General features: G+C 47.7%; 4 protein-coding genes and 1 long non-coding RNA gene across 16 annotated transcripts in view; 3 read left to right on the top strand and 2 right to left on the bottom strand.

Moving 5' to 3' along the window:
* The window catches only part of PTK2B (protein tyrosine kinase 2 beta), a 121,742-nt gene extending 55,723 nt beyond the window's left edge, over positions 1–66,019 (bottom strand). For 2 of the 8 annotated variants that reach the window (XM_077925372.1, XM_077925374.1), the window contains exons 1-4: positions 63,860–64,088; positions 7,667–7,935; positions 4,155–4,333; positions 768–855 (exon numbers count right to left, since the gene is read on the bottom strand). In XM_077925372.1, coding sequence (XP_077781498.1) covers positions 768–855; positions 4,155–4,333; positions 7,667–7,885 — 486 coding nt within the window. In that variant the 5' untranslated portion in view covers positions 7,886–7,935; positions 63,860–64,088. Of the gene's footprint in view, positions 1–767; positions 856–4,154; positions 4,334–7,666; positions 7,936–63,498; positions 63,585–63,859; positions 64,091–65,920 lie in introns of those variants that run through there. The other 6 variants (XM_077925369.1, XM_077925371.1, XM_077925376.1 and 3 more) reach the window with 6 other exon arrangements.
* Positions 66,020–76,574: 10,555 nt separating this feature from the next.
* Positions 76,575–93,276, top strand: TRIM35 (tripartite motif containing 35). The gene is made up of 7 exons (XM_028725257.2): positions 76,575–76,829; positions 78,260–78,713; positions 83,701–83,796; positions 85,617–85,847; positions 86,073–86,095; positions 87,820–87,941; positions 91,526–93,276. The coding sequence occupies exons 1-7, from the start codon at positions 76,723–76,725 to the stop codon at positions 92,092–92,094; spliced, it is 1,602 nt and encodes a 533-aa protein (XP_028581090.2). The 5' UTR covers positions 76,575–76,722; the 3' UTR covers positions 92,095–93,276.
* A 514-nt stretch (positions 93,277–93,790) lies between these two features.
* Positions 93,791–108,248, top strand: LOC114594954 (E3 ubiquitin-protein ligase RNF212B-like). 3 transcript variants are annotated; one of them, XM_028725259.2, is made up of 14 exons: positions 93,791–96,713; positions 99,331–99,531; positions 100,059–100,111; positions 100,241–100,315; positions 102,016–102,131; positions 102,733–102,793; positions 102,910–102,938; positions 103,989–104,035; positions 105,501–105,543; positions 106,037–106,094; positions 106,206–106,266; positions 106,633–106,672; positions 107,088–107,149; positions 108,137–108,248. In XM_028725259.2, exons 2-13 carry the CDS (start codon positions 99,432–99,434, stop codon positions 107,128–107,130), a joined length of 726 nt encoding a protein of 241 aa, XP_028581092.2. In that variant the 5' UTR covers positions 93,791–96,713; positions 99,331–99,431; the 3' UTR covers positions 107,131–107,149; positions 108,137–108,248. The 3 variants fall into 3 exon arrangements, with proteins under 3 accessions (XP_028581092.2, XP_028581091.2, XP_077781493.1); XM_028725258.2 differs by lacking the exon at positions 93,791–96,713 and adding an exon at positions 97,935–98,067; XM_077925367.1 differs by lacking the exon at positions 93,791–96,713 and adding an exon at positions 98,280–98,298.
* Positions 108,126–132,824, bottom strand: LOC144327184 (uncharacterized). The gene is made up of 3 exons (XR_013392087.1): positions 132,600–132,824; positions 127,259–127,310; positions 108,126–108,256 (listed from the first exon to the last, which is right to left on the bottom strand). It is a non-coding gene; the product is annotated as an uncharacterized LOC144327184 (long non-coding RNA).
* STMN4 (stathmin 4) lies at positions 118,340–139,878 on the top strand. 3 transcript variants are annotated; one of them, XM_028725262.2, is made up of 6 exons: positions 118,340–118,466; positions 130,417–130,503; positions 131,737–131,832; positions 133,839–134,044; positions 137,860–138,051; positions 139,519–139,878. In XM_028725262.2, the coding sequence occupies exons 2-6, from the start codon at positions 130,491–130,493 to the stop codon at positions 139,576–139,578; spliced, it is 567 nt and encodes a 188-aa protein (XP_028581095.1). In that variant the 5' UTR covers positions 118,340–118,466; positions 130,417–130,490; the 3' UTR covers positions 139,579–139,878. The 3 variants fall into 3 exon arrangements, with proteins under 3 accessions (XP_028581095.1, XP_028581094.1, XP_077781494.1); XM_028725261.2 differs by having other exon boundaries at positions 133,836–134,044; XM_077925368.1 differs by having other exon boundaries at positions 133,836–134,044; positions 139,464–139,590.
* Positions 139,879–141,945: the final 2,067 nt, after the last annotated feature.

Here is a 141,945-nt window from a genome sequence, read left to right as displayed (position 1 = left end):
AAGGAGCGACTCCACGCCCATCGTTCATCCCAGACACTCAGATCCAGCGCCGAGGACCTTCTGGCGGTTCCCTCATTGCGAGAAGGGAGGATACAGGGAACCAGACAGAGGGCCTTCTCGGTGGTGGCGCCTGCCCTGTGGAACACCCTCCCTTCAGATGTGAAGGAAATAAGCAGCTATCTTCTCTTTAAAAGACATCTGGAGGCAGCCCTGTTTAGGGAAGTTCTTAATATTTAATGCCGTATTGTTTTTAACACTTGATTGGCTGGGGAAACTCAGCCAGATGGGCAGGGTACAAATAAATTATTATTATTATTATTATTATTATTATTATTGCAGCAGAAGAATGGTTTCCCTTAAGACGCCGAGAAACACATAAAATTTGATGTACACAGGCGCATAGGAAGATGCTTCATGCAGGAAGATGCTCAGCAGAAGACTCTTAACCTGAGGGTCACGGGTTTGAATCCAACGTTGGGCAACAGATTCCTGCATTGCAGCGGGTTGGACTAGATGTCCTTCAGGGGTCCCTACAGTTCTATGATTCTACCTCAGTACTGTCCTGCTGGCAGGTAGGTCTCCAGGGTTTCAGGCTCGAGTCTTTCCCAGCCATAGCTGGAGACGCCGGGGATTGAACCACCGACCTTCTGCACGCCAGGCAGCTGATCTATGGCAGACCTACCACCCTTGTGCCTAGATGCGAAAGGAGAACACAGCGCCATATGGCTCAACACAGCTGCGCCCGGGATAAACGCAAAGGCTCCAACCTGCTGGTAGAAATACAGGAGCGTCGTCCGGTCCTCTTGGAAGCGTTCTACGTAGTCCTCCGGGAGGTAGCGGATCTGGAGGTCGTACCTTAAAAGGACAGGACAGATTATCTTACGATACCCATCGCTTCACCTGACTGGAGATCACATCCATCATCTCCACACCTCTCTCCGGTTTCGCTGGCAGGATCTTATCTTTGGAACTCACAGGTCTGGAGCCCCGTTCGCAACATGAGCAGAACGAAACCCGCGTCTGAGCGTGCGCAAGTCGCGATTCGCCGCTTCTGCGCATGTGCGTGACGTCATTTTGAGCATCTGTGCATGCACGAGCGGCGAAACCCAGAAGTAACCCATTCCGGTACTTCCGGGTCGCCGCGGGATGCAACCTGAAAAGATTTAACCTGAAGCAAACGTAACAAGAGGTATGACTGTACAGTGGTACCTTGGTTCTAAAATGCCTTGGTACTCAAACAACTTGGAACCCAAACACTGCAAACCTGGAAGTAAGTGTTCCGGTTTGCGAATGTTTTTCGGAAGCTGAACGTGCTCCGTTTTACAACTCCCATCAGCTCCACCAATGCAGCCTGTTTTCAACTACTACTCCCATCAGCTCCAGCCCACACAACCCCTTTTGGACTACAACTCCCATCTGCTCCAGCCAACGCAGCCCCTTTTGGACCACAACTCCCATCAGCTCCAACAAACACAGCCCCTTTTGGACTACAACTCCCATCAGCTCCAGCCAACACAGCCTTTTTGGGCTACAACTCCCATCTACTCCAGCCAACGCAGTCCCTTTTGGACTACAACTCCCATCAGCTCCAGCCAACACAGCCTTTTTGGGCTACAACTCCCATCTATTCCAGCCAACGCAGTCCCTTTTGGACTACAACTCCCATCAGCTCCAGCCAACACAGCCCTTTTGGGCTACAACTCCCATCAGCTCCAACAAACACAGCCCCTTTTGGACTACAACTCCCATCAGCTCCAGCCAACACTGCCCTTTTGGGCTACAACTCCCATCAGCTCCAACAAACACAGCCCCTTTTGGACTACAACTCCCATCAGCTACAGACAACACAACCCCTTTTGGACTACAACTCCCATCAGCTCCAGCCAACACAGCCCCTTTTGGACTACAACTCCCATCAGCTCCAAGAATCACAGCCCCTTTTGGACTACAACTCCCATCAGCTCCAGCCAACACAGCCCTTTTGGGCTACAACTCCCATCAGCTCCAACAAACACAGCCCCTTTTGGGCTACAACTCCCATCAGCTCCAGCCAACACAGCCCTTTTGGACTACAACTCCCATCAGCTCCAGCCAACACAGCCCCTTTTGGACTACAACTCCCATCAGCTCCAACAAACACAGCCCCTTTTGGACTACAACTCCCATCAGTTCCAGTCAACACAACCCCTTTTGGACTACAACTCCCATCAGCTCCAGCCAACACAGCCCCTTTTGGACTACAACTCCCATCAGCTCCAACAAACACAGCCCCTTTTGGACTACAACTCCCATCAGCTCCAGCCAACACAGCCCTTTTGGGCTACAACTCCCATCAGCTCCATTCAACACAGCCCCTTTTGGACTACAACTCCCATCAGCTCCAGCCAACACAGCCCTTTTGGGCTACAACTCCCATCAGCTCCAACAAACACAGCCCCTTTTGGACTACAATTCCCATCAGCTCCAACAAACACAGCCCCTTTTGGACTACAACTCCCATCTGCTCCAGCCAACGCAGCCCCTTTTGGACTAAAACTCCCATCAGCTCCAGCCAACGCAGCCCTTTTGGACTAAAACTCCCATCAGCTCCAGCCAACACAGCCCTTTTGGGCTACAACTCCCATCAGCTCCAACAAACACAGCCCCTTTTGGACTACAACTCCCATCAGCTCCAGCCAACACAGCCCTTTTGGACTACAACTCCCATCAGCTCCAGCCAACACAGCCCTTTTGGACTAAAACTCCCATGAGCTCCAACAAACACAGCCCCTTTTGGACTAAAACTCCCATCAGCTCCAGCCAACACTGCCCTTTTGGACTACAACTCCCATCTGCTCCAGCCAACACAGCCCTTTTGGACTACAACTCCCATGAGCTCCAGCCAACGCAGCCCCTTTTGGACTACAACTCCCATCAGCTCCATTCAACACAGCTCCTTTTGGACTACAACTCCCATCAGCTCCAACAAACACAGCCCCTTTTGGACTACAACTCCCATCAGCTCCAACAAACACAGCCCCTTTTGGGCTACAACTCCCATCAGCTCCAACAAACACAGCCCCTTTTGGACTACAACTCCCATCAGCTCCAGCCAACACTGCCCTTTTGGACTACAACTCCCATCTGCTCCAGCCAACACAGCTCCTTTTGGACTACAACTCCCATCAGCTCCAGCCAACACAGCCCTTTTAGGCTACAACTCCCGTCTGCTCCGGCCAACGCAGCCCTTTTAGGCTACAACTCCCGTCTGCTCCGGCCAACGCAGCCCCTTTTGGACTACAACTCCCATCAGCTCCAGCCAACGCAGCCCTTTTGGGCTACAACTCCCATCAGCTCCAACAAACACAGCCCCTTTTGGACTACAACTCCCATCAGCTCCAGCCAACACAGCACTTTTGGACTAAAACTCCCATGAGCTCCAACAAACACAGCCCCTTTTGGAATAAAACTCCCATCAGCTCCAGCCAACACAGCCCTTTTGGGCTACAACTCCCATCAGCTCCAACAAACACAGCCCCTTTTGGACTACAACTCCCATCAGCTCCAACAAACACAGCCCCTTTTGGACTACAACTCCCATCTGCTCCAGCCAACGCAGCCCTTTTGGACTAAAACTCCCATGAGCTCCAGCCAACGCAGCCCTTTTGGACTAAAACTCCCATCAGCTCCAGCCAACACAGCCCTTTTGGACTAAAACTCCCATGAGCTCCAACCAACACAGCCCCTTTTGGACTACAACTCCCATCAGCTCCATTCAACACAGCTCCTTTTGGACTACAACTCCCATCAGCTCCAGCCAACACAGCCCTTTTAGGCTACAACTCCCGTCTGCTCCGGCCAACGCAGCCCCTTTTGGACTACAACTCCCATCAGCTCCAGCCAACGCAGCCCTTTTGGGCTACAACTCCCATCAGCTCCAACAAACACAGCCCCTTTTGGACTACAACTCCCATCAGCTCCAGCCAACACAGCCCTTTTAGGCTACAACTCCCGTCTGCTCCGGCCAACGCAGCCCCTTTTGGACTACAACTCCCATCAGCTCCATTCAACACAGCTCCTTTTGGACTACAACTCCCATCAGCTCCAGCCACCCCAACTCCTTTTGGACTACAACTCCCATCCACTCCCACCAGCTACAGTCGTTGACTTCCTACCTCCACTCGGCTTCAATGTGCAGACACTCATACTTGTCCTGGACTTCGCCCACCGTCAGGTCCGGGTGGAGCCAGTGGATCTCGTCCGATTTCACGTGCTTCAGGCGTAATCCGTAGCACTCGGCGAGCTGGATGTCCGGACCGATCCTCCCACTCTGTAGGATCGACTTGATCACTTCCTGCAGAACAGAGTTGCAGTGAGAAAGCAGGAAAGGCCAGGGTTGTGTGTGTGTGTGTGAGTGTGTGTGTGTGTGTGTTTATGTGCAGGACAAAGGGGTGGGAGAAAAGAAAAAAGTTGTGACAATCTTGTGCAAATTGAAGAAATCAGATTCCAGAGGAGGGGGAACCCAGTCACTTTGACAAAATTGTGCTTTAGAAGCAATTTGCCACACCCCAAAGATTAGATTGATACTTAATCAAAATTTGAAATAGAGGTATTAAATAATAAGTATAAGATTTTGTCTAAAATGTATTAATTGCTGCTTGAATGGCACTTGAAAGGTGAAGAGGTAAAGTCGGTTCTGATACATTGGGCCAGAGATTTTGGGTATAATATACAGCTAAAAGATTGGGAAAAACTGTGGAAAGAAGGATTAAAATTTACTGCATGCAATGCTTTGAAAGAGAATGTGGTGAAAATGATGTATAGGTGGTATATTACCCCTGTGAAATTAGCTAAAATATATAAAACAAGTAATAAATGTTGGAAATGTAAAGAAAAGGAAGGAACTTTTTATCACATTTGGTGGGAATGTAAAAAAGTGAAAAACTTCTGGGAAATGATATATAATGAGATGAAAAAGATGTTAAAATATACATCTATTAAGAAACCAGAAGCATTTTTACTTGGCATTGTAGGAGATGATATTAATAGACAAGATTGTAAGTTGTTTTTATATGCAATGACAGCAGCAAGAATATTACTGGCACAAAAATGGAAAAAAAAGAATTACCGCCAAAAGAAGAATGGCAGATGAAACTGATGGACTACGCAGAATTGGATAAATTTACAGGAAGGATTCAAAACCTGCGGGACCAGAGATTCTTAGAAGACTGGAGTAAATATAAGAACTATTTGAAAAGTAATTGTAATGAACAGATTACGCTAGTAGGACTGCAAGAAGTCTTGTGAGGATGATTATTTGAAATATTGCAAGAAAGATTGTGAGGAGAATTGTTAGTTAATGATAATTAAGAGTAATAGAGAAATTAAGAAATGCAGAATAAGTGATAAAGAACGGAAAAGCATCAGTGGTGTTGATGGAAGACTAAAATATTGTATAAGATAAGAAGTTATGTTATATGATTGTTGGAAATGATATGTTAAAAAAATTAATAAAAGTGTGTGTGTGTATTAATTAGATTGAGACTTAAAGGGCACTGGATTGCTATAAAAAGGAGGAAACTGGGTTTTTAAAAAAACCTGCTGCTTGTTTTTACTGCAAGGGAAATGTGGCCTCGCTGGTCCATATGCTCTGGGAATGTTCTGTCATGTACTTCTTATGCGCAAGATGTTTTCAGATGCTCTAACGCCCATCTGCGGGTTCCCACTTATGCAAGCCACCTTAGGTGAGGGGGCTTGACATTCAGGGACATGTAACGAGCCCTTCTCTGCATGTTGAGATTTTGGAGAACTAAGACTTTCCTCAAAGGTCCGTATAGTTCAAGCTATGGTTTCCCCAGTAGTGATGTATGGAAGTGAGAGCTGGACCATCAAGAAGGCTGATCGCCGAAGAATAGATGCTTTTGAATTCTGGTGCTGGAGGAGACTCTTGAGAGTCCCATGGACTGCAAGAAGATCAAACCTCTCCATTCTGAAGGAAATCAGCCCTGAGTGCTCACTGGAAGGACAGATCCTGAAGCTGAGGCTCCAATACTTTGGCCACATCGTGACAAGAGAAGACTCCCTGGAAAAGACCCTGATGTTGGGAAAGATGGAGGGCACAAGGAGAAGGGGACGACAGAGGACGAGATGGTGGGACAGTGTTCTCGAAGCTACAAACATGAGTTTGACCAAACTGCGGGAGGTAGTGGAAGACAGGAGTGCCTGGCGTGCTCTGGTTCAGGGGGTCACGAGGAGTCGGACACGACTAAACGACTAAACAACAACAACAACAAGACTTTCCTCAGGGAACCCAAAAACAGATTACGGGTATTTGAGCATCTCCAGAAAGAATCCCACCCCTATTAAACAACAGTAATTGGATAGGTCAGGGTAGGGGCAATTAAAGGAAACCTTATTCTGGAGAATTTTGTTTTAACCTCTAAGGCCGGCATCCCCAACCTGCAGCCCTCCAGATGGTTTGGCCTACAACTTCCATGATCCCTAGCTAACGGGACCAGTGGTCAGGGATGATGGGAATTGTAGTCCAAAACATCTGGAGGGCTGAAGGTTGGGGATGCCTGCTCTAAGGTTTGGTGTAAATAAAGTGTAAATAAGTAGAGGTTATATACCAGTAATGAGTTGCTCTCATTTCATTTTATCTGTTTCTTTCTTTCATTATTGCTTTTCTATCCATTCTTAAGGGTGCTCAAAGTGGCAGGCCTTTATCTATTTATTAAATTTCTATAGCACCCTTCCTCCGGGGATCACAGGGTGCTTGACTATATAGTTCCCCCACCTCTCCTCCAGTGACCGCAGCAACATTACCCAGTGAGTTTCATGGCTGAGTAGGAATTTGAACCCAGGACTCTCCCACGTCCTCTCTAACCACTATGCCATGCTGTGCCTGAGTTTTAAGTAGTCTTAAATGTTACGATGCACAGGAAAGAGACAATAAGAGGCCAGGGAGTGCAGGAGAAGGGCCCATCTGCTACGCAGGATGAGACCCTATCTGCCCGCAGACTGTCTTGCCAGAGTGGCACTTGCTCTAGTTATCTCCCGCTTGGACTTCTGCCATGCGCTCTACTTGGGGCTACCTTTGAAGGTGACCCGGAAACTACAACTAATCCAGAATGCGGCAGCTAGACTGGTGACTGGGAGCGGCTGCCAAGACCACATAACACCGGTTCTGAGATATCTGCATTGGCTCCCAGTACGTTTCCGAGCACAATTCAAAGTGTTGGTGCTGACCTTGAAAGCCCTAAACGGCCCTGGTCCAGTATACCTGAAGGAACGTCTCCACCCCCATCATTCTGCCCGGACACTGAGGTCCAGCGCCGAGGGCCTTCTGGTGGTTCCCTCTATGCGAGAAGCCAAGTTACAGGGAACCAGGCAGAGGGCCTTCTCGGTGGTGGCACCCACCCTGTAGAACGCCCTCCCTTCAGATGTGAAGGAAATAAGTAGCTATATTTAATGCTGTATTGTTTTTAACACTCTATTGGAAGTCACCCAGAGTTGCTGGGGAAACTCAGCCACATAGGCGGGGTATAAATAATAAATTATTATTGTTGTTGTTGTTAATAAATCAATAAAAACAAACAAGTAAGTTGCCTCCCTCTTCCCCCCACCGCCACCGCCCTCTGATCTTAGGCTGAGCCCCCAAAAACCCTTTTCCCCATGACAGTCTCACCCTGATCTCGGTCATGACGGTACATTTGACCAGCTTGAAGTTCTTCCCCATGTTGAAGCTGTTGCTGTGGAAGCAGACCTTGAGGATCCGGACCTCGTCCTTGTCGATGTCGATGGGCACGGCCACCATGGTGGACTCCGAGGGCCCCGCCAGGCTGAAGCAGCTGCGCAGAGAGTTCGCCCTCAGCCGGCTCAGCGCCTCCGGCAGTCCGGACATCATTTTGAGCAGCGGCGGCGGCAGTGGGCTAGCTAAAGCGGGAACATCACTCCCTGGAGAGACAGGAGGCGAGAGGAGAGGGGTCAGGTGGAAAGCAGCTCAGATCGTATAAAAACCCTAGGAATTGTAGGGCCGGATTTAGGTTTGACGAGGCCCTAAGCTCCTGAAGGTAATGGAGCCCTTTATATGTCCAGCTGACCCTAACTGACCAGCAGATGCTCTCCAGAATCTCAGGCCAAGAGAAATCCTTTGCACCAGGTCCTTTCAAATCACAGATCCTGGGGTTTAGACTGGCACCACCTGCATGCAAAGGAAGTGTTCTGCCAGCCTGTCCAGATACCCAGGGGGACCAGCTTTCATTCCTGTAATCTGTGGGTGCACCCCCTGTCCAGGGCCAGATTGAGGTTGGATGAGGCCCTAAGCTCCTGAAGGTAACGGGGCCCTTTATATGTCCAGCTGTCCTTTGTCAGCAACAAATTGTCCCTGTTTTTTGTGTTGAATAAATGCTATATGGTAATTGATGGACCTCATAGGTATCTAAAGCCATTTATAATAATAATAATAATAATAATAATAATAATAATAATAATAATAATAATAATTTATTTATACCCCACCCATCTGGCTGGGTTTCCCCAGCCACTCTGGGCGGGTTCAAACAAAACACTAAAATACAATAACCTATTAAACATTAAAAGCTTCCCTAAACAGGGCTGCCTTCAGATGTCTTCTAAAAGTTTGGTAGTTATTTTTCTCTTTGACATCTGGTGGGAGGGCGTTCCACAGGGCGGGTGCCACTACCGAGAAGGCCCTCTGCCTGGTTCCCTGTAACTTGGCTTCTCGCAGCGAGGGAACTGCCAGAAGGCCCTCGGCGCTGGACCTCAGTGTCTGGGCTGAAAAATGGGGGTGGAGACGCTCCTTCAGGACTGAGGCCATTTAGGGCTTTAAAGGTCAACACCAACACTTTGAATTGTGCTCGGAAATGTACAGGGAGAGAACCATGACCTTGAGCTCCCTGGAGGACAAGTCAGCTGCAAACATAACAATAAACCCCAGAGGAGCCCCCTGTCTCCCCATGGAGGATGCTCATCTGAATAATCAGGTCCTATCCTATGCAGAAATGCCCTGAGGTTACGCATCTCCCATGGTAAAGGCTGCCTGGAAGGGAGCAAGCCCCAAAATTGTGGGATGTGAAACACAAGAGCAGTCAAGTACAACAATCCTAGAGTGAACGTGCTTACACATGGGGAGGAATGTTTGTCCAGCCAGCAGGTAAACTTCCTGTTTCCTTCTGGGCTGGGACAGACTTCCTCTGCATGTGACTGGAGGTGGGTGTGGCCTCACCTGTGCAGGTAACGACAAAAGCACAGGGCAGGGCAGCCATCTCTCTCTCTTTGACTACATGCATCGAAGAAGCAACATCTGCTTAGCCAATGATGCTATCTTGGTTTCCAGCCAAGAGAGGAAAAAGGGACTGTCTGTTTATGGGATATTTTCCAGGTGTATGTTACTTTTCTAAGCTAAGTCTGCCTTCTGGGATCCGATTGTGAACAGAATGATATGTGAGTAAACTCTTTTTATACTTTTATAGAAGACTGTGTCGTGTCTTATCTTTTATGAGGGAATAAGGGGGAAATACCAGAGCAGTTATTATAGAAGCTTTAGCGAGCCTGAGCAAACGCATCCGCTGCGAGTTTAAAAAGGGGAATGTTAATCTGCTAAATTGTGAACTTGTTAACACAAGTTGGAAAGGCTATAATCAAACAATATATCCTCTCCTGCATCCCTGAACATTCCCACAAAAATAAGCCTCATGCTACGCAGAGTGGGGAGGGTTAGCTCAGTCAGTAGAGCATGAGACTCTTAATCTCCAGGCCATGGGTTCGAGTCTCATGCTAGCAAAAGGTTCCTGCATTGCAGAGAGTTGGTCTAGATGACCCTTGTGGCCCGTTCCAAATCTACAGTTCTATGATTCCAACAGAGGAAGAAGCACTGCATGTCCCAAAAAACCCCAGGGTTTGTTCCATGCTATTGCCCTTAGCCTCTTCATGGATCACTGCCTTGATCGCCGAAGAATGGATGCCTTTGAATTCTGGTGCTGGAGGAGACTCTTGAGAGTCCCATGGACTGCAAGAAGATCAAACGCATCCATTCTGAAGGAAATCAGCCCTGAGTGCTCACTGGAAGGACAGATCCTGAGGCTGAGACTCCAATACTTTGGCCACCTCATGAGAAGAGAAGACTCCCTGGAAAAGACCCTGATGTTGGGAAAGATGGAGGGCACAAGGAGAAGGGGACGGCAGAGGACGAGATGGTGGGACAGTGTTCTTGAAGCTACCAACATGAGCCTGACCAAACTGCGGGAGGCGGTGGAAGACAGGAGTGCCTGGCGTGCTCTGGTCCAGGGGGTCACGAAGAGGCAGACACGACTAAACGACTAAACAACAACAACAAATTGCCCTTAGGCTAGTCTCCCCCTCCATATGCATATGTGAATGTTGTACAAATTCAGTCCAACCAAGGTATGTACAAATTCAGTCCAACCAAGGTTCCCTGCCGGCGCGTTTTTCAGAGTTGGGGAAAGCTGCACCGGTTGAATTCCTGCCCGACACTCAGCTGTCAAAGGCGCAAGAGCTCTGCCCGGAGGAGGAAGCGTGCCTTGCTGGTGTCGCTCTCGCCCCAACCGGGCAGGAGGGGGCGACAGAGCCGTGCAAGCGCAGCCTGAGCTTTCCACCCCGGGAGAGGAGAGACATTTGATCTGCAGAGAGTGTGATTCTCACAAGTACAGGCGCTTCCTGGGGGAGATGGAGCTGGCTGGCTCCTCCAGCCTGCTGCCACCCGCAGCTCCCTGCCAATTCCAACTCTCCATCTGGTAGCCTAACTAAGTCATGCATGCTATTCCCTGCTGATTAGGAGGAATCTGAGCCAGGATAGGGGCCTCTCCCCTCCTTTGATATTAACGTATGACACAGGGACCTCTGACTGGCCGACTCTGGGGTGGGTGGCCGAGGGAGCCGGCGTACAGCTTCCATGTCATGTGGCCAGAGCAGCGCACGGAAACGCCGTTTACCTTCCCGCCGGAGCGGTACCTATTTATCTACTTGCACTTTGACGCACTTTCAAACTGCTAGGTTGGCAGGAGTAGGGACTGAGCAACGAGAGCTCAGCCCGTCGCGGGGATTCGAACCGCTGACGTTATGATCAGCAAGCCCTAGGCTCTGTGGTTTAACCCACAGTGCCACCCACGTCCATTTTAGATGCATTTTAGGTGCATTTTAAAGGTAAAGGGACCCCTGACCATTTGGTCCAGTCGTGGCCGACTCTGGGGTTGCGGCGCTCTTCTCACTTTACTGGCCAAGGAAGCCGGGGTATAGCTTCTGGGTCACATGGCCAGCATGACTAAGCCGCTTCTGGCAAACCAGAGCAGTGCACGGAAACGCCGTTTACCTTCCCGCCGAAGTGGTACCTATTTACCGTATTTTTCGCACTATAGGACGCACCGGTCCATAGGACGCACCTAGATTGGGGGGTGGGGGAATAAAGGGGAAAAAAATTATTTTCCCCCCCGCCAGGCGCGGGGCTGGGGCGGGGGAAGCCCGAGCTTCCCCCTCCCCCAGAACGGGACCCAGAGCCATGCCGAAGCTGCGCGCAGCTTTGGCATCGCTCTGGGAGCTTGCGGGGCTGGGGGAGGAGGAAGCCCTCTGCCAGCCTCCAAACCATGTCGGGAGACAGCGGGATGGCGCGCTGCACCTCTCCCGCTGTCCCCCGAGTTTGCGGGGCTGGCGACGGGGAGGAGCAGGCTTATCCCCCCCCCCGCCAGCCTTCTAACCAAGTCGGGGGACAGCGGGAAGGGCGGCGTTCCACCTCCCCGCTGTCCCCCGAGCTTGTGGGGCTGGTGGTGGGGCTCTCCTGAAGCCTGGAGAGCGAGAGGGGTCAGTGCACACCGACCCCTCTCGCTCTCCAGGCTTCAGCGAAAGCCTGCATTCGCACCATAGGATGCACACACATTTCCCCTTCATTTTTGGAGGGGAAAAAGTGCGTCCTATAGTGCGAAAAATACGGTATCTACTTGCACTTTGACGTGCTTTCGAACTGCTAGGTTGGCAGGAGCAGGGACCGAGCAATGGGAGCTCACCCCGTCATAGGGATTCGAACCGCCAACCTTCTGATCGGCAAGTCCTAAACTCTTTTTTTGTTGTTGTTGTTTCAGTGCTATCTGGACATACCCTTTATTTACGTATACATCTTTCAGATTCTGCTTGATGCACTATTTTAGAAATGTGAAGGGGGGGGGGAATTAAGGTGAGGGAGGTGGCAGATGACTTTCATTTGAAATGAATTCTTTTCAACCCTACGTAGAACTCCTTAACAGGTCAGAGGCGGGATTTTGGAAACCAAGGAAAGATGTGAGTGAGTTAAGTTTCTCCAACCTGAGTGGTTAGAGCACGATCCAGCAGAAAGTTCTGAAATTCATTTCCTACTGCCTTCTCTACAAATTTAATTCATTTTGTATCTGCACAAGAATCACAGGATTGGAGGGTCGGGAGGGTAATCTAGTCCAATTGCCTTCGATGCAGGAATCACGACGGAAGCATCCATGACTGACGGCCGTCCAACTTTTGCTTAAAATCCTCCATCCTCAGAGGGAGTCCGTTCTACTGTCAAACAGCTCTTGCCCTCAGAAAGTTCTTATTTATTTATTAAATTTGTATACAACCAATCATCCGAAGATCTCAGAGTGGTTCACAAGATGACAAAGTTCTTCCTGACGTTGAGTCAGAATCTCCTTCCTTGTAACTTGAAGCCATGGGTTCGAGTCCTCCCCTCCGGAGCAGCAGAAAACAAGCTTGCTCCTTCTTCCATGTGTCAGCCCTTGAGATGTTTGAAGATATCCATCACATCACCTCTCATCAGGAAATCAAAGAGTAGCTATAATTTGGATGTTGTTGTTGTTGTTGTTCCCCTTCACCATAAGGTTAAAATATATTGGCGCTGTGGGTTAAACCACAGAGGCTAGCGCTTGCCGATCAGAAGGTCGGCGGTTCGAATCCCCATGACGGGGTGAGCTCCCGCTGCTCGGTCCCTGCTCCTGCCAACCTAGCAGTTCGAAAGCAAGTGCAAGTAGATAAATAGGTACCGCTCCGGCGGGAAGGTAAATGGCATTTCCATGCGCTGTTCTGGTTCGCCAGAAGCGGCTTAGTCATGCTGGTCACACGACCTGGAAGCTGTACGCCGGCTCCCTCGGCCAGTAAAGCGAGATGAGCGCCGCAACCCCAGAGACGTCCTCGACTGGACCTAATGGTCAGGGGTCCCTTTACCTTTACCTTTAAAAAGAATACAGGAAATTACGTTCCTTCCTTGATTTTTGAGTTGCAACCACAGGATGCCAACCTTGGCCTGAACCTGCATACCTCTTTTTAAATTCTTAGGCTCTTATTGAAAGTTACACTTGGTCCACCAGCTTTGAAGTTACTCCAGTTCACTGTTATTATTTCTTACACGCTGCAAAGAAAGAGAGAGGGAGGAGGGAGGAATAACATATCATTTGACAGCGGGCCAAATCCTGAGCGACTGAGAACAGACTCGCTGCGTTAATGGCCCCGCTGAGGAATTGGCTGACCTCATCCCTTCCGCTATCCTCCTACCAGGGACAGAGATTTACAAATGAGTGATGCATGAGAGTAATAGCCGTCGTCCCCAACCCTTTCCCATGGAGACAGAGCTGGCTGTCATCTTGCACGCTACGACATATGAATAAACTGCAGCCTTCGCAGCTTTCACTGGGGCAGCGTGATACTACGGTTGCCTCCAAGACGGGTGCAAATGAGTGATGCCTGACTTTTGCTGGGATGAAGGAATCCGAGAGCCAAGAAAAGGAATGATGCTAAGAAGGGAGGTGGGGATTGACCCACATTCGCCAAGCTCTGAGCTTGCATTTTGCATTTTGCAAAGTTGCATGGGTCCTCTGCTCTCTGTTTATTTAAAACATTTATGTAGCAGAGCAGCTCACAACACAGAAACACAACACAGTAAGATCCACGTAAATAAAATGTGGCTGGGGAAACCCAGCCAGATGGGTGGGGTGTTGTTGTTGTTTAGTTGTTTAGTCGTGTCCAACTCTTTGTGACCCCCTGGACCAGAGCACGCCAGGCACTCCTGTCTTCCACTGCCTCCCACACTTTGGTCAAACTCATGCTGGTAGCTTCGAGAACGCTGTCTCACCATCTCGTCCTCTGTCATCCCCTTCTCCTTGTGCCCTCCATCTTCCCCAACATCAGGGTCTTTTCCAGGGAGTCTTCTCTTCTCGTGAGGTGGCCAAAGTATTGGAGCCTCAGCTTCAGGATCTGTCCTTCCAGTGAGCACTCAGGGCTGATTTCCTTCACAATGGAGAGGTTGGATCTTCTTGCAGTCCATGGGACTCTCAAGAGTCTCCTCCAGCACCATAATTCAAAAGCATCCATTCTTCGGCGATCAGCCTTCTTGATGGTCCAGGTCTCACTTTCATACATCACTACTGGGAAAACCATAGCTTTAACTATACGGACCTTTGTTGGCAAGGTGATGTGTCTGCTATTAAATTATTATTACTATCATAAAATATTAAAATGCAGTTAACAGCCATCCACAGTTTAGCCAACCCAACATTGCAAACCGTGGCTATAAGGTGCTATGCCCCGCCTCCCCTTGCCTTCCATCTCCAAAGATCCTGGGGGTTGTGTTTTGGTGACATTTTCTGCCATTTATTTCATGCCTTTTGAGGCAGCTCTTCAGTGATAATCTCACGTCGGCTAACAATAAAAATGTGTTATGAACATGCAAGAAGTACAGCATTGGAACAGCGAGTCTGCTGTGGGAATGCATTCATTGTGTTTTGATTAGATGTGCAATATTGTCTCCTGGACTGAGCTCAGTGGAAACGGATTCTGTGTGTTTACAGCGGCTTCCGGCTGTGCACGGTGCTGATTGGCTGGAAACTGGAGATGTCACTAAGTCAACTTCTGGCTGTGCACACAGCTGATTGGCTGGTAACGGAAGGCATCATTATGTCAGTTTATGGCTCAGCACAGTTCTGATTGGCTAGAAACTGGAGATGTCACCCAGTCACTCCCTTCCTCCAGTATTTCAACATTTACAAAATTCATTCCACCTTTAGAATAATGGTGTGTGTGTGTGTGTGTGTCTAGGGGCAAATTTACATTCAGCTGACTACATGCCTTGTTTTTACATTTTTTTAAAGGGAACCAGCCCACCTGTAGCACAGAGGAAAGTGTGGTACAGAATTTTGGATCAGCACTTTGTTAGAGGACTAGGGCAATAATTACAATCCTGCTCTGCCTTACAGGGTTGTGACAAAAAGTATTTACTGACTTGATTTTCATAGCACATGACCTCCCAATTGTCTGAAAGAGGCCCCTGGTTCAGTTTCCACTAGAAATCAAATCTCTGCAATGAAAGATTTGGGGGCCAAACTGGGCTGGATGGACCAAGAGTCTGACTGAGTCTTCTTCTTCTTCTTCTTCTTCTTCTTCTTCTTCTTCTTCTTCTTCTTCTTCTTCTTCTTCTTCTTCTTCCTCCTCTTCCTCTTCTCTTCTTTGGCAATCTCTCATAGCCAAGTAAGATTGTCTTCCATGAACACAGTCTTAACAGTGAGTCCGTAAGTGACTGTGGAGGCCAATTCTGGATCCACACGTCCTTTCACAGTGGGGACATAGGTTTCCGGGCGGGAGTTGATCACGGTGTGGATTTGCCAAGCATGCCTTCCTCTTAGTACGTTTCTCCCTTGCGTCCTGAGATTGAGCGTCTTCAAAGCCCAGGACACCTTTGGTAAAGGCTGTTCTCCAACTGGAGCACTCGCAGGCCAGGGTATCCCAGTTGTCGGTGTTTATACTACATTTTTAAAGATTTGCCTTGAGAGAGTCTTTGAACCTCTTTTGTTGACCACCAGCATTACGCTTTCCATTTTTAAATTCGGAATAGAGCAGTTGCTTTGGAAGACGATCATCAGGCATCCAGTCCAACGAGTACCAAGTCTTACCGAGTACCAAGGCAGCCTCACATTATCCGTGCGAAAGAAGCACCTGAAGCAATTTCCCCCAAAGCCTGATGGATGTCATTAATCACACTCCGTCACATTACCACCAGTCTGAACGCCAAGGAACAGAAAAATGTCACCACCTCCATCCCACACAGAGCCCGTTGCAGCTAAGAAGCAGGGAGAGGAGCAATCGGTTTCCTGGGAGACTCACTGAAAAGGCACAGATCAGTGAATGAGAGCCTGGAGGGAGGAGCTGTGGGGTTGAGGCAGCAAAGCCGAGAAAGACACCTGGGTCTCTTTGGGACTGCTACAAACTGATGTGGAACCATGGAGCGCAGAGCTGGAACCTGAGAAACTGAGCAGAGCTGAGGTTTTCAACCATTTTCACCCATCTGTGCCCAGCGCAGAGTTGGGAAAGGTTCAGGTTAGGGTAACCGGAATGATCAAGAGGAAGGAACGACTCCCCAATGGAGAAAGGTGGCAGCGTATGGGTGTCTTTAGTTTAAGAAGAGAAGAAGAAGAGTTTGGATTTGATATCCCGCTTTGTCACTACACGGGACGCGGGTGGCGCTGTGGGTAAAACCTCAGCGCCTAGGACTTGCCGATTGTATGGTCGGCGGTTCGAATCCCTGTGACGGGGTGAGCTCCCGTTGCTCGGTCCCTGTTCCTGCCCACCTAGCAGTTCGAAAGCACTCCTAAGTGCAAGTAGATAAATAGGTACTGCTTTATAGCGGGAAGGTAAATGGCGTTTCCGTGTGCTGCGCTGGTGCTGGCTCGCCAGAGCAGCTTTGTCACGCTGGCCACATGACCCTGAAGTGTCTCCGGACAGCACTGGCCCCCGGCCTCTTAAGTGAGATGGGCGCACAACCCTAGAGTTGGACACGACTGGCCCGTACGGGCAGGGGTACCTTTACCTTTCTCACTACCCGAAGGAGTCTCAAAGCGGCTCACATTCTCCTTTCCCTTCCTCCCCCACAACAAACACTCTGTGAGGTGAGTGGGGCTGAGAGACTTCAGAGAAGTGTGACTGGCCCAAGGTCACCCAGCAGTTGCAGGTGGAGGAGTGGGGAAGCGAACCTGGTTCACCAGATTACAAGACTACCGCTTTTAACCACTACACCACACTGGCTCTTAAGAAAAGGGTTGCCAGTAGACTTCTTAAACTGGGGTGCCCAGAACTGGACACGACTCCAGGTGGGGTCTAATAATAATAATAATAATAATAATAATAATAATAATGAAGAAGAAGATGATGATGATGTTATTTATACCCCGCCCATCTGGCTGGGTTTCCCCAGCCACTCTGGGCGGCTCCCAACAGAAAATTAAAAACACAATAAAACATCAAACATTAAAAACTTCACTAAACAGGGCTGCCTTCAGATGCCATTTAAAAAATAATAATAATAATAATTTATTATTTGTACCCCGCCCATCTGGCTAGGTTTCCCCAGCCACTCTGGGTGGCTTCCACAAGTAAAAGTAAGATACAGTGGTACCTCAGGTTACAGACACTTCAGGTTACATACGCTTCAGGTTACAGACTCCGCTAACCCAGAAATAGTACCTCGGGTTAAGAACTTTGCTTCAGGATGAGAACAAAAATCGCATGGCGGCGGCAGCGGGAGGCCCCATTAGCTAAAGTGGTACCTTAGGTTAAGAACACTTTCAGGTTAAGAACGGACCTCCGGAACAAATTAAGTTCTTAACCTGAGGTACCACTGTAGATGCTTATTGCCTTGACATCTGATGGGAGGGCGTTCCACAGGGCGGGTGCCACCACCGATAAGGCCCTCTGCCTGGTTCCCTGTAGCCTCACTTCTCACAGGGAGGGAACTGCCAGAAGGCCCTCGGCGCTGGACCTCAGTGTCCGGGCAGAACGATGGGGATGGAGACGCTCCTTCAGGTATACCATGGCAGAATAAAGAGGCACAATCGTATCACTTGATCTGGACTTTACACTAAAGTCCATTATTTTGTTCTCACGGCCGCCGGCCAGATTCCCCCAAGGAAAGCCTGCAAGCAGGACATAAGCGCGAGAGAGCACTCTCGTCTTGCTTCAAAAATGTGTTCCCCAAGGGAAGACGTTCCTTTCCCTTGGTTTTCTGCATGGTTTGGGTGCCTTTAGATGCAAAAGCTTGTCCCGGCTTTAATTACAGGCTGCCTCTGTCTGCTGCGAAGCACTGAGATATCCTAAATTGCTCAGCACGGTGTGTGTGTGTGTGTGTGTGTGTGTGTGTGTGTGTGTGTGTCTTAGGATTCTCTCGGCACCCCACCCCAGCTCCCCACAGCCTATAGGCTCAGGATGCCACAAGTCTCTTCCTTCTCAGAACGGAGCTGCTTAATTGCTGCCTGGAAGTATATATAATTATAGTTATACGGCCCTCCAAATTCTCTTCCGTTCTTGGATGGAAGATTGCGCAGGGCTCTGGCTTAGCTGAAAGAATTTGCCTTGAAGGGTAGGGAAAGGAATCTCTAAAGGGCTGGGGGGGGGGAGTTGGTCGCAGCTCCAGCCTTCACAGGAATGTAAGAACAGCCTGCAGGATCAGGCCAACGGCCCATCTAGTCCAGCATCCTGTTCTCACAGTGGCCGACCAGATGCCTGTGCGAAACTGGCGAGCAGGATCCAGCACAAGGACATTGTTTCCTCCTGCAGTTGCGTGGCGAGTCCCCCGCCCCCGGGGAAATAATGACACGTGACACAATTATTAAGGTTAATGGGCTAAACAAGGCCACAACTTTATTGGTTACAGGTGATGAGTGGTATTGGCTTAGGCATTGGTCCTAACCGACTATATCCGACTTCAGAAGTCCAGGAAGGGTTAACCACCAGTAGGGGGAGTCCTGCTGACGCACATCAACTAGGAACTCCCCCGGGGTCACCAATTGTGGGTGTGCCTTGGGCCCTCACCTCCCTCGGCTTTGGACAGGGCACCGGCCCCCTGAATCCTTTACTGGACTACCCTTCAATATGTGGGGCAGGTGATGGCGCTTCCTCCCCTCTTCCAACTACAGAACTATACCAATGCCTAACCGCCAATACCCAGAAAGTGGTGACGATTTGCTACGAGGTAGGCGGAAACCAAGTGGCTGGTGCCAGTTTGCCAAGTGGAAAAATTCCTACCAGGCCCCTCAATGGCGACCAACCAAGGTCCATAGCAAGGTCAAGGAACGAAAACCTTATAGGGCGGGAGGCTGGCAGGCAGTGAAGAGGGAGATCCCCGGCCACGTCCTGCATTAAATAAGGCAGGCCACACCCCCAGAGCCAGCTGATTTGGCTGGCCAGGAGGTGACGTGGCTGGGAATCCCCCCAATTGCCCAGGGTGGGGCCTTGAAGCCTGCAACTCCACCTCTTCCGAAGGGCGGATGTGGCTTTCCGATGAACTGGTATTCTGAAGCATTGCAGGCGCCAGTCGTGGAGGCAGTGCATAGCCATTGTGAGTAGCAGCCACCAATAGGCCTCTCCTTCTCCATGAATTATTCTAATCATCTATTAAAAGCCATCTAGGTTAAGGCTACGGGATGCAGGTGGCACTGTGGTCTAAACCACTGAGACTCTTGGGCTTGCCGATCAGAAGGTCGGCGGTTCAAATCCCCGCGACGGGGTGAGCTCCCGTTGCTCGGTCCCTGCTCCTGCCAACCTAGCAGCTCGAAAGCACCTCAAAGTGCAAGTAGATCAATAGGTACCGCTCCGGCGGGAAGGTAAACGGCGTTTCCGTGCACTGTTCTGGTTCGCCAGAAGCGGCTTAATCCTTTTGGCCACATGACCTGGAAGCTGTACTCCGGCTCCCTCAGCCAGTAAAGCGAGATGAGCGCCGCAACCCCAGAGTCGGTCACAACTGGACCTAATGGTCAGGGGTCCCTTTACCTTTACGTCCTTGCATTAGTCTAATCATCTATTAAAAGCCAGCTAGGTTAAGATTAGGGGACGCGAGTGGCACTGTGGTCTAAACCACTGAGCCTCTTGGGCTTTCCAATCAGAAGGTTATTCAAATCCCCGCGACAGCTTGAGCTCCCGTTGCTTGGTCCCTGCTCCTGCCAACCTAGCAGTTTGAAAGCACTCCCAAAAATGCAAGTGGATAAATAGGTACCGCCCTGACAGGAAGGTAGACAGTGTTTCCATGCACTGCTCTGGTTTGCCAGAAGTGGCTTAGTCATGCTGGCCACATGAGCCGGAAAAACTGTCTGCGGACAAACGCTAGCTCCCTCGGCCTGTAAAGCGAGAGGAGCACTGCAACCCCAGAGTTGTCTGTGACTGGACTTAACTGTCAGAGGTCCTTTACCTTTAGGTTAAGGTTACCAGACATCCCCATTTTCCGGGGACAGTCCCTGGATTTACAATTCAGTCCCCTGACAAAATCCATCTATTTAGTAGGAAGTTGAAAAGGGTTTCCGGATTCATTGAAAAAAATCTGGTAATCTTAATCTAGGTTTGTGGCCATCCCTGCGGCCTCTGGCAGTGATGTCTTCCTTAAGAGCTCAAGGCACAAACTGAAATTCTGCCGGAGAGATGCGTGGGAATGTCAGCAATTGACTTGTTTGCTCCTGCGCCCCCCATCTTGTTGCCCCCAGCCTTATGTGGGGCGCTGTCATAAGCCGAGCCAATCAGTGAGTCGCCACCCCACCCCAGAAGATGGACCTTGAGTTCGCAGAGGCAGAAGTGAGATCTCTTGCCATAATTGATTAAGGATCCTTCCAGACGACCTATTTATTCAGCATTCATCTCGATTTGCTTGCATAAAACTCACACAGAGTCTAGCCTCTATCAGGACTTCATTCAGCTTTCACACCAATAGGTTTGCAGGGCAGTTACATGACGATAAGCATTCAACCGGCATTTATCCAGATTTGCTTGTGGGCTGTTTAAAGAGGTTTAAAGACTGTCCCAAGGCAAATTTTAAAAAATGTAGTACAGTGGTACCTTGGGTTACAGACGCTTCAGGTTACAGATGCTTCAGGTTACAGACTTCACTAACCCAGAAATTGTACCTCGGTTTAAGAACTTTGCTTCAGGATGAGAACAGAAATTGTGTGGCAGCAGCAGGAGGCCCCATTAGCTAAAGTACCTCAGGTTAAGAACAGTTTTAGGTTGAGAAGGAACCTCCAGAATGAATTAAGTTTTTAACCCGAGGTACCACTGTATAACCACTCACAACTGGGAAACACTGGTCTGCGAGCGCTCCAGTTGGAGAACAGCCTTTACCAAAGGTGTCATGGGCTTTGTCATGGGTATCTGAAGAAGTGTGCATGCACACGAAAGCTCATACCAAGAACTAACTTAGTTGGTCTTTAAGGTGCTACTGGAAGGAATTTTTTTTGTATGGGCTTTGAAGACACTCAAATTCAGGACGCAAGGGAGAAATGTGCTAAGTGGAAGGCACACTTGACAAACCCTCACCATGATCAACTCCTGCCCAGAAACCTCTCTCCCCACTGTGAAAGGACGTGTGGATCCAGAATTGGCCTCCACAGTCACTTAGGGACTCACTGTGAAAACCGTGTTCATGGAAGACAATCTTACTCAGCTACGAGGGATCGCCAAAGAAGAAGACAACATCTTCTCATTGAGCAGTTAGGGAACCCACAGTTTAAAATGAATTCCCCCATTTTCCAAATGGAAAAAAGCTAATTTGGGGGGGGGGGAGGGTTTCTGTTTGGTTTCCCAGAAAGGTGGGTTTGTTGTGCTAGAGCAACAAGGCTGCTTTGTTCTACTTTAAATGCCTCAATTTCCAGCTCAGTTCCCTCCCACAAAATTGTGACAGTCTGGAGGCACCCAAAGGATCTGGTGAGAAGAGAGGGGGCGACATGTCGGAGCAAGGTATGTTTGTTGTTGTTGTTTAGTCGTCTCCTGTCTTCCACTGCCTCCTGCAGTTTGGTCAAACTCATGCTGGTAGCTTCAAGAACACTATCCAACCATCTCGTCCTCTGTCATCCCCTTCTCCTTCTGCCCTCCATCTTTCCCAACATCAGGGTCTTTCCAGGGAGTCTTCTCTTCTGGTGAGGTGGCCAGAGTCTTGGAGCCTCAGCTTCAGGATCTGTCCTTCCAGTGAGCACTCAGGGCTCATTTCCTTCAGAATGGTTTGATCTTCTTGCAGTCCATGGGACTCTCAAGAGTCTCCTCCAGCACCACAATTCAAAGGCATCAATTCTTCGGCGATCAGCCTTCTTTATGGTCCAGCTTTCACTTCCAGTGTTTTTAGGATCCACATTGATTTTTACTAAGAACATAAGAAGAGCGTTGCTGGATCAGGCCCATGGCCCACCTCATTCTGCATCCCTGTTCTCACAGCAGCCAACCAGATCCCTCAAAGTGAAACCTGTGAGCAGGATTTGAGCACAAGAGCAACTCTGCCCTCCTGTGGTTTTCAGCGACCAGGATTCAGCCATATAGCTGCTTCCAACTGTGGAGGCAGAACATGACCATCCTGGCTAGTAGCCTCTCCTCCATGGATTTGCCTTAATCTCTTTCAAAGCCATCCAAGTTGTTGGCCATCACTGCCTGCTGTGGCAGGGAGTTCCACAGTTTAACTCTGCACTGCATGAATAAGTTTTTTTTAAACCTGTCTAATACTCAGTTCTCACGGTGCCCAACCAAATGGAAAAGCCCACAAGCCGGCCTGAGTACACCAGCATTTACTTGTCACTTGTGAATCCCAGAAACTGGTCCTGAGAGGCATACAATAATAATAATTTCTTACAGTGATACCTCGCAAGACGAATGCCTCGCAAGACAAAAAACTCGCAAGACGAAAGGGTTTTTTGTTTTTTGAGCTGCTTCACAAGACGATTTCCCCTATGGGCTTGCTTCACAAGACGGAAACGTCTTACAAGTTTGTTTCCTTTTTCTTAACACCGTTAATACAGTTGCGACTTGACTTCGAGGAGCAACTCATAGAACGCGGTGTGGTAGCCTTTTTTGAGGTTTTTAAAGACTTTGGTGATTTTTGAAGCTTTTCCAAAACTTTCCCGACACCGTGCTTCGCAAGACGAAAAAAATCGCAAGACGACAAAACTCGCGGAACGAATTAATTTCGTCTTGCGAGGCACCACTGTATTTATACCCCGCCCATCTGACTGAGTTTCCCCAGCTACTCTGGGCAGCTCCCAATCGAGTGTTAAAAACAATACAGCATAAAATATTAAAAACTTCCCTAAACAGGGCTGCCTTCAGATGTCTTTTAAAGGTAAGATAGATGCTTATTTCCTTGACATCTGAAGGGAGGGCATTCCACAGGGCAGGCGCCACCACCGAGAAGGCCCTCTGCCTGGTTCCCTGTAACTTGGCTTCTTGCAGTGAGGGAACTGTCAGAAGGCCCTCGGAGATGGATCTCAGTGTCCAGGCTGAGCAATGGGGGTGGAGATGCTCCTTCAGGTCTACCGGGCCGAGGCCTTTTAGGACTTTAAAGGTCAGCACCAACACTTCGGATTGTGCTCGGAAACGTACTGGGAGCCAGTGTAGGTCTTTCAAGACCGGTGTTATGTGGTCTCGGCGGCCGCTCCCAGTCACCAGTCTAGCTGCCGCATTCTGGATTAATTGCAGTTTCCGGGTCACCTTCAAAGGAAGCCCCACGTAGAGCGCATTGCAGTAGTCCAAGCAGGAGATAACTAGAGCATGCACCACTCTGGGAAGACAGTCTGCAGGCAGGTAGGGTCTGCCTCCGACAGAGAAGGAAGAGCATAAATATTGTGGCTGGAAGCCACTGGTAACCTTATCAGCAGCATCCAGGAATTTCCACCCCCCCCCCCCCCGTGTCTTAGGAATTTTGACTGTGTGCCATTCTGAGTTTTTGTGTAACTCTGGAAGCACAGAGGAGATTGGGGGTTTGGTCCGCTTCAGATTGAGGGGGGGAAATTGCGTAAAAAGAGTCATTGTTTCTGGCACACATTCCACTTCGCCTGCATGTTTTGCAGGTTTCTGTCTGGTTTTGAAAAGCTGCAGAACCTGTTTGTACAGATAATGGACGAAGGATGTCCATGTGCCATAGGGAACGCTGCCTTGACGTATCACCTTCATCTCCCCTAAAAGCTTTGATCCTAATCTGCAGCCTGGCTAAGTTTCATAGAACCTCAGAATTGTAGAGTTGAAGGGACCCCGAGGGTCATCTAGTCCAACCCTCTGCAATGCAGGAATCTCAGCTCCAGGATCCTGGACAGAGGGCCACCCAACCTCTGTTTAAATCTTACAATCAAGGAGAGTCCTTCTGATGGAGACTGTTCTTCCGATGTTTAGTCGTTCCTCGCCACTTGAAGCCACGGGTTCGAGTCCTACCCTCCAGAGCAGCAGGAAACAAGCTTCCTTCATCCTCCATGTGACAGCCCTTCAGATATTGGAAGACGACCTTCATATCTCCGCTCAGTCTCCTCTTCTCCAGGCTAAACATATCCAACTCCTTCAACCATTCCTCATCAGGCTTAGTTTCCAGACCGTTGATCCTCTTGGTTGCCTTCTTCTGCACACCTTCCAGCTTGCCAATATCTTTCTTTTTTAAAAAAAATACAATTTTTTATTAGTTTTTTAACATACCATTTTCAACAGTAATTAAACCTACTCTTACATCTTATTCAATCTTTTTGACTTCCATCAATCCTGTCTGAAAATTTTCCAATCTAATCTCTTAGTATACATTTCTTATTTCCCCTATTACATTTCAAACTCATAACCAATATCTCTATATTTTTCTTCTTTGTAACACTTTGTATATTTCTCCTTACAAAACTTCTTGTAGTCCTCCTAGCGTAATTTGTTCTTTGCAGTTGCTCTTCAAATAGTTCATATATTTCTTCCAATCTTCTGTGAATCTCTGGTCCCGCAGGTTTCGAATCCTTCCTGTCATTTTGCCCAATTCTGCGTAGTCCATTAATTTTGTCTTCCATTCTTCTTTTGTCGGAATTTCTTCTTGCTTCCATTTCTGGGCTAACAATATTCTTGCCTCTGTTGTTGCATATAAAAACAGTTTGACATCTTGTCTATTAATGTCTTGGCCTATAATACCAGATAAAAATGCTTCTGGTTTTTTTTTAAGAATGTATATTTCAACATCTTTTTCATCTCATTATATATCATTTCCCAGAAGTTCTTTACTTTCTTACATTCCCACCACATATGATGAAATGTTCCTTCTTTTTCTTTACATTTCCAACATTTATTATTTGTCTTATACATTGTAGCTAATTTCACTGGTGTAACATACCATCTATACATCATTTTCATCATATTCTCTTTCAAAGCATTACAGGCTGTAAATTTTATCCTTTCATTCCACAACCTTTTCCATTCTTTAAGCCTTATATTATATCCAAATATTGGCATATATTATATGCCAATATCTTTCTTACTCCGTGGTGTCCAGAGCTGGACACAGTACTCCAGGCGGCGTCTGACAATGGCGGAATAAAAGAGGTACTGTAACTTCCCCTGATCTGGGCACTAAACTCCTGTTCATGCAACACAGAATTCCATTAGCTTTTTTTGCTGCTGCATCGCAATGTTGACTCATATTCAGCTCAAGCACCGTTTACACTTTCACTCTCCCCGCCCCATCTCTGCAGTTTTCTCAACTGTGAATTTAGGGGTTGTTGTTGCTCATGTTAGTCTTCACCCCCCCCCAATGGGATGCAGAAGATGTCAACTTTTGATGAGAAAAACAAACAGCACAGTGGCTGAAATCTTTTGTTATATTGAGCTATTTGCAGACATTCATGAAACGTGAAATGTGAAAGACCAGCTGCATCAGGTACCCCTTGATCTGCTTCTATTCTAGATAGTCATTATTTCCTATCTAAACGTGATTCTCAAGTTTAATTTTGCTCCTCTTCCCTCCTCTTCCCTTTTTCCTTTTATGTCATGCCTTTTACGCCGTAAGCATGCAGGCAAGGGCTGCCTTGTTTTAACTGACTGTATGTAAGCTGGTCTAGGAGCCTTTTCGCCTGAAGAGTAGGAGCACAAATGCTCCAAAATCAATCATTTGGGTATGAGTTTTCCAGAATATTAGGAACAGAATATTTCCAGGTCAAATCACTCTTGCATGTGCTCACTCATCGATCCATTCCTTTCCATTCAATGCTGCGTTAAAATTTGCACTTGAATGTGTATTTAAAACAGGGCTTGTTTCTCAAAATATATCTTTCGAAACATATTCTGTCTCAAAACACATATTCTTGGTAGTTCCTTTTGAGCCAAGAACTATGTTGCAACATTTGGGAAGTGTGAAAGCTGGGAGGTAACCAAATCCAAATTCCCCTGGCAGGTACAGATTAGATCAGGTTGTATCGGAACTCACAAATATCAAATCCCCCACATATATTTCACGTATCTCAGAAACGACCGTCCTCTTTGCCATTAGGGGGCTGTTTGGCAAGCATGAGGTTTCTAATTTCCTTTTTCCATTCCATAAAAGCAGAGACATCACCTTGCCAACAAAGGTCCGTATAGTTAAAGCTCTGGTTTTCCAGTAGTGATGTATGGAAGTGAGAGCTGAACCATCAAGAAGGCTGATCGCCGAAGAATTGACACTTTTGAATTCTGGTGCTGGAGGAGACTCTTGAGAGTCCCATGGACTGCAAGAAGATCCAACCTCTCCATTCTGAAGGAAATCAGCCCTGAGGGCTCACTGGAAGGACAGATCCTGAAGCTGAGGCTCCAAGACTTTGGCCACCTCATGAGAAGAGAAGACTCCCTGGAAAAGACCCTGATGTTGGGAAAGATGGAGGCCACAAGGAGAAGGGGATGACAGAGGACGAGGTGGTGGGACAGTGTTCTCGAAGCTACCAGCATGAGTTTGACCAAACTGCGGGAGGCAGTGGAAGACAGGAGTGCCTTGGCGTGCTCTGGTCCAGGGGGCCACAAAGAGTTGGACACGACTCAGCGACTAAACAACAACAACAACAACAACAACAACAACAACAACAACAACAACAACAACATGATAGTGAGGCTGATGGGGGGGGGGAAAGCCTTGCTAGCTGGGGCTGATGGGAGTTGTGGTCCCACGCAGCTGGAGGGCACCCAGGTTGGAGGAAGGCTGCTTAGAGGTACAGACGCGAGCCGGGACAAATATTTCATTCTAGACTGTTACACGGGATCTCCCAGTGAAGGATGGGTACGTACAACCAACACAGGACAGCAGCTGTGCTGGAGAGCAAGATGAGGAGGCAGGAGAGAGAGAGAGAGAGAGAAAGAAAGAGAGAAATTCATCCCTTCTCACCCAGTTTTCACAGCTCTGTTTATTTTGGGCACCAACTAGCTGCCTCCTCCCAATTAAACCTCCATATCTGGAGCAGAGAGTTGCATAACTGAGATGCCCAGATCTGAATATTCCCAGCCGGGTGGGGAGAAAGGGGCGCGTGCTGAATTTCCCCCCTTCCAATTTCCATCAATTTCACTCTCCTCCCAAGCCCTGCCCAGCTGGGTCTGAGTCCCGAGAGATCCCCTAACCATAAGCAGAGTGCCTTTTCCTTCTCAGGGAGCGACTGCAAGCGCCTCCATCCCCTTCAGCGGTTTGGGGAGAGGGGTCTTGTGTTCGAATCCTGCTGGCTGGTTTTCCACAGGCGTGCAGCTGGCTACTGTGAGAACGGGAGGCTGGACTAGGTGGGCCATTGGCCTCATCCAGCAACCTCTTCTTATTGCTCTTACAGGATTAGAGGCAGAACTGCAGGGATGGAACTGGATCAGAGGAGCACAGATTGATAATTGGTCTTCTGAGCCCAAGCTAAGGATGGGGGAAGACTTTGGTTCGGTTCTCTTTTAAAGGCCAACTTTCCAAATTTGCACCTTCCAAAACAACCAGCCCACCAGAACACCGACTGCCCGTCCCAATCCACACCTCTCTGAATTTTGCAGAAAGTATATGCAGAAAAAAATGAACATACTAAAGTGTGCATACATTAGTGGAACTAACCTATAAGCCTGGGAAAAACCAGAGAGAAACCCACAATTCTTTCAAACCCGCCTGCCCTGTGCAGTTTCTGCATTGATTTCTGTCTTCACCCCCCAACTGATCCAAAACGCAAGTCTGGGCGAATGCACTTGGTCACATCCTCCCCTCATTGCTCTTGCCTCTCTTCTTCCCTCCATTGTCTTATTCACTGCCTCCTGTGGCAGAGAGTTCCACAGTTTAACACTGTGCTGCATGAAGAAGTCCTTTCTTACATTTGTCCTGAACCTTACAACATTCAGTTTCATTAGATAGCCATGAGTTCTGATGCTATGAGAGAGAGTGAGAAAAACTTTCCTCTATCCACTTTTTCCATGCCACGAATAATTTTATAAACTCCTATCATGTTGCCTCTTCCTCGCCTTTTCTCCAAACTAAAAAGTCCCAAATGCTGCAAACTTCGGAGTCAATATAACCCCTAATCCTTCTGGTTGCCCTTTTCTGAAATTCTTCCAATTGACTCTACTGTTAGGATATTTCCGTTCCACCTTAAGAGAGAGCAGGCTTGTGAGTCACAGAGTCTGCGTATTTCCTGTTACAGGATGTTTATCTTTGCTGTTTCCTTTCGATTTCAGTCGGTCAGAGACACTGACACAGAACGGTCATGTTTTCTCTTTGTTCTGTTCAACGCTAAATAAAGTCTGTAAATTATGCTCTCTTCTGCGGTGCAAGCTTTCTGGCTGTGGTTTCTGCTGATAAAGAACAGTGTGCACAAGCCTGGAATGTGGCAATCTATTTCTGAGGCTTTGTGTCGCTAACTGCTGGATCTGCCTGGCTACGGGAGATCGATGGACGTCGGGCAGCCGGCTTGGGGCCATGATGGACAATATCTCCCTGGCAGTTTCCCAACAACAAGGTTTCGGGCCCAGATTCACAGCACCTACAGGAGAGTAAAGCTGCAACAGACTGCGTTTGAGAGGTATGTGAAAAGCGAAAGCAGCGAGAGCGGAGGCTTTTCTGTTTACCTCAACAAGGAGCCTTTGATGTCCGGCAAGGCTTAATTGGCCTGGGAGCCGAGCCAAAAGGCATCGTGATTAATGAGCTGCCGAGATAAGAAGGCATAAAGGCTCACGGCTCAAGTAAAAAGCTGGAATGGAGTTTTTCCACGCTTTTGAAGCTTCAGAGGCCACTGAGTGCCCAAAGTTAAATCGGCACAATTATCAGACCTGGGCAAAATGGTGTGAGAGTTTGCTGCGTCAGTTTAGGGTGTGGCATACCGTGAGTGAGGCCCCCCCAGTTCCTCTGACAGAGAGATGGAAAGCCGATGATTCGAAGGCGATTGACGTAATAGTCTTATCCGTATCTCTTGAGGAAATTAAGACGCTGGCTGGCAACACCACTGCACGTGGAATGTGGTATGCTTTGATGAAAGCACACAAGTCAGTCGTCCCAGCCCAGAGTTTGACTGCATCGGAGGTCCTGGCTGTTTCCCAGAATGCGAGTGAATGCAGGGATGCTGAGGGCACCGGTTGCAAGCTGCAGGGGGAGCAGACTGTGATGTCATCCCAGGCAGCATTCCAGCCTCCAGGGGGAGCCAAGGAGTCGTCAGCTGAGAGCTCTGTTTCTCGTGAGAACCAAGGTCATCGCCTTTGCAGAGGCCGGAAAGGCAAAGGTAAACAGGCGTCTGCAGATGGCCCGAAGCAGAAGGGGGGTGAAGAGCCCATGCCAGTGGAAAACAAGGCTTTGTTAGCTGGCACTGCTTCACCAAAGGCTAAAGGCACGTCTGCTGACCAGAAGCGGGGGGGCAAGCTGCAAAAGCCCACGCCAGTGGAAGACAAGGCTATGTCTGCTGGCACAGCTTCACCAAAGGCTAAAGGCACGTCTGCTGGCCAGGAGCAGCAGGGGGGCAAGCTGCAAAAGCCCAAGTCAGTGGAAAACAAGGGTTTGCTTGCTGTAAAGACTGCTCCAACAGCCAAAGGCAGGTTTATTATCGATTCAGGTGCCAGCCGCCATATTTCGAAGGATCGCCACCTGTTTATCTCCTTCAAGCCTCAGGAAGGTGAGATCCACCTGGCTGATGGAAGGACGTTGCAAATTGCAGGAGAAGGGACTGTGAAACTTGCAAGTTTGCATACAACCATCAGTAATGTTCTGTATGTTCCTGGAGCTGCGGACAATTTGCTGAGCGTCCCGCAGCTTACTGGACGTGGTTTTCAGATTTCCTTCAAGAGGAGCGTCTGTGTCATCAGTAAAGGCAAAGAGGACTATTTACATGCAAAGTTTATGGATGGTTTGTTCCATATAACTTATGAGGACACTGCTGTTGTATCTAATGCTGATTCTTGTTGTGTTGCACAAACTAACAAAGTTCTTCATGCAGGTTGCATTCATGAAGCGCATCGAAGGTTTGGTCACCTCTCTTGGAAGGCACTGGCCAAGATGCCAGAGGTGGTTGAAGGTTTGAACATCAAACCCTGTAAATATCACATGAAATGTGTATCTTGTGCAGAGAACAAGGTGAAGGTTGCTCCAAAAGGCAAAGAGTCTAGCAGGCAGGCTTCCAAGCCCTACCAGCTAGTGCACGCAGACCTGGTTGGGCCACTTACGCCCTCTTTAGGAGGAGCAAGGTTCTTCATGGTTCTAATTGATTCTTTTTCTAGGTACATTCATGTGTTTTTGCTCGAACAGAAATCGCAAGCGTTTCCGAAGTTTAAGGCATTCTGTGCTTGGTTGGAGAATGCTCACGGTAAACGTATTTCCTGTCTTTTTACCGATCGGGGCGGGGAATTCACTTCTCAGCAGTTTGAAGCTTTCCTGACTGAGAAGGGAATCCAGCATGACATGTCAACCCCCAGATCGCCATGGATGAATGGGCTTGCGGAGAGAGCAAATCAAACATTGCTGCAAGGAATGAAAACCATGTTGCATGATGCCAATCTCCCTGATAAGTTTTGGGGGGAGGCTTTGGGGAATCTGGTTTACTCCGTTAATCGCAGATTGTCATCACCCATTGGTTGTACCCCCTATGAGAAGATGTTTGGCAAGAAACCCAACACCAAACACATGAGAATATTTGGTTCTGACATGTGGGTACGCACCCCACAAACCAACAAGCTTGGGAAGCGTGGGGCACATGGTTTGTTCATGGGGTACGAAAAAGGTGCATACAGGGTATGGATGACTGACTCTAAGTCCATAAAGTTCACAAGGAGTGTTGAGTACAATCCTAAGTGGGGGGAAAATGTGGGAATTTTCCAGAGTTACCCAGAGGAGGATGAAGGTGATGTCAAGCAAGCAGCTAAAGCTGAGGAAGCTGCTGAGGATGATGATGATGATGAGGATGATGATGATGATGATGATGATGATCAGAGTTCGGATTCCAGTTCAGTGGGCGGCGCGGCTGCTGGTGTCAGTGACAGTGATGACACAGCAGACTACCAGAGCGCAAAGGCCTCAGTCAGACCATCTGATGCGTCTGACAATGAACTGGAAGAACCACTGTTCACCATTGGTCATTTTTCTCCTAAGAAAGAGGAGATGAGTCCAGAAGACTTGCGTCTAGTACGTAGGTCTGAAAGGGCGACCAAAGGCAGACCTCCTAAGAGATTTGCTGATGAGTTTGCTAAGACTGCAACTGCTGTTCTTAGTAGCTCAGAGAAGGTGTGGGAACCTTCAAGCTTCAAAGAGGTTCAGGAGTTAACCTCTAAAGATGCTGAGCCTTGGCTTAGTGCCATGAAGGCTGAAGTTGATTCCTTGAACAGGAACCAAACTTGGGAGCTGGTACCGGTAGTCCCAGGTATGAGACTGGTTGGCAGCAAATGGGTCTTCAAGGCCAAGACAGACCAGAATGGCAAGGTAGTCAGACACAAAGCCAGATTGGTTGCCAGAGGTTTTTCACAGGTACCAGGACAGGATTACCACGAGACCTACTCTCCCACTGTCAAATATGAGAGCATTCGGCTGATGCTCAAGATCGCTGCGGAGGAGAAACTGCATGTTTCCCACCACGACATTAATACAGCTTTTTTGTACGGGATTTTGAACGAAGAGCTGTTCATGCTTCCACCAGATGGGATGGAGATACAGAAGGGAATGGTCTGTAAATTGCGGAAATCCTTATATGGTCTCAAGCAGAGTGCTAGGTGTTGGAACACAAAACTCACTGAAACGTTGCTTTCTCTAGGTTTTCACCAGGGCAAAGCTGATCCATGTGTGTTTGTCAAGGAGGAGGGGCAAAACAAACTGTATTGTTTATGTTTTGTTGATGATCTTCTGATGTTTTGGAAGAATCAGGCTTTTTACCAAAGCACCCTAGCTCAGCTGAAGGAGCACTTTGACATGAAGGATCTTGGTGAGGTATCCAACTATCTTTCTCTGCAGGTGGAGAAGGACCAAGCAGGTAATTTTCTGGTACACCAAACACAGAAAATTGCTGATGTATTAACCAGGTTGAATTTGGTTGATGCAAACCCAGCAGACACACCGATGGTGACAGGTTACCAGGTAGACAGTACTGCTGAAGCGTTTTCTGACACAACGCTATACAGATGCGTTCTAGGCAAGCTGAATTTCATTGCCAGATGTTCAAGACCTGACATTGCTGTAAGCTGTAATCTGCTTAGCAGACATGCCAACAATCCTACGGTTCAGGATTGGAAAGCTCTGAAGCGCATAGCCCGCTATTTGAAAGGGACTATGCACTACAGGCTGAGGTTCACCAGTCAGAAGACTGGAGGTCTTGAAATCTTTGCAGATGCAAGTTTTGGAAGTGACACCACAGATGGTACGAGCACTTCTGGGGTATGCTACATGTACAACCACTGCCTGTTTGACTGGTTGTGCAAGAAGCAAACAACAGTGAGCCTAAGTTCCTGTGAAGCAGAACTCAATGCTCTGTCATTTTCACTCATGGATTGTGAATGGTTGATGCAACTGTTTAAGGACATCGGGGTTTCTGTGAAATGTCCTATACAAGTGTATCAAGACAATAGATCATGTTTGGCTTTGCTGAACTCCGAGAGTTGCAAGCAAAGAACCAAGTACTTGCAGATTAAGCTACATCGTGCAAGAGAGTGTATTCAGAAGGGACTGATTCGGGTGTCCTACATGGCAGGAAATGAAATTCCTGCTGATCTGTTGTCTAAGGTTGTTAACAAAGAACAACTAAAGGTTTATGTACAAAGGTTGCAATTGAGTGAACCACAGGTACTACAGGTTACACGGAAAGGGGGAGGATGTTAGGATATTTCCGTTCCACCTTAAGAGAGAGCAGGCTTGTGAGTCACAGAGTCTGCGTATTTCCTGTTACAGGATGTTTATCTTTGCTGTTTCCTTTCGATTTCAGTCGGTCAGAGACACTGACACAGAACGGTCATGTTTTCTCTTTGTTCTGTTCAACGCTAAATAAAGTCTGTAAATTATGCTCTCTTCTGCGGTGCAAGCTTTCTGGCTGTGGTTTCTGCTGATAAAGAACAGTGTGCACAAGCCTGGAATGTGGCAATCTATTTCTGAGGCTTTGTGTCGCTAACTGCTGGATCTGCCTGGCTACGGGAGATCGATGGACGTCGGGCAGCCGGCTTGGGGCCATGATGGACAATATCTCCCTGGCAGTTTCCCAACATCTACAATATCCTTTTTGTGTCCAGGGCAGCTGTTTACCAGCTCCATCTGGTACGTAGGCTGAGACCCTATCTGCCTGCGGACTGTCTCGCCAGAGTGGTGCATGCTCTGGTTATCTCCCGCTTGGACTACTGCAATGCACTCTACGTGGGGCTACCTTTGAAGGTGACTCGGAAACTACAACTAATCCAGAATGTGGCAGCTAGACTGGTGACTGGGGGCGGCCGCCGAGACCATATAAACCGGTCTTGAAAGACCTACATTGGCTCCCAGTACGTTTCTGAGCACAATTCAAAGTGTTGGTGCTGACCTTTAAAGCCCTAAACGGCCTCGGTCCAGTATACCTGAAGGAGCGTCTCCACCCCCATCATTCTGCCCGGACGCTGAGGTCCAGCGCCGAGGGCCTTCTGGCGGTTCCCTCATTGCGAGAAGCAAAGCTACAGGGAACCAGGCAGAGGGCCTTCTCGGTAGTGGTGCCTGCTCTGTGGAACGCCCTTCCAGCAGATGTCAAAGCGATAAACAACTACCTGACATTCAGAAGACATCTTAAGGCAGCCCTGTTCAGGGAAGTTTTTAACGTGTGATATTCTACTGTATTTTTGGTTTCTATGGAAGCCGCCCAGAGTGGCTGGGGAGGCCCAGCCAGATGGGCGGGGTATAAATAATATATTATTATTATTATTATTATTATTATTATTATTATTATTATTATTGAGGCGTGGTGATCAGAACTGCAAGGTAAAGATAAAAGGTAAAGCGCCCCTGGACGGTTAAGTCCAGTCAAAGGTGACTATGGGGTTAGAATCATAGAATCATAGAGTTGGAATAGACCACAAGGGCCATCGAGTCCAACCCCCTGCCAAGCAGGAAACACCATCAGAGCATCAGGGTTGTGGCACTCATCTCACTTTCAGGCCAAGGGAATCAGTGTTTGTCCGCAGACAGCTTTCTGGGTCATGTGGCTAGTATGACTAAACCGCTTCTGGCGCAACGGGACACCATGACAGAAGCCTTCCCACTGCAGTGGTACCTGTTCATCTACTTGCACTGGTGTGCTTTCGAACTGCTAGGTTGGCTAGCTGGGACAGAGTGACAGGAGCTCACCCCGTCGCAAGGATTTGAACCACTAACCTTCCGATCGGCAAGCCCAAGAGGCTCAGTGGTTTAGACCACAGCGCCACCCACTGTACACAGCACTGGAGAGAAGATTTTTGGTACAAGGGACTCCACAGAGAGCCAGCTGACCGCTGCCAGGCCTGAGGTCCTTCAACACAACCAGGCTCCACAGGTTCCTGCCTGCTCCGTGCTGCAATTTGCCTCGGGAATAATCCAGGCAGGACGTTCACGCTCTCCAGCTCCTTCCAGACTCCAGTCAGTGCCCCAGGCACATTCCCGAACCTCTCTGACAACCCAGACCTTTCTGGCTGGCTTGAACTCCCTCCTTACTTACACCCTCCCTGCCTGCCTCGTAGGCATAAATACTAGCTTGTTTATTCCTAAAGCTTGAGGTAGGGAAGGAAATGCACGGACAGAATAGCAGCAGACTCTGCCTGGAACACCATGCCGTTCTTCACACCCACGTGCAATCTCAAAGCAGCGAGCGAGCGAGCTTCAGGGTTCCACAGAGGTCTTCTTCAGCTGGATGTTACACAAAACCGGTGACGGGGAAGGAAGAGGTGTTGATGGCAGGAGTGACACACAAGCACACCAAAGCTATGTTTTTTGGGGTGTTGGGAGAGGAAGGGCGTTTGAGGTGCAGGTGGCAATAGAAGGCCTAAGAAAAAACTGGGGTTTAGCAGAGAGACGTGAAGGTTTCAGAAGATTACATACTGCAGATGAGCAAAGTGACACATAAAGAAATGTGGGGGTTTTTTGGGGGGGCATGCAAACAGAGTTTTGCATGTGGAAAAGCTCTGTCTGAATGCCTTATTGCCAGTGGGATCCACACTTGTGTTCCGGCCAACCTGCTTTTGAGGGTTTTGCAGTGATTGTGTGAACCTGCTCTTGGGGGTATTTTACTCCTTCGGCGGCAAGCCCACCAGATGGACATTCTTGATATGCAAGAAGAAGGCCTTTGCACAAACGTCACAGCAGGTGTTATGTACCGAGTTGATGCAGCAGTCTGATTGGTCCTAGAACAATAGGATCCAGAATGTAGCAGTCTGATTGGTCCTAGAACAATAGGATCCAGAATGTAGCAGTCTGATTGGTCCTAGAACAATAGGATCCAAAATGCAGCCGTCTGATTGGTCCTAGAACAATAGGACCCAGAATGCAGCAGTCTGATTGGTCCTAGAACAATAGGATCCAAAATGCAGCAGTCTGATTGATCCGCAGGAGCCACCCAATCCAGTTCCAGGTGGAAGTGAATCCGCAACCTGATTGGTCTACAGGAGAATCCCGGAATTAGCCAATCACGTGCAGCCCATTGTGTAAATAATGTATATAAAGCAGACATTCTGGGGGAACTTCCATTCCTCCTCACCACTATGAGCTGAATAAAGAGCAGGAAATCCACTCTCGACTCCGAGTATATTTCAGCAGGCAACCTGGAGCAGCTACCAGGACTGCTTCCAGGCTGCAATTTTGCAGGAGGGGTTCAACTTGCATTTCAGCACATGGAGGTTGCACAGTTAAAGAGGGACACAGAGCTCTGGGGAAAGCAGCTGCCTTGCTCCAGCGGGTGCCAGGTCCCAATTTGTGAAAACAGGACGAATGCTCAAATAAGCAGGCCGTCCAGAAGAGCCCCAGTAGCATACTCAGCCAATCTTTGGATTTCATATGAGCATGCCTGTGTGATACACCCGTTGGTCGCATTCACACGTTACGTTTTAAAGCTTACAGGGAAAAGCAAAGGATAACTCTGGTGCACCTCTCCAAAGGCAGGAACGAGGTTTCACTTTGGGTGCTATTTTGGGACTCATCGTCCCGTGAGAACCCTACGAGTCTGCACACGGACATAGAGGTTGCGGCTTTGCGGGAAGATGTGCCGACTTAGACAGCCAAGTGAGTCACGTCGTGCTGCTCAACTTCCTCCCGGCACCCCCTGCCCCGCCCTGCTTCCGCTCAGGTTAGCTCCTTGCCGTTATCGGACTCAGTTGGTCTGATTCCCCACATCCTCTGAAGCCACAGCACATGGGTGCCCTCGCACATGCGCACCCCCAAGGCCATTCCTTACCCTTTCCCCCTTCTAAATGGAGCAATGGCACATGCAACATTAGCAAAAAAATAATAATGAAAAAATGAGAATGAGGGGGTGGATTCCGTGTTGCTTAGCGACACTTGTGCCTAGCGACCAAAGTGCTTAGCGACCGAGGAAGGACCTGTGATCCGTCCTTCCCTCTCCAAAGCGTTTTCTGCAGCGGAGAGACCTTCCCCTCGCTCCAAACACTTCCTTCCCAGCTTGCTTGCATTCTTCTGGCTGATAAAGGTTACCAGGAAACATGCCCACTCCTGGCTCATTGCAACACACACACACAAACACACAAACGCACAGACTCATGCGTGAACACACAAACTCTCCACCTTGCGGGGGAGGTTTCCCAGCAGCCTGGCACTCGCCGCATTTTGCAGGGGGCTTGAAGCTTTAATGCTTCTCAAGAAAAAGAAAGGGAACTTTGGGGGGGGGGGTTCCCCATGGCGAGGGAGACTATGGGTTTGGATTGGGCCTGGGGAGCTGGAGATCAATCGGGCAGACACAACGTCGTCAAAAGGGGAGATAGGAAGCTGCCTTGTACACTGGGTCAAACTCTTGTAGTAATAATAATAATAATAATAATAACCTAGACAGCATCTTAAAAAGCAGAGACATCACCTTGCCAAAAAAGGTCTGTATAGTTCAAGCTCTGATTTTCCCAGTAGTGATGTATGGAAGTGAGAGCTGGACCATAAAGAAGGCTGATCGCCGAAGAATGGATGCTTTTGAATTCTGGTGCTGGAGGAGACTCTGGAGAGTCCCATGGACTGCAAGAAGATTAAACCGATCCATTCTGAAGGAAATCAGCCCTGAGTGCTCACTGGAAGGACAGATCCTGAAGCTGAGGCTCCAAGACTTTGGCCACCTGATGAGAAGAGAAGACACCGTGGAAAAGACCCTAATGCTGGGAAAGATGGAGGGCACAAGGAGAAGGGGGGACGACAGAGGACGAGATGGTGGGACAGTGTTCTCGAAGCTACCAGCATGAGTTTGATCAAACTGGGGGAGGCAGTGGAAGACAGGAGTGCCTGGCTCTGGTCCGGGGGGCCACGAAGCGTCGGACACGACTAAACGACTAAACAACAACAACAACCCCCATCAGCCCCAGATACCATGGCCAATGATCACAGAACCAGAGAATTGTAGCCATCCCTTGGGTGAGATCAAACCACCAAGCTTCTGGTTCACAGCCAGGAGCACTGACCAAGTGTGCCACAGGAGAGCTTGAAGAGCAGAATCATAGAATTGTAGAGTTGGAAGGGACCCCACGGGTCATCTAGTCCAACCCGCTGAAGCCCAATGTGGGGCTTGAACCCCTGACCCTGAGATAACGATTTTCATGTCCAGCAACATCTGAAGGGCCAAAGGTTTCTGAACACCTGGACTAAGAGCGTTAGTTTGCTAAAGTCGTGGGATGTTCAGATTTTTATCAGCGGCGCTGAGAACATCACGGTTCCTTCTTTCCAACTTTGGAGTGTCCCTGTCCATCTGCACCATATCCTTCATGAATCTGTCTAATCATCTTTTCAAGCCACCCAAACTGGTGGACGTCACTGCCAGCTGGGGGAATGAGCTCCACAGTTTAACTCTGTGCTGCACAAGAAGAGCTAGGGGTGAACCAATGGAGGAAAAAACCTGAATAATATTATAATTTTAGAATACCTAACTGTGACGATACATAGAATGAAAGGGTTTAAGGTCAGTGAGAAAGAGGAGGGTTGGTTTGAGAAGATATTGAATTATTTGAGTAATTTTGAACAATTTGGGGCAATTAAAATGTCAAAAGTTAAATAAACTTTGTGGAAGGAGGAGTGTTAAGATATAGAGAAGTGTACATATGTGTTATGTACTGAGTTGAATAGGATTCAGGATGCAGCAGTCTGGTTGGTCCTAGAACAATAGGGTCCAGAATGCAGCAGTCTGATTGGTCCTAGAACAATAGGGTCCAGAATGCAGCAGTCTGATTGGTCCTAGAAAAATAGGGTCCAGAATGCAGCAGTCTGATTGGTCCTAGAGCAATAGGATTCAGAATGCAGCAGTCTGATTGGTCCTAGAACAATAGGAACCAGAATGCAGCAGTCTGACTGGTCCACAGGAGCCACCCAATCCAGCTCCAGGTGGAAGTGAATCCGCAACCTGATTGGCCTACAGGAGAATCCCGGAATTAGCCAATCACGTGGGCCCATTGTGTAAATAATGTATATAAAGCAGACATTCTGGGGGAACTTCCATTCCTCCTCACCACTATCAGCTGAATAAAAAGCATGAAATCCACTCTTGACTCCGAGTATATTTCAATATGGTTGTTTTGAATATGTTATTATTGAATATGTATATTATTGAATATTGTATACCCAATGTATCAGCCGCCTGGTGGGGTTTCACTGTTTGTGTTTTGGTGGTTGGTAAAAAATAAAATATAATAATAAAAATAATTTAAAAAAACCTCTGCGCTGCACGAATAAGTACTTTGTTTGCATGAACGCACGGTGATTTAAGTTGAATGGGTTAAACGCCGGGTGATTTGAGCAACTGTTTTGCAAAATGAAGGAAAAAGGGGAGGCAGCCTTAAAATATATTTAGTTAGAATAACACGCGGGCTGGCAGTGTTTTAGGAGTGGGGGGGGGGAGCAGAGGGGCTGGTTTTCTCGCTCCCCACCCCCCCTCTTTTGTAATCCTCAGCCTCCTTTCATCAGTTTCTCTCCTTTTAACTGTCTGTTCGGAACATCCAGAACAACAACAGCCTTTGAAACTCCAGCTGGCTAAATTAATCTCAGCAGCATCTCCTCTCCTGCAACACACACACACACAGACACGGCTCTTCCTCCTCCCACTTCCCCTCCCACACCTGGAACCATAACAGATTGCATAAGAAGCTGTCAAAGAAACACCCTGAGCCAGAGTTGGAAGCGCTTCCACTCCCCCAGCAGCACCAGCACCACGTGCTCCATGTTCCTCCAGCACAAAACATCATCAGGGGTTTGAGCGGGAGGCGGCGATGACTCACCGCCAGCCATTAAGGAGCGGTGCGCCTTTCTTTTAAAAGAAATTAATGGGTTTGCAAACGGCAGGCAACCTAGAAACAAGGGCGGAACAACCTGAAGCTTCCTTGAAAGGCCTTCAAAGATTGTGCTTCAACTGAAGCTCCCGTCTGCCACTGACGCGTGTTCCTTTAAGGACCCAAGAAGATGCCTGCAGGATCAGGGCCAGTGGCCCGTCTAGTACGGCGTCCTGTTCTCAAAGTGGCCAACCAGATGCCCATTTTGGGAAACCTACAAAGAGGATTTGAGCACAAGAACAACTCTCTGGTTTCCAGCAACTGGTTTTCGGGGCTACCTTTGAAGGTGACCCGGAAACTACAACTAATCCAGAATGCGGCAGCCGGACTGGGGACTGGGAGCGGCCGCCGAGACCACATAACACCGCTCTTGAAAGACCTACATTGGCTCCCAGTACGTTTCCGAGCACAATTAAAGTGTTGGTGCTGACCTTTAAAGCTCTAAACAGCCTCGGTCCAGTAGACCTGAAGGAGCGTCTCCACCCCCATCGTCCAGCCAGGACACTGAGGTCCAGTGCCGAGGGCCTTCTGGCGGCTCCCTCACTCCGAGAAGCCAAGTTACATGGAACCAGGCAGAGGGCCTTCTTGGTGGTGGCACCCGCACTGTGGAATGTCCTCCCACCAGATGTCAAAGAGAAAAATAACTACCAAACTTTTAGAAGACATCTGAAGGCAGCCCTGTTTAGGGAAGCTTTTAATGTTTGATGCATTACGGTATTTTAATATTTTTTTGGAAGCCGCCCAGAGTGGCTGAGGAAGCCCGGCCACATGGGCAGGGTATAAATAATATTTTTAAAATAATAATAATAATAATAATAATAATAATAATAATAATAATTATTATTATTATTATTATTATTATTATTATTATTATTATTATTATTTTCATTGCAGCGTCTGACTGGGGAGGCAGACTTTAGCCAACAAGGCTAGCAACCCAATTCCTCCAGGAATTTGTCTCATCCTTGTTTAAAGCCATCCAAAGTACAATAAAGGAGATTCCGTCTAAAGACCAGGAAGAACCTTATGACAGTAAGAGCTGTTCAACAGTTGAATGGTCTCCCATTGTGAACTCCCCTTCCTCGGAGGTTTTTAAGCAGAGGTTGAAAGATCATCTGTCATGGATGCGTTAGTTGAGATTCCTGCCTTGCAGAGGGTTGGACTAGATGACACTCGGTGTCATGGTCCGGTTCACGGGTGATTGAAGTCCTGGCACAGGACGTCAGGACCGGGGGCAAGATGGCGGGGTGGGAGCAGGAATGGGAGACCAGGAGCCAGGAGTTGGGAAGCCAAGAGTCCGAGGATCAAGGAGCAAGGAGTCACGAAGACAGGGGCCCGAGGATCAAGGAGTCAAGGAACCAAACACAGCAAGGCAGGGAACGTGTTGCTGTGGCCAAGAGCCGAAGGGAAATGCTGACCTTATATCCCTTCCCAGCTCTTGCCACCAGGTGCTGTGAGTTACCAAGCGGCCTCATCTGTGCGGCCGCACCTTGCCTCTCCAGAACAAACTTAGGAAGGCCCCAGTCCTGCAAAGTCCTACTGGTCACAGGGCCCGGCTCCTGCATGGACACCTGACACTCAGGGTCCCTTCCAATTGTACAATTCTAAGTTTGCATCCATCACCTCCTCCTGTGGTTCAACTAAGTGCTGTGTTCTTTTATCTGCTTCGAATCTTCCGACATTCAACTTTATTGGAAGTCCGCAAATTCCAGTGTTAGGAGAGACGGAGAAAAGGTTTACTTCATCCACTTTCTGCAGGCCTTGAAAAATCCTATAAACTTCTACGGTGTCCCCTCTCAGTCATCTTTCCTCTAACTAAAAAGTCCCAAACGCTGCAAACCTTTCCTCACAGGGGAGTCACTCATTGATCATTTGGGTTGCCCTTTTCTGAACCTGTTTCAATATCCATTTTGAGGGGAGGCGACCAGAACGTCATAAGGTTCCGCCCCGCCCCCTGATTTCCTCCAATCAGGCTCTTCTTCTGGACCTGCCTTGTGCTTCTTGCCTCCTGCCATTTACTGCCTCAGCCTCGCTGTCATGATCAGTTGCTGCCGCAGATGGTCCCCGATTTCTCATTTCACAGCCTCCAAATAAAAAAGTATTTTGCTGCATCCGGTACAAGAAGTTCTGCATCTCTTATTCCTGTTTTCTTTTTCTTTCCTTCGCTTTCTATTTTTAGCGGACTCCATTCTTGATGTCAAACTGCAACCGTGAGGCTGGCTTGGGGGAGAGGTGGGCGGGCGGGAGGAAGGAAGGGGGTAGGCGAATTTGTCAGATTTCTCTTTTTTCATTTTCTCAGTCTTGTCTTCAGTTCTCCACATTTCTACATCAGTTTGTGGAGCTTTTTTTCAAAGCCTCTGTGCAAATTCAGCAGCATTTGGGTGCAAATTTCTCCACACACACACACACACACACACACACACACACACACACATTTCCCCTAATACACACACTTTTTTTTTTGCAAAGCACTATTCCCTAATATTAGAAGGGGAAGAAATGGAGGCAGTGAGAGATTTTACTTTCTTGGGCTCCATGATCACTGCAGATGGTGACAGCAGCCACGAAATTAAAAGACGCCTGCTTCTTGGGAGAAGGGCAATGACAGGCCTAGACAGCATCTTGAGAAGTAGAGACGTCACCTTGCCAACAAAGGTCCGTATAGTTAAAGCCATGGTTTTCCCAGTAGTGATGTATGGAAGTGAGAGCTGGACCATAAAGAAGGCTGATCGCCGAAGAATTTATTCTTTTGAATTCTGGTGCTGGAGGAGACTCTTGAGAGTCCCATGGACTGCAAGAAGATCAGACCTCTCCATTCTTAAGGAAATAAGCCCTGAGTGCTCACTGGAAGGACAGATCGTGAAGCTGAGGCTCCAAGACTTTGGCCACCTCATGAGAAGAGAAGACTCTCTGGAGAAGACACTGATGCTGGGAAAGATGGAGGGCACAAGGAGAAGGGGACGACAGAGGACAAGATGGTTGGATAGTGTTTTCGAGGTTACCAGCATGAGTTTGACCAAACTGCGGGAGGTAGTGGAGGACAGAGGTGCCTGGCGTGCTCTGGTCCATGGGGTCATGAAGAGTTGGACACGACTAAACAACAACATTCCCTAATACAAAGCTATTGTTATGTTCACAAGTATTTGCATTTCAGTTTTACTCTTTCCCTCAGCACATGCATTTCTGTTGTTAACAGAAAAATCCGAGGGCTCCCTTGGGCAACAACAAAGACACCAACCAGGATAACTTTGAGCAAAACAGCAGCCTGTAGGCTTGGCCGTTAATGATCTGTTGCAATAGGGTGCTCCGCTCACCTGCAGGAGAGAGGAGGGACCCAGAAAAATGGCGTGCAAGGCCTTATAAAGTCTTTTAAAATTGCCACCCTGTAGATCAAGACCACCCCCAGAAACATCATGCATACATCACAGAAGGGGTGTAACCTAAGACCACCCCTCAGATACATCACACCTACATCACAGAAAAGGCGGTCTAAAACAGAAATTTGAATGTTGTTTTTCTCCTGTTGTTGTTTTTCTCCTGTCTGGCAGGTTACGTGACTGGATTTCCTGGGGAGCCTGGCCATTCTTTTGTAGTGATAAATGCTTAGTTCCTGGGCCAGGTCACAGGCTCACACCCTATTCAAACACAGGCATACCCTTAAGACAGGATTTGTGACAATGGGGAGGCTTTTCCAGTTTGACCTTGCAGAGAAAACATTTCCTCAGTTTAGGAATCAAAATGGCTCCAGGTTGGCTTTCCTGTGCTGATCTATGTATGTGCTTGGTTGGTACCATATTGTTTAGGGGCAAGTTCACCTTTAAATGCAAGCTGCATCAGAATTCTCTCAGTTTCTTAACAGAAGTATCACCTGGTAGATTTCTGGGATATCTGAAGTAGATTTGCCAAGGGTCTGTGGTTCTCAATTGTTTAACACAGGCAAACAACAAAATGGCTCCCCACCCCCTCCTCCCTCAGAATTAAATCCCTGCACCCTGTTATTATTCCGCAGGAGGTGCATAAGGGAACATTATGTCTATTAAAGTGGATTAATGCACACTGTTGCCCCAGCATGACAAACCCACTGAAGAAGAGAGAGAAAACAAGATTTTTAATTTTTTTTTGCATTGGTGGAAATGCAAGGAGAAGCCTGGGATGAACGAATGACTAACAGGAAGACGTGCAAACACTTGACAAGCAAATTGGGAGAAGAACATAAGGTGAGACTGCTGGATCAGGCCAGTAGGGGCCCCTCCAGTCCAGCATCCTGTTCTCACAATGGGCAACCATATGCCCCCATGTGAAAACCACAAGCATGATTCGAGCACAAGAGCAAATCTCCCCTCCTGTGGTTTCCAGCAGCTGGTATTCAGAAACAGTACAGTACGGTATGCTTGTGAAACATGGACCACTTATAAACGCCATCTCCAACTCCTCGAAATACAGTGGTGCCTCGCAAGACGAAATTAATTCGTTTTGCGAGTTTTTTCGTCTTGTGAATTTTTCGTCTTGCGAAGCACGGTTTCCCATAGGAATGCATGTATTAACGGTTTTAAGAAAAAGGAAACAAACTTGCAAGACGTTTCCGTCTTGCGAAGCAAGCCCATAGGGAAATTCGTCTTGTGAAGCAACTCAAAAAACAAAAAACTCTTTCGTCTTGCGAGTTTTTCGTCTTGTGAGGCATTCGTCTTGCGAGGTACCACTGTATTCCATCAACAGTGTCTCCGAAAAATTTTACACATCACTTGGGAAGACAGGCAAACGAATACCAGTGTACTGGGAGAAGCAAAGATCGCCGGTGTCAAAGCAATGATTCTTCAACATCAACTTCATTGGACTGGTTGTGTTGTAGGATGCCTGATTATCGTCTTCCAAGAACTTAATTTGCTCTGGAGGTCCGTTCTTAACCTGAAACTGTTCTTAACCTGAAGCACCACTTTAACTAATGGGGCCTCCCTTTGCGCCACTGGAGCATGATTTCTGTTCTCATCCTGAAGCAAAGTTCTTAACCTGAGGTACTATTTCTGGGTTAGCGGAGTCTGTAACCTGAAGCGTCTGTAAACCGAGGTACCACTGTACTCTATTCCGAACTTAAAAATGGAAAGCGTAATGTTGGAGGGTCAACAAAAGAGGTTTAAACACTGTCTCCAGGCAAATTTTAAAAATGTAGCATAAACACCAAAATTGGGAAACACTTGCCTGCGAGCGCTCCAGTTGGAGAGCAGCCTTTACCAAAGGTGTCCTGGGCTTTGAAGACACTCGAATTCAGGACGCAAGGGAGAAACGTGCTAGGAGGAAGGCACGCTTGGCAAATCCACACCATGATCAACTTCCACCTGGAAACCTATGTCCCCACTGTGGAAGGACGTGTGGATCCAAAATTGGCCTCCACAGTCACCTACGGACTCATTGTTAAAACTGTGTTTATGGAAGACAATCTTACTGAGCTACGAGTGATCGCTAAGGAAGAAGATTCAGAAACATGAATGCCTCCAGTCGTGGAAAGCAGAGCACAGCTATCATGTCTAGGAGCCTTCTCCTCCATGAAACGAATGCTCATTGTCAGATCCCCACCCCAGAAACAGATAAGAGGGAATGCTTAGAACAACCAAACCTTTACATATGTTTTGTGCGAGGAAATCAGGACGAATGCTCAATAAACATCATTCATCTGGAGGAGCCCGCGGCATAAGTCTCTTGCACTTTGCTCTGGCCGGTGGATTTCAGGCTTCCGGTAAAAACAACCACAGCAACATGAAGTAGATTCCACAAGCCCAAAATCTGCCCATCCCTGGTTTAAAGGTAAAGTAAAGGGACCCCTGACCATTAGGTCCAGTCGTGGCCGACTCGGGGGTTGCGGCGCTCATCTCGCTTTATTGGCCGAGGGAGCCGGCGAAAAGCTTCTGGGTCATGTGGCCTGCATGACTAAGCCGCTTCTGGCGAACCAGAGCAGTGCACAGAAATGCTGTTTACCTTCCCGCCAGAGCGGTACCTATTTATCTACTTGCACTTTGAGGTGCTTTCGAACTGCTAGGTGGGCAAGAGCAGGGACCGAGCAACGGGAGCTCACCCCGTCGCGGGGATTCGAACCGCCGACCTTCTGATCGGCAAGTCCTAGGCTCTGTGGTTTAACCAACAGCGCCACCTGCGTCCCAATAATCCTTTCTTCTGAACCCCTCAGCAAGCTAAGAATGAATGACTTCTGCCCAGAGCTTGCATTTCCTGGCAGCTTGCAGGCAAGTTCTCCAGAAGTAAACAGGAGACGCTTGCAGGCGACTGGCGCTCTGCCACAAGGCCTGCAAAGCCCTGTCACTTTCGGTTTCTCTTAGCTTCTCATTTTTCTAGCCTCAGGTTCATTTTTTAAAAATGTCCTCTTAAACATTTGTTATATGCAAATTTGCCTGACACACACATTTTGCAAGCTATTTCCCTCAAAATTATGTATTTTTATGTATTATTTTAATGGATCTATGCATTTCTGCACATGCTCCCTCCTAACATACGTACTTGCGAATGCATAATTTGTTTGGAGAGCTGCATAACAAAATTTGGAAAAGTGGGAATTCCTTTTGGCTCGCATATTATCTTAGAAAGTGTGAATTAGGTAGCTGCGCATTGGAATCTGAACCAGGCCGAATTCCTCCTCCTCCACTATGCCAGGCTAATGACCAGAAGCTGTGACCCAAAACTTGGGATCACCACCAGACCGCAGGCGAAAGACTCTGTGCTTCTGCTTTCATTTTCTGAAAAGTGGAACCCGGATTTAGAAATCTCTGCTGACATCATCCGGCATTTTACAGCAGGGAGGAGAACCTGCAGGTTACTTTAAACCAGTCTGATGAATTGGTTTTTAAAACATTTTATCAGCCACAAAGCTGCACTCCATAGATAGACAGATGAGAAATGGATGTAGCAACAGCATCCTTTTGCACTAAAATCTCCAAAGATGGATAATCTAAAAACAAAGGTTTGGAACCACTGGGGCCGTTTGGAACCATTCATAAGCAAACTTGATGCATTCCTTTATTTGCAAAGTAGAACGAGCACAGTTAATCAAGAAGACAAATCTGGAGGCAGCCCTCCGAGTATGAACTGTTTGCACGCTTGGAACAAGAACAGTTGTGATGGAGAGGAGAGGCCAGAAAGCAAAGCATGGAAACATGTTGGTTAAAGGTAAAGGGTAAAGGGACCCCTGACCATTAGGTCCAGTCATGGCCGACTCTGGGGTTGCAGTGCTCATCTCGCTTTATTGGCCGAGGGAGCCGGCGTACAGCTTCCGGGTCATGTGGCCAGCAGGACTAAGCCGCTTCTGGCGAACCAGAGCAGCACATGGAAACGCCGTTTACCTTCCCGCCGGAGTGGTACCTATTTATCTACTTGCACTTTGACGTGCTTTCGAACTGCTAGGTTGGCAGGAGCAGGGACTGAGCAACGGGTGCTCACCCCGTCGCGGGGATTCGAACCACTGACCTTCTGTTCGGCAACTCCTAGGCTCTGTGGTTTAACCCACAGCGCCACCTGCATCCCACATGTTGGTTGCACCCCCAAAAAAGCCTCCGGGAGGTAGAATGCCTACGAGAAACTCAAGACACAAAATCCGGGAGTGCATAGACACTCACACGCCAATCATGTGCACAGAAAGGTTCTGAACACAAGAAGCTGCCTTCTCCTGAGTCAGCATTGTTGGCACGGACTGGTAGGGGAGCTATGGGATTTCAGGTAGGAGATGTTGGGATACTGCCAGGGAGACGGGGGCATCAGGTAGGCCCCCAGCTGGCTCCAGCCACCGGCCGGCAGCCGGTCTCCCTTGGCACAGCATCAATCAGCGACACGACCCTCAGATACATTTAGAGACCCATGCACGCTCTGTCAGCAGAGTGTGTAAATCTTCTCACAGCAGAAGAGGCGGACAGAGAAATGTGTGAGCAGTATATTACAGCATTTTATTCAGCATAGTTCAGGAACAAAGGAGAACATGTCTGCTTCCCTTCGTCTCCAGCAAAACAGCAGTAACACAACAGCTATATACAAACGGAAGTTCCCAGCAAGTGCTGGAAGTAATCAGGCATGTGACATACAATAGTCATGCCTGTTCCCTTTTAAGGTGGAATGCAACTATAGCCTAACAGGAGATATTCCCAAGTCTGGCTGGAGATCCATTTGGAGATTGAACCAGCACGATATGAAGGCCCTGTCTAGAAATATGTGCTGACTGTGTTCAGAGAAGAGAGGGAAGAACCAAGGGGGGGGGGGGGGGAAGAAGAAGAAGAAGAAGAAGAAGAAGAAGAAGAAGAATAAGAAGAAGAAGAAGAAGAAGAAGAAGAAGAAGAAGAAGAAGAAGAAGAAGAACCGGGACTCAAGGTATCTTACCAAATTAAAACAACACAGGTAAAAGAATGCATAAGCAGCCTTTTCTAGCCTGCATCAACATAAGTGTAGTGTCCAGATCAAGGGAAGTCATAAAGGAAAAGAGAAAAAGGGACCCCTGACCATTAGGTCCGGTCATGGCCAACTCTGGGGTTGTGGAGCTCATCTCACTTTACTGGCCGAGGGAGCCAGCATACAGCTTCCGGGTCATGTGGCCAGCATGACTAAGTAGCTTCTGGCGAACCAGAGCAGCACACGGAAACGCCGTTTACCTTCCCGCCAGAAATAAGGAAATAAGCAGCTATCTTCTCTTTAAAAGACATCTGAAGGCTGCCCTGTTTAAAAGGTAAAGGTACCCCTGCCCGTACGGCCAGTCTTGACAGACTCTAGGGTTGTGCGCCCATCTCACTCAAGAGGCCGGGGGCCAGCGCTGTCCGGAGACACTTCTGGGTCACGTGGCCAGCGTGACAAGCTGCATCTGGCGAGCCAGCGCAGCACACGTAAACGCCGTTTACCTTCCCGCCAGTAAGCGGTCCCTATTTATCTACTTGCACCTGGGTGTGCTTTCGAACTGCTAGGTTGGCAGGCGCTGGGACCGAGCCCTGTTTAGGGAAGTTTTTAATATTTAATGCTGTGTTGTTTTTAACACTCGATTGGGAGCCACCCAGAGTGGCTGGGGAAACTCAGCCAGATGGGCGGGGTATAAATAAATTATTATTATTATTATTATTATTATTATTATTATTATTATTATTATCCCAGAATGCAGAGCACACAAAGGTGGCTCTGACCTTGAGGACACCGAGGGAAATCTTCCAGCCAAGGACACTGCTAATTTAATCACACCGGACCTGTTTTTGGGGGAGTTCTCATGGATGCCTCTTTCGTTTCCCTCTCCCTGCCCTCCTGCCATCATCATGACTCAGCCCCAACGCTCTGCCAGATGTGGGTTTTGCATCCCGGGCCATCGTTTCATTCTCTGTTTGAACATGTGCAGAGAGTATCACAAAGACCCGCTCCATGTTCTTGCTTCACACATGACAACAGCGCCGGGCAGAGAATGCAGAGGGAACAGAGGAAATGTAATGAGGCTGAGGAAATGTAATGAGGCTGAAGGTACCTTTTACCACCTTTGGTGGACCTGCCCGAAGATTAAAGCCTTTTGGGAAATGATCTATAATGAAATTAAGAAAGTCCTTAAAAGGACTTTTCCTAAGAAACCTGAGGCTTTTCTCCTGGGCATGGTTGGCCAATTGGTATCAAGGAAGGATAGGACGTTTTTTATGTATGCTACCACAGCAGCAAGGATTCTTTTAGCAAAGTATTGGAAGACACAAGAACTACCCACGCTGGAAGAATGGCAGACGAAGGTGATTGACTATATGGGACTGGCGGAGATGACTGGCAGAATCCGTGACCAGGGGAAAGAGACAGTGGAAGAAGACTGGAAGAAATTTAAAATATATCTTAAAAATCGTTGTAAAATTGAGGAGTGTTAAAATGTCAAGGAATTGGGAAATAGAGAATTGCAGCTGTAATTAATAAGTTAGAGAAGAACTTAAAAGAAAAGGAATTGAATAATTAGTTAATTGGAGGAGTTGCTGAAGAAATGTAAAACAAGGATGCAGAAAAGGGGAGGTATGGGGAAGTCCAGGAAGTAAGGTGTATGAAAAAAAAGGTTATGAAATTATACATGTTTATATGTTTGTGTATTGTGTATTGTTTGTGTTTATTTTGTGTTTGGAAAATCAATAAAAATTTATTAAAAAAAAAAAAGAGAACGCAGAGGGAACAGAGAGTCTCCGCCAATCCTGGCTTCCTGAGGAGCTGGAGAGACGCAAGCGGTTTTTGTGTGAACACATTGCGCTTTGCTGCATGCAGACATTGAAATGCACCCTGGAGGGGAGCTTATATATGTCGTGGTCCTGAGAAGGGGCAGAACCAGTGATGTTCTCATCATGTTTTCAAGGTGCATATAGCTGTGCTTGATGCAGAGCAAGGAAGGGATGCACCTCAGCTGTAAAGCGCATGCATTGTATGCCAAAGGTCTCAGGTCCAGCCCTGGTGTCGCCACGTAGCGCTAGGAAAATCTCCTGCCTGCAGCCCGAGAGAAAGGCTCTGCTGGATCAGTGTGGACAATGCACTGCGGGAGAGACCAATGGTCTCACTCCAAATAAGAAACCTTCCTCAGTTCCGTCCTGTGATGTGGTTGTGAGGGCTTGCAAGGGCGTCTTTGGTTACGGCCTGGAGACTTGTGGGTTGTGTTGCAACATGGACATGTGGAGAAGCAACCGCACGGTGGTCTTGCCACACGCTGGACACTGCCTGGAGCTCTCAAGTCCATGTTCTCATGTGGGGGGTTTGGTTAACACAACGGAGAAACAGCACAAGGAACTGGGCTGCCATGAGTTCCTGAAGTCTCTCCATACAGCGTCTGATGCAAGCTGGTGCCCTCTGTGGTGGTCTGGGACTCGGGCTCGGACTCAGAACCACAGGAGTCTCAGTCTGCACTGGATCCTTTGCCTCAGAACCAAGTCTGGGGCCTGATCCTGAAGAGTCCCAGTCTGCACAGGTTCCCCTGCAACAAACCCCAGCTGGGCCGAGTCAGGGGCCTGAGCCTGCCCTGGCTCCAGATGCAGGGATGACCTCGTTGCCTCCAGCTGGGCCATCACTTACAGCTGCTCCACTACCGGTTGGGTCAGGGGAGGCTGAGGCGGCCTCTGGGTCTAGTAACCCACCGACGTCTCCCAAGCTGCAGAGACTGAGGTCTGAGAGAAGGAGAGACCTGAGTACTTGCAGGAGGAGTGCTTGCCTCCGGGCGAGACAGGGAGGTGAGTCGCTGGGGGATCAGGACCAGCTGTTACCCCGACAAAGATAAAAGGCTGTCAGACCCCACCCCAGGTTGCAGGAGCAACATTGCTGTATGTCAGATCCTGCCTGAGATCCTGTACCTGTCCTTGCCTGGTTTCCTGCCTCGATGTCCTGCCTTGGCCCTGTCAGACTGACTCCTAGCAGAGCCTCCGGGTTCTGGTCCAGTCCTGGACCGTGTTTCATGGGTTACCCCTGTGCCCAGCACACCCTCCAAGTATTATGGACTGCAATTCCTATCAGCCCCCCATAGGTGTGGCCATTATAGTTCCAAACGCCTGAAGGTTTGGTAAGGATGCTCTATCCCATGGTCTGGCATGTACTGACCAGCACAAGCACCTTCCAAGCACTGCTGGCTGATGGGAGTTGCTAGCTGAGATAGAATAACAAAATCATTGCATTGTGGAGTTGGAAGGGACCCACAGGGTCATCTAATCTGACCCCCTGCAATGCAGGAATCTCCACTAGATCATCTGTGACTGATGGCCATCCAACCTCTGCTTCCCAATGAAGGAAAAGTTCACGGCCACTCATAGAACTCTTGTCAAACAGCGCCAACCATCCAAAACTTATTCCTGATGTTTAGTTGGAATCTCCTCTCTTGTACCTCGAAGCCATTGGTTCGTGTCCTACCCTCCAGGAGGAAACAAGCTTGCTCCCTCTTCCATGTGACATCTACACAGTATAGATAGGTGAAAATGGCTATCATATCTCATCTCAGCCTCCTGTATCCCAGGCTAAATATCCCAAACTGTTCCTCCTAAGGCTTGGTTTCCAAACCCTTGGTCATCTTGGTTGCCCTCCTCTGCGCACCTTCCAGTTTGTCAATACAGTGGTACCTCTAGATGCGAATGGGATCCATTCTGGAGACCCGTTCGCATCCTGAAGCAAACGCAACCCGCATCTGCGCATGCGCGGGTCACGATTCACCACTTCCGCACATGTACGTGATGTTATTTTGAGCGTGCGCGCATGCGCGAGCGGTGAAACCTGAAAGTAACATGCTCCATTACTTCTGGGTTGCCAGAAGTAATGGAGCGTGTTCATTCCTTATTCAAGGAAAAAGCATTTATCCAGAGAAATTTGCACTGAGAGATTTCCATGAGGATTAAAGAAAGAAAACCCGCAAATTGCTGCAGAAATATTGCGAACCAGATTTAAGATAGGAAAAATGAGAAATGGAGAGAACCAATGTTGACAGATCCTTCCATCCCTTGCGCTAAGGCTATTGCCCTCCCCAGTGCTGTGGGACACGACAGAAGAACCCCCTTGTTCCTTGCAACTGGGGGGCCGTTTTTGGACTTCAGGGAAGCCCAAGGCTTTCACTAAATAATAAATTAATTTTAAAAAATTATTTATACCCTGCCCTTCCCGGTTCAGTAAACCAGGCTCAGGGCGGCTAACAACAAATTTAAAACATTTAATTGATGCAACAAAAAACCAGCATAGAATACAGTATAAAACGTGAATAACAGTAAATTCAGAATTCAAAAATCAATTTAGGGGGGAAATCCATCCAGTAAACATTAGATGGTCACCAGGGCTAGCTGGCTAAATTAGTCCTACTTGGGCCAGCGAGGAGACCAGGGGAGAATTAGCTGTGGGATCCCAGAGCGGGGAACCTTCATAAAAAGGGGAGGGGGAGGGGAGGAAGGGGAATGAAAGACCAGGCTAAGTTCAAATTGAAAGCCAGGCGGAATAGCTCTGTCTTACAGGCCCTGTGGAAGGAGGTTAAATCCTGCAGGGCCCTGGTCTCATGGGACTCCACCAGGTCGGAGCCATCACTGAGAAGGCCCTGGCCCTGGTGGAGGATAGTCTGACTTCCTTAGGGCCTGGGACCTCAGAACTATATTTATTCATGGACCTTAAGGTCCTCTGCGGGGCAGACCAGGAGAGGCCATCCTGTAAAGGAGTCTATAGTCACCATCCACATCAGATATTTAAAGCACATTTAAGCAATGTGGTTTCCCCCAAAGCCCTGGGAATTGTGCATTGTTAAGGGTTCTGGGAAGTGCAGTTCTGTGAGAGATAACCTACTTCTCCAGGATTATTATTTTTTGTGGGGATGGGGGATGGGAAACCTAAGCTAGATAAATCTGGACTGGACCTTTCAGAAGCCTTCATACAGATTGTTGACACGCCCCTGCCATGCACACTGAGAAATGGATGGATTTGCCCCACCCGCAAACATAACCTCCATTGAGAACTAGAAGAGGTTGGGGAGGAATGTGCCTTCACCCCATTCACTTGCTCCCGTGGTGACGCGCACAAGCTGAACTACTCGGTGTAGAAAGGAAGAGGTAGGAGTTTCTTCGGAAGAAAGAGAAAAGAGGGAACGCGATGTTCTCTAGCAGCAGCTGCTCTGCTAGAACACTGAGTAGAACGCGAGCCAGCCCAAGATGCAAGGACACAAAAAAACCCCGGTACTCTCGTGAGCATGATGCTGCCAAAGAAGGCATGGAAAGGAAGCTGCCTTAGAGATGGCCAGGTCAGGCTCTGTGTCCCCCTGGCTCAGGAGTTCTGAGCGCATCTTGCCCGGCAGATGCTCTCCAGAATCTCAGGCCAAGAGAGATCCTTTGCACCAGGTCCTTTCAAATCACAGATCCTGGGGTTTAGACTGGCACCACCTGCATGCAAAGGAAATGTTATGCAATCCTTTCCAGATACCCAGGAGGACCAGCTTTCATTCCTGTAATCTGTGGGTGCACCCCCTGTCCAGGGCCGGATTTAGTCTGGATGAGGCCCTAAGCTCCTGAAGGTAATGGGGCCCTTTATATGTCCAGCTGCCCTTTGTCAACAACAAATTGCTACTGTTTTTTGTGTTGAATATATGCTTTATGGAGCACCTTAAAAAGCAGAGACATCACCTTGCTGACAAAGGTCCGTATAGTTCAAGCTATGGTTTTCTCAGCAGTGATGGATGGAAGTGAGAGCTGGACCATAAAGAAGGCTGATCGCCGAAGAATGGATGCTTTTGAATTCTGGTGCTGGAGGAGACTCTTGAGAGAGCCATGGACTGCAAGAAGATCAAATCGATCCATTCTGAAGGAAATCAGCCCTGAGTGCTCTCTGGAAGGACAGATCCTGAAGCTGAGGCTCCAAGACTTTGGCCACCTCATGAGAAGAGAAGACTCCCTGGAAAAGACCCTGATGTTGGGAAAGATGGAGGGCACAAGGAGAAGAGGACGACAGAGGACGAGATGGTTGGATAGTGTTCTCGAAGCTACCAGCATGAGTCTGACCAAACTGCGGGAAGCAGTGGAAGACAGGAGTGCATGGCATGCTCTGGTCCATGGGGTCACGAAGACTATATGGAACTTGCCGAACTGACCAGGAGACTCTGAGACCAGAGAGAAGAGATGGTGGAAGAAGTTTAAGGAATATTTGAAAAAATATGTTAATAGACTCAGTGTGCCAAAAGCAAACGTGATGAGGAGGCTGGGATTGGTTGAGATGATCCAGTAGCAATCCTTGTTGGGAGGGTAGTTACCAGGATAGCCAGGTGAATTAATTGAGCCATAAGTACCAGTCAGCTCACCACCGCACACTAAGGGGGAGACAGAAAAATGGGGGATTCTTATTTTAAAGTAGTATTATTTGTAAGTGATAAAATGTGAAGTTATTTTAATTGTGATAAAAAAACACACAAAGATGGTTAGAAATTATGATATATGTAACCTGCTAAAGATGAAGTAAAATGAAAATCAGATAGGTGGGACTTGGGAAAGCACACTTAACAATGTTTAGAAAAATAAGGCCATGGCAAGAATTAGTTCATATTGTCTTTTCTGTTTGTGTTTTTTATTTGTGTTATAAAATGTATAAAAAAAAAATTGGGGGGGGGGGGAATGAATTAAGCTGACATTTATACGTCTCTGCTATGTACATCCCTGGCCCTGATGTCTACTTGTGGTACAGAACAGGACATATATTAATATCAGTTCAAGATATACATCGTGCCTTGCTTCCCTCACCACAGGCATGTGCTATAAATATATATATATCACATGCAAACCGTACAGACACTCATTTTGTCTTCCTCCGTCTTGCAGAGATGAAGGAATCAATGCTCAGCCACAGAGCACAACGTGCTTCTGTCTCACTGTGACCAAAGACAATGAAATTTCACAGGGTCTTGGGCCCAACAACAGGCTAGGCTGGGCTGCGTGTAAGTTTTATTTTATTTATTTTTTTAATCTTATATTTTGGCCAATCTGAAGCACGGTCACACAGACGAATGTCCCAGCCCTTTCAGAAACACACGTGGAAAGAATTAGGGGATAGGATTTCGATGGAGGGTTCAGTCTGAGCTAATGATAATCCCCAGGACTCTTTGGAGAAGCCAGCAGACATCTGAGATGTGGTGGGTTTTCGTTTTGTAGCATAGGAATATACCAGATGCTGACAGACTGGGGCTGATGGGAGTTGTAGTCCGTCGTGCACACCCCATGCGGTGCAGCAATAAAACTGCCAGCACTTGTGCAAAGCTAAAAAGCAGAGAAATCACCTTGCCAACAAAGGCCTGTATAGTTAAAGTTCTGGTTTTCCCAGTAGTGATGTATGGAAGTGAGAGCTGGACCATAAAGAAGGCTGATCACTGAAGAATGGATCCTTTTGAATTCTGGTGCTGGAGGAGACTCTTGAGAGTCCCATGGACTGCAAGAAGATCAAACCTATCCATTCTGAAGGAAATCAGCCCTGAGTGCTCACTGGAAGGACAGATCCTGAAGCTGAGGCTCCAAGACTTTGGCCACATCGTGAGAAGAGAAGACTCCCTGGAAAAGACCCTGATGTTGGGAAAGATGGAGGGCACAAGGAGAAGGTGACGACAGAGGATGAGATGGTGGGACAGTGTTCTCAAAGCTGCCAGCATGAGTCTGACCAAACTGCGGGAAGCCGTGGAAGACAGTAGTGCCTGGCGTGCTCTGGTCCAGGGGGCCACGAAGAGTGGGACACGACTAAACGACTAGACAACAACAAGCATGGTTTTGGATTGGATCGGGGGCCTTGTGTTGAGATTCCTGCATTGCTGGGGGTTGGACCAAATGACCCCCTTTTATCATCATCTGAAGGGCCACAGGTCCCCTGCCCTTTGAATCCACAGCCAGGCTACCAGCCCACATGAGAGGCACGTTTCCACATGTGGCAAAGTTCTTTTCCCTTATATATAACCTATTCCTGCCTGGGGCAGGCTCATTGGTCGCTGCTGACCATTTCAGTCTCTTTCTGTCACTTGATTGATAGAGAGATTGATTGATTGCATTAATGCCTCACCTTTTTGCTCTAAGGCAGGCTTCCTCAACCTCAGCCCTCCAGATGTTGTGAGACTACAATTCCCATCATCCCTGACCACTGGTCCTGCTAGCTAGGGCTCATGGGAGTTGTAGGCCAAAAAAACATCTGGAGGGCCAAGGTTGAGGAAGCCTGGTCTAGGGAGCTCAAGGTGGCAAACATGGTAATAATAATTAATAATAATGGAAATATGTTGAATAATATACAGTGGTGCCTCACAAGACGAAATTAATCCGTTCCGCGAGTCTCTTCATCTTGCGGTTTATTCGTCTTGCGAAGCACGGCTATTAGCGGCTTAGCGGCTAATAGCGGCTTAGCGGCTATTAACGGCTTAGCGGCTTAGCGGCTATTAACGGCATAGCGGCTTTAAGAAAATGGAAACAAACTCGCAAGAATTCGCAAGACATTTCGTCTTGCGAAGCAAGCCCATAGTGATATTCGTCTTGCGGAACGACTCAAAAAACGGAAAACCCTTTCATCTAGCGAGTTTTTCGTCTTGCGAGGCATTCGTCTTGCGGGGCACCACTGTATAATAATTGAAATATGAGTCGAGAGTGGATTTCATGCTCTTTATTCTGCTCATAGTGGTGAGGAGGAGGAATGGAAGTTCCCCCAGAATGTCTGCTTTATATACATTATTTACACAATGGGCCCCATGTGATTGGCTAATTCCGGGATTCTCCTGTAGGCCAATCAGGTTGTGGATTCACTTCCACCTGGAGCTGGATTGGGTGGCTCTTGTGGACCAATCAGACTGCTGCATTCTGGACCCTATTGTTCTAGGACCAATCAGACTGCTGCATTCTGGATCCTATTGTTCTAGGACCAATCAGACTGCTGCAATCTGAATCCTATTGTTCTAGGACCAATCAGACTGCTGCATTCTGAATCCTATTGTTCTAGGACCAATCAGACTGCTGCATTCTGAATCCTATTGTTCTGCCCCCTGTCCCCCCAAAGAAGTACCACTTCAGACCACAGGAGGGGTGCTTCCGTGGACACACCCTCCCCCATACACAGATTTCCCTGCAAACAATAAAGTCGGAAGTGGTCAAGCACAACCTTCTACTTGATAGGCTTTGCTGTGTGTTTGGAATATATTTTTTCTCCTTCATCTGCAGTCTGAAGGATGTCACTGTTTAGCACAGGCTTCCTCAACCTCGGCCCTCTAGATGTTTTTGGACTAAAACTCCCATGATCCCTAGCTAGCAGGACCAGTGGTCAGGGGCGCCGACTTATAAAAACTATTGGGGGGGCCCATACCGGGCTCCTGCCCCGGGAAGTTTTCTAAGTTCCCCGCAGGGCGGGGCCGCTGCAGGAGGGTAAGTGGCGAGGGCGGGACGGGGCCGCGCGCTCCTTTCCTCGGCTGCCCTCGTCGCGCGCCTTGGCTCCCGCGGCCGGCGAGGGGAGCCCGGGCCGCGCGCGGCTGCTGCTGCTGCCGCCGCCTCTCCTGGGGGCGCCGCCTCCCCGGGCGGGAATGCTGCGGGTGCGCGAGGGATGCCATGGGGTATTATTTTCACCTTGCTTTTTTAAAAAGGAAAACAAGCTACACTTTACTAAATGTACGCAAAACACCTGGAACATGCAGCTCTTTAGATGGCAATGAAGGTGGTGAGAATGGAGAAGTGATGATCTCATTGCCCTCTGGATTTTGGGTTAAATTTTTGAGATTATAAGCTTTATCGTAAAGCAGGTTTTAGAAACGAAACTCACCCTGATAAGGCCCATCTAAGGACTAAATGCCATCTACATAACATGCCCAGAATCTTATGTTTTTTTGCAAGTCGTGTTGTTCTGCCAAAACGCAGGCTAAAATGACTGCATGGAAAACGTGGCATGCTAATAGCGATTTGAAGTTAAATATTCATACTGATGAATAGCTATAGCAGCAGAGAAACCCTAAGGTTACAACCACATTGGCAAGGATACAGCCACAATATTCCCGCACACCAAACACAAGCATGTTTACTTGGAAGTAAGTTCTATTGATTTCACCACTTTAAGAAAATTATTCAGCGGCGCCCGGCAGAGCAGCCCTCTCGGCCACGGCAGCCCGGCTCTCCCAGCCCCCGGGGGCCGCCCTCCTCCCTCGCGCAACCGCAGCGTTCCCGCCCGGGGAGGCGGCACCCCCAGGAGAGGCGGCGGCGGCAGCAGCAGCCGCGCGCGGCCCGGGCTCCCCTCGCCGGCCGCGGGAGCCAAGGCGCGCGACGAGGGCAGCCGAGGAAAGGAGCGCGTGGCACCGTCCCGCCCTCGCCACTCACCCTTCTGCAGCGGCCCCACCCGGGGAGGCGGCGCCCTCAGGAGAGGCGGCGGCAGCAGCAGCCGCGCGCGGCCCGGGCTCCCCTCGCCGGCCGCGGGAGCCAAGGCGAGGGAGGAGGGCGGCCCCCGGGGGCTGGGAGAGCCGGGCTGCCGTGGCCGAGAGGGCTGCTCTGCCGGGCGCCGCTGAATAATTTTCTTAAATTATTGGGGGGCGGAGCCCCCCCAATAAATTTTTTTGGGGGGCTTGAGCCCCCTCAGGCCCCATGGAGTCGGCGCCTATGCCAGTGGTCAGGGATGATGGGAACTGTAGTCTCAAAACATCTGGAGGGGCTGAGGTTGAGGAAGCCTGGTCTAGAAATTGGCTGGCTACATCATCTGCTACTTATCTTTCTATTTTTCTGTTTCCCCCCTGTGGGACTGGACACTTAATAGTGCAACATAGTGCCTGGTGAAAGGGGGAGGAGAACAGAGGACTTGGCTAACCAGCAAGAACTTGCTCTTTTAACCAGTGCTTGGAGTTGCTTTGCAAGAAGAAGAAGAAGAAGAAGAAGAAGAAGAAGAAGAAGAAGAAGAAGAAGAAGAAGAAGAAGAAGAAGAAGAAGAAGAAGAAGCAGCAGCAGCAGCAGCAGCAGCTTAGGGCTTGCCGATCAGAAGGTCGGCGGTTCGAATCCCCACAACGAGGTGAGCTCCCATTGCTCGTTCCCTGCTCCTGCCAACCTAGCAGTTCGAAAGCACGTCAAAGTGCAAGTAGATAAATAGATACCACTCTGGCGGGAAGGTAAACAGCGTTTCCATGCGCTGCTCTGGTTCACCAGAAGTGGCTTAGTCATGCTGGCCACATGACCCGGAAGCTGTACGCCGGCTCCCTCGGCCAGTAAAGCAAGATGAGCGCCACAACCCCAGAGTCGGCCACAACTGGACCTAAAGGTCAGGGGTCCCTTTACCTTTATTATTTATACCTTGCCCATCTGGCAGGGTTTGCAAACTTCGTGAAACAGAATTTTCGGCCTATTCTTGCCCAAAGAGGTTTTGGGAGGGAGGGGATTAAGTCCTGGATGTGGTAGCCATGGGTGTGGGGAAAGCATTTCAACACCACCAACCCCAAATTACCTTTACATTTATGATGTGCAGCTGTAGGGAAATCTGCAGCAAAGGTTTGAAGGTTAATCTTCCGAGTGTCCCTCCCCTTCGCAAAGTGTGGCCTGTTTGGTGGTGATGGGGAGGAGAGCGCTGGGCTAGTAAGCAGCCCCCACAGTCTCTATCAGCCGCAAAACGCCCACACGTATATTTTAAAATCAACAGCATAAGTACAGTATTGAAAACAGGCAGTACAGTTCTTCTTGGCAATGCAGTATGATCCCATGTTACACAAGGGTTCATTTCCAAGGGCTCCATGTAGACAAGAAAATGGCATATGCCGAAACCCTCGGAACTTCCTGTGGCTAGTGGGTGAGGAGGGGAGAGAGAATTCCACCCCCTGTACTCCCACAGCCCTTTTAGCACTGGGTAACTCAAGCAGAGACATCACCTTGCCAACAAAGGTCCGTATAGTAAAAGCTATGGTTTTCCCCGTAGTGATGTATGGAAGTGAGAGCTGGACCATAAAGAAGGCTGATCGCCGAAGAATTGATGCTTTTGAATTCTGGTGCTGGAGGAGACTCTTGAGAGTCCCATGGACTGCAAGAAGATCCAACCTCTCCATTCTGAAGGAAACCAGCCCTGAGTGCTCACTGGTAGGACAGATCCTGAAGCTGAGGCTCCAAGACTTTGGCCACCTCAGGAGAAGATAAGACTCCCTGGAAAAGACCCTGATGTTGGGAAAGATGGAGGGCAGAAGGAGAAGGGGACGACAGAGGACGAGATGGTGGGACAGTGTGCTCAAAGCTACCAGCATGAGTCTGACCAAACTGGGGGAGGCAGTGGAAGACAGGAGTGCCTGGCGTGCTCTGGTCCAGGGGGTCACAAAGAGTTGGACACCACTAAACGACTAAACAAAAACAACACCTCGGGTTACATATGCTCCAGGTTACGCATTTTCAGGTTGCACAGCGAATCCAGAAGTACCAGAATGGGTTACTTCCAGGTTTTGGCGCTTGTGCATGCACAGAAGTGCTAAATTGCTCTTTGCGCATGCGCAGAAGTGGTGAATCGCGATCTGCGCGTGCGCATGCGCAGACACGGCGCTGTGAGTTGCAAACGCTGCGGCTTGCGAACATGCCTCCCGCATGGATCACGTTCGCAACCCAAGGTTCCACTGTAAAGGGAATCAGGTTTCTAGATGCTGCAGGTTTAAAAGCAAAACAAGTGTCATTCCAGAAAGCATGCACCTCAAGTGGCTGTCACCCTCTGTACCAGCAGCACCCACTGATATTTCATTGCCTGGGGTGTGGCTGTGTGAGGATGCAGTTCCAGCTCTCCTTGCGCAGAAGCCACCTCAGTTTTCCCCAGCCCTTTTACTATCCCACCTCTCAAACATCAACAAATAATATTTCCCAAATCTGCAAACAAAAAAACCCAACCCACCGTTCTGCACGCATGGCTGTGCAACCAAGTAGAAGGCAGGCCATTAAGGATAAATTAACATCAGTGAGAAATGCGTCGCTTCAGGATCGGATTGCTGCAATGCACTCTGCGTGGGGCTTCCCTTGCGCTCCATCCAGAAGTTGCAGCGCTGTCTCCGAACAGGAGGAAAACCCTGTCGGAATACAACACCTGCGCCCAGAGACCTGCGCCGGTTGCCCAGTTGCTGCTGGGCAAAGTTCAAGGTGCTACTATTAGCATACAAAGCCCTTAACTGCTTGGAGCCAGTTTCATTGAAGGATTGCATAACCCATATAGGCCCACTCAACACTTGCGACCTGCAGAACTGGCACCATTCCAGGTGCCGCGCAATATTCGATCCATGTTGGTAAGAAATTCATCTTTTAGTGAGTGTGGCATTACCGAAACTCTGGAACTCACCATCTACAAATGCCTTCACTGTATTTTTTCCAGGGCCTGCTTAAAATGTTTCTAGTTTTAGGTAGGTAGCCTTGTTGGTCTGCTGTAGCTGAAACAAAATAAAAAAATTCCTTCCAGTAGCATCTTGGAGACCAACTAAGTTTGCTATTGGTATGAGCTTTCGTGTGCATGCACACTTCTTCAGATACATGCATGCACACGAAAGCTCATACCAATAACAAACTTAAAGGTAAAGGTAAAGGTACCCCTGGCCGTACGGGCCAGTCTTGCCAGACTCTAGGGTTGTGCGCTCATCTCACTCTATAGGCCGGGAGCCAGCGCTGTCCGCAGACACTCCCGGGTCACATGGCCAGCGTGACAAAGCTGCATCTGGCGAGCCAGCGCAGCACACGGAAACGCCGTTTACCTTCCCGCTAGTAAGCGGTACCTATTTATCTACTTGCACCCGGGGGTGCTTTCGAACTGCTAGGTTGGCAGGCGCTGGGACCGAATGACGGGAGCGCACCCCGCCGCGGGGATTCGAACCGCCGACCATGCGATCGGCAAGTCCTAGGCGCTGAGGTTTTACCCACAGCGCCACCCGCGTCCAATAACAAACTTAACTGGTCTCTAAGGTGCTACTGGAAGGAATTTTATTGTTTTGTTAAAATGTTTCTGATTAGGAAAGCCTATCCAAAGATGTAGAAGCTGCACATGTGCTATCTCTTCTCAGCTACTGTTGATTTTAATCATCTTTTGAATGTTTTTACATACTTGGCTTTAACTGTAGTTTAACAAAAATATTTATGTTTTATTCTATATTTCTGTACACTGCTTAGCCCCACCCCTACAAATAAGATGCAAGTCTTCTCAAATAAATGATTTTTAAAAATCTGTCTGTCGCAGCATAAACAACCAAGAGTCTTGTGGCACCACCTTAAAAGCTAATAATTTCATGGTTAGGAAAGAACCTGCTTCACTAGGCTAGCCCTTGAAAGCTATTGCCACGGGAAAATTTCATTTAGTCTCTAAAATGTGTCACAACATATTGAAATTAAGATTTGTTTTTCAATGTATTTGATAGCTTTGTTTTTTCCTGGAATCAAGAGAGTTATAATTACATCGGGGGGAGTCTGTGTACTTCTGTTAAATGATGGATCAGTTGCATATGTTTATCTTCGCAGCTGTAATTTTCATTATATTTAAGTGCCACAAGACGCTTTTCTTCTTCTAAAAGTTTCATTCCGATATGATAAAGCGGGGCCTGATCCAGGGAGGTCCAGTGCAGTTTGGGGCCTGATCCAGCGAGGCCCAGCACACACACACACACACTTCTACTTAGGGCAGTGCAATTTGCCAAGCCTTGGAAAACCCCGTGCCACCCTGGGGAAACAAAGCCATCAGCCACAAATCTGTCACCAGTGCCTCTCTGTTTCTGGCTAGGAGATTCTGCAATTGCTCTGCTCAAAAAACAACAACTAGCTTTGAGGAAACACAGATGCCACTGAACAACCAGATCCGTCGCAACAGCCATCCTCCTTAGTCAGCCTGCAGGTTAACTAAGGAGCTGGTTTTTTCTTCATTCTAGTGATACAACTTAAGATCCTTTCCACATGAGAGAATTGTAACCCAACACACCACACACACACACACACACACACACACACACACACACACACATTGTCTGTGCTTTCCCATGTGATGAAAACAAAGGCGCCAAGACATCGCAACTTTCGTGCAAATACCCGCACAGCTCTTGAGAGCACTCACTCGAATGCGCAGCCTGCAACATCTCCCAACATCGTTCCTAAAAGCCGGCGGCGCTTGGGTTTCGGGTTGAAGCCTGACTGGCAAGCCAGAACACGCAGCGGCCCACGAGGCAGGAGACTTGGGAGGGAGGAAACCTTGAAATATGTGCCCCACGGCAGCAACCACTGTTCCTCGCCCAGCTGGCCACCTCGCCCTTCGGATCCCCACACTGCCTATTTCTCTCAGCAGCCAGGCTGGGCCTGAAAAGGGGGAGCCTGGCACATCTGGGCACTAGCACATCTGGGGGTGGATAGACAACTGGAAGCAATCCTTGCCACTGCCCCTGAACGTTTTGCCTCCTACCTTTCTGCGCACCTTCGAAGCCAGGGCTTTCTGGAGGGTCCCAAGGCACCGCTGCCTCTCACGCGAGGGTCCCGCTTCTCCTGGGCACCGGAGGGCAAGAGGTCAGGGCCGCAGCAGCTGCCTGGTTGTCCCTGTAGGCCCCATCCACCAAGCGCACCCTCCTTCCCCTCTCCTACTTCCTGGTTGCGCCTGCCCTGAAGCTATGTGTGAGTGTGTCAGACCTTCCCCAGCCGACTGCCAGAGCTGTAATATTTCTCCAAGCATGCAGGGAACCTGCCTTGGCAAGCAAGGCGAAGACTTCTCCCCCCACCCTTTCTTTTCGCAACAGCTCTCTTGTTCGAAAAAGGTCGGGGAGACTCACCTGAGATAGATCCGGGCTGATCTTTTTGCAGTTGGCTCTCTCTCTCCCTCTCTCTCTGCCTTCCAGGGAGATTTTCCTCCTACGAACCAGAGCAGGTGAACAGAACTTTTGAGCTGGCTGCCTGGGCAAATTGCTTGAGCTGAGTGGGAGGGATGATTCGGTCTGGCGGTGTGTTTTTCCTTCTCTCCCCCTCACTTTTTTCTTTCTTTCTTTTTCTGGTTTCTTTTTTGTACATCTAACCACTCCCCTATTTCTGTCTGCCCACTTCCTTAAAGAGCTCAGAGGAGGAGGAGTGTGTGTGTGTGTGTGTGTGTGTGTGAAACCAGGGCATGAATATTCTACAAGTGGGGACTACTTCCGTCATAACGGCAAGCAGACAAAACAAAAATCTTGGGTCTGCCTGTCCCAGAAAAGAAGGGAGATGTGGCCTGCGATGGGTTCTCTTTCGTGGAAGCAGCTTCTGTGGGTGCAGCAGCGTGCAAGCTTTCGGGTCACACAAGAGTCTGCCAGCTACCAGATAAAGAATTCTGCGTAATACTGATGTTTGCACATTCTGATGGCAATAGGATAGTACCTTTGAACAGATCTCCTAGCAGTGACCCAAATTTAAAGCTTAAGCATGGCAAAACCAAACCCAAACCCTAGCAGTTTTAAAAAAAGGAATGGAGTTTCATTCTGAGCTAACATCTTCCAACCCTGACAATGGGTAGAGAAGGTATTCTTACTTGCAAAATAAGTGTGCCCTGTTCTCAGGATTGAGTAGCAGATCTGGAACAGAAGGAAAGCCTGGCTGCTGGACCAGACAAGTGGCCCACTATTTATTTTATTTATATTGTAATTATTAAATTTCTATACTGAGGATCACAGGGCGCTTTGCAATATAAAAACACAAGAACACTTATACCATCTAGCTTGCCACTCTCTTTTCACAGCGGCTAACCAGGAGCTTAGTTGCAGAGGGGGAAAAGAATGCTTTAACGGTTTTCAAAATGAATCAGATGCTGATGGAAACCTGCTCTTCTTTTTTTGAAAAACATGAAGATTTAGAATGTTGACTCAGGAAAGAAGAGCGAGGTGCCTGGGCCAGTTTGTTTGGGTTTTCTTCTTTGCAGAAAAGTAGGCTCAAGGCCATCAGACTCCTTGTGGTTTTAGCTGCACGGCTTTTGAGAAAAGGCAATAGTTCAATGGTAGAGGATCTTTTTTGCATGCAAAAGGTCCCGGGTTCAAACCTCTGCCTGAAACCCCTGAAAGTCACTGAGCTAGATGGATCAGGGGGTCTCACTTCCTATATTCCTATGTGTTGGGCTCCAGGCTTCAACCAACAAGAAACTGGTGGGTTCTGTGTCTTGAAAGTGCTAGAAATGAACAGTCCTTATCTCCCTGCCGCCACTACCCCTCAGTTGCCAGCTTCACACCTAGACCAGCTCTGGGTGCTATGCTCAAATCCAGAGGACGCCACCTTGACAGCAGGAATTTTTCTTGCAAGCCTAGAGTGGGAGATGAGGCTCTCTGCCTTGCAAGTTAGATGTTCCCAGCTGGCCAGAAGGTCAAGGGGTTGAGGTGCTGCGTTTTCTCCAAAGAGCTTTGGAGGAATAATAGAGCCTGTTCCCTGTAGGTTTTGCCATGTTATGCTGGATCCGTAACTCGCTCTCAAAGGGAGCATTGACATTGCAAAAATTTCCCCTGCGGCTTGGCTTTCAGAGAACTCGTGTAAGCGAACCAAGCCACATAGAGCAAGGGGAGTTCGGCTGAATCCAGCCTCTTCTTCGGAGCAGGTAACAGGCAAAGCCGGGAAACGCAGAGACTGCAAACAGCAGCTTCTCTTCCCCCACATCACAGCCCTCTGGTGACCCAATGGAACAAAAAAGTCAATTTGCAGCATTTTTCCTTTCCCCCCTCCAAGACCTCAAGAAACCTGTGAGCAAAGCTCCGCACATCACCACTTCCTCCTCTAAGAAGGCAAAACTAGGAAATATTGAAGAATGCTACCCAGCAACCCTAGAGCACTGGGGTAGGGAAGCGTTTATTCCCATTTCCCGTCACTTAAAAGCATGAACTTACTTTTAACAGGGTTCCCGTCCGTCTTTCCAACAAGCCACTGTTCCAACTGATGCCTGTGGAAGGAGGCAGGTGAATTCTGAGGGACGCGATGGGGGACTTGGAAAGATTTCAGAGTTAAAAATAACAGCACAGAGAACACCCACACACCTCACGGGTTCTTGTGCATGTGCTGCCACCACGTGGCCCTGAAGGGTAGATGCTGAGAATGAGAGAATGTGCGTACTTACATGAAGAAGGCACCTTCCTGAATCCAAAAACCAAAGCCTCATTCTCAATGCATCAGGCTGCAAGTGGGACAAGGAGGTTCAGGTGACTGAATGCAACTCCTTTCAAAATGATTACGGTGATACCGACACATCCCTGCAGTTAGAAAGCTAGCTTCTCAGGGACAATGGTACTAGCCTTGCCATCTCCCTGATAGGCTAGTTTTCTGTGTGTGAGGAACTGTTTCATATGGAAGGATGCCCCATCGTACGAGCCTCTACTGGCTGTCTGAAGTGGCACAGTCCATGTCCCCCATAAATCTGAACAGAAGAGCGGTGATTCTTGAATGCTTCGTACCCACCTGGATGTTCCTCTGCAAGGTGGTCCATTTGTGCAGCTGGATGCCAGCAGATACCTTGCATGGTTCAGTCTGTCAAAGGCAAAAGCACCCTGGGATCACCAAAATAACCTAACAGAAATTTAGCTGTCGGTTCTCCTTCTGAGATACATGCAGAGGGTCCAGCAACTAAATATCCCAGAGTCTGGACCATTCGACAGTACTGGCCCCGACTTGGTGGAACGCTCTGTCACAAGAGACTAGGGCCCTGTAGGACTTGACATCTTTCCGCAGGGCCTGCAAGACAGAGCTGTTCTGCCTGGCCTTTGGTTTGGACTCAGTCTGACCCTTCTGTTTCCCTCCCCTTACGATTTTGATCTACGGGCTACTTTTAAAATGAGGCTGCATTTTAAATTGCATTTTAACCTGTATTTTAAATTGTGTCCCCCCCCCCCATTATGTTTTTACTGTAATTTTACTGGTGTTAGCCACCCTGAGCCGGGACCTGGCCGAGGAGGGCGGGGTATAAAAAATATTATTATTATTGTTATTATTATTATTAGGGCAGCGGGAGCCTGCGGGTGCCCAAGCCACTGCGTCACTCCCAGGAGAGATGCGTGGCTCGGGCACACTGCAGGCCCCATGGTGAGTGCCACCTGGCATTTTGTCACCCCCCTCAGTGGAGACACCCGGGGCGGCCCGTACCCACTCCCCCCCCTTCCTCCACCCCAGCTGAGAGGTTATATGAGAGCTATCACAGGTAAGGAGCAAGCTTGCTTTCTCCTGCTCTGGAGGGTAGGACTCGAACCCATGGCTTCAAGTTACAAAAAAGGAGATTCCAACTAAAAATCAGTGGCGTACAAATTATTATTATTATTATTAAATATATCTTTATTAATTTAAAATAAATACATTTATGAGAAAACAGACGTACATATAAGTAAACAAACATACAGCCAAACAAACAAATAACAGGAAAATCAAACAAACCACCACACTATAAGATAAAAAGGTAAAAGTAAAGGGACCCCTGACCATTAGGTCCAGTCGTGGCCGACTCTGGGGTTGCAGCGCTCATCTCGCTTTACTGCCCGAGGGAGCCGGCGTACAGCTTCCGGGTCATGTGGCCAGCCTGACTAAGCCGCTTCTGGCGAACCAGAGCAGCGCACGGAAACGCCGTTTACCTTCCCGCTGGAGCGGTACCTATTTATCTACTTGCCCTTGGACATGCTTTCGAACTGCTAGGTTGGCAGGAGCAGGGACCGAGCAACGGGAGCTCACCCCGTCGCGGGAATTCGAACCGCCGACCTTCTGATCGGCAAGTCCTAGGCTCTGTGGTTTAACCCACAGCGCCACCCATGTCACAAGAAGATTAATATAATTATCATCATATATACTCCTGATACTGAACACAATTATAAAACTTATAGAGAAAGTTAAAACTGACTTCTAATTAACCTCACTGTACTTTGGACGAGATGACTGGACAGTGTTCTCGAAGCTACCAGCATGAGTTTGACCAAACTGTGGGAGGCAGTGGAAGACAGAAGTGCCTGGCGTGCTCTGGTCCAGGGGGTCACAAAGAGTCAGACACGACTAAACGACTAAAACAACAACAACTTTATCTATCCATTACTTTATACCGCAGTTATATATATGTGTGTGTGTGTAATTATTATTATCATCAGCAAAGCATGAAACTCTTAATCTCAGGATCGGTTTGAGCGGCACATTGGGGTTGGACTAGATGACTTTTGGGTCCCTTCCAACTCTACAATTCTATGATTTTATGAAAACCAATATTCATTTCAACACCCTGCAAAAAAAAAATCCACAGAACTCAAGCAACCTCCAGCTAGATCAGGGGCAAAACACAAATGGTTATCCACATTTATTTCCTTGGTTTCTGTCCTTGCTCCTAAGTTTGTCCTTGCATAGTTACATGTGGCCTCCTCTTATTATCAAGATCGCTTTGTATTTTGTCTATCTTTGCTAACCAACGGTTATTTGGCTTCGATGTGGCTTATTCACTCAGGCTCTTATCACACTGCTCTCTAAATGTGCCATGGGTCAATTTCTGTTTTGCCATCTGCCTTTGCACACAAGGTAGGCTCGCTTACCTATATTATTTGGAACGATCTGCTTTTGGGCCGACAGTTAAATGATGCCCAGGGAAGTGAATTGTGGGGGATAAGCCATGGGAGTGTGGTTAATGCAAGTTTGGTTACCTTCTGCAACTGAGGAGCACTCTTATTTTCCTTTTTTTTTAAATATAAATTTTTATTCATTTTAACGTATCATTTTCAACACTAATTAAACATAATTTTACATCTTATACAGTTTTTTTACCTCCATCAATCACATCTGAAAATTTTCCAATCTAATCACTTAGTATACATTTCTTACTTTCACTACATTTAAATCTCATAACTAATATCTCTCTTCTTTTCCTCTTTTACAATGTTTCGTATATTTCTCCTTACAAAACTTCTTGTAGTCCTGCTAGCGTAGTTTGTTGATTACAGTTGCTCTTCAAATAGTTTGTATATTTCTTCCAATCTTCTGTGAATCTCTGGTCCCGCAGGTTTCAAATCCTTCCTGTCATTTTGTCCAATTCTGCGTAGTCCATAATTTTGTCTGCCATTCTTCTTTCATCGGAATTTCTTCTTGCTTCCATTTTTGGGCTAACAATACTCTTGCCATTGTTGTTGCATATAAAAACAATTTAACATCTTGTCTATTGATATCCTCGCCTATAATACTTGGCACTCTTATTTTCCAACCCAGGTAAGGAACATTTTTCAGTGCAAGGGCCACATACTGTTGTAGAGAACTTTCCAGGGGCCACATTCCAGGGGCCCGCAGGCTCAAAGGCTAAAGTAAAAACTAAGAGAGATAATTAAAAAATAAATAAAAACGAATGTTTTACCAAGGATGTTATTTTTATTTCTTTTTTTATAAAGTTTTTATTAAAAATTTCAACATAACATTTTATCAAAAGATATATCATCCTTAGTCCCCCCCCATTTCCCCCTCTCCCCTCCCAAGAAAGAACCCACCCCCCTCCACCACCCCGATTTCCCTCAGAACCAAGAAAGAAGAACCAAGTAAACTCTCTATGAAAATGATGTATAGATGGTATATATCACCGGTTAAATTGGCAAAAATGTATAAAAATGAAAAGAAAGAGTGTTGGAGGTGTGAAGTGGAAAGTATGTTTTACCATATGTGGTGGGATTGCAAAAAGGTAAAAGTCTACTGGGAAATGATATATAATGAGTTGAAGAAAATGTTGAAAACAACTTTTGCAAAAAAAAACCCCAGAAAACTTTCTACTAGACATTTTAGGTCAAGATATACGGAAAGAAAAGAGGGCTCTATTTATGCATGCCACTACAGCTGCGAGAATGTTGATTGCACAAAATTGGAGGACTGGAGAAATACCAACGAAAGAACAATGGCAAGAGAAGTTGATGAACTATGCAGAGCTGGCAAAAACAACAGGCAGACTACGAGAAAAAGACAACAGTGACTTTGAAAAAGAATGGGAACCATTTATATTATATCTGCAGAAACAAAGAAAGTCTATAGACTTGATGGCAGGATTTAAATAAACATTCACATCATTAGGATTAGAAAATGTGTAGACGATAGGGAAATAATATGGTGGACTTATTTTTATGTTTTTAGGTTAGATGTTATTGTATAAGTATACTATTAGTATTTTTTCTTTTAGGAGGTAGCAAGGTGGGTGAATTTTGAATTATGATTCTGGAGGAGACTCTTGAGAGTCCCATGGACTGCAAGAAGATCAGACCTCTCCATTCTGAAGGAAATCAGCCCTGAGTGCTCACTGGAAGGACAGATCCTGAAGCTGAGGCTCCAAGACTTGGGCCACCTCATGAGAAGAGAAGACTCCCTGGAAAAGACCCTGATGTTGGGAAAGATGGAGGGCACAAGGAGAAGGGGACGACAGAGGACGAGATGGTGGGACAGTGTTGGGAAAGATGGAGGGCACAAGGTGAAGGGGACGACGGAGGATGAGATGGTGGGACAGTGTTCTCAAAGCTACCAGCATGAGTTGCGGGAGGCAGTGGAAGACAGGAGGGCCCGGCGTGCTCTGGTCCAGGGGGTCACGAAGAGTCGGACACGACTAAACGACTCAACAACAAGGTGGGTGAAAGGAGAAACAAACCAGAAGCGGAAGTTGGGGGAAGCCTAGGAGGGGAGGGAGGGAGGAATGAATAGAAAATGTTATGGATATGAGATGGATGCAATGAATGAAAAAGAAAACTGAATAAAAATTACCGTATTTTTTGCACCATAACACTCACTTTTTTCCTCCTAGAAAGTAAGGGGAAATGTCTGTGCGTGTTATGGAGCGAATGCCTGCTGGTGGCGGGGGGGATCTGCTGCAGTTGTGAGCAGAGGATCCATGGTTCCCCTTCCTTCCCTCCTCCGTGGTTACAAAGCATGGATCCGCATGGATCCTCAGGATTTTTGCATTGGGCTACTCCAAACTCACTGTCAGATCACATGTCTGTGGCCACAGCATAAAGCACAAAAATCATATATCCACTATTTCATGTAGAATATTTTTTTCTTGTTTTCCTCCTCTAAAAACTATGTGTGTGTTATGGTCTGGTGCGTGTTATAGAGCGAAAAATACGATATATTTTTTTTAAAAAGAACCGATTAAACTCTGACCCATCCCACCTGCCTTTCATGGCAAGCTTCCCAGAGCCCACAGGGAGGTTCAGGCAGTGAGTCTGTGACAGCCTCCCATCTCCTCATCCTGGTGAGGTATGTAGGTCAGTAGTATGAAGCTCTGTTTACGGATGGAAAACTGGAGTGACAGGGACATCTTTGGGCGTTTACTCTTCACGCACGATGTTTACGCTGCCCTTGAGCATCTTTCTCTGCCTGTCTCTCGCTGTTTATTTATGCAGGCGTGTGATCGTTCTCAGTGCAGAATAGAAAGCTGAGGAGAGGCAGCTGTTGATGTGAATGGCACTCCTGCCTTGCCTGGTTAGAGGAACGTGAGGACCTTAAGGACTTGGTTGGATCAGAGTTGTAAAATTTGAAGGGACACCTGAGGGCCATCTAGTCCAACCCCTTGCAACATAGGAATTGAGGCTGTTGCTCAGCAGCATAATAATAATAATAATAATAATAATAATAATAATAATAATAATTTATTATTTATACCATGTCCATCTGGCTGGGTTTCCCCAGCCACCCTGGGCGGCTTCCAAAAAAAATATTAAAATACTGTACTACATCAAACATTAAAAGCCTCCCTAGACATGGCCGCCTTCAGATGTCTTCTAAAGGTCTTGTAGTTGTTGTTCTCTTTGACATCTGGTGGGAGGGCGTTCCACAGGGAGGGCGCCACCACCGAGAAGGCCCTCTGCCTGGTTCCCTGTAACTTGGCTTCTCGCAGTGAGGGAACCGCCAGAAGGCCCTTGGCGCTGGACCTCAGTGTCCGGGCAGAACGATGGGGGTGGAGACGCTCCTTCAGATATACTGGACCGAGGGCGTTTAGGGCTTTAAAGGTCAGCACCAACACTTTGAATTGCGCTCGGAAACGTACAGTGGTGCCTCGCAAGATGAAATTAATCCGTTCCACGAGTCTCTTCGTCTTGCGGTTTTTTCGTCTTGCGAAGCACGGCTATTAGCGGCTTAGCGGCTATTAACGGCTTAGCGGCTATTAACGGCTTAGTGGCTATTAGCGGCTTAGCGGCTATTAACGGCTTAGCGGCTATTAACGGCTTAGCGGCTATTAGCGGCTTAGCGGCTATTAACGGCTTAGCGGCTTTAAGAAAAAGGAAACAAACTCGCAAGAACTCGCAAGACGTTTCGTCTTGCGAAGCAAGCCCATAGGGAAATTCGTCTTGCGGAACGACTCAAAAAACGGAAAACCCTTTCGTCTAGCGAGTTTTTCGTCTTGCGAGGCATTCGTCTTCCGACGCACCACTGTATTGGGAGCCAATGTAGGTCTTTCAAGACACGGCTTGTGTGCAGCAGGACTCAGATTTAGTCCCTACCTAAAAGGACTCCCCAGGATCACAGCAGGAAAGACCCCTTCCGTTCCTGGCACCTCAGACGGCCCCACCAGTAGAAAACCCTTGGCCAATGGTTTGACTCATCCCGATGCAATTTCATGGGACGCAGGTGGTGCTGTGGGTTAAACCACAGAGCCTAGGACTTGCCAATCAGAAGGTTGGCGGTTCGAATCCCCGTGATGGGGTGAGCTCCCGTTGCTCGGTCCCTGCTCCTGCCAACCTAGCAGTTCGAAAGCACATCAAAGTGCAAGTAGATAAATAGGTACCGCTCCGGCGGGAAGGTAAATGGCGTTTCTGTGTGCTGCTGCTGTGGTTCGCCAGAAGCGGCTTAGTCATGCTGGCCACAACATGGAAGCTGTATGCTGGCTCCCTCGGCCAGTAAAGCAAGATGAGCACCGCAACCCTAGAGTCGTCTGTGACTGGACCTAATGGTCAGGGGTCCCTTTACCTTTAATGCAATTTCATATTGACAGATGTGTACATTTTCATTGCCAACTGATATATGCAGCAGCAGCAGCAGCAGCAGCAACAAGAAAATTTTACGATGGGTTTTACAAATGCCACTTGCAAGAACAGTGGTGCCTCGCAAGACGAAATTATTCCGTTCTGCGAGTCTCTTCGTCTTGCGGTTTTTTCGTCTTGCGAAGCACAGCTATTAGCGGCTTAGCGGCTATTAACAGCTTAGCGGCTATTAACGGCTTAGCGGCTATTAACGGCTTAGCGGCTATTAACGGCTTAGCGGCTATTAGCGGCTTAGCGGCTATTAGCGGCTTAGCGGCTATTAATGGCTTAGCGGCTATTAGTGGCTTAGCGGCTATTAACGGCTTAGCGGCTTTAAGAAAAAGGAAACAAACTCGCAAGACGTTTCGTCTTGTGAAGCAAGCCCATAGGGAAATGCGTCTAGCGAAGCACCTCAAAAAACGAAAAACCCTTTCGTCTAGCAAGTTTTTCGTCTTGCGAGGCATTCGTCTTGCGGGGCACCACTGAATTTTTAAGCTTCCCTCCAGCTGTTGGTGTGCATGTGTAAAATACCAGTTAAATGCCCTCATGTCGACCTTTTGAAATGGGTAGGGCCACGAAGATGAATTTACAATTATATATCAACTTTCCTGCATTTTTCATGTCACCTTTAAACAGATGTCTCCTATCCAAAGTGGGTTTCTTTAGTCCTTCGCCCACCAGTTTTCAAATAGCTGCACACATTCAGGAACATATCGCGAAACTGCATACACTTTTTAAACCTCCCCTTCCTGGCACTCACCGCTCTGTCCTCCAGCGCTTTGCTGCTGCTCTCTGTTGTCCAGAATCTGCCACCTGAGGCAGTCTGCCTGATCACAGGGCCGGCTCTCATGGTCTGGCTGCTCCATGTGACTTTTTTTGGGGGGCGGGGGATAGTTAATACGACATGCCCCTTGGCTGCTCTCCTTCTGTGCACTCTCCCCTGATCTTGCCAACTTCACTTGAGAATGGAAGGAACAGAACACTGAAAAAAACAGTACAGTGGTACCTCGGTTCTCAAACATAATCCGTTCCGGAAGTCTTTTCCAAAACCAAAGCCTTCCAAAACCAAGGCCCACTTTCCCATAGAAGGTAATGAAAAATGGATTAATCCATTCCAGACTTTTAAAAGCAACTCATAAAACAGCAATTTAACATGAATTTTACTATCTAGTGAGACCACTGATAAAATGAAAGCAATAAACAATGTACAGTCATACCTCGGGTTACAGACGCTTTGGGTTGCGTGATTTCGGGTTGTGCACTGCACCACACCCAAAAGTACCGGAACGGGTTACTTCTGGGTTTTGGAGCTTGCACATGCACAGAAGTGCTAAATCATGCTTTGCGCATGTGCAGAAGCGCCAAATCGCGACCCGCGCGTGCGCAGACGCGGTACTGAACGTTGCAAACGCTGCGGGTTGCAAACGTGCTTCCCACACGGATCACGCTCACAACCCGAGCATCCACTGTACTGCAGTCACACAAACAATCAATCAGTAGCTGAACTGGGTTCCACACAGTCACAGTCACAAAACAAAAAAGAGCCGCCAAAACAAAAATGCAAAATAAATAGCAAAAACAGACAGACCTCAGTGTAACACTCAAAATGGAAGTGTGGCACTCAAATTGGAAGTGTTACACTCAAAGCAGAGCACGTTCAGCTTCCGGGAGGAAAAAATCACAAACCGGAACACTTACTTGCAGGTTTGCAGTGTTTGGGTTCCAAGTTGTTTGAGTACCAAGGTGTTTGAGAACCAAGGTACCACTGTACTGGCTTTTAGGGTATGTCCCCTAACAGGTTGGGCATTAAAGGTAAAGGGAGCCCTGAATATTAGGTCCAGTTGCAGACAACTCTGGGGTTGCGGGGCTCATCTTGCTTTACTGGCCGAGGGAGCCGGCATACAGCTTCTGGGTCATGTGGCCAGCCTGGCTAAGCCGCTTCTGGCAAACCAGAACAGCACACGGAAACGCCGCTTACCTTCCCGCCAGAGTGGTACCTATTTATCTACTTGCACTTTGACGTGCTTTCGAGCTGCTAGGTTGGCAGGAGCAGGGACCAAGCAATGGGAGCTCGCGAGGATTCGAACCGCCGACCTTCTGATCAGCAAGTCCTAAGCTCTGTGGTTTAACCCACAGTGCCACACACGCCCTAACAGGCTGGGCATTAAGTAACATTAAATAACAGTAGTGACACACGCAAGTCTAGGCAGTGTGCATGGAGGTTCATGGGCTGCCCAGATGACAGGACGCACCCACATCACCGACCTCACAGATGCGGTTCAAAGGAAAGCAGAGCAACATGTTTGGCACCAGTTTGGCGGCAAAAGTCGCAGAAAGGAGGTGTACAAGGCACCATCCAGCCCCAAGGGCCTTCTGGCGGTTCCCTCCCTGAAAGAAGTGAGGTTACAGGGAACCAGGCAGAAGACCTTCTCCGTAGTGGCGCCCACCCTGAGGAATGCCCTCCCATCAGATGTCAAGGAGATAAGTTAACAATACAACCTTTAGATGACATCTGAAAGCAGCCGTGTAAAGGGAAGCTTTTAATGTTTTAGCATGTTTTTATATATGCTGGAAGCCGCCTAGAGTGGCTGGGGCCAAGTCAGATGGGTGGGATACAAATAATAAAATAATAATAATTAAAAGCCTCTCTAGAATCAAGGCCCGTATAGTTAAAGCTCTGGTTTTCCCAGTAGTGATGTATGGAAGTGAGAGCTGGACCATAAAGAAGGCTGATCGCCGAAGAATGGATGCTTTTGAATTATGGTGCTGGAGGAGACTCTTGAGAGTCCCATGGACTGCAAGAAGATCAAACCTATCCATTCTGAAGGAAATCAGCCCTGAGTGCTCACTGGAAGGACAGATCCTGAAGCTGAGGCTCCAATACTTTGGCCACCTCATGAGAAGAGAAGACTCCCTGGAAAAGACCCTGATGTTGGGAAAGATGGAGGGCACAAGGAGAAGGGGACGACAGAGGACGAGATGGTGGGACAGTGTTCTTGAAGCTACCAGCATGAGTCTGACCAAACTGCGGGAGGCAGTGGAAGACAGGAGTGCCTGGCGTGCTCTGGTCCATGGGGTCACGAAGAGTCAGACACGACTAAACAACAGCAACAGAATCAAGTTCTCAGGGCCACTAACAGCAAAAACAAAGGCCAAATTTTAATGCATACAATAAAACTCACAATGTCAAAGCAACATCAAAGCAGTTTGCAGTTCTGATGCCTGACGAGGCAGGACCCGCCTTTGGCCAAGCCAGACAGAGTGTCTTCCCCTAATACTAGATTTTCTCGTTCAAGAGGCATCAAAGACAGTTTTGCATCGTGCTCCCTGGAGTGGTTGCAGTTCTTGCCCCTTTTGCACCCTCTGCCTGCCAACCACGCTTCCTCGCTCGCGGTCGGGGTGGGGAGACGTTTCGCCCGCCTCCCTGGTGTCTGGCTCTTTGCCCCAAACACCTTGACCTAATTTCTCTGCCAACTTGGAAGCCTCCTTGGCACAGGTATGAGATCTGGCTCGCTCAACCGGCTCGGAGCAGCTGCCTTCCCCCAGCTTGAGCTGGGCGGAGCCTGCAGCCCCGTCCGACTCGCCTCCGGGACATAAAAGGAAAGACGGAGGCTCGCGACCTCTTTTGCTCTGCAACGGGGGGTTGCCAGCTACTTTTGCAAAAAAAAAGAGGGAGTCATCTGCAAGCAGTGGCCATGGCTTCCTTGTTCGCGGGCGAGCTGGCCCGCAGCCCCCGCCGCCGAAGAAGCACCAGGACCTGCTGCCAGAGGTGCCTGCCTGCTTTGCCCAGCAACGAGCCAAGGTAAGGGACGGGAGGATATTCGGGGTGGGAGAGGTATCCCCTGCCCCGAGGATGCTGCAAAGATGCTCGCGAGCCACCTGGACCAGCAGCCCACGTGCCCCGACCTGGTTGCCGCCGAGGCCGGAGCGGTGGCTTCACCATTCGGTCCTCTGCGCCTAGCAAACTTGGCTCCGGAGTCGCTCCTGATCGCCTGCCAATAACGGCCGGTTTACACGAGTAGCGCGCGCGCGCGCGTTTTCCTTCGTCCCTTCCCAGCGCCTCTCGGATTGGAAAGCAAAGCCGCGGCTGGTTGAGTTCCCTGCTCTTCTATTCCCATTTTAAGTAATATGGTCCCTTCAGCTCTCTAGTTTTTATTCCCTGTTTTCAAAAAGAACAGCTCACTTCTGTTTTCTAGTTGGGAAACATCTGGTTTCCTCCCCCCCCCCCCCGCGCTCCTTTTATTCCCGGGTTGTTGCGTTTTAAAAATTAGAATAAAAGCTCGCTTCTGTCGCGCGGAGAACATGCAGCCTCAGCCCAAGTTAGCGTTTTACTCCGAAGCAAATCGCGTGCAGCCCAACAATATTTGTTCCAAAATTATTTGTTGCGTTATACTCCACCTCCCTTCCCTGGAGCTCAAAGTGGTCCATGTACATAGGACATTTTATCCTCGCATCCCTGTCTACAGGGTGACTGGCCAAAGGTCACCCAGTAAGCTTCATGGCCGGGTGTGGGGTGGAATTTGAACCCCGGTATCTCCCAGTTCCTAGTCCCCAAACAGATTCCATGTTTGCAAAACTGTAGCCCCTGTTAAGTTTCTCAAATCGAAACGCCCTTGAATCGAATTTTGACCATCCGGAACGTTCGAAGAGATTTGCTCCGGAGCGAGTGTGTCTAGACACGCGGGCGCAAACTCCTCCTTCCGCGGAAGCGTGTTTGGGATGGGGTTCGCCGTAAACCCAAAGCCGCTCCCTGCGAAGTCCAGTTTTGCCAGAGCGCTCAGCATTCAGGGGTGGGGGGGCTTTGAAGAGACCCTAGGAAACAGGGGGAGGTTACTCCCGAGTAAACGCTCTCCTGGGGTTGCTGCTCAGCCGCTTGCAACAGCAGGGCCTGTTCCTGAGTCAAGGCGGTGCAGAAGGGAGCGCGCAAAATCCACTTCTCCGCCTCCGGGGCTTTCCTATTCGCTGCGTCAATTCCTGCTCAAGAGGAAACCCATTTCCAGCTCCAGAGACTTGGAAAGATGCCCTGGGTGGGCGGCAACCGCTCCTTTCTCCCACTGGCCCCGTGCGCTGTCAGTCAGAATCAGTTTCCGTATTCAAATGACAGAATAAACTAGGGTGGGGCTTGGAAAGTTTATTAGCAGCCTGCAGCTGTGAGTCATAAGCTGGGGGAGCAGCAACAGCTGGTTGTCTCTTGGATCTTTGCAACTGAGTTGTTCCTTTTGTCTCTTACAGCAAACCCATGGCCAAGCAAGCCTCTTTTGCCCCGTCCTTGCCCCCTGCAACTACCATCAAGGAGGAGCTGCTGTGCCCCATCTGCTACGAGCCCTTCAAAGACGCCGTCACCCTCCGCTGCGGGCACAACTTTTGCAAAGGCTGCGTCAGCCGGTCCTGGGAGGACCAGGCCCACCATGTCTGCCCGGTGTGCAAGGCAGCCTGCTCCCCAGAGGAGCTCCGCACCAACCACACCCTGGCCAACATCGTGGAGATGTTCCTCTTGCAGGAGAAGAAACAGCAGCAGCAGCAGGGTGAGGCTGGGGAGTCCTCTGCCCGCTGTCCTGTGCACGGAGAAGAAGCCAAGCTCTTCTGCCTGGAGGACAAGGAGCTGGTCTGCTTTGTGTGCCAAAGCTCCAAGCAGCATGTGGACCACAGGATGAAGCCCGTGGCAGAGATGGCCAAGAACTACAGGGTAAGCTCCCCTGGGGGTCTGGATGGTGCGAGAAGGTCCTCTAAAAGTTGGTGGGCTCTCCTTCATTGGAGGTTTCTAAGCAGACTTTAAAGGGACGCGGGTGACGCTGTGGTCTAAACCCCAGAGCCTAGGGCCTGCCGATTAGAAGGTCGGCAGTTCGAATCCCCACGACGGGGTGAGCTCCCGTTGCTCGGTCCCAGCTCCTGCCAACCTAGCAGCTCGAAAGCACATCAAAGTGCAAGTAGATAAATAGGTACCGCTCTGGCAGGAAGGTAAACGGTGTTTCCGTGCGCTGCTCTGGTTCACCAGAAGCGGCTTAGCCATGCTGGCCACATGACCCGGAAGCTGTACACCGGCTTCCTCGGCCAGTAAAGCGAGATGAGCGCTGCAACCCCAGAGTCGTCTGCGACTGGACCTAATGGTCAGGGGGTCCCTTTACCTTCAAAATGCACCTAAAATGCACCTAAAATGGATGTGGGTGGCGTTGTGGGTGGCACTGTGAGTTAAACCACAGAGCCTAGGACTTGCCGATCAGAAGGTCGGTGGTTCGAATCCCCGCGATGAGGTGAGCTCCCGTTGCTCTGTCCCTGCTCCTGCCAACCTAGCAGTTCGAAAGCACATCAAAGTGCAAGTAGATAAATAGGTACCACTCCGGCGGGAAGGTAAACGGCGTTTCCGTGTGCTGCTCTGGTTCGCCAGAAGCAGCTTAGTCATTGCTGGCCACATGACCCGGAAGCTGTATGCCGGCTCCCTCGGCCAGTAAACCGAGATGCGCGCCGCAACCCCAGAGTCGGCCACGACTGGACCTAATGGTCAGGGGTCCCTTTACCTTTAACTTTAAGCAGACCTTTGAATGGCCACCTATCAGGGTTTTTTTTAGTTGTGATTGCAGGGGGCTGGACTAGATAACGTTTGGGGTCCCTTCCGACTCTACAATTCCTGGACACTGTCAGAGGGAGGAGCTGTGTGTGATTTGAGATCAGCCCAGACTGGATGTGGAGAACTTTTGGCCTGCTACAATTCCCAATATCCTTGGCTGTGCTAGCTGAAGTTGGTGGGAGCTGTAGTTCAGTAACGCTTGGAGGCCCAAAGATAGATGGACCAGGAGCATATCATGTTCTACCTTGGCTGCACACAAAGGCTGCTTTATATCTCTGGAACCTCCTTCTGATGGATGTTTAGCAATGCCAGCCTCTGTACCCCCACTTGCCCATCTTTTAGGCCAGACAGCATGTTGCGTCTGAAGGCAGCCCTGTTTAGGGAAGCTTTTAATGTTTAACAGGTTATTGTATTTTTTTAATCTGTTGGAAGCTGCCCAGAGTGGCTGGGGAAACCCAGCCAGATGGGCGGGGTATAAATAATAAAGTATTATTATTATTATTGCGTTTGCCATGGTGGTGATGGGCACCCACTGGCAAGTTCCTCTCCCAGCCACCATAATATTCTCAAACACCACTAGCTGCATAAATTGGGGCTGCCCCACATCAAAGCCTTCTCCTTGCCAATGATTGGGGGTGTAGGAATTTGTTGCATGAGGACTCTGCTTCGTGTGACATGAGTGATGTTTGTTCCTCCCCCGGGAGGTTGTGGACTGTCCTTCCTTGGAGGTTTTTAAGGAGAGGCTGGATGGCCATCTGCCATGTATTATCTAGTTGAAATTCCTGCATTGCAGGGGGTTGGACTAGATGACCCTTGGGGTCCCAACTCTGATATCCCATAGCAAATGAGATGGGGAGGGCTGTAGCCCAGTGACAGAGCAACTGCTTTTCATGCAGAAAGTCACATGTTCGGTGATTTGATACCAGTTAATAATAATAATAATAATAATAAATTTATTATTTATACCCCACCCATCTGGCTGGGTTTCCCCAGCCACTCTGGGCGGCTTCCAACAAAGCACTAAAATACAATAACCTATTAAACATTAAAAGCTTCCCTAAACAGGGCTGCCTCCAGATGTCTTCTAAAAGTCTGCTAGTTGTTCTTCTCTTTGACATCTGGTGGGAGGGCGTTCAACAGGGCGGGTGCCACCACCAAGAAGGCCCTCTGCCTGGTTCCCTGTAACTTGGCTTCTCACAGCGAGAGAACCGCCAGAAGGCCCTCGGCCCTGGACCTCAGTGTCCGGGCAGAACGATGGAGGTGGAGACCCTCCTTCAGGTATACAGGACAGAGGCCGTTCAGGGCTTTAAAGGTCAGCACCAACACTTTGAATTGTGCTCGGAAACGTATGGGGAGCCAATGTAGGTCTTTCAAGACCGGTGTTATGTGGTCCTGACGGCCACTCCCAGTCACCAGTCTGGCTGCCGCATTCTGGATTAGTTGTATTTCTGGGTCACCTTCAAAGGTAGCTCCATGTAGAGCACATTGCAGTAGTCCAAGCAAGAGATAACCAGAGCATGCATCACTCTGGTGAGACAGTTTGCAGGCAGGGAGGGTCTCAGCCTACGTACCGGATGGAGCTGATAAACAGTTAAGCATCTCTAGTTAAGGCTAGGGAAGGAAGACCTTTGTCGGAGAGCCTTTGCCAGTCAGTGCAGACAAGGCTGGGCTAGATTAACAGTCCTGCCTGGAAATGAGAGATGCTGGGGACCTTCTGTATATAAAGCAGTTGTTCTGCAGCTGAAGTAAAGTTCTTCTCTGGACCAGACTGATGGAGTTTAAGGATTTGGGGACTGCTGAGGTGCCAGAAAACATTTCCTAATCCTTTTGCCTGCTGTTGAAGTAAAATACAACTCATCTTGACTATTGCAACACAGGCATATATTCATGCATTAAAAACCCAAACAAACTCACAAATGCTCCCTTATGAAAGCCGAGGACCACAATCACTAAAATGACATGCGCTTTAAAAAAAAAAACTTGCAGAAGTGTTTCTATTTTAATGTTATAACCCGTTTTCCGCCACAACATTCTCCAGGGTGGTTGCAGAAAGACAGCTTTGGTTAGATTGAAAACAGTAGCAACTTGGATCCTGCAACTGTTTCCAGCTTAACGTATCTCGCCATCTGTAATACTTCCTCCAATTCAAAAGTTGGGGAAATGTTCCCAAAATAAAAATGCCCACTTGATGATGGAATGAGATAATGAAGTGGCCAGGCAGTTTCCGAGGGAGAGGGTTTCTAACTACAGAATCAGAGCCCTACTGAATCATCAGGAGATCCACTGAAGTCCCCATTCAGGGTGCTGACTCTTCAGCAGATGACGACTGCATATTTTAAAGCTTTTTCCCTAGAGAACCTATGGCTCTCCAAGCCCCAGTCATGGGGAGATGTACTCCAGCCCGAGAGCAACTGTGTGGACCCACAGAACTTATCTCTGAAAAACTCCATGTGGATGTTGTAGGGCTTGCAAGCTGACTTGCAAAATAAAAATTCGAAATCTCTACAAACCAGATGGAAATCCAGTGTAAAGTGCCAAAATTGCTAAACCTCCATGGGTGGGGCGAACCAGATTTTGTGCCAAGTTTCCTGTTGCTGTGTGAAATGCCAACAATATTGCTTGTTTCAGTTTGGCAAAATTCGTTGGTTCCTGGCTATTTCCCATGTGGGTAGCCTAAAATGTTTTGCACTTTACTGAAAATGAGCCTCAGAACCACCAGTGGTGGGTTGCCCTGATTGTGAGGTGCATATCAAGATAGTAATGCAGACAAGCTTTGCTTTGGAACTGAATGGATTTTGAGTCCCATGGGGAGAGGCTCTGTGAGGCGGTTGTATTGGGTTGCTGTATTGAAAGATGGCTGTTGTGGCTTGGAAGAAAGGATAGTGAGCTTGAGTTGGGTTTTGAAGTGGTGGGAAGGGATGCTGGAGGCTAAAGGAAGCGGTGTGCATTTTGAGTCACACTTTCCCGGCAAAGTTTCCATCTGTCTCTGACACAGTATGAGTTGCTGTGAGTCACCCAGCCTCATGTCTAATTCCAGTCTCCATGGGTTAGGTGGGAGAACTGCATGGTATATAATTCAGTGTGTAAGAATGACAAATTGGGCTTGTGTTTTGGGGAGCACCTCCCCCCATGTTTTGAAGATAATAGTGTGAACCAGAGATCACCAGGGCCATGTGATGTGTTTTGCCCCCAAAGCACTTCTATCTGTCCCCTGAAAGCCCTCTAAGGCACAATGAAAGGTTCATCCAAGGTTTCACTCATGTAGAATATAAGTGTTGTTCTTGAGCTATTAATAATTTGATTCCACATGTCCTAGAAATATTGCATGTTTCTTGAGATTTTGCATGTAGTGGAAAGCTTGGTGTGCATGCTTCATCTGACCCCTTGTGCTCAAAACAGCAACACCTTTCCTGTAAGGGACGCGGGTGGCACTGTGGGTTAAACCACAGAGCCTAGGACTTGCTCGGTCCCTGCTCCTGCCAACCTAGCAGTTTGAAAGCATGTCAAATTGCAAGTAGATAAATAGGTACCACTCCTAAACGGCGTTTCCGTGCGCTGCTCTGGTTCGCCAGAAGCGGCTTAGTCATGCTGGCCACATGACCCGGAAGCTGTACACCAGCTCCCTCAGCCAGTAAAGCGAGATGTGCACCACAACCCCAGAGTTGGCCACGACTGGACCTAATGGTCAGGGGTCCCTTTATTTAAGGCCAATGTGATGATGCCTGACCACTCATAGTGGTGGGAGTTTGTATTGCAAGCCACACTTGTGGGTCCCTGTTCTGTCTCTATCCATTCATGTCATCTCATAGTCCAACCCCCTGCAATGCTAAAGCATCCATGACAGATGGCCATCCAACCTCTGCTTAAAAACCTCCAAGGAAGATGAGTCTACCACTTCTGAGGGAGCGTGAAGATGAGCTGTCTGTAGTTGTTGTATGTTTTTTGAAGATTTGTGAGTGTTCTGTGACAGAAGTGCAGCCAACTACTGCTAGGGACTGCATTTCAGGAGAGTTAATTCTGTATTGTAATAATGAAGTTTCCCTTTTCCTAGAAATAGGAAACATGCAATATAAGATGTTAAGCTCTTTCTTCTCTGCCTTAATTCCAGGCTAAGTGCAAAGACATGGAAAGCTCCCTGCAGGACAAGGTGCAAGAATTTGGAAGAATAAAGTCTGATTACAGGCTCATTGCAAACCACAACAAGGTGAGCATCTGACTCTGAGCTCCCAATTGTGCAGCGCACTGTTCTAGGGCACACCTCCAAGCACTTTATTTATCCAGGAGATACCTTCCCTTCCACGATGGTTGTGTGTGGCTATGGATTGGGAGGGACAAGTGACCTGTTCAAGTGGCCTTCTCTGCTCTGTACTGTGAAGATATTTTATATTTTTATGTTCTGAACCACCCTGTGATCGATGACTGGCAGTGGTGTGGGATGTGAGACACAAGAGCAGTCAAGTACAACATTCCTAGAGAGAACATGTTTACACAGGGGGAGGAATGTTTGTCCAGCCAGCAGGTAAACTTCCTGTTTCCTTCCTTCTGGGCTGGGACAGACTTCCTCTGCATGGGACTAGAGGTGGGCGTGGCCTCACCTGTGCAGGTAATGACAAAAGCACAGGGCAGGGCAGCCTTCTTTTTGATTACATGCATTGAAGAAGCAACATCAGCTTAGCCAAAGATGCTCTCTTGGCCTTCAGCTCAGAGAGGACAAAGGGACTGTCTCCTTATGAGATAGTTTCTAGGCGTATGTTACTTTTCTAAGCTAAGTCTGCCTTCTGGTCCGATTGTGAACAGAATGTGAGTGAGTGAGCTCTTTTTATACTTTTATAGAAGACTGTGTCATGTCTTATCTTTTATGAGGGAATAAGGGGAAATTACCAGAACAGTTATTATAGAGGCTTTAGTGAGCCTGAGCAAATGTATCTGCCGTGAGTTTAAAAAGGGGAATGTCACTCTGCTAAATTGTGAACTTGTTTATAAAGTTGGAAAGGCTATAATCAAACAATATATCCTCTCCTGCATCCCCGAACATTCCCACAAGTGGCTACCCAGGGTTTCAGGCAGTGGGCATTCCCAACCTTGCCTGTAATTGCTTGGAATATAACCTGGGACTTTTTGCATACCAAGCCTGTGCTCTACCACTGAGCTATGGCCTTCCCCAACTCTGGCTGAAGCTATTTCTGCCACTGCCGCAGTAGCTCAAGAGAAGCTCTGATGTGAAAGGTCTCTTTTGCACATTGCGTTGTGTTGTGCTACAGTGGTGTAAACTCTTAGAACTATTTAATAATAATAATAATAATAATAATAATAATAATAATAATAATAATGAAATTTTATTTATATCCCACCCTCCCCAGCCAAAGCCAGGCTCAGAGCAGTTAACAACAGTAAAAATAACACAGTTTACATAAAATCACAATCAATTAATTGAAATGCATTCTAAAATCAATTCATTCTAAAATCAATTCAGAGTCCAATTAATGGCAACCATTGGGCTAGAGTTCTGTGAGGATTACCAAAGGAGGGGGTCAGACTGTGCCACGGCCAAAGGCTTGGTGGAACAGCTCTGTCTTGCAGGCCCTGCAGAAAGATATCAAGTCCCGCAGGGCCCTAATCTCTTGTGTTAGAGCGTTCCACCAGATCGGGGCCATGGCCAAAAAGGCTCTGGCTCTGGTTGGGGCCAGCCTAACCTCCCTGTGGCCCGGGATCTGAAAGATGTTTTTATTTGAAGACCGTAAGGTCCTCCATGGGACATACCAGGAGAGGCGGTCCCGTAGGTACGAGGGTCCCAGGCAGTATAGGGCTTTAAAGGTTAAAACCAGCAACTTAAACCTGATCCTGTCCTGCACCAGGAGCCAGTGCAGCTGGTATAGTCCTAAGAGTCCTAAGCACCTTACTGATTCCCACTTACAAGATCTCTGTTATGGCTTGCGCCTCTTATTCTGCAGAACTGTCCTGCATTTGAAGCTACACCCTTGCTTTATTTTGTCTTTCTTATTCTCCCCTGCTACCTGTCTTCAGGAAGAAACTGCTAGATTGGAGAAGGAGATTAAAAAGCAGTTTGAACAACTGCACAAGTTCCTGCAGGATGAGGAGAAGACTATGCTGGAAGAGTTGCGGGAGGAGGCCCAGAAGAAGCAAGACCTGATTGAAGACAAAATCAGGAAGCTATCGGAAGAAAGCAATGTCTTGGTGCAGGAAGTTGGCCAGCTACATGCTGACCTGAAGGAGGATGACGTTTCCTTCCTCAAGGTAAGGCTGGTGGGCATCTGGCTCCATATCCCAAATGAAATGGGAAGATTTCTTCCTTCTGTACCCCCCCCCCAAAAAAACCCCCTAGTCCTCCGAACGATGCCTCTGATTCTGAAGACTTGGTAGGATGGTGTACAGCCCTTCCCCAAACCCCCTTGAAACTTTTAATAGAGTTTCTCAGTAATGGTTTCTTCTCTGATTCCACCTTCCTTCTTTTTCTTACAGAAACACAAAAACCGGAAACGCAGGTTTGTTGTCATTTATTAGATTTCTTACCTACTGTGAAGGAAATAAAAAGGTAAAGGTAAAGGGACCCCTGACCATTAGGTCCAGTCGTGACCGACTCTGGGGTTGCGGCGCTCATCTCGCTTTACTGGCCGAGGGAGCCGGCGTACAGCTTCCGGGTCATGTGGCCAGCATGACTAAGCCGCTTCTGGCGAACCAGAGCAGCACATGGAAACGCTGTTTACCTTCCCGCCGGAGCGGTACCTATTTATCTACTTGCACTTTGACGTGCTTTGGAACTTCTAGGTTGGCAGGAGCAGGGACCGAGCAACGGGAGCTCACCCAGTCGCGGGGATTCGAACCGCCAACCTTCTGATAGGCAAGTCCTAGGCTCTGTGGTTTAACCTGCAGTGCCACCTGAAGGAAATTGCCTGTTTTTAAAACTAAGAATCCTGTATGTGGTTGACTTGGGGATTATGGCATTAATACGTTCCCTCATAGTTTTGCCTGTCAGGAGAAACAAATTGAAAGGTGTCACAAATTAATTAACGGAGGTTTGGATGTTTGTGGATTAAAATGCAGAACAGGAAGTAACTTCAAGGCTTTAATTAGCCCACAACTTGCATTGACATTCAGATCAAGGTGGGTCTCAGAATACAAGGAACACACATGCTGGCACTTCTTATGTCTTCCAGCCAATCTAACATATGTAGATAGAAGGGACAGCTCAGTGTGAGGGAAAGCAGGATGCAATTAGCCTGTTTTGTTCTACTGTACGTAGTTGCTCAGTTTGGGTAATTGCTCTGTATGCATGTAATCAGTCATATGTTTAACTCCCCCCCCCATAACAACAACAACAACAATAACTCCATTGTTTTAAAACAACCCATTTGTTTGCATGAATGGGTTCCATCTTCCTTTTGTACTGAATGCAGAAGTTATTCTCAGAACACCACACACAATGGAAAAGTGTGTGTGTGTGTGTTTATTTGGACTATTTTATAATCTGCACCGTCAGCACAATCATGGTGGGTCCCCGGATGTTGTTGAACTACAACTCCCATCACCCCTAGCTAGCAAGGCCGGAGCTCAGGGATGATGGGAGTTGTAGTCCAACAACATCTGGGGACCCACAGGTTGAGAACCGCTGAAGGGCAGCTAACAGAAATGTAATAAAAACAATACACAAATTAAAATAGCAAAAACTTAGGAACATCCCCTCCCTCCAAGAATGGTTAAAGGTTTTTTAAAACCCAAAGATTGTAGATTCTGGGATCTTTAAAACCTGGGGAAAGAAATGCATAAATGATAGTAATGAGGGTGCCAGTGAAACCAGCTTGGGAAGGACGTTCCCATAGGTAAGGAGTCAGCACGGAAAACGCTTTTTCTGCAGTCACCACCTGCTGCTTCTCAAGATAGCAGAGGCCCCCAGAGAAATCTCAGATTTCTGAGCATTGAAGCACCCCTGGAGAAGTGATAAGCGTATGTTTTTAAACATGCAACAAAGAAGGCTCTAATCTTTTTTTTATAAAATTGATTTGAGCTTCCCACAAATCCTAACTGGGGGGGGGGGAGAGTGTAGGTATGAGATAGGAAGATGGTTGATTTGCAGTCTTTTGAACATTTGCGTGATCCTAGACATTTGCATTCAGAAGGCTTGGGATTGGTCCGTCTGTAAGATGCTTGTTTTTTCTAAAATTGGGTCCCCCTTGCTCACCTCTTTGTGTGTCTGAATTGTGTTTCCTAGAATTGCCTGGACAGTAGAACAGCCAGAAGCAATTCCACCAGGGACTCTGATAGAAGTCACCAAGTATTTGGATTCTTTGCAGTATAATGTATGGAAGAAGATGCTGAATATCATCAAAGTTGGTAGGTTTCTTAGATGCCAGGAGAAAAGGAATCTGTGACACTTCAGCTAATGTTTTTTGACTCCAACTCCCAGCTGATGGAAGCTGTAGGTCAGCAATACCTAGATGAATAAATGTCACTTCATCCCTTCCGTAGAACACATTGAGGTGGTTTATTGCAAGTACAGTAGTGGTGATAATTCCATAATGCCCTTTCCTATAAAAAAAACAAGTTCCTCTCGTAATGAAAGGATGCATGGAATAAAACCCCTGTAATATTCCACCCCTGCTTGTCCTGACTGTACTGAAATATAAACTCCAAATGGAGGAGAATCATCCTTATTTGGGTACAGTGGTACCTCGGGTTACATACGCTTCAGGTTACAGACTCCGCTAACCCAGGAATAGTGTTTCAGGTTAAGAACTTTGCTTCAGGATAAGAACAGAAATCGGGCTCCGGCGGCACGGCGGCAGCAGGAGGCCCCATTAGCTAAAGTCGTGCTTCAGGTTAAGAACAGTTTCAGGTTAAGAACAGACCTCTGGAACGAATTAAGTACTTAACCCGAGGTACCACTGTACAATGAAAACTGGTTGGGCGTGTATTAATAGGTGCTCAGTTTGCATGCTTTATTCTAAGCAAATCCTCAACTACTGGCACAGAATGTTGTGACAGGATGTGGGTATGTTACTTTTTAGTGGTGCTCTGTAATATATATTTTACCCCTGAATTGGTTCCTAGGATAACAAGTGACAGAAGTACTCCTGAATTGCACCTGTTTTTGTGGGTGAAGATTTTTCACACCTGAATGAATTATTATGTCACACTTAATAATAATATTTTTTTTATTTGTACCCCGTCCTCCCTGGCCGGAGCTGGGCTCAGAACAGCTAACATCATATAAATAATACAATATGCATAAAAACAAGCAATCAATAGATTAAAATGCATCCCAAAATTAATTCAAATAAATTAAAATTAAAACTGAACAAATGATAATCCTCAGGTTAAAATTGAAAGTGGTTAAATTCCAGCCAGCATATTGTGGCAAAAGGCACTGTTCCTTCAGTGTATAGTTATGGGTGAAATCGCTGATAACAGCGATTAATAAGAGTTAGGGAATAGTCTCACTTCTTGCTCTTTTATCCAGAAGAAGACAGTGGGCAGCACTGAGGAGAGATTAATGACAGGTTGGGCACAAATTAAGCAATGTTTGAGTTTTGTCTTTTTTTAAAAGCAGCTTTGGGGTGTGTGGAGCCAAGAACAGAGGTGCCAAGGAATGTGGGCACATGCATATGTTAAGAGCCACAGAGGCGTGAACTGCAGTGGAAAGTTGCATTTCCACTCCGAAATCTCCTCTACAGTGCTGAGTATTGTTTGGTAAGCAGCAGCTTATTGTAGCCATCAGAGGGCAGCAGTGCATGGGTATTCTACATCAGCCTGCAGCAGCCTGGTATCTTCCAGATGTTTTGGATAACCCCCATCAGTTCCAGCCAGCACAGCCATGCTAATGGAAGTTGGGAGTTCAAAACATCCAGTATTCGTCTTTTTCTTTCATTTTGAAGAAGGGTGCTGACATTTCACAACACTATTCAGAGTATGTGGGCAGAAGCTTGCAAGTGAATTGAAAACAATACATGTCCCAGGCCTCCGTTCTATGTAGTAGGCTGACATGGCTTCTCAAGAACAAGTTTACTCGTGAGGAAATATCCATACACTATGCCTGCTGCCTTGTTTTATTCTCTCCTGGCTTTTGTGTGCTAGGAGGTGTCTAGGAGGGGACAAACTGGAATAGTACAGTTGTGAGGTAGATGCTGACTTAATGGTATTTTTTACCCACCCTTCATCCTAAAATTCCTGGGTGAGTTACAACAATATAATTATTCCTGCATTGCAGGAGGTTGGGCTGGCTGATCCTTGGAGTCCCTTCGGACTCTACAAATATTTTATTCTATTAATTATTAACCTCTTATCAACCTAAAAACTTACAGTTGCTGGAAGGCAGTTATAAATATGAATATGTAACCTAGTAAATTGGAAATAAGGCATACAAATTATGCCTTATTTTTCCGTGTATAAGACACCCCCTATTTTTGGGGACTCCAAATTAAGAAAACACCCCTCAGCACTACCCATGTATAAGACGAGCCCCAATTTTAAACCTAATTTTTTGGTTAAAACCCCCTAGTCTTATACACAGAAAAATACGGTACCTTACTGAGAGTGAATGTGTATTTATTAATTCACTATAATTAATTATGAGCATAGAGACTGAACATCTTTCCCTAAGAGAGCCAGAACACATATTGAGAAGCAATGAACCAGAGGATACTCCTGCTGGAGCCAGTATCCAATGAACACATCCCATCGGCACAAAAATTTCAATTTGTTTAACAGGACTTCCCCAATCTCCTTCCATTGTAATGTGCTCCATGCTCGCCCAAAATCTGTTCTGGAGTTTTGGGGGAGCTGTAGAACACATTGGGAAGGGGAGAGAGGAGAAGGGGGAAAGTCCCATTGCACAAGCAGAAATCCTTGCACTGATGGGACACATTACTTAGCACTACTTTGGGTACAAGCCATAGCTTTGCTAGATTAAAAAGTTATCCAGTGAGAATGCCTAGCTGAAATTTGGAGTGGGAGAGACAGAGCAATACAGGGGTCAGCATTTTATTTTTGCTGCCACCCTTTTTGGGGTAGTAATCCTCTTCCCGCCTGTATTAAGTTTTGCCCCTATACCTCCAAGGCAATAAATGCCAATATTTGTTGTTGTTGTTTAGTTGTTTAGTCGTGTCTGACTCTTCATGACCCCCTGGACCAGAGCACGCCAGGCACTCCTGTCTTCCACTGCCTCCTGCAGTTTGGTCAGACTCATGTTTGTAGCTTCGAGAACACTGTCCCACCATCTTGTCCTCTGTCGTCCCCTTCTTCTTGTGCCCTCAATCTTTCCCAACATCAGGGTCTTTTCCAGGGAGTCTTCTCTTCTCATGAGGTGGCCAAAGTACTGGAGCCTCAGCTTCACGATCTGTCCTTCCAGTGAGCACTCAGGGCTGATTTCCTTAAGAATGGATAGGTTTGATCTTCTTGCAGTCCATGGGACTCTCAAGAGTCTCCTCCAGCACCATAATTCAAAAGCATCAATTCTTCGGCGATCAGCCTTCTTTATGGTCCAGCTTTCACTTCCATACATCACTACTGGGAAAACCAGAGCTTTAACTATACGGACCTTTGTTGGCAAGGTGATGTCTCTGCTTTTTAAGATGCTTTCTAGGTTTGTCATTGCATGCCCCTCCCCATTTAAACTGGTCATGTCTTATGAGACAGTGAAAATGAAGGGAGTGGATTCAGTTCAGTCCTAATCAGTACCCGCCCCGGCTCAACTTGTCTAGAATTTGGTTTCTAACAAGTTGCCAGCCCACTGCCTATAGCCACGTTCAAGTACATTTGTTTCCAGCATCTGACTTTATGCCTTTGTAAATGGAAGTTCCAATCTGGCTTCCATCCTTGCTATTTTGCAGCAGGCAAGTCTGTTTTTGACTTGACTTGGTTTGTCTTTTAAATTCCCTCTTGTCATATTCCTCATACTTAACGATTGTCTCCTTTTGCAGTCCCGTTCAGCTTTGATCCCAATACAGCTGAGAGTTGGCTGGAAGTTTCGGATGATCTCACCAGCATTAACACCTGCAACTACAAGCTGGTGGTGGAAGTCCCTGAACGCTTCTCCATGGGCATGCCCTGTGTCCTGGGCTCCAAGAGCTACTCCAAAGGGACTCACATTTGGGAGGTCGATATTGGCAGCATTGAGTACTGGTACATCGGGGTGGCCAGTAAGTCCTGTGGCCACTACTGGAGCTTTGGCTGTGATTCCCGATTGGGGCTTGGCTACATGTACCGCATGCAGGGTACTAGGAGCAAGAAAAGCCAGTCCTTCCAGGCCGTCCTGTCAGAGACCGGGCGCAGGAAGAACCTCAAGAGAGTGCGAGTGGAGCTGGACTGTGACGAAGGGGAGCTCTCCTTCTACGACACTGAGCAGAAGAGCCACATCTACACGTTCCATGACAAGTTTGGAGAAGTCTTTCCGTACTTCTGCATCTGCAGCGTACATGCCGGGTCACCACCTGAGCCATTCAAGATCTGCCCGCTTCAGATTCATATCAAGAAAGACTATCCAAACTGAGCTTGTGTTCGGTTTATCCCTCCCTGCGCACCCACACATCCTTCCAGAAGCTTGCCTATCCTACCTAACCAACACTGAGGCAGTAAAGAGAACTTAGACTATTCTTCAATGTTTATGATATGGAGACATTCCCAGCAAGGCCAGGAGAAGTGGCGGTCTTAAGCTGCGGTTTTGGGGTTGCCATTCAGATTTAATCCACTCCGGAAGTTCTACACAATCCTCCTTGTGAACAGAAAAGGGCGCAAGAGCAGCTGTCTAAGGAGAAATCCCTTTATGTGCAGATAAATAGGGGAGGGAGGGTTACTTGAGCTGCCCAGTTAAAATGTGTGTTTGTGTAAGGGGCTGTGTTTTATTCACAGTGCAATCCACGCCCCAACAAATTAATGCAGGGACTTGGCTTGAGCATGACAGCACATGTATGAGATGAATCTAGCATGCTGCTGCCTGCGCTCTGAGGTAGTAGCTATGAGAAGGGAGGCGGCAGGCAGGCTGTCATTTTAATGGGGTGAAGGGAGGAATACTGCAAAATGGCTTTCTTGCTGCCTAACCATCTGGCAGAAGCCTATCCCTGTTCCTCCTCTCTAGAGCAGCAGAGGCGGCTGTAATTAAGCCCTCATCATCAAACCATCTCCTACTCTGCACGAAAGATTTATAGGGGCTTGGGAAAGGGCTTGAAATAGACAAGGCGGGCCCTGATTGGCTCTGATCTGTCAGCATGATGTCACCATCACCCAATCAGAAGATACCACCTCCCCACTGAGCATGTGTTGGAAGTCTAGCCGGGGAATTAACCCTTTTATGGCTCTCAGCTTTGGAGATTTCTGGTTACTTCCTATTTCCTGGCATAGTTGAGAGGGTAAATCTGTAACTGTCCCTTATCTCCCCATCCCCAAAGCATTGCTGTACCTTTTTTTAAAAAAAGCTGCATGGCAGGCAGGTATTTCATCATATGAAGTTTCCTACCCAACCCAATATGAGTGATGGCTTGTTTGGAGTAGGAAAAGCAGCCCCTCCCAAAAGCAAAACAAATTGTGACACTTTGTTTGCAGCACCAGAGCTTGAGGAAGATGCTGTATAACTGATGGGGAGCCTTTTTGGCTCACCCACGCACCCCTGCTCTGCAGGTGGGTGGTGCTACTCATCTGTCAAAGTTGGCCTGCAGGGAAATAGTGACCAAGCTGGATTGAGTTTCTAATCTGTCAGCTGATGGACCAGGGAGTTCAATCCAGCTCTCCACATCTGATCCTGGATGTTGCGCATGTGGCATAGGCGCCGACTCCATGGGGCCTGAGGGGGCCCGAGCCCCCTCAAAAATTCATTTGGGGGGGCTCTGCCCCCCAATAATTTAAGAAAATTATTAGTTCGGCCTCATTACGCCCCCCCGGCGATTCTCTGCCAGCCGCTTCATTCCGCTTCCACGTGCCTCGGATAGAAGGTGACGCGCGCCACTACCTTCTGTCGCCTCCGTCACCATTTATGGGGAAAAGCAGGAGGAGGAGACCGGAGGCGGCCAAAATAAAACTGTAACGGCATTCAGCACTCCGCCTCCCCGGTGGGATCCCGCACGGGCGGCCGGGCAAACGACGAGCCGAGGGAGAAAGTCTGCCTTTCAGCCCCGGCTGACTGACAACTTCCCAGGGCAGGACCCCGGTATGGGCCCCCCCAATATTTTTTATAAGTCGGTGCCCCTGGCATGTGGATGTGGTTTGGGGAAAACTGTGTTTCATTTGGGGAGGAATATCTGGCCAAATTTGACCCATGGGCCAGGGGTTCCCTGCTGTATACAATGGAGATGGTTTAAACAAATTCTGCACGCTGTGTAGTCTCCATGGAAATAGGTAGGCAGCTTTTTAATCGACATAATTTTTGCTGGGCTGCATGCTGTGAAAAGTGACAGGTTTTTGTCAAGCTGCTCTTAAAAGCCCAGGAACAGGGAAAATCGGTTATTTTCTGATCTGCTGGCAGCTCCATTTGGAATTGTCCTGGTGGAAGTGTTTTACTCGTTTGCTGGGTCTGCTCACCATATCTGGAGCTGTAAAAGTTAATGCCATTTCAGGATAGATGGGCTATGGCTGTTCCTCTCCCGGCTTTGTTTATATGGAGCTTTGCTCACTCATGTGAGCCGGCTTAAGTTCTATAAGCATTTCATCTGCTCTCTTGTGGCATGAATTGTTTAACAGGGAATTGATACTCCTGCCTCTCAGCATATTATCCAGAGCCTTGTACAAAAAATGTTTATATTCAAAACAGCATGTTTTCCTAAACAATGGATTGACATTGTAATTAAAATAAACACTTGTGTAACCTGGTAAGTTGTTCAAAAGGAAACATTGAAATTGATCAGTTCACGTTGCATTCAGAACTTTTAACTGACAACCACTCAAGTGCCTTAAAACATTCTGTAGAATGATACTTGAATGGCAGGTTGGACTTACCATGAAATGTTCTTCTGGTCAGCAGAGAGTGGAGCACACAGGAAAGAGTTAACTTCTGGAGATAGTCAGCACTGATTGAATGATCAGGTGGTGCTGGGCGGTCAGTAGGGGAAGTGGAACCTTACTGCAACTGCCAGTCCTTGAAAAGCTTTGAGTTGTCAGGCTGGTCCAACACCTAGTAATAATAACATTGTGAACATAAGACTAACAGGGGGAGATTGTTGGAGCCTCTGAGAGTTCCTGTTCTAGACTGATCAGAGGAACTAGCCCCATGAAGCCTAAGGTTCCATCTGGGTGGGACTGCTGCTTTCTCCACTGACCAGAAGGTCACTTTAGATATCCACATTATATTATATTTTCCAATGGCAACAGATAAAACTCTGGAAGGCCATCTGTAATTTCACTGGTAATAACAACAAAGGATTTGAACCAATGGCTTCAAGTTGCAAGAAAGGAGATTCCAACTAAATGTCAAGAAGAACTTTTTGCCAGAAAGAACTGTTTTGACGGTGGACTCCCTTGGGAGGTTGTGGACTCGCCTTCTTTGGTTTTTAAGCAGATGTTGGATGGCCAGTAACCAGAGTGTAGCTGTTGGTTTTTGTTCTTGTAACCTTATGGAACTTAACTGCCCTCTCTTCCAGTTCTGTATTCCTACGATACGATAATCTTTACTGTCATTGTCCCATACAGAACAACAAAATTGAAAAATCTATATAAGACATTCAAAAACCAACAAGCCTGCTATCCCAATCCTTCCTGTCATTCCAGAATATTTTCTGTCTTGTGGTTCTGCAGTCAATGTCACCCAATTCCTTGATTTTAGTGTTTGGGAAATGCAGCAAAACAAAAATTCTAACAACAATTATGTAACTTATAGTTGGTTCTGTGTTTTTCCTCTCCTGAATCAGAGAATCCATTTCCTCCTCTGAAAAAGCGCCTTGCCATATCGTTTACTGCAGTGCCGCTCCCTGTGTCCCTTAGTGACACAATAACCCTGTCACATAAAATTCCAACAAAGGAAACTGAACCACGTGCTGTTGGCTAGCAGCTAGCCATAACTAAGACCGCAAAGGGGCAGTGGCCAGTCACTGCTGTACTGACAAAAGTATTAGCGCTCAAGCATGCACACACATTTTCCCACCTGAAGAGGGTGACCAGCTGCAAAGGGAGGCAGCAGGGCTTGGCAACCGCAGTTTGTACTTTGAGGATGGAAAAAAGCTACACCTGCTGGAATTTCTTCTGCTACACATCTGTGAAGGAAATAGGACCTGTGTTCTTTTGTACTTTGTCCAAAGCATGGACATTTCAGGTGGATGGATACCGATTGCCATCTCACTGATGAGGAAAAGGCACTGCACCTGTTTAGAAACACAATTAATTTTAAAAAATAAAAGCTTCAGCTGCCTTGATTCTAAAATTCAAGTCCCTCCTCCAAAACCCATCCCTGTGAAGCCTTTAGTTTTTTTCTTTATCCTCAGCTGAACAATCCTGTATAGTATTTAAAACTGAGTGTATTCATACATCTTTCACATGTCTCTCACACGAATTTCAGATTGTCAGTTCCTTGGGAGATCATTCCACAAAGTAGAGCTATAATAACGATACTCTAAAGAAATCATGGATTTTTTTAAGAACAAATCTAGTCCCTGACCTAGTTCTTGAGAATTACACCTAGTATTTATTCATGCCCTTTCCTTAGCTGGTTCCCTGAATGCTGTTCCAACACTTGCCCATGCTTGCTCTCTGTACTATCAAGGAATAGAGGCTGATCATTTGTTAGTGGTTCCAAGTCCCTAGGAGCACGACCAATGCTAATGTTGCAATCATCAACGCCAACATTTATTTATTCGCCTGGGCATTTTAAAGTTTTTACTTGATCTGGTTGGACACTGGGAACCAGGGTTGCCAGGTCAGGAAAAAAACCCCAACCATTAAGATTTCAGGGCCCAAACCTGAGACTTGGAGGTGGCCTCCAGTGATGTCACTGGGGATAGGTGGGATCTGATGATGTCATTAAGTATGACATATTAAGCACAGGCCACAACTGATTAAAGCCAGGATGAGGGTCTTTTCGGTAGTTGCACCCACCCTGTGGAACGCCATCCCAGCAGATGTCAAAGAGACAAACAACTATGTGACTTTTAAAAACACATTTGAAGGTGGCCCTGTTTGGGGAAATTTTCAGTAAGTGATGCTGGTGTTGTGTTTTAACTAATTTTTGTTGGGAGCCACCCAGAGTGGCCAGGGCAAGCCAATCAGATGGGGAGCATATACATATTTTTGTATTATTATTAAAATAATAAACACAAAGTCTAACAAGCAAATATGTAACTGGCTGGAAATTAAGATAGAAAGTTTATCTGAAAGGAGTGTTCCTATTCTTGTTGTGAACATCTGGTGTTAATGATGCAATTACCTGTCAGTACTGTATGTATTTAATTTCCTCCTGACCTTGCTACCTACACCCCTCAGTGCTTATGCCATTATACAATTTGTTGCTCTTTAAGGTTCTGCAAGACATTTCTTGCTTGTTCAGAAAAAAAAGACATTTAACAGTTCATAGGAACATATAACATTAACATCAACATACAAGATGTTTTCCTTGTGATAGTGTGTCCGCATGTTTTTAATAGATTATATGCACATACTTTCATAGAATTAAAACTCTCTCTAGCTGAAATCCCAATAAAGTTTCAGTTCTATTAACATTTACTTGTTTCTTAAAGGGTCCCTTCCCTCCCCCTTACGTTCTTTAATTTTTTAAAAAAATTCACAATTTAATATTCAACACATTTATCATATGAAAGAAAATACAATAAAGAAAACTCCCCCCACCCACCCTGGTGACTTCCCTCCGCTTCCCCTTCTGGTTCTTTAACTTATTTGCTACTTCTGCTTAATTTTGTCTTATTTTTCATCTTTCAGATGAATGCTCTTCTCATTTTTAATACCAAATTTTCTTCAAGTTACATCTTACATTTCATTTATTTCCATATTGTTATTTCTTAACCTTTCCTTTTTTTTCTTAATTTGGAAGTGTTTACTGTTTGTGTTCTGATCTCATTTGATATGTAAGCCGCCTTGAGCTTTTGTCAGGGAAAAAGGTATATTATATATTATCATTTTTATACCAAATTTTCTTCAAGTTACATCTTACATTTCATTTATTTCCATATTGTTATTTCTTAACCTTTTCCTTTTTTTCCCTTAATTTGGAAGTGTATACTGTTTATGTTCTGATCTCATTTGATATGTAAGCCGCCTTGAGCTTGAAATGCCCCGCCTTTTTCCCTGACAAAGGCTCAAGGCGGCTTACATATCTCATATATATATATCAGAATCAGAATATATACAGAATATATATATATATCTCTCCTCCTCCTCCTCAGCGCGGGCTTCTTTTCACCTCAGCGAAAGCCGCCTAGAGGAAAAAGGCGGGAAAAGGAGAGACTGTTACGCCTCGCTTGTTGTGAGGGAAAAAGAAAGGCAGGGCGGCAGGGCGCTTCAAGGGGGAGAAGAAAGCCCGCCACAATAAATTGTAAATAAATTGTAAATGCTGGACGGGTAGCAGCCACGTTGCCCGGCATAACAGGGTGCAGTCAGCTGAGGGAGACGGCGATGGCAGCCGCTCCTCCTGAGGGAGAAGGAGGCCATTGAGGAAAGCGCCCTCCTCCGAGCCCTGTCAGGGCGCCTCCAGTTTCCAGAACTTTCGCCTCGAAAAAGCACATTTCCCTGTCACCTGGGCGTTGATCTTGGTTATTTTCTTTAGGTACCAGAAGAAGGGAAATCTCTTTCCCTCCCACTCTCTCCTCAAAGAAAAGACCAACCATTGATACCTCAGGGGGGAAAGGGAAGGCTCCTTTTATAGTTTTTCCCCAAACTGAAGTAAAATAAAGAGAGCACCAAAGCATCTACACCTCGCAGCCAATCCAAAATCTGCTTTCACAGCCTTGTCATTCTTACAGTACTTTTTCTAAAACTTAAGAAACATTGCCTTTTTTTTTTTTAAAGCATTTTGTTGTTGTCTAGTCGTTTAGTCGTGTCCGGCTCTTTGTGACCCCCTGGACCAGAGCATGCCAGGCACTCCTGTCTTCCACTGCCTCCCGCAGTTTGGTCAAACTCATGCTGGTAGCTTCGAGAACACTGTCCCACCATCTCATCCTCTGTCGTCCCCTTCTCCTTGTGCCCTCCATCTTCCCCAACATCAGGGTCTTTTCCAGGGAGTCTTCTCTTCTCCTGAGGTGGCCAAAGTATTGGAGTCTCAGCCTCAGGATCTGTCCTTCCAGTGAGCACTCAGGGCTCATTTATTTAAGAATGGATAGGTTTGATCTTCTTGCAGTCCATGGGACTCTCAAGAGTCTCCTCCAGCACCAGAATTCAAAAGCATCCATTCTTCTAAAAGCATTAGCTTCCCTTAACTGTGTGGAAAATGGTTTGTGATATATTTTCATACTAAAAAGTAGAGGGTGTGTGTGGGGAATACTGAAATCCACAAAAAAAGTGCCAGCTTTATGGTTACCCGACGCCCTTAGGGTGTTAAATGTTCGAAATTTATATATAAAATAAGAAATTGCCCAGTAGCTTTCGTGTGTATGCACACTTCTTCAGATACCTTCAGGTGTTAAATGTCAGGCTGCAATCCTATATGCACAGACCTGGGAGTCTGCGCCATTTAATTCAATGGGTTTTTCTTCTGAACAGATAGGCACGGGATTGTTTGCTAAAGATGGGGTGAGGGTGTTTAGAAAGCCTGATGTTCAGCCCAGTCTGCAGTGGTTTTTTTGCTTTTTTTGTCTTTCAGTCTTAAAACAGTAATAGAAGAAACAGTTTGGGGAAATAAAGATTAATAGAAGAAAAATATCTCAGTGGAGGAACTCTGCCTCAGCTCTCCCATTTTGCAGTATGGATTGGTTTCATTGCAACCAGTGTTTCAGCCAGGAGGGGTCTGATTTTTCTGTCACCAGCTGTGGACACATATTTTGCAAAAAATGTGCTGGCTCAGGTAAGAGCACCAGCATGTCAGGTCTACCTTGTATGGGACGCATTCAGACATGCCATCATATCCTTTAAGTTTAAGCCGGTGTCACAGGATCCTTTGATTGACATTCAAACAATCACTGATTTCTGACCTCCTACAGATGTGCAATAAATCTTCATTTCGGTTTCCTGCGCAGATAACTTTGTTGCTTATGTTCCTATTTATGTACAGTATATACGGTAATTTCCCTGCTACATTCTACAGTCCTACAATAACATTAAGAAATGCTAGGAATCTTAACTCCATGGTGGATCAAAAATAACTGAATGTTTAAATTTTCAATAAATTTGAGTTAATCTTAATGCTGCAATTTTTATATTAATCATTTCTGGTCTATTTTAATGAGTAGAACAATTTTAAGACAATCAAAGGACTTTGAATCTAAGGACTCGTGATTTCAGAGGACTGATCTGTTCTGTTCTTTTGGAACACTTCATATCTACAGTAATTTTTAGTATGTGCACTAACTTTTTGCATTTGAATCCTGACAGATAAATGCCCATCTTGTGGAACAAGCACAAAATATTTGCTTCTTAATGATAATGTAAGTTGTGGCTTCTACTTACCTTGAAGCAGAAGATGGTGAGATGACCTCCCTTAGATCCCAAAATCTTTAATAACGTATCAATCAGTGGTGAATATCCCCTTCTGTGTTTTTCCTTCTGACCCACAGATGCAGCCAGAAGCAAAAAAGTTTTTCAAAAGTCCCGTTGAACTTGTACTTGGCCATATTGCCCATATTTCTCAGGTAAGAGTAAAGGCTTGTCCTTACTTGCGCTTGTCCCGCCACTTTCCCCTGGGAAAACCCATTATTTACCACTGAATCAGAGCAAACTTAGTTTGGGTTTTCTGCAGATTAACGCTTGCTCTGATTCAGCATTAAAGAGCAGGGTTTTCCCAGGGAAAGTGGCAGGAAAAATAGAAAACTTCTTGGACTTGCGCTTTCTACGCACAGGACAAGTGAATTTTGAATGAGCCCTAACAAACCAGACACCAGTCCTGAAATTCATTCTTGATCCTGGATTCTAAAATGTGTGGCACTGACTGTCAAAATGAAAGACAATGCAAGGAAGGGAAGCTCAATAGTCTTGAGTCTGAAGTTAGCGATTAGTTCCTAATTCCTTATTCAAAAGTTCAAAACAGAACTGCATTGGTCTGAATAACAAACTGAAATTTATATGCATCTTTACCCCAAAATATGGGTAAGCTTTGGACTATCCCACATCATATGTCTCCATGACTGGGAAACTGTTTCCTTTGGTCTCCAATATAATTCTCTCCAATCAAAGGATTTTTGCACAACATACTTTAGCACATGACATTCCCAGGTGACTTGAACTGGAGACATGCACATGAAGTAAACTTTGGGTCACCACAAATCATGCAGCCACATTTATAGGAGAGTCCTCTGTGAGATACTAGCACCATGTCTGGCCCAACACTACATGATGGCTTAAGATAGTGTCAAATGTTCTGCTCCAATATGTATATATCTGTAAACGAATAAGGAAGTGGGGGCAGTTTGTACCTCAATCTAAGCTTGAGGCCACCAGGAAAGTCCTCCGTGAGACATAGCCCACAATACATTTAGGGCTATCACACATTATACATTGACACAACGAGGAGACTGCCTTTGAGATGCCCTAGAGTCCTGAACAGAACTTTCATTTTACACATTGTCAACTGGCCTTCAAACATGCCAGTACTACTCAAGGAGTAATTCAAAGCAAGGAGTTGGATCAGCAAAGTCAGGAGGTTCAAGGGATTGGGACTGGGCCTCTTGCTTGGTGGGTAGGTCTTGACAGGTGTTTGACATTTCTGGCACCTTATGCCAACTCTGGGAACAGCTGCTGCATGCACAGAGTCAAAGTCACTTGCTGAATGTAATGTGTATCTCAAATAATGGAATTTGGTGATTACTTTTCAGCTATGGCCGGTGTTCTAGTTGTCTGCAAAGAAAGCATTATGTGAATAGTGGAGCTGCTTGAAGTGCTTTCATCACCGTCTGTGCAAATGAATGGTTTTCTTTCCAGCTACAGTTTCTGAAAATTAATTTGGCAAGTTTGCATCAGGAGCTAGTTTTGGACAGCACTGATTCCCTATCATTTGATGAACTTTCCCCACTACCCTGGAGCAGTTCACAACTTAAAATAAAAGAATGTACTTTTGAAAATGCAAGAAATGGAAGTTTAATTGAAAAGGCAGAGTTACTTTTAATCATAGTGCATCGGTGGGGAAAAGCCAAGCTTCCTCCCACCCCTGAGAAAAAAATCTACGGCAACTCCTGTTTTAATGTTTCATTTGTTTGAATGAAATGAGTGGCCATAGCCTCTAGAATGGCAAGGGCCTGAAGGATATATTTCCTGAAGGAGCTATAATCCCCCCATCTGCTGAGAATCAATAGTTGTGAATTCCCATAATTCATCCCTCCCATGGTTCTCTTCTTAGGTGTGGACTTTCCAGAAAAGCCAGATGGAGCTGCTTGCCTCTTTTTATAAATACCGTGCTTCAAAGGCTGAAGGAGCTCTGCAGCAAGTTTACCAAGAACTAACTACACAGGAAAAGTGAGACACGAAGGTTGCAAAAAGAAAAGAAAAAATGGGTCTGGGGGAACATCAAAACGGCATGGCCTGCATCCACACATTTTACATACAATAATCTTTCCCCTTTCCTTCCTTTCTGAAGGAGGAGTCATGTCCATAATGCCATAGAAAATATCCCATTATTTATTTATTTTTTACTATTTTGTGAAAGAAAGCAGTTCTTTTCTGTTTTGGTGGACAAGGGCACTTGGTCAGGAGTGCAGCAAGCCCTCATGATAATGTGAACATTTAACATGAGTCAATAGACTGAGAAGAGGAGTGTTTACTTTTGCTCCCTCCTAATTTAAAATTTATCCATCTTTTTTAAAACAAAAGTTAGGGCAAAAATTATGTGATCCTAGAGCCATCCCACCAACCCTTCTCTATTAGTAAACCACTTTGAGGGTTTTTGTTTTTGCAATCATGCAGTGTACAATTTTTATGAACTAAAATAACAACAAATCAGTACAAAAGTATTCTGCAATAGTGATTAAAGGGCCACGGTTGGGAATGAGAGGAAGGGAGGTGTGGGATATTGCTAGCTGCTTTGTCAAGACATCTATCTTGTGCATTAAATGCTTAGGGAGCTGGAGGCATTACAGAAGGAGAACAGGGAACTGATGAAGAATCTCTGCTCATTGGAGGTAGGAGCTGTTTGTTTGGAACAAACCCAACTCTGTGTGTTTTGCTTCCTGGCCCCTCTGCTGGGACAGAGGGAAACATTTTCTCCATGGGCAAATTCTCCACTCTCTTCCTACAGGATTCCCCACATCAACTCCAGGATAGCAGGTGAGTGTGTCTGTTCTGATCTGCTTGGACAATTGCCAAGAATTGCAGTACATGGAATGGAGCAGGGATGGAGAATCCCAGGTCTAGCAGCTGAATGCAGCCATTCGGGCTTCTCTTTCTGGCACTTGCGGAATTTTCCAAGGCCAAAAACCTCATCCCCACTCTTCTTCTTCTTCTTTGGTTATCACTCGTGCTGAGTAAGATTGTCTTCCATAAACACGGTTTTAACAATGAGTCCGTAAGTGACTGTGGAGGCCAGTTCTGGATTCACATGTCCTTCCACAGTGGGGACATAGGTTTCTGGGCAGAAGTTGATCACGGTGAGGATTTGCCAAATGTGCCTTCCTCTTAGCATGTTTCTCCCTTGCGTCCTGAGTTCAAGTGTCTTCAAAGCCCAGGACACCTTTGGTAAAGGCTGTTCTCCAGTTGGAGCACTCGCAGGCAAGTGTTTCCCAATTGTTGGTGTTTATACTACATTTCTAAAAATTTGCCTTGAGAGAGTCTTTAAACCTCTTTTGTTGACCACCAGCATTGCGCTTTCCATTTTTAAGTTTGGAATAGAGTAGTTGCTTTGGAAGACGATAATCAGGCATCCGCACAACATGACCAGTCCAACAAAGTTGATGTTGAAGAATCTTTGCTTTAATATACCCCTCAATGTGTCACCAAACTGTAATAAAGCCTCTAGCTTGCCTGTCTGGGGGGTAGAAATGTGGGTGAGATTTGGGTGTAGGTAGAGATCCCTGACTTTTACTCTGCATCTGTTGCCCCAGCCACTTCTGCGCATGGCCCTGCTTGTTTCTCAGGCTGAAAAGGGCTTCTCACCCTTGCCTTAGAGGCTCTTCATATCAGAGGTGTGCTTGGGTTTGAGGCCCACGCTGAACATCCTGTAACATCCTGTTGGAAGCTGCCCAGAGTGGCTGGGAAAGCCCAGCCAGATGGGCGGGGTACAAATAATAAATTATTATTATTATAATTATTATTAGCAAAACAGGCAAGGTAATATGGTTTCCACCTTGACTGAACAAAATTCCTTTTAAATTGTTATAGAAACAGCACACCGAGGCCACTTGCCATCAAACCCCCCTTACAGCCAGGTAGGACATTTTCAATTGAGACTTTGGGACAAATGTGCATTTGGTAGCATAAATTATTGTGGATGAGCATGTGAGTGTGTAACCTTTGCCTATGTGGACCTATGAGGAGGAACTTGCAAATAGTAAAGGTGAACAAATAATTAGACAAAACAATAGAACTGCTAAGTTTGATATCAAGCAGGCACCTTCACTGAATTCTTTTTGGAGCCTGCCAGAAATGTTCCTGTTTAGGCAAGCCTACCCAGATGCTTAGAAATGCTGATGTGAATTTTAATCTGCTTTAGTATTTAAACTTCTAGCATGTTTCAATGTATTGTATTTTCCGCCCTGATTTTATTATTTTATCTTTTTGTAAACCACTTGGAGGTGTATAAATTTTATGAAATAAATGGAAAAACAAATAAATTATGCAATGGTCCAAAGAGTCCAGGGACGTGGGTGGCGCTGTGGGTTAAACCACAGAGCCTAGGACTTGCCAATCAGAAGGTCGGCAGTTCAAATCCCCGTGACGGGGTGAGCTCCCGTTGCTCGGTCCCTGCTCCTGCCAACCTAGCAATTCGAAAGCACGTCAAAGTGCAAGTAGATAAATAGGTACCACTCCGGCGGGAAGGTAAACGGCATTTCCGTGTGCTGCTCTGGTTCGCCAGAGGCGGCTTAGTCATGCTGGCCACATGACCCGGAAGCTGTCTGCAGACAAACGCCGGATCCCTTGGCCTTTAGAGCGAGATAAGCGCGCAACCCCAGAGTTGGCCATGACTGGACCTTATGGTCAGGGGTCCCTTTACCCTTTACCTTTACCAAAGAGTCCAAATATTAAATTAAGACAATTCTTGCTGGCAAACTTTGAAGTCAGCTAGTCTGCATATTCCTCTAGTCCACAAAGATGCTGGACAATTCAGATTTTATTCTTCAAGCAGCTTTCGTCCCCAAGTGACAGGACTAGCACAGTTAATGGGAGACTTAAAAATTTTTAGCTTGAGGGAGGTAGATACAAGGTGATAAGAGCTCAGAATTGTTATTCAGCTCCCCAACAGACCAAGCTTCCCCTCCTAGTTCTCTGCTGAGTGACTCTGACTTCCAGGGCTAAATCAAACCCATCATGGGGGTTACAAGAGCATATGTTACAGCTTTGCGCATGTATGAATGAAAGTAGCCTTGACTGAGGAAGAGAAAGCAAATGTGCTTCCATGATACCACATACTGTGCTAACATATATGGAGGTATGAAAATCAGATTAAGAGCATCCATGCCTTTTTTTTGTTCTTCAGCATTTAATACATTTTAGTGAAGTCACTGTCCTTCAAAGACTGCTGTTCCTCCTGCCCTAGGATTCTTATCTAGGATTCTTTAAACAGAGTTGTCAGGAACTGAACTGGGATCTTCTATATGCAAAGTGGTCATTGATACCACTAGGTTCAGCTTCATGCTTCCTCTTCACAATAATCTACTATCTCATACTTTGCAGTTACACTACCATTTAATTTCCAGAAGTCCAGTGAAGTGATCAGGTAGGCACATAAGAAACTTAATATTCTTTGGGTGTGATAAGTAGCAGGGAATATGTAAACTTGCTCAAAATTCCAGAAGAACATAAGGGGGAAAACAAAGTTCTGTAATCCACATGGCTGTAGAAAAGGAACAAACAGAAATACGCATTCAAGAAGTGAATTGTTTCAGTCAATGCAAGGAGGATTTGCTTTACATAGGTTCCTTTTGCTGCTTGCATCATGCCTCAGGACACTTGCTGCTGTGACCTCTGCTGTTTCTTTTTCCAAGTTCTTTAACGGTGAAGTTTGATCCAGATTCAAAGTTTTTCAACCATTCCCTTGCCTTGTTTTCCCCAAACCGGACTTGGCAACTATAGAAATCAAGTTTCTGTAATGTATGATTTTTCCTTAATATGCATACATTGGTTTAGTCCAATCACAAAATCTGGATGTCTATCCAGCCTTCTATTCCCACTAAGGACGGCTTAACTTTTTGTACCTCTGTGCCTCATAGCCGCTCCTCTTCCATGGATTCCATCTCCTCAAGAGCCAGCCACCCACCAAACTGGCAAGTGAGTCTCCACACTGTTATCTTCCTGTTCCCAGGTATGGAAAAGAGAGGATGGGTATCTTATTTTTGCTTTCCAGACTCACGATGGGGATGTCTCATTTTTTCCCCTCAGCTTGCTACAGGAACCACCTGGATGGCTTACAGCAGGATGACTCCAGATAACCCTAATAATGGTAAGAAATATGGGAGGGAAAAGGTAGAATGGTTGTATTAAAACTGCAATGGGTATGGAAGACAAGATGATAACAAAGGGTTAGGACAAACAGAATGGAGCTCTCTTCTTCTCCAAGGATTTCAAGCATAGCTATAGCCTCTCCTTGGGTGAGACACCACTTTTGCAGCCAAGCTGGAAAATGTGGTGGTGGGGAGTTATTACACCAATCTGATTACATCACTCTATCCCATGTTAGTCACTTTAAATTAGTCACCCAAGATGAGATCTCACACGCTAAAGTTAAACCTTGTTCTTCTCATATCACTTTTTCATAGATTCTCTGTCATTTCATACTATGTATAATGCCTTAAATTCTATTTTCCAGCTACTCCTTCTCCAGCATCCACTAGAGGCTTATTCCACAGGTACGTCTGAGAGTAGGGTGTGCGCTTATCCCCGCCAAGATGCTACTACTACATCATCATAAAGCAGCTGTTTAGGTGTCTTGTTACTGTAATTTTCACTTCTCACTGTCATATAAACAAAATCAGGTGCGATCAGAGGCAGCAATGCTATTGAATACTACTTGCTGCAAAGCACAGGAGGGGAAGAGTTGCTCGTGTGCTCATGCCCTATTTCCTGCAGGCATCTAGTTGGCCACCATGACAGCAAGATGCTGAACTATATGGACCTTTGCCCTGATCTAGCAGGCTGTTCTTATGCTCTTAGGACAGGCCTAGCTCCTAAGAATGCAGTCCAAGAGGCTGAGGTCAAACATTTCATCCTGTCCCAGATTACAACTATATCAGTGTTCAAGTCCTTATTGCTGTTGACCCTCAGATCAGGTGGAGGAGGACCATATGCCAGAACACCACAGCACTGAGAAGCTGCACCCCATACAGGTGAGAGGGAATGCACCTCCAGGTTGTCATTATTTTGCAGGAAAGTTTCACATGCGTGCCAGAACTTTAGGTTTGTGCAGTTAAAGTGAATTAAACTCAAGAAGGACACTGACAAACTGGAACGTGTCCAGAGGAGGGCAACCAAAATGGTCAAAGGCCTGGAAACGATGCCTTATGAGGAACGGCTAAGGGAGCTGGGCATGTTTAGCCTGGAGAAGAGGAGGTTAAGGGGTGATATGATAGCCATGTTCAAATATATAAAAGGATGTCACATAGAGGAGGGAGAAAGGTTGTTTTCTGCTGCTCCAGAGAAGCGGACACGGAGCAATGGATCCAAACTACAAGAAAGAAGATTCCACCTAAACATTAGGAAGAACTTCCTGACAGTAAGAGCTGTTCGACAGTGGAATTTGCTGCCAAGGAGTGTGGTGGAGTCTCCTTCTTTGGAGGTCTTTAAGCAGAGGCTTGACAACCATATGTCAGGAGTGCTCTGATGGTGTTTCCTACTTGGCAGGGGGTTGGACTCGATGGCCCTTGTGGTCTATTCCAACTCTATGATTCTATGATTCTATGAAACTGCTTTGTTGCCCTAGCACAATAATGCTGCTTTGTCAGTCACGTTTGTGATAAGAGAGACAACATCATCACCCTCCATTTTTAATCTTCAGTCTTGTAAAAAGTTTTTGGGCTGGAAGACAATAATTTTTCATGTTGAGATTAATTTTGAGGACAATTTGCCCCCCCCCCCCAGCTTGAATAAAGCAACCAGCAATCAATTTCACATCTCAAACCTCCACATAGAGCCAGCTGGGTTTATTCATTGTACAGAGATAGTTTTTCCCCTAAATCAAGATTGCCAAGTGCACATATGATGCTAAAGTTCATGATATGTCACTAAACGTTTTCTTGTCAATAACTGTTTAGTAAGTAGGGTTGGTAATTGAAGTGTGCATCCTTGCAACTAGCTTACTGTATTTTTTCCTCCAGGACCACATGTGCCAGCAGAGCTCACCAACAATAATGGGGAGGACTGAAGTAACTGCTTTTAATAGCAGCGCCATGGAAAATGTGTCACCACCATCACCTCATAGCTCACTCAGGAACAACCTGTTAAGAAGGACATGAGATGCTTAATCTGCACAGTAATAAATATCACACAAACTCAATTGTTACACCACCAGCATCTTTTTATGTGTATACCACTTTTCCACAAAATTGTGCCCAAAGTGGCTCACAACATATAAAGTGAACAGTTAAGAATAACTGAGGCAGAGCCAAAGAGGAGTTTGAAATTGACAAATCGTATTGATCTGACTAGACAGAATTTGCTTTGCTGTCCATGGATGGTTTGCAGCATTGATCTAATTTATGGCCAGTTCTTATGGCAAGCTACATTCAAAGTCAGACACTACAATGTGAACTCGTGCTGTTTGTCCCAGAAATGGCTATTCAGGGGTATTCTGCTGCTGTATATGGAAGTTCCTGTGGGAATGTTCAGGGAGGCAGGAGAGGATATATTGTTTAATAATATCCTTCCTAACTTGTGCTAGCAAGTTCTATAACTTAGCAGAGTTTTAAACATTCCCCTTTTATATTGCAGAGTGGTTAGCTTGCTGCAGGCTAGTTTTAGCCTCTAAATATAAGATTCCTGGTAATCCCTTATATCCCTCTTTAAAAGAATAGACACAACACAGTCTTGATTAAAAAGTATAAAAGTAGTTTACTCACAATCATTCAGTTCACAGATGGATCCCTGAAGGCAGGCTTAGGTTACAAAAATATATACACTGGGGGTTAGTCCCAGTGACTGCAGACTGTCAGTCTTCTACTCACACGTTGAAAGCAAGATGGAGAAGAGGAAGTGTGCTGCTTGCCTTTTGTTACCTGGGCAGGTAAGGTCATGCTCACCTCTAGTTACATGCAGAGGAAGTTTGTCCCAGCTCAGGAGGAAACAGGAAGTTTTCTACCGGCTGGACAAACATCCCTCTTCATGTCCGCTCTAGGAATGTTGTACTTGACAGCTATGTGTTTCACATCCCACAGTGTGCTGCTCAGTTGAAAGGCTATGGAGGCTGACCCATTTCAACATATGATAACATTTTCATGTGGCACTTCAGTCATGCCTCAAGCATGCAAACAAAGGAATGCAGGGGCATGTTTAGGAGTGTGCATAAACATACCTTCTTCTCATATACAGTGGTACCTTGGTTTGCAACCACTTTGGATTACAACCGTTTTGGATTACAACCACGTCAAACCCGGAAGTGCGTGTCCCTTTTTTGGGGGATTACAACCCATTTTTTTGGATTACAACAATTTTTTGGGGGGCGGCCCCATTGGCAAAAGCATGCATTGGGTTACAACCTGTTTTGGTTTATAACTGGACCTCCAGAATGGATTATGGTTGTAAACCAAGGTACCACTGTATAAGAAATATTGTACATGCATCTGGAAATTGGTGTGCTAGGTGACAGAAACAGTTGGCTATTCAAAGAACATAAGACAACCCTTGTTGGATCAGGCCAAAGGCTAGCTACTCCAGCACTCTTTTCTCACAGGGAAGCTCACAAGCAGGACCTGGGCACAATAGCACTCTCCCTTCCTGCAATTCTCAGAAACTGGTGTTCAGAAAAATTACGAGCTCTGACAGCGGAGATAAAACCTAGCCATCCTACCTAGTAACCCTTGGTAACTTTTATCTTCCCTGTATTTGTCTAAACCTTTTTAAAAGCCACCCAAGCTGGTGGCCATCGTCACTGTTTCAGCTGCCTTGTCAAAGGCACAATTGTGCAAACCTCTCTGGAGAAAACCAGTAGCTGGGTCAGCCAGATCACACCACCAGCCTGAGCGGAGCTGTCCAGTTTAACAAATCCATTGTCTTCCTGTGTTGCCCTTTTGTTCTCTTTCCTTTTTGACTTCTTTGTTAGTCCAGGTATGGTGGTGGTCAGGATGCATTTAACAACAAAAATAAAAACCACCAAATTTCTAAGAGAGCTGTCTTTCAAGAGATTGGAACTGAAAACCTCACTCCTTTGCCACCTCCTCCTCAAGTCACTTGTTTTTTTGTTTTCTGTTTTGTTTCATTTCTCTTTCAGTTAGGGTTGCCAGTTAGTTTTTTTTAAATCTTCTTGTGCCCTTAAACAACAAGGAAGTGATAGTGCTATCTCTGTGCCAGGAGAACCTTTCCCTACTGATTTCAGCTGCTGTTAAAAGCACAGTCACAACCCAGGCCCCCATCACTTGGCAACTGTACTTTCAATCAACTTGCCTATGAGGTGGAGCTGATTTCCTCTCCTGGAAAGCCTGCACTTTGAAATGCCACAGTAGGGTGCTTACTCACAAGTAGATATGCTTGTATGTCGCTGTCAGGGTTGCTTCAAGATCCTAGCTCACAGAGGATCACGCTAGCCAACGGTCATTAAGTAAAAGTCTTTATTGAGTTACAGTTTCCATTCTCAAGCTGCTGCGTGCAACCCTACGTCTAGTAGCTAGATCGGCGAAGCTCCGTCTGAATCTCCGCCCCTTGTACACCAACTTAATATCCTAGCCCTGCTCCACCTTTTCCGCCTGACTGTTCTTCTCTGGGTCCCTCTGCCCCCCTGGGTCTCTTCCTTCCGGGATTCTTCGGACGCTGACCCCCCGGACTCTCCTGTCTCCTTGCGCCGGGCTTTAGGACCCGGCTCTCTTTCCGGGCTGCCTACTGCGCCTCCTTCCTGTGCATTTGAACTTGGCGCGCGCGCCCAACCTTCCACCTTCCGTCTAACCGTTTCTTCGCTCCCAGATGGAGGTGTGGCCACCCCTGACTCGTGCCCTCCCTCCTGCTGTGAGCTGCCAGCGCTTGCCCCTTGGCTCCTTTCCTCTTCCCTGTTCTCTGGCGGTGACGCTGGACCCGATCTCCAACTGCTCTCCTCTGATTCCCCTCTGGCTCTATCTCCCTGGGGTGCCCCCCTAAACTCCCCCCTTGCCTTGGCCACTGGTGCTCCTTTCTGTGAATCCTCCGACTCACTGGAGAGACTCGGAGATCTCGGGTCGTCGTCATCGCTCATCCTTTCTTCTGCCTCCTCCCCTTCGCTCTCTGTTTCCTCCCTTGCCCTTGCCTCTGCTCCTGAACCCCTGACATCCATCCCCCCCTCGAAGCCCCCCACTCCCCCTTCCCCTCCTTCCGGTGCTGGAGCTGGGTGCTGCTGCGTCAAGGAGACGAATGTCGGGTACCGTTCGGTTCCCGTAGCGGGCCTCCCTCCGAAGACTTCCGGTTCTTCCTCCCTTCTCTCGTCGACGACGGTCACCTCTGCTTCCATCTCTGTGCCGCCGTGCTCGAAACCTGGGTCGTCCCCGAAAATGTCCATGTCCGTCTCTCCCTCGCTTCCTCCAGGCGGCGTTGCTCGGCCTGGACCTTCTTGCCACTTCCTGCGCCACTGTTCCTCTGGTTTGTCGTCCCACCAATACGAGGGTTCTGAGGCAGATCCCGAGGGCGACCCCTCCGGGGAACGGACGTCTCGTATCGGGTCCTCGTCCGAATCGAACCCCCGGAACGTGCTGCCCGAAAGCGTGGGTGTGAAAAGCCAGTCGTCGAAAAAGTCTGCTGGCATCGGTCTATGTGGGAAGAGGGCATGAAACTCGTCTTTGAGCAGAGGTTCGTCCAAGGCGTAGTCCGGCACCCAACTGTTCGCACTGGCCGGGGTGCCCTCCTTGGCGAGAAAGTATTCTACCCCTTCTTCCCCCCATCTGGAATCCAAAATCTCTGTGACTTCGTTGATGCGCTCCTTCTGTGCCACTCCTGCGTGCCCTGTTCTGTCTCTGTCCGGACTCTGCGCCGTTCCGGGTTCCTGAAACCTGTGCGGTGCCTTGTAGGGAGTGAGCACCGATCTGTGGAATACCGGATGCATTCTGGAACCCTCCGGAAGCGCCAGCCTGAAGGCCACCGGGTTGACCTGCTCTTCGACTTGATAGGGCCCCAGTTGCTTATGCCCTAGTTTCTTCTTGGCCAACGACCTGGCCGGCACTGCGTGGGCTGCTAACCAGACCCAGTCCCCCACGTGTAGCTCTTCGCCAACCCTTCTGCGTTTGTCCGCTTGTACCTTGTATGCGTGCTTGGCCAGCTCCAGGTGGCGCCTCAGCTGATCGTGGACTTCCTGCAGTTCCGACGCGAACGCATCTGCCGTCTGCGGCTCCCCTTCCCCCAGCTTCTCCAGTCCCGGGAAGGTTCTGGGGTGCCTCCCGTTGTTGGCGAAGAACGGTGTGACCCCCGTGGACACGTGCTTCGTGTTGTTGTAAGCGAACTCGGCGAGCGGCAGGTAATCCACCCACGTCGCAGGCTGTTGATTTGCATAACACCTCAAGTACTGCTGCATGATGGCATTGACCCGCTCTGCTTGCCCGTTGGTTTGCGGGTGTCTCGCCGACGCCAGGTTGATCTTGACGTTCAGGAAGCCCATCAGCCGCTGCCAGAAATTTGAGATGAACTGCCGCCCCCGGTCGGACAGAATAGACCGTGGCAGACCGTGAACCTTGAACACGTGGTCTATGAACAGTTTGGCGGTTTGTTCCGCCGTGGCCACCTTCGCACACGGAATGAAATGTGCCATCTTGGAGAACAAGTCCACCACCACCAGCACTGCCGTCTTGCCCCTCGAGCTGGGCAGATCCGTGACAAAGTCCAGGGCCACCCTCTCCCAAGGTTCGGCCGGAGTTTGCAGCGGTTCCAACAGTCCGGCCGGCGGTCTAAGCACTGGCTTCGCCCTCTGGCAGGTGTCACACCTCGCCACGTAGTCCGCGACCTCCCTTCTCATTCCAGGCCACCAGAAATCCCTGGCTACTAGTTCCACCGTCTTCTCCTTGCCGAAGTGCCCTGCAGTGGGCGCGTCGTGCAGCTGCTGCAGCACCTTGGCGCGAAGTTCGTCTCCCGGCACGTAGATGGCCCCTTTACGGATGAGCAATCCATCTCTTAGCTGGAAACCGTCGGCCGCTGCTTTGCCCCTTTGCACCTCTGAGATCTTTGCTTGCGCGAAGGAGTCCCCCTGCAACGCTCGTCGCACCGCCTCCAGATCCACGGTTGCCGCGGCGCACGCCCACACTGTTGGTGCGAAGATGTGCATGGCGGCCGCTGGCGTTGCTTCCTCCAGATACTGTGGCTTGCGGGAGAGAGCGTCCGCCATGATGTTGGTGTCCCCCGGGACATACTCTATTCGGAAGTCGAAGTTCGCAAAGAACTCAGCCCAACGTATCTGCCTTTGGTTCAGGAACTGTGCCGTGCGCCAGTGCTCTAGGTTCTTGTGGTCCGTGCAAACCTGCACCGTGTGCTTGGCGCCGATCAGAAAGTGCCTCCACGCCTTGAACGCTGCATGAATGGCCAGCAACTCCCTGTCCCATATGGTGTAGTTCTGCTCGGACTTGCTGAGCTTCCTGGAGTAAAACGCTCCCGGTCGCCACACCCCCTGCGGGTCTTTCTGCAGCAGGACCGCCCCCACGGCTCTGTCTGAGGCGTCAGTCTCCACCCTCATCGGCTTGCTGGGGTTGACATGAAGCAGCTGCTCTTCCGACGCGAAGAGACGCTTGAGTGCCTGAAAGGACTGTTCCGCCTGCTCTGTCCAAATGAACTTCTTTTTCTTGGAGCTAAGCGTGTCAGTGATGGCCGCCGTCTGCATAGCGAAGCCCTTGATAAACTTGCGATAGAAGTTCGCAAAGCCGACAAACCGTTGGACCTCCTTCCGGTTGCGCGGGCTCTTCCAATCCAACACCGCTCGAACCTTGGCGCTGTCCATGGCGAGCCCCTTGTCAGACAGCTTGTAGCCCAGAAAATCCACCTCCGTCACGTCAAATTGGCACTTCTCCAGCTTGGCGTAGAGCCTATGGTGCTTCAGTCTGTTCAGTACTTCCTTGACGTGTTTGTCATGCTCCTGTTGCGACTCCGAAAAGATCAGGATGTCATCTAAGAAACAGACGCACGTCTTGTAGAGAAGTCCCGCCAACACGTGATGCATGAATGCTTGAAAAACGTGGGAGCCATTTTGCAATCCAAAAGGCATAACTCTATATTCGTAGGTCCCCAGTGGCGTGAACATGGCTGTTTTCCACTCGTCTCCCTCCCGCATGCGAATGAGGTTGTACGCCCCTCGCAGATCCAATTTGGTGAACACTCTGCCCTTCCGCACCTTTGCGAGGAGGTCGTCAATTCGGGGCATGGGGAAGTCCGACGGCTTAGTCACACTGTTCAAGATCCTGTAATCCACTACGAGCCTCTTTTGGGGCGTATCCCGCTTCTTAACGAAGAACACCGGGCTGCCTCCCACCGCCTTGGACTCTCGGATGAAACCGCGCTCCAAATTATGATCTATGAACTCCTTGAGTTCTTGCAGCTCGTCCTCTGACATGGAATACAGTCTCCCCTTAGGCAGCGCCGCCCCTGGCAGCAGGTCAATCTTGCAGTCATATGGCCTGTGAGGGGGTAGCCTGTCTGCCTCCTTCTCGCAGAAAACTTCCAAAAATTCTGCGTACTTGTGGGGAATCGCTTGCAGCGTGCCTAGCAGTAGCTGTGACTCCTCTTCCTCTCCTTCCTGCCTGGGCACGATGCAGTGTTCAGCACAAAAGGAAGAGCCGAAGGTCAGCTGCCTCTGGTACCAAGCCAGCGTTGGGCTGTGCTTGTCCAGCCAACTCATGCCCAACACAATGGGCGTGTCCGACAATTGAGTGACGTTGAAGCTGATGACTTCTTGGTGATTCCCAAGTCGCATCACCATCGGTGGCGTCTGCTGCACCACTTGCCCCCCTAGCAGCTCCCTGCCATCCACCGTGACAACCCGCAGGGGCAGTGTGGCCGGCAGCAACTGTATAGCATGCTGGTTGACAAAGTCCTGCCCCATAAAGTCCGCATTGCTGCCTGAGTCAATGGTGATTGGCACGTCCATGGTGATGCCATTGGGCAGCTGGAGCGACGCGGTGAGCCTCACCACTGGTTTGGGCGGGAGGGGGTTCACGGGCTGTAAAATCTCTGGGGACTGCATCATTAATACGTCTGGCTGGGCCCCAGTGCCTCTTCCTCCAGCCAGACAGCGTCGTTTCCCTGCTGTGGTTCTCCTTGCTGCGTTGCTGCAGTCGCCATTGCTGAGGCTGCAGTGAGCTTGTGGAGCCTCTGGGGACACTCTTTCGCCATATGCCCTGGCTCCTCACAGACGTAACACTTCCTGTTCCCTCTAGGATGCTTCGCTTTCACTGCTGCTGGTGCTAGGGCTCTGGTTGCTGACTGAGCCCTGGCACCTCCAACCTCCATCGGTTCAGCTCCTCCCCCTGGCGGAGGCGTGGATTGCGTACGTGCTGCTTCTCTGGGAAAGAAGGAGGAGCCCCTGGCTGGTTCGCGCCCTCCACGCCCTTCGTCCCTGCTCCACGGACGTCCTTCCAGCCGTACCCCCACTGCCAGCGCCCTCTGCACGACCTCCTGGGTGGTCCGGGGTCTCTCCCCCCTCGCAATCTCATCTTTTACAGAGCTGTTTAGTCCCTCCCAGAAAAGGTCTCTTACAGGAGTCGCATCTCTGTCCCATTCTAGGGCACTGGCCAAGGCGAAAAAGCGGGCATGGTACTGCCGTACGCTGGCCCTTCCCTGCTTCAGTCCATGAATCTGTTGCCGAGCAAGATCCACGTCAATGCTTGATAAAAAACATCCATCCATCGCTTTAATAAAGGCATTCGCATTTTGGAGCGCCGGATCGTTATCCCTCCACAAATTGCGCAGCCATGCTCTCGCATCCCCATGCAAATAGGACATGATGAATCCCACTTTCTCCTGCTCATCTCTAAAATCCTTATTCAGCAGTTGCAGTGCACACAGCACGTCTGCTCTAAAATTGGGGTACTGCTGCAGGTTCCCATCGAAGTGAGAGACCAGACCGCCTGTGCGTCTCCCCAAACCAATCCCCTCTGGTTTTGGTGTCTGTTGCCCTTGCTTCGTAAGCACTTCCAACCTGACCTGGAGATCCCTGTAGGCGGCAGCTGCGTCCTCCTCTCTCTTCCTGGATGCGAGAGCCTCGGCATTCAGCTGTGACACTGCTTCTCTGAGTTCCGCTATTTGCTGTTCAGCCGTCATGTCGGCTGCCGTTCGTGAGCTCGCTAGTAGGCACCTGCTTCTCTCCTCTCCTCGAGGCTGTAGATGCCCACAATTCAGGAGACGGAGCTTACTGTCAGGGTTGCTTCAAGATCCTAGCTCACAGAGGATCACGCTAGCCAACGGTCATTAAGTAAAAGTCTTTATTGAGTTACAGTTTCCATTCTCAAGCTGCTGCGTGCAACCCTACGTCTAGTAGCTAGATCGGCGAAGCTCCGTCTGAATCTCCGCCCCTTGTACACCAACTTAATATCCTAGCCCTGCTCCACCTTTTCCGCCTGACTGTTCTTCTCTGGGTCCCTCTGCCCCCCTGGGTCTCTTCCTTCCGGGATTCTTCGGACGCTGACCCCCCGGACTCTCCTGTCTCCTTGCGCCGGGCTTTAGGACCCGGCTCTCTTTCCGGGCTGCCTACTGCGCCTCCTTCCTGTGCATTTGAACTTGGCGCGCGCGCCCAACCTTCCACCTTCCGTCTAACCGTTTCTTCGCTCCCAGATGGAGGTGTGGCCACCCCTGACTCGTGCCCTCCCTCCTGCTGTGAGCTGCCAGCGCTTGCCCCTTGGCTCCTTTCCTCTTCCCTGTTCTCTGGCGGTGACGCTGGACCCGATCTCCAACTGCTCTCCTCTGATTCCCCTCTGGCTCTATCTCCCTGGGGTGCCCCCCTAAACTCCCCCCTTGCCTTGGCCACTGGTGCTCCTTTCTGTGAATCCTCCGACTCACTGGAGAGACTCGGAGATCTCGGGTCGTCGTCATCGCTCATCCTTTCTTCTGCCTCCTCCCCTTCGCTCTCTGTTTCCTCCCTTGCCCTTGCCTCTGCTCCTGAACCCCTGACAGTCGCGTAGGAGGAAGGGCTATAGCTCAGTCCTAGAGCTTTAAACGCAAAAGTTCCCAATTTCAGTCTCCAGTAGGGGTGGTATTGTCACCTGCCTGAAGCTCTGGAGCATTGCTACCAGTCGGTGTTTACAATACTGAGCTAGATCGGCCAATGATCTGACTCAGAAGGCAGCTTCCTATCTACAGCAGCGGTATTAATATGCTTGCTTTCATTCTTTTTATTCTGTTTGTTACCCACCCTTCAATCCCAGTGAGGATTGCATCTAAAAAAGATAATTCAACCCAATAAGACCAATAAAGCAACCTCACTCCAAAATACCGCACCATGCAATACACACCTACCTACATGTGAAAGTGTGAGTTGACATGTTTAAAGGCTGAGATTGGGGCCCCTCTGACCTGAGGACTTCCAATTCAATCTCTTGGCTTCTACAGTCATAGGAAAGCTCCTGTTGTTGTTGTTGTTTAGTCGTTTAGTCGTGTCCGACTCTTCGTGACCCCATGGACCAGAGCACGCCAGGCTCCTAGGAATACATTATTATACAGTGGTACCTCGGGTTAAGTACTTAATTCGTTCCGGAGGTCCGTTCTTAAGCTGAAACTGTTCTTAACCTGAAGCACCACTTTAGCTAATGGGGCCTCCTGCTGTCACCGCACCGCCAGAACACGATTTCTGTTCTCATCCTGAAGCAAAGTTCTTAACCTGAAGCACTATTTCTGAGTTAGCGGAGTCTGTAACCTGAAGCATCTGTAACCTGAAGCGTATGTAACCCAAAGTACCACTGTATACAAAAAGTGCACTAAGGACAGTTCTTCCCCTGCTCATCAACTTAGCAGCTTCACCCTGATTGAAGAAATAAAATCCAGCCAAAGTAATTTTTTTAAACCCCTAACACCACTTCCAAAAGATGCTCAGTCTTAACTCGTTCCTGGGCAGAGATGTGGCAACGATCATTTACTGCCCAGATATGCTTCTTCTCTGTACTGAGTTGGATAACAATTGCTAGTTTGCTATAGAAGGGTTTATTGTGTCTTCGCGGCATCCATGGAGATGACCTATATTGTCCCTGGAGCACCTTTTCCTTCCTAAGCAAGCACGCTGCCTGTCTTGTCCTTCTGCATCTTGGAAATAGCGTGTGTTTTTTTGTGGGTGACATCATCCCGGCACACCTGGCTCACCCGAGGAGTTACTCAGGCGATTCTGTATTCCCATGAAGATGTTGCCCAATCAGCAGGCCTCATGAGCGCAGCCAATCGGCTGGCTCGGAGGTGATGTCATGGTGAGAGCTTGGCAGCCTGGCGGATGCTAAGTGGATTTTTTAGCATCTTTTCCTGGAAGGAAGCGAGTGAGAGGCTGGGAGCGGCTGGACCAGGTGTCGATCTGGCAAGGGGGTGAGTAGCATCAGGCTCAGGAGAGGGTACCCCACAAGCAGCTGCAAAGGCCAGGGAAGTGGGGAGCGAACCGAGGAACTAAATACTATTTCTCCCTAGCATTGAAGTTATTTCCTGAGGGAGGGGGGCAAATGCTGGACCCTCAAAAGCAGGGGCTAGAGTTGGAGGGGGGGTAGACATGGGAAAGGCTGTGATGGGGCAGGACCCCAGCACACCTTATGGCTTTGGAAAGTCAGCGTAAAATTTTCTGCACCCTCCTGTCTGTCTGTCTATCTATCTATCTATCTATCTATCTATCTATCTATCTATCTATCTATCTATCTAATCTATCTATCATCTATATCTATCTATATCATCTATCATCTATCATCTATCTATCACCTATCTATCTATCTATCTATCTATCTATCTATCTATCTATCTATCTCTATCTATCTATCTATCTATCTATATCTATCTATCATCATCTATCTATATCTATCTATATCTATCTATCTATCTATCTATCTATCTATCTATGTATCTATCATCTATCTATCTATATCTATATCTATCTATCTATCATCTATCTATCTATCTATCTATCTATCTATCTATCATCTAACTATCATCTTTCTATCCTTTCTGCAGATATATATATATAGAGAGAGGGAAAGTAATATAAATTTCTATAGTAAACCTTGTGATTATTTCTATTTAAATGGCCCTGTGTTCCTTTTTCTTGCCACGCTATGCTCGCCTTTTATCAAGCACATTATTATCCATCCATCTCTTAATCTACCATATTTTCTTTTTGTCACCATGTGCTTGCATTGGGCATCCAACTGCCCCCCCCCGTGCTTTGCCCCTCGTTCCCTTCCTACATCTCATCACTTAGGGGGTTTGCGTGTATGTGGGTGTGAGTGAGAGTGCCTAATATACCCATATAAGAAGAAATTGCTGCTTTCCATTTGTTGCAGTCACTATAAGATAACCCGTCTGTGGTCCCAACAAGACGGTTTTGTTTCTCCCAATGCAATATGAAAGGCTGTCAAAACGGGTTGGGCGCCTCGTGGCTTCAGGGACATCCACAGAGATGCCAGTGTAGCTTTAAGAAAAGAAAGTCAAAATCTGGTCACTTTTCATTGGAAGTCAGCACTTTTTTTTGGCGGGGGGTGGTGGCGGCGGCATTTATGTCTCTCTCTTTTCCTGACTGCTCTTCCTTCTTCTACTTCCACACTTGCAATTAACACACCATAATGCAGACCCAGCGACGATGAGCAGGGCTGCCTGCCTCCCATAGTTTCGTGGGAGAGCAGGGAATTTCTCCACTCTCACCTAAAAATAGTGAGTTTCTGGTCCCTGTGGGAGCAAGTGGGTGAGCAGCACTTGCTTGCTGACATGAGGAGGGGCTGCAGAAGGGTTCCTGTGGTCAGGGGTGGGGCTTTTAGTGCCCTGCTGAGTTCCCTCTTGCCCAGCAAAACCAAAACTATGCAGGAAAGAAAACGAACGAAACAAAAGCCCTAAGAGCATGCTACAGTTTCCCCCGTTTGCATTATATTCCTTGATTGCAGGATCCAGCTTCCCTTGTACAGAATCTGGATTGCCCAGATGCCTCTAATTTCAGGGGGCAGCAGCGTGGAGTGCCTATGGTCTCAACAATGTGCACAGAATTGGCACTCAGCTCCTGACTGTAATCCTCCCATCCCAGTTAGTCATTGCTCTCCAGGCGGATAGGCAGAATCTTCTCTCCGCTGCTTAACAAACCTCCTTCCCCTGGTTCTTCTGGGCAGCAACAGGCGATCCCAAAAACTGCTCCATTTCTTGCGGGGGGGGCAGACCTCTCTAACCAAACTCCTGCTTACGGCCCCTCGCTTTACTTTTTGCTCCTACAGGTCATATTCAGCCTAGCCTCAGTTCACTTCCACATGGTACTTTTCCTCCAGAAAAAAAGGGGCTTAATATTTATTAGTCAGGGCTCTCTGGGGTTTAGCTGAAGAAGGACCAGCTTTAACTGTAATGGTCGAGTCTTTGAACTAGCAAAGCAGTCATAGTGAAGTGGCTCTAGAGAGCATGTGCAGAGTGCTTCCCCCTCCGCTCCAGAGGAGAAATGAGAGTATGCAAATATGGATGATTGCACGTGTGTGCGCTTTTGGCTGTGGATTTCCCAACAAACATGTTACATGCACCATGTCTGCAAGGGGTTGGGGGTCATGTACAAATGGGGGTGGGGTCATGTACAATAGCCTTTATCCCTCCCCTGGCTTTTCCTCTGTGACTGACAGCGGTGTTCAAGCTAGAGGGGAACTCGTGGCTGCCACCAGAGCCATCTTCCACCCTTACGTCACCAAATCCTTACTTTTGTTTCCACGAGGCATGCCAAAAGGGAAGGGGAGGCGGCTGCTCTCTCGCCTGTCATTCAAGGGAAACTGCAATGCCTTGTTTGTCAAGGGTGGGTGGGGAGGGAGACCCCCTTCCTGAAATCAATGCAGGAGTGGGCGCTGGAATTCCTTGGAAAGGGGCGGAGGGGCTGAGTTCCTGATAAAGACGCTTCCAAGCGGAGAAATTTCGCTCGCTCGCTCGCTCGCTTTTGCAAACCTGCTGTGTACGAAACCAAAGGAGGGTATTTAAAAATAATAAGAATATTTTCAGAGGGCGATCTTTGCTTCTACTGGAGTCTGACATCTAAGCACGGAGGCTGACCATGTGGTACTCATCATAGCTGTCAACGTTTCCCCTTTTTAAAGGAAAATTCCCTTATTCCAAATAGGATTCCTCGCAAGAAAAGGGAAAAGTTGACAGCTATGCCACTCATTCTTCCACATTCCCTTTTTATCAAGTGTGCAAATGATTATTTCTGGGTGGTGGTGGTGGAATAGGATAATTGCTGGATGAGGGGGGGAAATTGTAAGTTCGTTTTTATCCTTCACACTGCATGCATATTGTTATTTTCTTAATTTCTGCCGGGTGCCTGCGTGCTGCGAGCGATGAGTTTTGGGGGATGTGGCAGGGGAAAGAAGCCAATGAACCCGCCCAATACTTAACACATGCATGCAAAGGCGTGCTGTGGAGCTTCCATTTTGTAGGTGGCTGCAAAGCGAGGTCTCTCCCGTCATGCCCTGCCTGTTTGCAGCTCGAATGAGCTCATCCTATATTATACAGGGCTGTTGTTTCCTCCGCACTCCCTTATTCATTAAGCTCCGGAGGAGCATCCGTGGCGGAACCACTGCAAAGACGGGCAGCGTCCTCGCTCTCTGTTTCTCTCCCTTGCCTCTCTCACATCAGCACCACTTGTTCTAGCAGAGGGCAGTCCTCTCAGTGAAGGCATCTTCTGTTTGAAGAAGGGAGGCGTGGGGTGAAAGTTGCCCATCAGCAATTAACACATGATGGACAGCAGACTGAGGAAGAACAAAGCTCACCTGGTCACAGTCTTCCCCTTTCTGTCTGAAATCTGCTCCTTGTTTCTGAATTTGCACCTCTTGGCACCAATGAATCTATTTCTCCTTCTGTCCCCTTTCTGTGTAGGTGGCCACCCAACCCCACCCACACCTCCAAGCTGGCCTTTTCCTAAAGGAGATTTTCATACTCATCATCTGTTTAGAGCCAAGGATAAGCCCCCGCAGCTGTTGACAAAGCCGCTTGCGAAGTCATGACAAAGGAAGGGGTAGCCTGTCAGCCACAATTAGCGCTCCTGGAATGAGAGGGGTGGGTGCTGAGCATCATGGAAAGGAAGAAGCCATCTGAGTGTCTTGTATGGTGGTGGGGATGAATCCTAGAACTGTAGAGGTGGAAGGGATCCCCAAGGCTCATCTAGTCCAACTCCTGCAAATCAGGGATCACTACTGACAGGTGGCCATCCATCCTCTCTTTAAAAGCCTTCAAAGGAGAGTCCACACCTTCTGAGGGAATCGGTTCCACTGTCAAACACCTCTTGCCATCAAGCTTTGCTTGTGGGAAGCTTTGCCAGAGGAACTCGTAGGACAAGGTGGGATGGCATGATTTCTTTTGAACATGTACAGAGCCCCATTCCTCACCACCAGCCAGCTTCTAGACACCTGGAGGAGCTTAAGAGCAGGGCTTTATGCATCCGAGGTGGCTAAGGAACCCTCAAAAAGGGTTTTCTTGTGTGAGTTTCTTGTGGCTGAATAGCTGCTCTCTCTGGGCAAAGGTCAAAGGGGGCAGGGCTTCTGTTGAGGTAGGTGATTAGCTGTGGGAGGAGCTTATCAGAGTTTTAGGGCAGCAGCTGAAGAAGGAACAAAAAGGGTTTTCTTGTGTGAGTTTCTTGTGGCTGATTAGCTGCTCTCTCTGTGCAAAGGTCAGAGGGGGCAGGGCTTCTGTTGAGGTAGGTGATTAGCTGTGGGAGGAGCTTATCAGAGTTTTAGGGCAGCAGCTGAAGAAGGAACAAAAAGGGTTTTCTTGTGTGAGTTTCTTGTGGCTGAATAGCTGCTCTCTCTGGGCAAAGGTCAAAGGGGGCAGGGCTTCTGTTGAGGTAGGTGATTAGCTGTGGGAGGAGCTTATTAGAGTTTTAGGGCAGCGGCGCGCGCCTAGCGGCGCGCGCAGTTTGATCCATATTTTAGATTTAGGGGAGCTAGTCTCAAACATTTGTTGGGGGAGACCTAGGTTTTTTTGGGGGGATTTATTTGTCCTGTCTCCACACTTTTTATGATAGAGGACCACTGTAGTCACCCCCAACGACACGTTCTCAAGATGGAGGGTGAGGGAACAGCTGCAGTCGCCTGTGGTTCCTGCGCAATGTTTGCCATCTTGCCAAAGGTTGCAGGCAGCTTTACCTGCAGCAATTGCATGTTGATTGCCCTCTTAAAAGACAAAGTCCAGCAACTGGAGGAACGTGTAGCTACGCTCCAAAGAATTAGAGAGCTGGAACTCTTCTTGGAAGCAACAGAGCACACCGTCTCCACCAAGGAAGAGACAGGGGAGTCCCCTGAGAAGGTGGCTAGTTCACCAACACAGGAGCCAGATATATGGAGAAACGTGACTCAAAGAAGTAGGAGGCCCAGGGTTCGCTCTGATTGTTTAGAAATACGCAATCGCTTTGAGGTCCTTTCCCCTAGCATGGAAGACGAAGAGCAGACTCCATTTGAGGATCTCTCCCTCATTACAGTCGATCAGGTATATGAAGACGAGGAGCAAAGGCAGTCCTCTGGGAATGTCCAGGCGACCTTGGAACCGACAGCTCACAGAAGAACCCCGACCAGACCTAAGAGGAGGCGTGTAGTGGTGATAGGGGATTCCCTACTGAGGGGAACAGAAGCAGTGATCTGTGGGCCTGACAAGATGTCTCGGGAAGTGTGCTGTCTCCCCGGGGCTAAGATCCAAGATGTAACTGAACGACTGCAAGGAATCATAAAACCCACTGACAAATACCCCTTCCTCTTGGTTCATGTGGGAACCAATGACACTGCAAGCAATAGCCTCCAGAAGATCAAAAGAGATTACGAGGCTCTGGGCAGGAAATTGAAGCACTTAAATGCACAAATTGTCATCTCATCTGTCCTCCCAGTTGAACGACGTGGCCCAGGGAGAGAGGGAAAAATAGTGGAAGTGAACAACTGGCTTCGCAAATGGTGCAAACAGGAACGGTTTGGATTCTTAGATCACGGAATGCAGTTTCTTGAAGATGGACTTCTGGCAAGCGATGGGCTGCACCTCACAACGGTTGGGAGGAATGTTTTTGCAAAAAATCTCAGAAACCTCATCAGGAGGGCTTTAAACTGACTAATGTGGGGGAGGGAGACAGTGCTCCTGAAGGTAGGAGTCTATCAATTGATGAAGATGATCATCCAAATGTCATAGACCAAATGGAGCAAAGAGCATGCAGACCTAGTGGTGGGAGGAAAAAATCCTTAAATAAGAGACACGGGGGAATGATTAATGGACTTCAATGTCTGTACACTAATGCGCAAAGCATGGGAAATAAACAAGATGAGCTTGAGCTCCTGGTACAGCAAACTAAATATGACATAATAGGAATCACTGAAACCTGGTGGGATAAATCCCACGATTGGAATGTAATAATGGAGGGATACAATCTATTTCAAAGAAACAGACCAGACAAGAAAGGAGGAGGAGTGGCGTTATATGTCAGGGATGTGTATACCTGTGAAGAGATCCAAGATTTAGAACCTCAAAGCCAAAGTGAGAGCATTTGGGTGAAAATTAAGGGAGAGAAGAATAACAGTGACCTCATTGTGGGAGTTTACTATAGATCCCCAAGCCAAACGGAGGACATAGATGATGCCTTCCTGGAACAGATGGCCAAGCATGCAAAAGGAAGGGAGATAGTAGTAATGGGGGACTTCAATTACCCGGATATTTGTTGGATGTCAAACTCAGCCAAGAGCATAAGGTCAAACAGATTCCTCACTGCCCTTGCAGACAACTTCATTGTCCAGAAAGTGGGAGAAGCAACAAGAGGAACAGCCATTTTAGATCTGGTCCTAACCAATGTTGATGACCTGGTTAGTGGGGTAGAAGTGGAAGGATCATTAGGCGCGAGTGATCATGCTCTTCTGAAGTTTACTATACAGCGGAAAGGAGCAGCCAAGCATACTAGGACTCAATTTCTCGACTTTAAGAAAGCCGACTTCATAAAGCTTAGGGAAGTGCTGGGTGAGATCCCATGGACAGTAATACTAAAAGGAAAGGGAGTTCAAGATGGCTGGGAGTTTGTTAAGAGGGAGATAGTAAAAGCACAACTTCAGGCAATACCAATGAGACGGAAACATGGAAGGTGCCTAAAGAAGCCAGGGTGGCTATCTAAAGAACTTTTAACTGAGTTAAGATTAAAAAAGGATGTGTACAAAAAATGGAAAAGGGGGGAAACCACCAAAGAGGAATTCAAACAAATAGCCAGCACGTGTAGACACAAAGTCAGAAAAGCTAAAGCACAAAATGAACTCAGGCTTGCTAGAGAGGTTAAAAGCAACAAAAAAGGCTTTTATGGGTATGTTCGTAGCAAAAGGAAGAACAAAGAAACCGTGGGGTCACTCAGAGGAGAAGATGGTGAAATGCAAACAGGGGACACAGAAAGGGCTGAACTCCTCAATGCTTTCTTTGCCTCAGTCTTCTCCGATAAAGAAAACAATGCCCGACCTGAAGAATTTGGAGCAAATGATTCAGCAGAGGAAACACAACCCAGAATAACTAAGGAGATAGTACAAGAATACTTGGCTAGTCTAGATGTATTCAAGTCTCCAGGGCCAGATGAACTGCATCCAAGAGTATTAAAAGAACTGGCAGATGTGATTTCAGAACCACTGGCAATCATCTTTGAGAATTCCTGGAGAACAGGCGAAGTCCCGGCAGACTGGAGGAGGGCAAATGTTGTCCCTATTTTCAAAAAGGGGAAAAGAGAGGACCCAAATAATTACCGCCCAGTCAGTCTGACATCGATACCAGGGAAGATTCTGGAGCAGATCATTAAGCAAACAGTCTGTGAGCACCTAGAAAGGAATGCTGTGATCACCAATAGTCAGCATGGATTTCTGAAAAATAAGTCATGTCAGACTAACCTGATCTCGTTTTTTGACAGAATTACAAGCCTGGTAGATGAAGGGAACACAGTGGATGTAGTCTACCTTGATTTCAGCAAGGCATTTGACAAGGTGCCCCATGATATTCTTGTAAAGAAGCTGGTAAAATGCGGTCTTGACTATGCTACCACTCAGTGGATTTGTAACTGGCTGACTGACCGAACCCAAAGGGTGCTCATCAATGGTTCCTCTTCATCCTGGAGAAGAGTGACTAGTGGGGTGCCACAGGGTTCTGTCTTGGGCCCGGTCTTATTCAACATCTTTATCAACGACTTGGATGATGGACTCAAGGGCATCCTGATCAAATTTGCAGATGACACCAAACTGGGAGGGGTGACTAACACCCCAGAGGACAGGATCACACTTCAAAACGACCTTGACAGATTAGAGAACTGGGCCAAAACAAACAAGATGAATTTTAACAGGGAGAAATGTAAAGTATTGCACTTGGGCAAAAAAAATGAGAGGCACAAATACAAGATGGGGGACACCTGGCTTGAGAGCAGTACATGTGAAAAGGATCTAGGAGTCTTGGTTGACCACAAACTTGACATGAGCCAACAATGTGACGCGGCAGCTAAAAAAGCCAATGCAATTCTGGGCCTCATCAATAGGAGTATAGCATCTAGATCAAGGGAAGTAATAGTGCCACTGTATTCTGCTCTGGTCAGACCTCACCTGGAGTACTGTGTCCAGTTCTGGGCACCACAGTTCAAGAAGGACACTGACAAACTCGAACGTGTCCAGAGGAGGGCAACCAAAATGGTCAAAGGCCTGGAAACGATGCCTTATGAGGAACGGCTAAGGGAGCTGGGCATGTTTAGCCTGGAGAAGAGGAGGTTACGGGGTGATATGATAGCCATGTACAAATATATAAAAGGATGTCACATAGAGGAGGGAGAAAGGCTGTTTTCTGCTGCTCCAGAGAAGCGGACACGGAGCAATGGATCCAAACTACAAGAAAGAAGATTCCACCTAAACATTAGGAAGAACTTCCTGACAGTAAGAGCTGTTCGACAGTGGAATTTGCTGCCAAGGAGTGTGGTGGAGTCTCCTTCTTTGGAGGTCTTTAAGCAGAGGCTTGACAACCATATGTCAGGAGTGCTCTGATGGTGTTTCCTGCTTGGCAGGGGGTTGGACTCGATGGCCCCTGTGGTCTCTTCCAACTCTATGATTCTATGATTCTATGATTCTATGATTCTATGATTCTAAGGAAGAGAATTAAAAATATATTTAGAATGAAAACAAGCTAGGGCTCACCAGAACCTTGTCCTCAATATCTGCTTTCCATGCCACGTGCCACGATGCAACCCTGGAAGGATAGAATGAAGCAACAGTAAAGAAAACAGTGGTCTTGAGCATGTTCTTACCCCTCAATCCTGTGATAGCTGCACCACTATGTGCTGTAGTCAAGTGTCACAATTGATCAGGTGGGGGGGAAAGCACCCCTCCCTGCTGCTAATGCCCCCCATTTCAGCCCACTGCCACTGTCACAGCAAAAGGGGTGTCAACTTCCATTTGCAAAGATGGCTTCTAGTCCCATTTTCAGGAGGACACTGTGCTCTGTGCCCGACTCTGCACTTGGTGGCTTTCCCTCACTTGCACTATGCAGGATCAGGCCAATGGTCCTTCTAGTCCAACCTCCTGTTCTCACAGTGGCCAACCAGATGCCCCTTCTGGGAGCCCCGCAAGCAGGATTTGAGCGCAGGACCTCTCTCTCATCCTGCTCTTTCCAGCAACTGGTATTCAGAAGCATTGAAGGAGGCAGAGCCTAGCCAGCATGGCTAGTAGCCAACAATAGCTGGCTGGAAGGCCCAGCCCCTTTTCACGTGTGGCGGAAATGATGGTTTTTGGGCATGTGTGATGCTAATGCAATGGAGGAAGAGGGCAAATGTAACACAGGTTATGGCCGATGTGCCTTTGAGCACAAAACCGGATCTGAGCATCACTTGTGAACAGACTGAGACTCCCCCCTCATTGTAGGCTGGGAAGGTCTCTCCACAGCTGCAGCCTGCTGAGTCTTATATAATCAGTGAGTGGGAAGAACTTTGACAGAAGCTGTGTCAGATGGGAAGGCAATGGAGACTTAGCAGCCTGATTTTGCTCTGAAGCCTGTTGCCAGAGCATCTACAGCTATATATGGATTTTGTCCAGCTGGGATGTAGGTTTGGAGGTCACGCAAATGCCCCAGACACATCGTGCCTGCTGCGGGAGTCTCCAGCACAAAGCCTAGCCCGGCTGTAGTTTGCTGGAATAGGGACAAGCAAGCGTGGCACCTTCAAGACATATGTGACTACAACTCCCAGCATCCTCTACCATGGGCTGTGCTGGCTGGGGCTGATGGGAGTTGTGGCCCAGCCACTTCCATAGGGCACCACATTGGCTACCCCTACGTCAGAGACATCACCTTGCTAACAAAGGTCTGTATAGTGAAAGCTATGGTTTTCCCACTAGTGATGTATGGAAGTGAGAGCTGGACCATAAAGAAGGCTGATCACCGAAGAATTGATGCTTTTGAATTCTGGTGCTGGAGGAGACTCTTGAGAGTCCCATGGACTGCAAGAAGATCAAACCTCTCCGTTCTGAAGGAAATCAGCCCTGAGTGCTCACTGGAAGGCCAGATCCTGAAGCTGAGGCTCCAAGACTTTGGCCACCTCGTGAGAAGAGAAGACTCCCTGGAAAAGACCCTGATGTTGGGAAAGATGGAGGGCACAAGGAGAAGGGGATGACAGAGGACAAGATGGTGGGACAGTGTTCTCGAAGCTACCAGCATGAGTTTGACCAAAGTGTGGGAGGCAGTGGAAGACAGGAGTGCCTGGCGTGCTCTGGTCCAGGGGGTCACAAAGAGTTGGACGCGACTGAACAACAACAACAATGTCAGACTACATGGCACACTAAAAGTCAGACCGCTTCATGACCCCAGGCTGGCTGACCACAAAAAAGTAATAATGAAACCTCATGATTTCTCTTTGATATCTCATCCCCCACTCCCTGTCCCATGACATTTTGGCTAGATGCTTTGCTCTGCTCGCCTTTCTAGACACTAGTGTAGGGCCCAGAGATCCATGATAACTTTTTAAAGGACAATTCCTTCTATCTCTTCTCCGCAGAGCAGCTGCTTCCCCACCCTGTGTATGGTACCGAATGGCTCCCATTGTCTAGACTCTGTTTCCCCTCCCTAGCTGTGAGGGCCGTGTTAACTGGGGTCATCGGAGACCTGGTGCCATTTGCTTCCAAGCGCTGATTCACACTGTCAGGTGGCCTCTTGTGTCTGTGTTGGTTAGAGTGCCCTTCTCATTGCAGGGGGTTGGACTGGATGGCCCTTTAGGTCCCTTCCAGCTCTACAACTCTATGATTCTAACTCCAGAAAGCTATCTTTGACAAATGGAGCAGAGATACCTGCATTGGCTACAATAACCCACATGTTCTTATAGTTACACAGCCTCTGAACATAGACCAAGTGCTCGTTAGGCCATTCTGCCTATCCCTGTATCTTTTCCAAGGGAGGAGAAAATCATTTGGGGATATTAAACTTCTGAAGAACAGCGATATTATTACTTACTCCAGTGGTGGTGCGAAGGTTGAACCAAAAATGCATGGAGTTAGTAATTGTCTTGCTGTCTGGCTTCATTCTTGCAAACAAGACCTGATCAACAAAATCAACACTTCACAATTGTAGTGGGGAAGGCAGTTGTTTGAACCAGCCCTTACATAGAAGGGTCTCTGGAAAACAAGTGAAGAAGTTTATTGAGGAGTGGTAGGCTCTTAACTGGGATTGAACAGAGAGACGCAGTAATAGCCTGCTGGATCAGGGTGGACATTTCACTGCCTGACAGAGCTCTTCACCTCTCCTCACACTTTCAGAAACAGAAATAAGGGGGTTAAATATTCAAATGCCATTAATTTGTACCAATCACCTTTTGCATTGTTGCAGAACCCAGCCTAGAATCTGATTTATTTGGTGCAATTTTTTTAAAAAATAATAATATCTATATTATGGTAACTTTGAAATAGCCCTGCCAAAGCAAGACACAGTGGTACCTTGGGTTACGTACGCTTCAGGTTACATATGCTTCAGGTTACAGACTCCGCTAACCCAGAAATAGTGCTTCAGGTTAAGAACTTTGCTTCATGATGTGAACAGAAATCGTGCTCTGGTGGCATGGTGGCAGCAGGAGGCCCCATTAGCTAAAGTGGTGCTTCAGGTTAAGAACAGTTTCAGGTTAAGAACGGACCTCCTGAACGAATTAAGTTCTTAACCTGAGGTACCACTGTACCAGCATTGGTTCCCCCTTTCTTCAGCATACAAACTGTAGCATCTTGACATTATGTTTCCCCCTTTTTCCTGGAAAAGTTGAAAGTACAACCCGGTAACTAAATTCACCCTTGTTCATTTGCTTTCTTTCATGTCTCTACAGATTGCAAGCAGGACACGATCTTTGCCTACTCGGATACGTGCTCAGACAGCAGGAGGCACATAACACCAGGCACCATGACGCTGGCAGGTATGGAAACGCGAGTGTTCTTGCTGCTTGGTCGATAAGCAGGTCCATGGAGAAGATAAGAAGACCCTTGTCTTGGATCAGTCCAAAAGGCCAGCATCTTCCTTCCCAAATTGCGCAACCAATGGTCAAATGCTTCCACCAAGCCCATGACTAAAACATGGGACAATAGCACCCCTGCTGCTCTTTGCCCCTTGGGACGGGTGGGTCAGAAGGCAGGGAGACCATCAGAAGGTGCCACCAGAGCTAATGACAGGCAGAGCTGGCTTGTCCTAGTTTTGTCCCCATCTAGGGACAGCCACCCTGCTACTGCCCCCACCCATGCCTCCCTTACCGGGGTTGTGCTGTAGCAACCATGAAATGGAAATGGTTTTTGGAGAGATCTCACAGAGGCATAAAGGTAAAGGTAAAGGGACCCCTGACCATTAGGTCCAGTCGTGACCGACTATGGGGTTGTGGCGCTCATCTTGCTTTATTGGCTGAGGGAGCCAGTGTACAACTTCCCGGTCATGTGGCCAGCATGACTATGCCACTTCTGGCAAACCAGAGCAGCACATGGAAACGCCGTTTACCTTCCCACTGGAGCGGTACCTATTTATCTACTTGCACTTTGATGTGCTTTCAAACTGCTAGGTTGGCAGGAGCAGGGACCGAGCAACGGGAGCTCACCCCGTCGCGGGGATTCAAACTGCTGACCTTCTGATCAGCAAGTCCTAGGCTCTGTGGTTTAACCCACAGCGCCACCCACGTCCCAACAGAGACATAGCTGTCAACTTTTCCCTTTTCTTGCGAGGAATCCTATTCGGAATAAGGGAATTTCCCTTAAAAAAAGGGGAAACGTTGACAGCTATGCACGGAGAGTATGAGATAATCCAATATTTTGGTAAGATCTTGCAGAATGTGTGAGATTTCAGCAAGATCTCACAAGATCTCATCTGAAAGCACCACCACCTCTCTGCCAACGGAGGGGTGTCAACTTCCAATGGGCAGGGGCACTGCCTCATGGCTTTCTGCCACCTGAGGCAGCTGCCTCAGGGCTTTCTGCCACCTGAGGCAGCTGCCTCAGTCCACCTTATGGGTGTGCCGGCCCTGTCCCCATCCTCCTCCCTGCTGAGTTTACAAGGGAAGCAGCGAGATAAGGAGGAGGAGGAAGAGGCCAGGCAGTTGTATGGATGGGAGCCTGTTTAGTGAAGGACTTTGACCTTTCCTGAAAAAGTGTTTTTCCCCTCCCTGCAGCCTACAAAGAAAAAATGAAGGAGCTCCCTTTAGTGTCTCTCTTCTGTTCCTGCTTCCTCTCAGACCCTTTAAACAAACCATCTTATAAATACGAAGGTAAGTGAGGTAACCGACCCATTAACTCCCAGACGCGTGTGGGTTTGGGCCTGCTGCCCTATGTGTCCCATTTGCTCAGCTCTTTCTGCCCCTGATCTTTTCCACAAATGGTGGATGGCACCACTCCCTCCTGCCTCCCCTTCCCACGGGCTCTGAGAAGGCTGGAAGGTAATATATTATATATGATGATATATTATGAATCTAAGACATGCATTATGCATTCCTATTCTCTAGACAATGCCAGCAGACATGCCCAGACCCTGCGAGTAACAAAGGAGAGGCTCCACTTCTTTTCTTTTATAAAAATTATGTTTTTATAAAACGGAGTTTGTGAAAAATTGAATTGTTTTGACATTTACATGTCACTTAGGCTTAAGCTGCTCTGTAGTTGAGATGGTCCCAAGTGATCAAAGCAGCCAGGCATCCACTACCAACCCTGGTCTTGTTAGGAATGTAATCTAGGTTAGTGGTTCAGGTCTGACAACAGCTGGGTGCTCCTTGCGCCTGCTCCTGGCAAGGAGAGAAACTGTGGGAATGTTCAGGGATGCAGGAGAGGATATATTGTCTGATTATATCCTTTTCCAACCTGTGTTAACAAGTTCCACAATTTAGCAGAGTACCATTCCCCTTTTTAAACTTGCAGCGGATGCGTTTGCTCAGGCTCGCTAAAGCCTCTATAATAACTGCTCTGGTATTTTCCCCTCATTCCCTCATAAAAGATAAGACACGACACAGTCTTCTACAAAAGGATAAAAAGGTTTACTCACATATCATTCTGTTCACAATAGGATCCCAGAAGGCAGACTTAGCTTAGAAAAGTAACATACACCTGGAAACTATCTCATAAGGAGACAGTTCCTTTGTCCTCTCTTGGCTGGAAGATGCCAAGAGGGCATCTTTGGCTAAGCAGATGTTGCTTCTTTGATGCATGTAGTCAAAGAGAGGGAGATGGCTGCCCTGCCCTGTGCTTTTGTCATTACCTGCACAGGTGAGGCCACGTCCACCTCCAGTCACATGCAGAGGAAGTCTGTCCCAGCCCAGAAGGAAACAGGAAGTTTACCCGCTGGCTGGACAAACATTCCTCCCCATGTGTAAACATGTTCATTCTAGGAATGTTGTACTTGACTGCTCTTGTGTTTCACATCCCACAGAAACGTCATGGTCCATTCCCTCTCCAAACACCTATTTCATTTTTATTTAGCGACCCCAGAGAAAGAAGCAGCTGGAGCATAGCCTTTTCCTGTAGTGAACTGCCCTGGGATCTTCAGGTGAAGGGCGGAATATAAATAATAAGAATAGGCTCCCCAGATGCTGAGGAGAGGCTCTTTCTTTGTTCTTGTGGGGTTCATGCCTTCTACTCTGAAGTCTGGAAGCCTTTCCCAAACTTGCTTGTTTGGTGAAGATCTCCTCCATGTCTGTGAAGTTGTTGAGGGTTCTTGGAATATGATCCATAGCGCACAATCTATTATCACAGGACAGAACTCATGTTGGTAGCAGCCTGGTTGCAGGGGCAGACTTTGTTCTTTCATATTTCAGTGGCGCTCTGTGTAAGCCCAAAATTTGGCACCCCTTGCTTCTCAACATCTGTTCTGCTCAATTCACTATGTCATAGTTGTGATGCCCTGCAGCGCACCCTTGGCTCAGCTCCCAGTGCAGGGCAACCGGTCACACTGCCCTAAATCCTCCTCTGCTGATTGGAATCAGGTCCAGTGTGGGGACTGGATTATATCACCAGATGTCTGGTGGGTGCTTAGCAACCAGGGAAGCTCCCAAATTCAGTTCTCAGTGACATATCCAGGGGAGGCTTTCTGTCTGGAACACTGGAGAGCTGCTGCCAGTCAGTGCTAAGCTCAATGGACCAGTTGTCTGACTCTGAATAAGACCCCTTCCTGTGCTTTCTCTAGCTGGATGCCCTGAGATATCCCCAGCATCATTTCCTCCATTAACACATTTGCTCTTTAGCATGATTACATCCCAGCCTCTCCCTCCCTCTTCTCTTCCAGTAGACACCGTAGACCTCACTTGGTGCGTCATTTCTGACATGGAGGTCATCGAGCTCAACAAGCGCACCTCCGGCCAGTCCTTTGAGGTCATCCTGAAGCCACCCTCCTTTGAAGGGATCCCAGAATTCAATGCCTCTCTGCCCCGGCGGCGAGACCCCTCCCTGGAAGAGATCCAGAAGAAGCTGGAAGCGGCTGAGGAGAGACGCAAGGTGAGACCCTTCCTCAGCACCCAGTTGGCAAACATGGCAGGCCTTTCAGGGGGCGGGACATGGTTTGGTCATACAGGGGACTGGGTAGGGAACTTGCCTTCTCTCCCCCATGTGCCAGGAGAAGGGCAACTGGAGTGGTTCAAATGTCACATCAGGTCAGTTGCATCCTTCCAGCATTTTCATTGGTGAACAGTTTATGAGTCTGCTCTCAACATCTGCAAGCAGACCCATTAAGCTGGTTCATGACTAACCACCTTCTCCTTTTCCATTACCTCTCTGGGTCAAGGCTACGGGCCTTTATTAAAAAGCACAAATGAAAATTCAGGGAAGAATCTTGAGCCCCCTAGAACCCCACTGCTTTTGTGGCTCTAGCTTCACTCCTAAGAGAAACAAGCAGCTGCACCTGATCAATCAAACATGATGCAACGCAGGAAATGTTATAAGTTGCTGGAGTTTATTTCTCAAGGGTAGGTACAGACACGGCCATCAAGTGTATTCACGGCCTTCTGCAGGCACATTCCTTTGGTCAGTGTATGCACACTGCCATCTTCATAGAATCTCAGCTAAATCATATATGATAGATGGGCATCCAACCTCTGCTGTAAGACCTCCTATGAAGGAGACTCCACCACCTTCATAGTCATACTGTTCTTTTGGTTTTGTAATGTAGTCATAAAGTTTCTGCCTTGGTGCAAGGGAAGGGAGCCTCTGGGCCTACACAGAGTGCAATGTAACTAAGGGAGCCTATGCTAACAAACCTCTGGTAAATAACTCACAAAGGGGGATTTAAAAGCAGTGTGGTGGCCATTGAAAGGGGAGGGAACAAAGAGACAAATGTTTGTTAGCTACAGAGGACATGCCCTCTCTGTGCCCAATTTTTATTATTATTATTATTATTATTATTATTATTATTATTATTATTATTATACCCTGCCCTTCTGGCTGGGTTTCCACAGCCACTCTGGGTGCCTTACAGTACATATAAAAACATACAGTGGTACCTTGGGTTACATACACTTCAGGTTACTTACGCTTCAGGTTACCACTGTAACACTGGTCCTGAAAGACCTACATTTGCTCCCAGTACATTTCCGAGCACAATTCAAAGTGTTGGTGCTGACCTTTAAAGCCCTAAACGGCCTCGGTCCTGTATAACTGAAGGAACATCTCCACCCCCATCGTTCAGCACGGACATTGAGGTCCAGCACCGAGGGCCTTTTGGCGGTTCCCTCCCTGCAAGAAGTGAGGTTACAGAGAACCAGGCAGAGGGCCTTCTCGGTGGTGGCACCTGCCCACCCTATGGGACGCCCTCCCATCAGATGTCAAGGAGATAAAGAACGGCACAACTTTTAGAAGACAATTGAAGGCAGCCCTGTGTCTGGAAGTTTTAAATGTTTGACATTTAGTACAGTGGTACCTCGGGTTAAGTACTTAATTTGTTTCGGAGGTCCATTCTTAACCTGAAACTGTTCTTAATCTGAGGCACCACTTTACCTAATGGGGCCTCCCGCTGCTGCCACGCCACCAGAGCACAATTTCTGTTCTCATCCTGAAGCAAAGTTCTTAACCCGAGGTACTATTTCTGGGTTAGCGGAGTCTGTAACTTGAAGCGTATGTAACCTGAAGTGTATGTAACCCGAGGTACCACTGTATATGGTCTCAGCAACCACTCCCTGTCACTAGTCTAGCTGCCGCATTCTGGATTAGTTGTAGTTTCCGGGTCACCTTCAAAGGGAGCCCCATGTAAAGTGCATTGCAGTAGCCCAAGCGGGAGATAACTAGAGCATGCACCACTCTGGCGAGGCAGTCTGGGGGCAGGGAGAGTCTCAGCCTTGCTCATGCTGCCTGCATAGCATGCAGGTAAAGACACCTGCAAAGTGCGGTATGCAAAAGTGCTTTAAGAAGCTTCCCGACTGGGGTGCTTCAAAGGAGGAGGCTGACGTCAGACCCAGAAAAATCTCAAGCAGCTCTCTAAAACGCTGCCAAAGCATTTTGAGGTCAAAAAGGCACTGTTGATGATACAAGGAAGGCTCCCGTAATGAGGAAATGTGTGTGGTTTGCCAGCCGGTGAATTATTGATCAGCCATTAGGTGGCATCTCTCTGTCTCCCTGCCTGACCTTGGCAGATACTCAAGAATGGGCCTTGCCAGCCACAACAGCCGGATGTCAGAGATGAATGAATTCCTGTCCATGGCTCAGTTTCTTTCTAGTCAGAGTAACCAGATCCAGCATTAACCCCTTTCTTGTCCCACATGTGTGGGAAGTGGTAGCTGCCCACTGCTTCCTGTCTGGAAAGAGATTCAGCAGTGCTGAGTAGCTCGCTTCCTATAATCCCACCCACAGGGCTGAACACACTTGGATGCAAATGCACTTTGATAAGCACTCAGCAATCTTACCCAGATTTTTAACCCTTTTTAACTACAGTGGTGCCTCGCAAGACGAAAAGAATCCGTTCCGCGATTCTCTTCGTCTAGCGGTTTTTTCGTCTTGCGAAGCAACCCCATTAGCGGCTAAGCAGATTAACGCTATTAGCGATTTAGCGGCTTAGCAGCTATTAAAGGCTTAGCGGCTAAGCTGTTAAAAGGCTATTAACGGCTTAGCAGCTTAGAAAAAGGGGGGGGAAGCGGGGGGGGGGGGGAAATGGCAAGACTCGCAAGACATTTTCGTCTTGCGAAGCAAGCCCATAGGGAAATTCGTCTTGCGAAGCGCCTCCAAAACGGAAAACCCTTTCGTCTAGCGGGTTTTCCGTCTTGCGAGGCATTCGTCTTGCGGGGCACCACTGTATTGATGGCTACTAGCCACATTGGCTCTGCTCTGCCTCCATAGTCAGAGGCAGCAGTGCTTCTGAATCCAAGTTGCTGAAAGCCACAGGAGGGGAGAGGGGTCTTGTGTTCAAATCCTGCTTGTGGGTTTCCCACGTGCATTTGGTCAGCCAGGTGGCTGGACTAGGTGGGTCATTGGCCTGATCCAACAGACCTTTCCTATTTGATATGGGGGAGCCACTCTGAAATGTATAGGACTCCATGCAGAGGAAAGAGATGAGTGGATTCCAAAGCCATTTCACAGGCGACAACAAAAGAGCAGGAAAGCTGTAATGCAGTTGCAGATTCTCCCTTCCGCAGCCCTCAATCAGTTTAGAAGCAAGACGCAAGCAGAATTAGAACTTTAATTCTTTTGCCCCCTGCCCCTCACATGCACAGTAAGCCCCGGGGAGAGGCTTAGAAGCATCTTTGACATGTGGGAAATTGGGAAGATCCATACTCCATATGGATCCATTCCTCCATATGAGGAACGGCTAAGGGAGCTGGGCATGTTTAGCCTGGAGAAGAGGAGGTTAAGGGGTGATATGATAGCCATGTTCAAATAGGTGTTTCCTGCTTGGCAGGGGGTTGGACTCGATGGCCCTTGTGGTCTATTCCAACTCTATGATTCTATTCTATGATGTCACATAGAGGAGGGAGAAAGGTTGTTTTCTGCTGCTCCAGAGAAGCGGACAAGGAGCAATGGATCCAAACTACAAGAAAGAAGATTCCACCTAAACATTAGGAAGAACTTCCTGACAGTAAGAGCTGTTCGACAGTGGAATTTGCTGCCAAGGAGTGTGGTGGAGTCTCCTTCTTTGGAGGTCTTTAAGCAGAGGCTTGACAACCATATGTCAGGAGTGCTCTGATGGTGTTTCCTGCTTGGCAGGGGGTTGGACTCGATGGCCCTTGTGGTCTCTTCCAACTCTATGATTCTATACTCACCTCCCAACAGTGGGAATTGTGTCAAAGGATGACTGGTCCTTGATGCCTTGTCTTGCTTTGTGAGTTTAGTACCAGGAAGCAGAGCTGCTGAAGCACCTGGCGGGCAAGCGAGAGCACGAGAGAGAGGTCATTCAGAAAGCCATCGAGGAGAACAACAACTTCATCAAGACGGCCAAGGAGAGGCTGATGCAGAAGATGGAGTCCAACAAGGAGAACCGGGAGGCACATCTAGCTGCTATGTTGGAACGCTTGCAGGAGAAGGTGAGGAGGGGCCAGCTGCAAGAAAAAGAGCTGCGGGAGGTGTGGGTTGGGCTGCGTCAGAGAGATTTGCAGGATGGAGGCAGCACTGTTTCTGAATCCCAGTTCCTGGAAACTTCAGGAGGGAAGAGGGCTCTTGAACTCGGGTCCTGCCTCCTGGTTTCCACAGGCTTCTAGTTGGCCACAGTGAGTGAACTAGGTGGGCAATCCTTGCACTAGAACGGACCTACTGGATACCACCCTGATTCAGCGGATCTCAACCTGTGGGTCCCCAGATGTTGGTGGACTACAGCTCCCATCATCCCTGAGCTCTGGCCTTGCTAGCTAGGGATGATGGGAGTTGCAGTCCAACAACATCTGGGGACCCACAGGTTGAGAACCGCTGCAATATCAGGACAATTTTAAAAATACTTACACAGTACAATTGCATCGGAATCAGAGTTTTGGTTCCAAGGGTTCTGCATCCAGCATTCCCAGAGCTTGCCCACTGAGTGGGTCTTGCCCAGTAAGCAAAGGAGAGAACCTCAGCTTTCTTCACTTGGGGAAACCCAAACAGATCTGGCACGGAAAGAGTTTTTAAGCTTTCTGCAAGGACATCTCCATACACTGGATCTAGAAGCCTAGGGGTGCTCACACAAGAGCTCGGGGGAGCTCAGATGGTGCTGTTAGATCTTGCGAGAGCATCCCAGAATGGGTGCGCTGAGCCAAACTTGCTCCCTCCAAGCAAGGCGGAGAGCTTAAATGGAGAGTGTATTAACTTATGGTCTGTGTGTGTGGTTTGGGAGCTGCACGGTCAGGGGAAAGACAATGCTGTCCAGGGTTGTAAAGACTGCGGAGAGAATTATTGGGTGCACTCTTCCCACCTTGGATCAAATCTATGCTTCCAGGTGTCATAAGAAAGCTGCAGAGATAGCGCAGAATAGTGCGCACCCCAGAAATGTTCTCTTTCAGCTTCTGCCTTCTGGGAGAAGGTACAGGGTTATAAAGATTAGGACTAGCTGCCTGAGAAACGGTTTCTATCCAAATGCGATTTTGGTTTTAAACGCAGTGTATGGGAGTATATTGTATTTAAAAATGGGGTATCAGAGTTTTTAGGGGGCTAACCAGGTTGGGATAGCTGGGATAGCAGGCTTGTTGGGTTTTGAATGTCTTATGTAGATTTTTCAATTTCGTTGTTCTGTATGGGACAATGACAATAAAGATTATCGTAAAGTAAAGGCTCTTTATGCACTGAGTAACCCAAAGCAGACCTGGTGCGAACAAACCTTTCATTCTCTCTGCCTTGCTCGCATTTAACTCGTGCAATTTCAACCCTCTTCAGCTGCTTATGCTTGAAATTGTGCAAGTTGAAAGCATGCCGGATATGACCATAATGCATCTGTCTACACCCTCCTCTGTAAATATGTTTGACCCAGTTTGGAAGCCACCTGAGCAAGTGACCATCCCCTCACCTTGGCGGTGTCTCCACAGGACAAGCACGCTGAGGAGGTCCGGAAGAACAAGGAGCTGAAAGAAGAAGCCTCGAGGTAAAGGCGCCCCACTCCCTGCCGGGGCGGGCACATGACACTTTGGACTGACAGCTCCAAAAGAAGAAGAAGAAGAAGAAGAAGATGATTGTGATGATGGCAGGCGGCTGACGTGGCAGTGGTGGTGGCAATGGCGGCAGCGGCGGCTGCCTCCAAGTGCAACGTGTTGACTAACGGATCGGGACTGTCCTCTGCTTTCGTTGTTTGTGAATGTGAAGAATTGGTTGGTGACAGCATCTTGTGTGTTTCAGGGAGGGAGGGGGAACCGCAAGGGGAAGAAAGAGCTGGGAAAGAGCTGGGTGTATTTGGGGGTGGGTGGGAGGGAAGGGGGTGGGCATGGATGACTGGAGCCACACACCCCACAAAAATATATATAATGGTGCAGATGTTCTGTCATTGTCCTGCACTTGCAGTGTCCAATATGGAACCCAACTGATGGTGGTGGGCGGTCAGAATGGCAGAGTCGTATAAGGGGGGGGGGTGTCAAGGCAGGGTTGTGGGTGGGGGTGAAGAGGAAAGAGATGTAGACTCTGGTGACCCAGGCCGCTGAGAGCAAGCAGAGGGAGCGGAGTCACCTCTGGGGTGGGTGTTTTCCTGTGTGTTTTGCCATTAATGTCGATCACCACTGTGGAACGAAACATCCCCATTTCTGAGTTTCCTGCATAATCCTTCGTCCCTGTCGCTTAACTCCCAGGTGTTGCAAGCCTGATGCCATTTAACTGGAGGGACTGAAGAAATGAGCCTATGCTGCCAGTTCTCACAGTAGACCAGTATAAAGTAAGTAGCACACAAAACACTATAAAAACCATTCTATGTTCTAAATCTTATATTCATAATCCAAAAATTGAGAGAGCTATGTACAAGATCTACTACAGAAGCCACAAACAGAAAACGTATTCAAATTGTGTCCAAAAGGAAGATGCAGTCTTTAAATGTTCCTTTAGCCAGGCTCCTGTAGAGATCAACGAGGATAAGTTTGATCAAACTAAGTGTCTGTGATCTTCTACATAGCTCTCTCAATTTTTGGATTATTAATATAAGATTTAGAACATAGAATGGTTTTTTAGTGTTTTGTGTGCCACTCATGTGCTGCTTACTTTATACTGGTCGTTTAACTGGAGGTGGCTGTGGTTTTGAATGCACAGACCTTTGTTTTTAAATAATAATTTTCTAAAAAAATATTTTGCCAGAGATTTGCCGTTGTCAGATACAGGCAAAGTTCCCTTGTACCTTCCTGCCCTCCTTGAAATCTGAGCGGATGAGAGGAAACTTCCTAATTGCCGTATGAGTCCAGAAATTCTTGCAAGGTCACAGTCAAGCTGGGAATTCTTGAGGTGTACAGTTTGATGCCCTGCTCCTTGGGATGGTGATGTGAAACTGCTCTGGGCGAAGGGTGAGGCATCAAACTTTATGATGACTAAAAATACAATTAAGACCACCTGATTTGGATGGGACGCCTTCAAGAGAGAGATCAGGTCACCTCCTGGAGAAAGGACAAAAACGATGGGAGCAAAAATAGAGAGAGAAGTTGGTTTATAGGGGCCCTCCAACTTTAGAAGATAAAACCAGCAGAGCTGGTATTAAAGACAGATAAGAATTTTGGGGTGTGGAGGAAGACATGCTTAAGCAAATCCTCCAAGTTAAAAATCCCTTGTAAATTCAGATTGATATCCTCTCTCCAGTTGCAGTTCCCTTCCCAGTTAAGAGAGCTGTTTGGTTTAAAGATTTTAAGGGGGGCACGGGGCAGCTGGAATGGATTTGGCCTGGTTATTTCCTTTAGAAATTGTCTTCAAGACAGGGTTAAATTGCCCGCAAATGCATGTTGTTGTTGTTGTTGCTGTTGCTGTTGTTGTTGTTTTAAATTGTGACACACTGTTTTGATTGTAGAAAATCAGCTCTGGGAAGGGATGACTTAGAGCCAAGAAATGGTGAGGGTTTGTGTGTGTGTGTGTGTGTGTGCGTGTGTGCTTGTGTGTTCTGTGTTTAACCCTTTCACTGCTTACCATTTCCCGCTCCAAACTGTCCCTGCACTGTCTCCCCTTTTCCCGTCCTCCATGAGGTTTCCAATGTCTGTCCACCTGCAAACCAGAGGGTGTCAGGATGCAACATTTGGAGGGTGTGCAGCCGTCATACACTCTCCAAGAGTGGCACCCTGTCATCTTCTGAAATGTGGCTAGGGATTCTGAAGCACGCAACCTGTTGGACTGCGGGCTGCGTAAGTCCACCCCCAGACGTCTGCACACCTTGGGTGCTTTTGCTGTTGAGCCAGTCCTGTTCACACAGGTCCCTTTTTTTGCCAGTTTTGCTCAGCTGACTGTGGCTGCTTTTCTGTTCTGGGGTGTTCATTGCAAGTTGCTTGGGGATGGCAACA

Source organism: Podarcis muralis, chromosome 3 (genome assembly GCF_964188315.1).
Source record: "Podarcis muralis chromosome 3, rPodMur119.hap1.1, whole genome shotgun sequence".
Lineage (NCBI taxonomy): Eukaryota > Metazoa > Chordata > Lepidosauria > Squamata > Lacertidae > Podarcis > Podarcis muralis.
This window is presented reverse-complemented; position numbering and strand designations above follow the sequence as displayed.

Bases quoted from the DNA above. Each gene is read 5' to 3' on its own strand.
- STMN4 (XM_028725261.2), top strand. The intron at 131,833-133,835 runs GTAAGTGAGGTA...CTTCTCTTCCAG, and splicing joins ACCATCTTATAAATACGAAG to TAGACACCGTAGACCTCACT. The intron at 138,052-139,518 runs GTGAGGAGGGGC...GTGTCTCCACAG, and splicing joins TGGAACGCTTGCAGGAGAAG to GACAAGCACGCTGAGGAGGT.
- TRIM35 (XM_028725257.2), top strand. From the start codon at position 76,723: ATGGCTTCCTTGTTCGCGGGCGAGCTGGCCCGCAGCCCCCGCCGCCGA. The intron at 83,797-85,616 runs GTGAGCATCTGA...ACCTGTCTTCAG, and splicing joins TCATTGCAAACCACAACAAG to GAAGAAACTGCTAGATTGGA. The intron at 87,942-91,525 runs GTAGGTTTCTTA...CTCCTTTTGCAG, and splicing joins GCTGAATATCATCAAAGTTG to TCCCGTTCAGCTTTGATCCC.
- LOC114594954 (XM_028725259.2), top strand. From the start codon at position 99,432: ATGGATTGGTTTCATTGCAACCAGTGTTTCAGCCAGGAGGGGTCTGAT. The intron at 102,794-102,909 runs GTAGGAGCTGTT...CTCTTCCTACAG, and splicing joins AGAATCTCTGCTCATTGGAG to GATTCCCCACATCAACTCCA. The intron at 102,939-103,988 runs GTGAGTGTGTCT...AAATTGTTATAG, and splicing joins CATCAACTCCAGGATAGCAG to AAACAGCACACCGAGGCCAC.